General features: G+C 39.4%; 3 protein-coding genes across 6 annotated transcripts; all 3 read right to left on the bottom strand.

Annotated features, from left to right (window-relative positions):
• Nucleotides 1–24,328: 24,328 nt before the first annotated feature.
• Nucleotides 24,329–30,271, bottom strand: RPS15A (ribosomal protein S15a). Its single transcript, XM_007188329.2, has 5 exons — nt 30,165–30,271; nt 28,962–29,099; nt 28,408–28,487; nt 25,640–25,725; nt 24,329–24,463 (listed from the first exon to the last, which is right to left on the bottom strand). Exons 2-5 carry the CDS (start codon nt 29,092–29,094, stop codon nt 24,370–24,372), a joined length of 393 nt encoding a protein of 130 aa, XP_007188391.1. The 5' UTR covers nt 29,095–29,099; nt 30,165–30,271; the 3' UTR covers nt 24,329–24,369.
• A 3,226-nt stretch (nt 30,272–33,497) lies between these two features.
• Nucleotides 33,498–41,717, bottom strand: ARL6IP1 (ADP ribosylation factor like GTPase 6 interacting protein 1). Its single transcript, XM_007188328.3, has 6 exons — nt 41,560–41,717; nt 39,223–39,356; nt 38,668–38,787; nt 36,131–36,248; nt 35,458–35,542; nt 33,498–35,020 (listed from the first exon to the last, which is right to left on the bottom strand). The coding sequence occupies exons 1-6, from the start codon at nt 41,593–41,595 to the stop codon at nt 34,902–34,904; spliced, it is 612 nt and encodes a 203-aa protein (XP_007188390.1). The 5' UTR covers nt 41,596–41,717; the 3' UTR covers nt 33,498–34,901.
• Nucleotides 41,718–44,109: 2,392 nt separating this feature from the next.
• Nucleotides 44,110–141,581, bottom strand: SMG1 (SMG1 nonsense mediated mRNA decay associated PI3K related kinase). Of its 4 annotated transcripts, XM_057530204.1 has the most exons (64): nt 141,138–141,581; nt 120,477–120,535; nt 117,150–117,313; nt 116,473–116,628; nt 114,488–114,624; nt 112,934–112,992; nt 111,717–111,930; nt 109,034–109,159; nt 108,564–108,636; nt 107,383–107,480; nt 105,950–106,123; nt 103,920–104,144; nt 102,256–102,357; nt 100,522–100,791; nt 98,509–98,639; nt 97,839–98,000; nt 97,279–97,397; nt 96,723–96,810; nt 96,531–96,632; nt 95,994–96,134; nt 95,210–95,409; nt 94,620–94,816; nt 94,292–94,453; nt 92,986–93,140; nt 91,121–91,263; nt 90,769–90,970; nt 87,829–87,938; nt 86,999–87,146; nt 86,455–86,614; nt 85,605–85,725; nt 82,396–82,644; nt 81,791–82,075; nt 80,512–80,656; nt 79,910–80,048; nt 78,471–78,701; nt 78,189–78,366; nt 77,359–77,520; nt 76,581–76,798; nt 76,116–76,270; nt 74,192–74,414; nt 71,043–71,289; nt 70,365–70,594; nt 69,219–69,467; nt 68,588–68,726; nt 68,396–68,505; nt 68,049–68,267; nt 66,616–66,806; nt 65,711–65,883; nt 65,282–65,561; nt 64,569–64,841; nt 64,106–64,340; nt 63,718–63,944; nt 61,282–61,432; nt 60,997–61,186; nt 60,332–60,801; nt 58,545–58,682; nt 57,050–57,202; nt 55,432–55,611; nt 54,481–54,708; nt 53,138–53,349; nt 52,870–52,976; nt 51,234–51,413; nt 51,049–51,155; nt 44,110–48,744 (listed from the first exon to the last, which is right to left on the bottom strand). In XM_057530204.1, exons 2-64 carry the CDS (start codon nt 120,524–120,526, stop codon nt 48,667–48,669), a joined length of 10,941 nt encoding a protein of 3,646 aa, XP_057386187.1. In that variant the 5' UTR covers nt 120,527–120,535; nt 141,138–141,581; the 3' UTR covers nt 44,110–48,666. The 4 variants fall into 4 exon arrangements, with proteins under 4 accessions (XP_057386187.1, XP_057386183.1, XP_057386185.1 ...); XM_057530200.1 differs by lacking the exon at nt 120,477–120,535; XM_057530202.1 differs by lacking the exon at nt 120,477–120,535 and having other exon boundaries at nt 51,234–51,410.
• Between the last annotated feature and the right edge of the window lie 2,598 nt (nt 141,582–144,179).

The following is a 144,179-nucleotide window of genomic DNA, read 5'->3' as shown; positions in this document are numbered from 1 at the left end:
CACTTACATGGTGACTTCCAGCCCCACTCTGCAGATCGCTGCTTCCTTTGCAAATTCTGCATTTGTCTCTATTTTTACTTTATTTTTTTTTAAGTTGAAAGATTGTATCTTGTTGATGTTTTGATCTCCATGTTTTTATTTTATTTATTTTTTTAATAAATTTTATTTATTTATTTATTTATTTTCGGCTGCATTGGGTCTTCGTTGCTGCGCGCGGGCGTTCTCTAGTTGCAGCGAGCGGGGGCTGCTCTCCATTGCAGTGCGTGGGCTTCTCATTGCGGTGGCTTCTCTTGCTGCGGAGCATGGGTTCTAGGCACACAGGCTTCAGTAGTTGTGGCACGTGGGCTCAGTAATCATGGCTCACGGGCTCTAGAACACAGGCTCAGTAGTTGTGGCACATGGGCTTAGTTGCTCTGCGGCATGTGGGATCTTCCCGGACCAGGGATTGAACCCGTCCCCTGCATTGGCAGGCGGATTCTTAACCACTGCGCCTCCAGAGAAGTCCCTCATCTCTATTTTTAAAAGAAAAACCTTATCACCTTCTGGTTTCCCACGGAAATAGGAATTTGCTGGTACTTTCCAACTTCTAACCAAAATCTGGAACTTCCTGTGGTCCCAGCTGGGCGCCACTTCCCTTCTGCCACCTACCCCTTCGCCCCTTAGCCAGTGGATGCCCTGACCTGGGCCCTCTCGTTGTCAGCTCCTCCCTCCTCCAGTCTTAGGCTTGCATCCCAATTTAGGGGTGTCCCCTGCCACTTCCCAACCCTAAAGTCCAAGGCCTGCATCCTAAATTAGGGGTGTCCCCTGCCACTTCCCGACCCTAAAGTCCAAGGCCTGCATCCCAAATTAGGGGTGTCCCCTGCCACTTCCCGACCCCAAAACCCTATGGGATCCAGCACCACATGCAGCCCCACCGAACAAGCTCCTCTCCCTATGCCCGTCCCCCCCCCACACCTTCTTCTAGAATAGGTGTGTGGGCCTGGATGACTCACGTACTGAAAAGAACCCAGAACCAGGTGAGACACACGGAGGTTCAAATCTCAGCTCTGATCCAATTAGCTGTGTGGCCTCAGGCTAGTCGTCTCACCTCTCTGGCCCTGCCTTTTCAAACCACTACTCTGCATTCACAGCTGGGTCTCGTATTTGATATTCCATTAGGCCATGAAAGACCTCCTCAGTGCCCCAAGTCAGACCACAAAATTCCTGGATCTCCTAGATTTCAGGTAGGGAGAAACAGAAAGATACCTGTTTCACTCTGCCTTGTTGAAAGAGGGTTCCTATCAGGCTCCGGTGCCTACAGGCAGGGTCACTTAACACAAGATCTCGGTCAATTAACTGAGAAAGAGTGAAGAAAAGCGATATTGTCACTGGGATGCTTTGTCCACAAGCCAGCCTGCCTCAGAGGCCTCTGAAGAAGAAAGTACCTTTGCCTGAGGCCTTAGACCTCCACAAAGGCACCTAATCCAGTCCAGGTGGAGACAGGAGGCCATCCACAGGAGGCCAGGAGCTGGCCAAGCAGAGGGAGAAGGGGCACGCAGGCAAGCCAGTGCCAGGGCCTGGAGGTCAGAGGGCACTCGCCTCCTAAGAGACGGACCCATTCCCAAGGCTGCAGATAACTGCTAATCAGGATGACGGACTCCTGAATCTGTACCCCACCCTGGCCTCTCCCCTGGATGCCAGACCCCGGTCCGTGGATGTTTAACTTGGCATCACAAACTTAAGGCAGTAAAGCCAACTCTTGTTTTTCTCCCCCATGCTGTTCTTTCTCCCCCATTTTCCCACTTTCTCAGGCCAAACATCTGACCTTCAGAGCCCGTGCATTTAATCGCCCCATGTGCGTTCCCAGGGGGCTTGCTGCCAGCTGGCACCCAGCTTCAGAGAATCCCCAGTCCTCCAGGGATGAGGCTGGGATAGTGGATAGAGAAGGGTGTGGTACACCTGGGGCCAACCACCCAAGGGAGGAGGACAGAGGGGGTGGGCAAAGCATGAGCAAAAGGAGGACTGAGGGAGCCGGGCGTCTGAAATGTGATCCCTCCTAGGACGCCTCCCAGAAGCCTCCTTAGAGTCAGCTAAACTCACAGAGGCCTAGTGTGAATCGTGCCAATGAATTTTTGTGATTGTTAGTGTTGTTAAAAAAAATTATTTTTTTAAACAGAGGAGTGACGTGCTACAGGTCAGAGGCATCCCAGAAACAGAGCCTTCGAGGCAGGAAAGCCAGGGGTCAGCAGAAATCCTAGAGAGGCCTTGGGATCCCTCAGAAATGGGATAGAGGTGGAAGCAGAAGAAGAGACATTTGGGGAAATTTTATCACAATCACAAACAGATAACATCTCAGCTAACACCTAGTTTACATTAAGAAGTGAAGGGGCAGGACATTATAACAATAGAAACAGGGTAGTTAATATGAGAAATGCTAGTAATAGGGGTACTACAGACAGGCCCAAGTGCTTTTCAATCAACACAAAGATAAAAGCAACCTTGACACTAAATAAAAGGTAATACCAGTTATTCTCGTGTGTGTGTGTGTGTGTGTGTGTGTGTATGATATATATTAGTATGTATATACATGTAAATACATGTATATGTATATATGTATGTGAATATCAGCGTATTATGTACCTCTGCATGTATGATATGTATCAGTGTGTGTACATATATCGGCATATATACATATATATCAACATATGTGATATATATTACTAGAGAAACATCTCCAACTTTTTTCCTTAGAAACTTTTTTTTTTTTTTTTGGCTCCACCATGAGGCTTGCGGGATCTTAGCTCGCCAACCAGGGATCAAGCCGAGTCCTAACCATTGGACCACCAGGGAATTCCCAGAAACATTTTTTTTAAATTGAAATATAGTTGATTTACAATGTTGTGTTAACTTCTGCTGTACAGCAAAGTGATTCAGTTATACATATATATTCTTTTTTTATATTCTTTTCTATTATGGTTCCCTGTGCTGTACAGTAGGACCTTGCTGTTTATCCACTCTATATATAATAGTTTACATCTGCTAACCCCAAACTCCCACTCCATCCCTCCGCCACCTCCCCTCCCCCACCTCCCCTCCCCCTTGGCAACCACAAGGCTGTTCTCTATGTCTGTGAGTCTGTCCTTAGAAACGTTTTTTCACTGAAACCTGGAATAGATACAAATCATCAAATTCAAACTTCTGAGATTCATGAGGTTTCCTCACCAGTCTAGGGGATTCCTTCAAGTTCAAGGCTTTTTTTTTTTTTTTTTTTTACTTGCTTTATTGCAACATTTGCTTTATTCCTGTGGTCTGGAACAGAACCCACAATATCTCCAAGTATGCCCATACTTTTTCTTTTTTTAATATTTGAATTTTATTTATTTTTTTATACAGCAGGTTCTTATTAGTTATCTATTTTATACATATTAGTGTATATATGTCAATCCCTATCTTCCAGTTCATCACACCACCCAAGTTCAAGGCTTAACCAGACTTTGCAGAAGGGGTGGACTAGCCAGTGCTTCCCCCTGATACAGAGAGGACACTGAGTCCGCACTTGGATGACCACAGGGCTCAGCGATGTTTTCAGTTCCTGTGAAGGGGGGTGGAGCAGAGGGAAAGGGAAGAAGCACAGACTGGGTGCCAGCACTTAAACCTTACCAGTTTATTATCCCATTTTGCAGATGAGGAAACAAGCCCAGAAGGGTGTGCTACATAATGGCTGTTGAAAAAAAAAAAAAAAAAAAAGATGGCTCTAAGATAGGTGCAAGCTCAATGAGGACAGGGACTGCCCGTGTCTATCTTGTTCACTGCAGCATCTCCAGAGCCTAGCACAGGTGGTCAAAAACATTTGTTGGATGGATGGACGGATTGGGTGCACCTGTCTTCCAAACCTCAAACCAACTCTCTGTTGCCTCAAAGCCAGTGGGTGCCACTTTCCTTCCTCCCCTCTCCTGCAACCTCCTCTCCCCCATGGCTAGTACACTCTCTACCCCAGGCTCTCACTCACCCCCTCTCCAGGCTGGTCTTGGGCTGTTTCAGGACATTTGTGGTCATGTGCTGCCACCTACAGGGAGTCTTGTGGTACTGCAGAGAGGAGCCCTGTTTGACTCAGGTCTCACATTATGCAGAAAGAGAAACAAGCATGAAAACGCATTTGGCAAGGACTTGGTAAAGGCCACGGTAAACTGGGGGATGGTTTAGGTTTAGAATCTTCTTTCAAAAGAGGAAAGCACTGTGCTCATTCAGGTACACTAAGCCCAGGGATGTTAGGTCAGGTAGAGCAGGAGAGGGCAGGGGGAGGGAACAAGGAGGTGCAGGAAGGAGCTTCTGTCTAGAAGTTGCTTATTCCACTTCAAAACAGCCCTGTGACGTGTGTCCAGTTAGCGTTACTACTTTAAAAAAGAAAAGGGGATCTGTAAAGGCAATTTGGAAAGTCCCAGAACAAAAGAGCCCAATAAACAGGCCTTAGAAAACAGGAACCAGGACTGCTCAGAAGATCCCAGCCAGAGGGACCCAGGAGCTCTCTCAAGGGTTCCGACCCCTGACGCGGAGGTGTCTCTACATAAGAGGCAAATCCCTGCAATGGAGTCTGTCCAGGCAGCCTGATTATGTGGCCACCTCGGAGCTGGCGTCCAGGACTGGCAGGCCCAGAACTGCAAAGTGTCAGATAAAAGTCATCACCCCAAGGAAGGGATGCTGAACTTGAAAGCAACAGCTGTCCCCATTTCACAGGTGAGGAAACTGAGTCTCAGCTTTGATATCTGGTGTTGTTGGTTGGGTCTTTGTACGTGGCAAGGAAGAGCAACATTCTCAGGTTTCATTACAAGATTGAGAAAACCAAAGTCTTAGCCACCCAATAAGCCTCCCAGAGGCTGGAACAGCTTTGGGTTAGAGCAGTAGCTCTAGTCAGCTGTCAGCAGCTCTCTAACTCAGGGGCACCCCAGCTCGGCACTCTGCGCTCCACCGTCATGGTGACTCAGCACCTCTGGGTCTTGGCCTGTCCCTCTGCTGCCCCACTCTCCTCTCTTGTCTCATTTCTGCTGACTCACAGTTCCTGTTCATTCATGGCTCCTACTCACCCATCACTTAGGTTGACTCAAGGCCTTCTACTTAGAACTTTCCTTCTGCGTGTCTCTCTGCTTCTGCCCCTGATGCTGAAACTAATCCTTTCTCCATGTCTCACATTCAGATTCTGCAGAAGAAAGAATCTGAATTGTTCAGTTGGTCCCCATTATCCCTCTGAGTTGGATTTCTCACACTGGGCCACATCACAACCCTCTGACCAGCCTAGATGTTGCCTGTCCGTAGCGGGGTTCCACTCCTGTCCACACAGCTGTGTCCTGGGTCCTCAGGGCAAAGTGGGTAACTCAGAGCAAAGAACCGCTCTGAAGTGGCTGTGGATGTGGAGGGTACGCAGATGTAACATGCCCCTCTGCAAGTAGCTTGTGCATCACAGGACCAGGGTTTGAGCCCAGGTTTTCTGGTTCCACGTCCTTCCCAACTAAGTACACAGGCTGTCCTGCCCACTGGGATCAAGAAATAATAATAAGGGAATTCCCTGGTGGCCTAGTGGTTAGGACTCCGTGCTTTCACTGTCGTGGTCTGGGTTCGATCCTGCAAGCCATGAAGCATGGCCAAAAAAAAAAAAGAAATGATAATAACTAACACTGACTAAGCACCGTAGTCCAAGCACCATTCTAGCTTTCCACTGAATATCTCAATCCTGACTGCAATCCCTCTTTAATTGTGTCCATTTCACAGAAAGGAAAACTCATCTATAAAGACTAAATAACAGGCTCAAAGTTATACTCCCAGTAAGTGGCAAAAAGTGATCTGAACCCAGGCCTGTTTCCGTTTATAAAGGAGAAGGAAAAGGAATACAAAGAGAGACCTTTGCTGGTAGAAGCCTATGATTGCCGAGATTTGCCCCTTCTGATATGGAACCACTAACCAAATGTGCTGTTGAGCACTCGATACGTGCCTAATCCAAAGTGATGCGCTGTGACTGTAAAACAAACAGCAGATTTCAAGGATTTGTTAACAGAAAAAGAATTACAATATCTCATTAATAATGTCTTACATTGAATGAGAATAATGTTTACCTTTTGGGAGAGTTAATAACTGCTAGTGGACATCAACTCCATTAGCAATAATACCAGCTTCAGGGGTGGTAGTAATGTCTACATAATAACATTGTGTAATATATACTTATCAAGCTCTATACTTAATTCCTGTCTGTTTTATTTCAATAAATACTCTCATAAAAAAATAATAATGTTTTACATTGACTGCAGTTTAAATGATACTATTTTGGATATTTTGAGTTAAATAAAATACATTAGTAAAATTAACTTTACCTATTTCTTTTTACTTTTTAAAAGCAGCTTTGTTGACAAGTAATTCACTGCCACACAACTCATTTAAAGTCTGCAACTCACTGGTTTTTAGTATATTCACAAAGCTCTGCAACCATCACCACAATCAACTGTAGAACATTTTCACCACTCCAAAAAGAAACCTTGGACCCATCAGCAGTCACCCCCTCCACCCCATTTCCTTTTTCCCTCAGCCCTTGGCAACCACTAGTCTACTTTCTCTCTGTATGGATTTGCCTATTCTGGACATTTCAGAGAAGTGGAATCATACAGTGTAAGGTCTTTTGTGTCTGGCTCCCTTCACTCAGCATGTTTTCAAGGTTTATCCATTTTATAGCATGTGTCAGTACTTCATTTAATTTTATTGCCAAATAATATTCCATTGTATGGATATGCCACATTTTGTTTACCCATTCATCAGTTAGTGAACACCTGAACTGTTGCCACATTTTGGCAATTATGAGTAAAGCTGCTATGAACATTCATGTGCAAGATTTTATGGAGACAAATGTTTCCATTTCTCTTGATCCTTTTACTTTTCTAAATGGGTTTATCAGATAATTTTAAACTACACATGGCTGACATTGCATGTCTGTTGGAAAGCACAGGCCTAGATCTTTCACCCTGGTTCAGATAAATTGTTAAAATACACAGCCACCACAGGAGACCCTGTTGGCTAATTCTGACATCAGTCCCTTCTCCATCAAAGCTACGTGGTTCCCAGTTTGACAATGGGCCAGCAAACTGTGGAGGCAGTTTCCATCAGTCTGGAGCCTGCCACGCAATCCCAACAATTCCAGAGACCCAACAATAACTCGGTCAATTCTGCAAGCTCAACATGACCAACAAGGCACTTGAGGTGGCATATAATGGGCATCCTTCCATTACAGAATGCTGGTTGTCTAACAAATAGGATACATCCCGAGGGACTTCACCTATGAAAACTAATCAGGCTCTCTGTTTCATCTGCACCAATTTCCCCATGAAACACCAAGAGTGGCTTGCCTGAATTTCTGGGTGGCCTGGATTCCTTGGTGCCCAGTTAAAAATAACTACAGCTACAACAATTTGTTAATGGACACACAATACAAAAAGAGGTAAACTGTGACATCAAAAACATAAAAGGGAAAGAGTAAAAGGGTAGTTTTGTTTTCCATCAAAGTTATTATCAGCTTTAGGGACTTCCCTGGCAGTCCAGTGGTTAAGACTCCATGCCCCCACTGCAGCGGGCGCAGGTTCGATCCCTGTTCAGGAAACTAAAATCCCATACGCCTTGCAGCACGGCCAAAGAAAAAAGTTATTATCAGGTTTAAAAGTTATTATCAGGTTTAAATAGACAGCTGTAAGTATAAGGTGGTTATGCAAGCCTTATGGTTATCACAAAAAAAAAAAAACCTATAGTAGATACACAAAAGAAAAAGAGAAAGGAATCAAAGCATACCACTATGCTAAAATCATCAATTCACAAAGGAAGACAGCAGGAGAGGAAGAAAGAAACAACAGAACTACAAAACAACTAGAAAACAATTAACAAGATGGTAAAAGTAAGTCCTTACCTATCAATAATTACTTTAAATGTAAATGCATTAGGTTATCCAATCAAAAGGAAGAGAGTGGCTAAATGGATAATTTTTTTTTTTTTTTAAAACAAGATCCAATGTATGCGGCCTACAAGAGATCTACTTCAGCCTTAAGGACACACAAAGCTGAAAGTAAAGAGATGGAGAAAGATATTCTATATGAATAGAAACTAAAAGAGAGCAGGGGTAGCTATACTTACATCAGACAAAATAGATTTTAAGTAAAAACTGTAACAAGAGACAAAGAAGGTCACTGTATAATGATAAAGGGGTCAATTCATCAAGAGGATGTAACATTGTAAATATATATGCACCAACACTGAAGCACCTAAATATTTTTTTTTTCTTTTTTTTTTTCCTTTCTGGCTGTGTTGGGTCTTCGTTACTGCACGCAGGCTTCTCATTGCAGTGCCTTCTCTTGTTGTGGAGCACAGACTCTAGGCATGCAGGCTTCAGTAGTTGCAGCACACAGGCTCAACAGTTGTGGCACACGGGCCCTAGCGCACAGACTCAGTAGTCGTGGCATATAGGCTTAGTTGCTCCGCGGCATGTGGGATGTTCCTGGACCAGGGTCGAACCCATATCCCCCGCATTGGCAGGCAGATTCTTAACCACTGTGCCACCAGGGAAGTCCCAAAGCACCTAAATATATTAAGCAAATATTAACATATCTGAAGGTAGAAATAGACAGTAATGCAATAATAGTAGGGGACTTCAATACTCCACTTTCAACAATGGATAGATCATCCAGACAGAAAATGAAAAGGAAATATTGGACTTCAACTACACTTTACACACCAAATGGACCTAGCAGACATCTATAAAACATTCCATCCAACAGCAGCAGAATACACATTATTCTCTAGCGCACATAAAACATTCTCCAGGATAGATCAAATGTTAGGTCACAAAACAAGTCTTAACAAATTTAAGTTGCTGAAATCAAATCAAGTAACTTTTCCAACCACACATGGAATGAAACTGGAAATCAGTAAAGTGGGAAAGCTGGAAAATTCACAAATATTGGAATTGGAAATTGGAAATTAAACAATACTCCTAAACAATCAATGGGCCAAATAAACCAAAAGGAAAATGACAAAAACCTCGAAACAAATGAAAATGAAAACACAACATATCAAAATTTATGGGATGCAGCAAAAGCAATTCTAATTAAATGCCTACATTAAGAAAAAAGAATAACCTTAAATAAACAATCTAACTTTACACCTCAAGAAACTAGGAAAGGAAGAACAAACTAAGCCCACAGTTAGCAGAAAGAAGGAAATAAAAAGATCAGAGCAGAGGTAAATGATATAGAGATTATAAAAACAACAGAAAAGACCAATGAAACTAAGAGTTGGTTTTTTGAAAAGATAAACAAATTTAACAATCCTTTACCTAAAAGAGGAGTGGGGGAGAAAAGACTCAAATAATAAAATCAGGAATGAAAGAAAAGACATTACAACTGATACCACAGAAATATAAAGGATCAAAGTAGTCTTATGAACATTTATGTGCCAAAAAACTACATAACCTGGAAGAAATGGATAAATTCCAAAAAACATACAACCTACCAAGACTGAATCATGAAGAAATAGAAAATCTGATCATATCTGTAACTATTAAGGAGATTGATCAGTAATCAAAAATATCCCAAGAAAGAAAAGACCAGGAACTGGCCTCAATAGTGAATTCTTATCATATGATCCAACAGTCCCACTCCTGGGCACATATCCAGACAAAACTATAATTCAAAAAGATACATGCACCTCTATGTTCACAGCAGCACTATTCACAATAGGCAAGACATGGAAAAACCTAAATGTCCATCAACAGATGAATGGATAAAGAAGATGTGGTACATATATACAATGGCATACTACTCAGCCATAAAAAAGAATGAAATAATGCCATTTTCAGCAACATGGATGCAACTAGAGATTATCATAGTAAGTAACGTACTTAGTAAGAGAAAGACAAATACCATATGATATCATTTATATGTGTAATCTAAAATATTACACAAATGAACGTATCTATGAAAAAGAAACAGACTCATGAACATAGAGAACAGACTAGTGGTTGCCAAGGGGGAGGGAGTTGGGGGAGGGATGGAGTGGGAGGTTGGGGTTAGCAGATGTAAGCTTTTATATATAGAAAGGATAAACAGCACAGGGAACTATATTCAAAAATCCTATGATAAACCATAATAGAAAAGAATATTTTAAAAAAGGAATGTATGTGTGTGTGTGTGTGTGTGTGTGTGTGTGTGTGTGTGTGTGTATATATATATATATATATATATATAACTGAATCACTTGGCTGTACAGCAGTAATTAACACATTATAAATCAACTATACTTCAATTAAAAAAAAAAACAGTGAATTCTACCAAACATTTAAAGAATAATTAACACCAATCCTCCTCAAACTCTTCCAAAAAATTGAAGAGAAGAGAACACTTACAAACTCATTTCACAAGGCCAGCATTACCCTGATAAGAAAGCCAGACAAGGACACTACAAGAAAAGAAAATTACACAGCAATATCCCTGATGAGCATAGATTCAAAAATCCTCAGTAAAATACAAGCAAACCAAATTCAACAACACATTATAAGGATCACATGCCATGATCAAGTGGGATTTATCCCTGGCTTATGAGGATGGTTCAACATAAGCAAGCCAATCAATGAGACACACCACATTAACAGAATGAAGGATAAATATTATATGATCATCTCAATAGATGCAGAAAAAGCATCTGACAACATTCAACATCCTTTCATGATTAAAAACTCTCAGCAGATTGGGTTTAGAAGGAATATATGTCAACACAGTAAAGGCCATATATGCCAAGCCCACAGCTAACATTATACTCAATGGTGGAAACCTAACAGCTTTTCCTTTAAGATGAGGAACAAGACAAGGATGCCTATTCTCACCACTCCTATTCAACACAGTACTGGAAGTTGCAGTCAGAGCAATTAGACAAGAAAAAGAAATAGTCATCCAAATCAGAAGAAAGAAGTTAAATTGTCTCTGTTTGCAGATAACATAATATTATGTATAGAAAACCCTAAAGATGCCACAAAAAAATTGTTAGAACTAATAAACAAATGCAGTTAAGTTGCAGGATACAAAATCAACATACAAAAATTAGTTGCATTCTATACATTAACAACAGACTATCTGAAAGAGAAATTAAGAAAGTAATCCCATTGACAAGAACATCAAAAACAATAAAATGCTTAGGAATAAATTTAACCAAGGAGGTAAAAGACGGGTTTTCTGGTTTGTTTTTTTTGGGATGGGGGGTTGTTTTTTGTGTGTTTTGTTTGTTTGTTGTTTTTTTGGCCACACCGAGTAGCTTGTGGGATCTTAGTTCCCTGACCAGGGATTGAACCTGGGTGAAAAAACCAAGTGGTAACCACTGAATCACCAGGGAATTCTCGTGAAAGACTGGTTTGCCGAAAACTAGAAGACACTGATGAAAGAAACTGAAGAAGATACAAATAAATGAAAAGGTATTCCATGTTCATGGACTGGAAGAATTAACATTGTTAAAATGTCCAAACTACCCTAAGTAATCTACAGATTCAACATAATCTGTATCAAAATTCCAAAGACATTTTTCAGAGAAATAGTAAATAAGAATCATAAAATTTGTGTGGAAACACAAAAGATCCTGAATAGCCAAAGCAATCTTGAGACAGAAGATCAAAGCTGGAGGTATCACACTTCTTAATTTCAAACTCTATTACAATGCTATAGTAATCAAAACAGTATGGTACTGGCACAAAAACAAACATATAGACCAATGGAACAGAACAGAGAGTCCACATATATGGTCAACTAATCTTTGACAACAGCACCAAGAACACAAAATGGGAAAAAACAGTCTCCACAATAAATGGTTTTGGGAAAACTGGATAGCCACATGCAGAAGAATACAATTAAGTCCCTATTTTACACCACTCACAAAAATTAATTTGAAATGGATTAAAGACTTAAATGTATGACCTGAAATGGTAAAACTCCTAGAAGAAAACATACGTGAAAAACTCCTTGACATTGGTCTTGGCAATGATTTTTTTGGATATGACATCAAAGCTCAGGCAACAAAAGCAAAAAGAAACTAGTGGAACTACATCAAACTAAAATGCTTCTGCACAGCAAAAGAAACAATCAACAAAATGAAAAGGCAATCTACAGAATGGGAGAAAATCTTTGAAAACCACCTATATGATATATTCCTAAAATATATAAGGAATTCATACAACTCAAGAGCAATAAAAAAAAAAAAATCTGGTAAAAGAAGAACACTCCCTAACACCATACACAAAAATAAACTCAAAATGGATTAAAGACCTAAATGTAAGGTCAGACACTATAAAACTCTTAGAGGAAAACATAGGAAGAACACTCTTTGACATAAATCTCAGCAAGATCCTTTTTGACCCACCTCCTAGAGAAAGGGAAATAAAAACAAAAATAAACGAATGGGACCTAATGAAACTTAAAAGCTTTTTGCACAGCAAAGAAAACCATAAACAAGACCAAAAGACAACCCTCAGAATGGGAGAAAATATTTGCAAATGAAGCAACTGACAAAGGATTAATCTCCAAAATACACAAGCAGCTCATGCAGCTCAATATCAAAAAAACAAACAACCCAATCCAAAAATGAGCAGAAGACCTAAACAGACATTTCTCCAAAGAAGATATACAGATGGCCAACAAACACATGAAAGGATACTCAACATCACTGATCATTAGAGAAATGCAAATCAAAACTACCATGAGGTATCACCTCACACCAGTGAGAATGGCCATCATCAAAAAATCTACAAACAATAAATGCTGGAAAGGGTGTGGAGAAAAGGGAACCCTCTTGCACTGTTGGTGGGAATGTAAATTGATACAGCCACTATGGAGAATAGTATGGAGGTTCCTTAAAAAACTAAAAATAGAACTACCATACGACCCAGCAATCCCACTACTGGGCATATACCCTGAGAAAACCATAATTCAAAAAGAGTCATGTACCACAATGTTCACTGCAGCACTATTTACAACAGCCAGGACATGGAAGCAACCTAAGTGTCCATCGACAGATGAATGGATAAAGAAGATGTGGCACATATATACAACGGAATATTACTCAGCCATAAAAAGAAACGAAAATTGAGTTATTTGTAGTGAGGTGGATGGACCTAGAGTCTGTCATACAGAGTGAAGTAAGTCAGAAAGAGAAAAACAAATACCATATGCTAACACATATACATGGAATCTAAAAAAAAAAAAAATGGTTCTGAAGAACCTAGGGGCAGGACAGGAATAAAGACGCAGACGTAGAGAATGGACTTGAGGATGCAGGGAGGGAGAAGGGTAAGCTGGGACGAAGTGAGAGAATGGCATGGACATATATACACTACCTAATGTAAAACAGAAAGCTAGTGGGAAGCAGCTGCATCGCACAGGGAGGTCGGCTCGGTGCTCTGTGACCACCTAGAGGGGTGGGATAGGGAGGGTGGGAGGGAGACGCAAGAAGGAGGGGATATGGGGATATATGTATATGTATAGCTGATTCACTTTGTTACACAGCAGAAACTAACACACCATTGTAAAGCAATTATACTCCAATAAAGATGTTAAAAAAAAGTCTGATTAAAAAATGGGCAAAGGATCTAAACAGACATTTTTCCAAAGATATACAAATGGCCAACAGGTACATGAAAAAGTGCTCAACATTACCAATCATGAGGGAATTGAAATACATATATATATATATACACACATATACAATGGAATAGTACTCAGTCATTTAAAAAAATGAAATAATGCCATTTGCAGCAATATGGATGGACCTAGAGATTATCATACTAAGTAAGTCAGAAAGAGAAAGACAAATACCATATGATATCACTTATATGTGGAATCTAAAATACAACACAAATGAACTTATCTACGAAACAAAAACAGACTCACACATATAGAGAACAGACTGGTGGCTGCCAAGGGGAAGGGGGGGTGGGCGAGGGATGGATTGGGAGTTTGGGACTAGCAGATGCAAACTAGTATATACAGGATGGATAAATAACAAGGTCCCTACTGCACAGGGAACTGTATTCAATATCCTGTGATAAACCATAATAGAAAAGGATATGAAAAAGAATATATATATTATAACTGAGTCACTTTGCTGTACAGCAGAAATAAAACACAACACTGTAAATCAACTATACTTCAACAAATTTTTGTAAAAAATCATTGTGCTGTACACATGATGGCACAGGAGGAGAAAGGAAGGGAAAGAGGAATCGCGGCTGAGTTGCCCTCAAGAAGCCTACAGTCTGATGGGACAAATGGGACCAACTGGAAAGAAACTTAATTGAAACTAATCTGTGGGCTTCCCAGACATGGCCCAGCTACAAGCCTGGTTTAAGCTCCACCTCAAGGGCAGCAGAGTTTTTTGGTTTTTTCCCCAGATCAGCCGAGGGCAGAGCACACTGGACCCTACACACTGTTCTGTTCCCTTCATATTTTGTCTCCAATGACTCCAGCCCAAGGGATGTGGCCTGTGTGAGCATGTCCAAAGCTGATGGATTGAAGAACAAAGAGGAGACACAAACTCTTACCCCACAACTGGTGAATATTAAGAATTCACTCCCAGCTTCCAAGGTCAAAGTCTCCCAAACTGCCTCTTAGAACTTCTTGCACAGACGAGGACAGTGGAAATGGAGGACATGAGAGGGATCAACTACTCAGACACCCTCCACCAAGGAATATCCCACTTGTAAAAATAAGAGGATTATTTGGCTGTGAAACTTGCTTAATAATAGAATGGGAAACTTATTCTGGTTCCCCAGAAAAAAGTCAGACATTAAGTAATGCAAATTCCCATTCAGCCAGGAGCCAAATAAGCAGAAAATATGAATCACTAGATTCTTCCCCATACACCAGATCCACATTCTATTTCACGGGAAAGAAACAAAGAAAATCAAATTCTCTGACATCTGGATTTTGCTCTATCAAACAGACCACCAGAATGGACTGGGGATGGGGATGCCCACATTTTCTCAGGGCCTACACTGGGGCCCCTCAGAATCACCCAGAGGACCAGCCACATCCTGTGTGTTCTCCTGTGAACCTCTCAGATCCTTTGAGGTCTAACGGGAGAGATTGGCTCATGACCAGGAAGTTAGACAAATGCGAGGTCAGTGACTGGTAGGGAAGAAGCACAGGGGCTGAGGGACAGATGGTGGGGTCAGCTCACCCAGCCGAGTGGGCCCAAGCTGGGGTAAAACCAGGGAAGGCTTGAGCAAGTTTTACCTTCCAGGCAGCACAAAGGTGTTTGTAATTTGTTCTAAGTAAAGATCCACCAGTTTAATAGGTAGTTGCAAAACGATGTTCCCCACTCCCCTTTTAAACGTGGCTGTTTACACACATAAGCACATCTGACATGAGAGAGTTGGAGAAAGCCCCCACTTGTATGTTTGGATTCTGATACTGATAACAACAGCTGTTACGATTTTCTGAACACTTATCCTGTGCCAGGCACCAGACTAAGCTCTTAATGTGTTCACCCATTTAATCCTCATGATAAGCCCATGAAGCCAGGGCAGTGCTTAAGACAGAGGCCAGATCTGAATCTGCTTTCTCCAAATACTAGCTGTACGACCAAGTGACCTAACTTCCCTACACCTCAGCTTCCTCATCTGTAAAATGCACCACCTTGTAATATTAATATGAAAACTAAATGAGTTCTTATATGAAGTGTCTGGAACACAGAATGCACAGTCCAAGTATGGCCGTCATCATTATCATCATCATCATCATCTGTTTTCACAAATGAGATAAATGAAGCTCAAAGGTAAGAAGGCTAAGCTATATCCCCACAGTCCATTCTACCGTCAAGTTCATTGTCAAGGCCCCACCCTCCCCTACATTCCCATTCACACAGCATCTGGGTTACACTCTACAAAGCCCCTGTCCTTTGGACGCCTCAGGAAGCAGGGACTTTACATCTCCTCTCTGCTTTGGGAGCAATCACGCTGGAAACACAGCTGGGTGTGGACCGCCTCTCCCTGGGCACCTACGCACCCGCCCACACCACCACCTCCTTGGCTGGGACCACGTGCTCCTGGGAGCTCTCCCCCTTTCTCCCTTGGCACACTGTGCACTTTTCTAAGAGGATACAGACACGCAACCCCATCCAAACAGCAAGAGAACACATCACGCAGTGGTTCCTCAGTGTCACCACACATGTATACATTTATTCTAAACACATCCCATTCTCACGGCCCCAAAACAAGGCTTTATTTTTAGTGAGGAAATACGGCTGCCTCATGGACAGTTTCTATTAATTATTTTTTTCCTGTGAATGGCCATAATTTCTTGTTATTTGCATGGCTTGTGATTTTTGGTTGTTGAATACTGGATATTTTGAATATGTGGCAACTCCGGAAGTCAGATTTTCCTTCCTCTGCCTATTGTAGGTTGCTGTTGTTTGCTTACTTAGTGACTTCTGTATTTTTGTAAGGTCTGTAGTCTTTGCCACTGAATTCTGTGTTCCTTTAGCTTATCGGACAACTGCTATTTTGGCAGAGTTACCTTAAATGTCTGGAGCCAACAAAAGAAATAAAGAATTCTTCTTTTAGAGGAAAGAAAAAATACCCTCTTAGTTTTTGCCAACTGGATCTGTGTCAGGGCACGCCTTGAACACTTAGTAGAGGCTACTTGCAACTCTGCCTTAGCTTCACTTCCTGCTTGCACAGAGCCTGAAGGCCAGCAAGAGATGAAAGCCCAGAGTCTTCTCAGGCCTTCTCTGACTGTGTGTCTCACTCTAAGCCTGCACATGGCTTTCTCGAGTCCCAGGCACACATGGAAGCTTTGAAAATCCCTATTCCCACACACGTCTCTTTCCCAGCCTCTCCTTTCTCAGGCTTCTTGATCTATTACCTGTCCCAAGTATTGCTGCAGGGTGCTGAGGCCAGTACCTGTCTGTGCCTTTAAATGCTTTTAGCAAAAGCCACTTGTCACCCCAGCCCCAGGAATGCCCTGAGTGAGGAAACAGGAAGCCTTTCCACCTGTCCTGAGGGAGCCACCAGGCAGGCTGACCCCACCACCACAGTTGTTCGAGAATAGTTTCCCTTCTGGCACTCGCAACCAGCACGAGAAGTCTCGGTCACCATCCTCACGGCCGTGGAGCGTGGGGGATGGTGGGTGGGCAATCTGAAATGCCACTGCACCCTCTCACCATAAAGAAGCAGTTTCTCTCTTCACCAGGTTTTCCCTTGGTTGTTAGTTTTTGACTAGATTTCAGAGTTCTTCAAAAGCTGACTCTGACAGTCTTCACCAGCTCATTAGTTGTTTTGGGGAAAGAATGGAGCCCTGGACTTCCCTATTCCACCAATTTTGGTTGCCCAGCACCTTCTGAGCACTCTTTCTACGTTTGGGGAAATTCCTATATTGTGAGTCTAAAGATCCCCAAGGTGGAGGCTCAGGACTTGTTTTCCCTGTCTCCCTTGCAGCCAGTAGTGCACTTACATCCTAGCAAGACTGGCCCCGTATCTCAGAAATACATAAAAAAATAAATGTATTAAGGAACACAGGGTGCTTTTGTCATTCAGGATCATATGCTTAGCACTGGCTCAGCATGAACTGAAATCCTAAACATCCCATTTCATAACACCGTTCAGGCCCCGAAGAATGCTCTCCTCACCTCTTACCCTAAAATCTCTAAACAAAGGGCAACTGTATCTAAATATCAGAAAGGTTTGTGGGGAGTGGCCTCTGCCAGTGTTGCAGACAGGCACTATGTCAGAGTATGCGAAGAACTTTAGCATTGAAAATACTTAAGTGAAAGGACAAATTAATTAACTTCTTAATAACTTCTTCTCAAGCAGCATGTGTGCAATAGATTCTAGCGTAACAAGCATCACTTGCCATCAGTGCTAAGCGTCCTTTTTTCTGTTTCTCTTCATGTTCCTGCTTGTTGTTTCCAAAGAACATTTTGCAATTTAAGTAGTTAATATCACTCTAATTTGTGTATGTGAGATAGAGAATTTCTATTTGGATAGAAATTTCCATTCTTCTATCCAAAGACAGAAATATAAAGTAATACCAATTCTTTATATTAGCAACTAGATTGACACTGAATACTAGAACTGCAAAAAGTCATGTAAGAGAAATAGTACATAATAAATTAATAAAATTGTTTTCAAAATATTAAATTAAAATTTTCTAGCTTTAAACAACTTTGACTTAAACCTTTGATATTCAATACTTATATAATCTGTATTTCACCCTGTAATTTTAATACTTTTGAATACTTTAGAAGAGCAACTTCACTGAGGCTTTTGAGCTTTAAAATTTTTTAATTTTTACATTAACTTTCATTTATATCTTCTATGAAAACATATTCAAATTTTTATATTTTGAAACTAATTACACTTTGTCTTTTGGATCATTACTGCCTGTAGAACATAAGCTATGCAAAAACCTTTATTATAACAACATATTTAGTGATTTTATGAAAAATGAAGGCAAGAGAAATAAATTTTATGGAATATATAATAGTTTATAAATTATGAATGTCTTTCTCATCCAAATATTGCTGTCCCATCAACTTGCTCAGAATATATGCAGTAATTCAGTTTAGACATTCTGCCAACTTTATCACATAAAACCAAATTTGTTTGGGGTTTCATTGTTGTTATGAAGCTGTCAAGATAGGAGATGAGAACAAACATTTTACTAAACATCTTGTTAGCTTGATTTATTACTTTTAAATACACAGACATATGACACACAGGCCTCTTTTTGAACACTTGCCCTGGCACAGTCTGCTTGCAGTCGAGTGTGAAGCTTTGATCCAATAGAATGGTGTTTCTCAACCTGGGGTGATTTTGTCCTGCAGGGGAATTTAGCAGTGTCAAAAGACATTTTTGGTTGTCTCAACTGGCACGTAATGTGGGGAGGCCAACCATGCTGCTAACATCCTATAATGTACAGGACAGCCACCCCCCACCCCACCCCACCCCCCACACAGAATCATCCTGCCCAAAATGTCAATTGTGCCAAGGTTGAGAAACGCTGCACCAGAGGATAACATGAAGTCAGTGTGGAACTAATACTAGTAAGGGTGATAGAAACCTCAAGCTTCCAGAAACAGCAGGGGCAAAGAACTCAGGAGCTGAGTTTTTGAACGGAATGGGCCAAAGGTGTAACGGAGATACCAGCCTTGGCTGAAAGCCTCCAAACTAATTCTCTGGCCCTTCCAGAGATTGAGTTACCTTATATCCTGTAATAAACTAGCTAGAGTGGTTTCTGTTTTTTGCAATGAAAAATGATGACTAATAAAGCAGGTAGTACTGTATACCAGAAACTAACACAACATTGTAAATCAACTATACTTCAATTTTTTAAAAAAGCAGGTAGGACTAATATCCAAGCCCCCATTTGACAGATGGCAAGATTGATTCCCAAGAAGCTCCAGAGCAGATTGGCGAAAGAGCTGGAAGTAGGGCTGTGTTAGTTTGCAAGTAACTAGAATTTAGTTCAAATTAGTAAATTTAATTTTAGCTTTATTAATTTATTTTAAATACACTAAATTTAAATTTAGTTCAAACTAGTACTTTTGAAAAAAAATAGTGGAGAATGTTATTCCTTGCTCACAGAATACGAACACGGGAAGGGTAGGGTGCAGCTGCATCTCAGGAACAACCAGAAGCCAGCCAAACACCGTGAGGACCTGATGCATCTGTCTGCTCAGGGACATTCCTCTGTTGTTGCTCCAAGCGTCTTCTTCCACATGGCCGAAATCATGACAATCAGCAGCACTCGAGGTTTTTATCTTACCATTTCCACCATTCTAAAGACACAAACCTCATACCTCCCAGGTTCAAAAAATCCTCATGTATCTTCTACCTGGTTTGAGGCAGGTGCCCCACCTAAGGACGGACTGTCTATGTCAGAGGGCTGCCGGTTGGGGGTATGTAAGAGCTACGTGCACGCATGGAGGGGGTTGTGGTGGGTAACGGAAAAAGCCACATTGAGAACAGAGGGTCCTATAGTCTCCTGACATCCACTCAAAGAACGATAAACCCTATTATTCTATAGCCCACCCATTTCCTTTTTGTAACTTAATAAGCCCTTACTAAATTTCAGAGATTGCTCTAAGCACTTGTATCAGGAGGCTAGTAACAAAGCACAATCATCAATGGGTGATTTCTTGCTCTTCCTACACTGCCATTGCTGAATAGCTGGATCTCTGCACTGTCACCCACACACCCAGGCCTGGGCTAATGCAGCCCACTGCCCATCACCACGGCAGAACGAAACAGGGCGCACGGGAGTTCTCCCACCAGCCACTAGATGCTCCAGCCTGGAAGTAACACACATCACTTCTGCTCACAGCTCATTCATTGACCAGAATTAATCACATGGAAAGTACATGTGCCTGGCAGGTGGAGAACCTGAATATTTTGCCAACAGCTCTAATTACCATTCCAGCACTTTACAAGCATTACATTTAATCTTCATGACCACCACAGAGAGTAGTACCATTATCCCTACATTAAAGATGAAGAAACTGATGCACATAAAGGAGAGGCAACTGGCCCAAGATCACAAAGCATGTGATCCATTCTATTAACCGTATCTTTCTTTAATGCCTCCCTTACCTTATTTTCTGTGTGGTCTGCAGCACTTTCATTGCCCATTAGATTACTTAAAACATAAAACTGGGAACCTGGGTGCCAGGACAGTGACCTTGAACTGAATCCTGCCCATATCCCACTCTACTCCCATGCTTCCCTGAGACTGATTTTTGGGACCATGGAATTCTGTGGACTCAACACTATAACACGGGCACTGGATGGGATTACACTTTGAAAAACAATCCCATGGCCCAGAGGGTCAGAGATGACTTTTTTAAACATGCTGACATCTTTGATAGGCTAGATGCTGGGGACAGAGATAACAGGGTTCCTGCTGTGGAACATGGACTAGATGTTGGCACACCCTGGGTACCCCAAGTGCCTGGATATAGTAAACATATAATAAATATAGTTACACACTGAAGATAAGGAGAATGTATGACAGAACATAAGGGCCTGGAAAGTTAGACTGGTAAAGCATTGAAATCCTGACTTTGCTACTCCCTAGCATCTTCAATAAATGGTGTCACAGCTCTGTGCTTCATTTTTTTCACCTGAAAAACTGGAGCCAGCAACGGTAGCCATCATGCAGAATTAAGATGAAATGAGATGATACATGTAAATCTCTTAGTTCCATGCCTGGCATATAGTAGTAGACATTTAACAAACACTAAAAACTACTATTAGCCTTATTAAGGCACTTATATCTTTAGGAGAGAAAAGATAGAGTATAACAACACATGTTCCTTTTGGAGGAAGATTTACGATGGAAGTGACCTTTAAGCTGGATCTTGGGAACACCTCTGGGGAAGAGGAGAAGGCATTCCAGGTGGGGTGAGCCATAAGCCAGGGCTCAGAGGTGGGGCACATATGTGGGGGTGATTTCGAGTTTAGGATTAGATTATATCTGTATTAAAGATGAAACAACTGGTATTGTCAGCTGTTTTGGGAAGCGATGAATTAAGACTGGAAAGCCAAGTAAGAATCAGACTTCCGGTCTCCCAGAGCTTGCTTTCTTCGGGGTCAGTAGTGGAAAGTAAACTTCCTAGCCTGGGCAGAAGGAAAAAGTAATCTCAGATGCTGACCTGACCAAGGAAGACTGTAATAACTCTGGCTTGCCCAGAGAACTGAGTACTCAGAATTCTATCTACCCAAGTTACCCAGAGGCAAGGCACAACAGCTTCTAAATGAGGACACAGCATGCACTGGTGTGGACACAGACGAGCTGCTAAAACATGGAGGATGTTCCTGGCAGCGGTCTTGACTTCCAGGGTCTGGGTAGGTGCTGGGGCCCCCTTTAACACTGACTCAGTGCATCTGGTGGGCTGTCCCACTCCAAACCCCAGATCTCTGCCTGTTGGCAACAGTAGCACGTTAGGAGGAAAAGCTGAGTTCACACCACAGCAAAGTACAACTCTGAGCCAAGTCATTATGCCAGCAGGAACCTAAACTATCTCCAGAGCCTCAAACCCAGGGGTCTAGCCCCAGCCAACCAGCCCCCGGTCATGTTACAACTCCTACTGGGTCTCAGAAACAAGGACTAAGGCCACCTGCTTCCTCACTCATGTGCTGTTAAATTCATCAACAGGTCACCCAATTTTCCTTATCCAGATTTTTCCCACCCTTGTTCATTTTAAAGGACAAAGGATCCCTACTAATGGCAAATAGGGCCATTTTCTTGTCCTCACTTTAGCATTTGAAGTCAATGCCCAGTATGATATTCAATCAACGTGTACTTACTGAGGCATCCCCTATGTGCCAGGTATCAGGCTACAGACCAGACAACAGTAAACAAAACATGGCCTCCATCCGCCTAGAGCTTACAACCTTGGCATTAAGAGAACCAATCAACCATCAGCTCTTCGGTCTTCTAGACACACTTCACTTCAGTGTCTGACAAATACAGCTGTAAAATGACTGTCAAGTGCTATTTTATATAACCTCATCTTTCCCTCAACTGAGGTAGGTTTTTTCCATTATCCCCAATATACAGATGAGGGAATCAAGGTTATTAGGTGGAAAAGCAGACCTCAATCCTGGTGTACTGAGCCCCCCAAACCCATGTTACTTACTCATGGCCTTCCAAACATAAGAGGCCCCAAACCCAGACATGCCTCTCACCTTTTCCTCTCACATCTTAGCAAGTGAGGCCTACCACATGTGGTTACCAGCCACACCTCTAGGGCCTGTCTAGGTACTCCTGTTTCCCACGTCTTACAGTAGGCCCTCCTTTCAGGAAGTTACTAAGTTACTGAATACAAGCCATGCACCAGTCCCTGTTAGCAACCCCATGAGGTTAAGTTGTCCCTGTTTACCCAACAGGAAGCTCAAAGAAGTTGTCACTTGCCAGAATTCACCTTACGCCAGGTCAGCGAGGATTTTTACCGAGAACTGCTTGACCCACAAGAAAGTCAAATAACAGCCCTATAGGAAAGTTATCAAAACAATCCCAATGGAGAACTGTGAAACTTATCCTTTTCTGAAAAGAAAAGAAAAAAATCAAACCTATACATCAAACAGGTTTAGGCACCTAACATCCTATTAGGTCTATTGGACATCTTGTAATAAGGCCTACAACCTGACAGCCTTTTTAACTTTGGCCCACTTGACCAGCAGACAACTGAGGAAAAGTAGCTGCTGTCCTTTTTTGTAAGGCTGAGCTGCCCCATTCATCCTACTCCTATGCAGGAAAATACAGCTCGCTAGGTGCTCAATAACATAACATACCCAGGATCTCTTCCAAGCGTCCTTTCTCCTTGGCCAGACCCACCAAGAATCAGAAGTCTAGACTGTGCTGTCCAATACGGAACACCAGCCACATGTGGCTATTAAAAGAGGCTAGTCCCAGTTAAGATGTGCTTTAGATGTAAATAAATGTACAGTGTTCATCATTTCAAAGACATCATGAAGAGTAAAATCCCATTCATTTTTCACATCAATTACGTGCTGAAATTTTAACTTTAGAACACAAAATGTTATTAAAAAAATCAATCCCAGCTGTTTCTCTTACTTGTCTTAACATGGCTACTCTAAGGTTTAACTACACATGTGGCTCTTGTTACATCTGTACTGGACAGCACTACTCTTAGAAAGGGAGAATGGAGCCGTGGTCTGTTTCACAGAAGCCACCCCTGCCCTCTCTTTGGTGTCTGAGCTCTTTACAAGCATTTCCCAGGTCAAGTGGTCCAGTAAACTAATTCTCCCCAATTCCAGAATATACTTGGTGACAGGTTTACAGTAAAACTAGTTTCTAAAAGATGTTCCATTTTTTGGAAAAATGACATCTTATAACCACATATTGCTAAAATGTCCCTGAAATGCCATCCAAATTTCCTTTGAGATGAGTCTTAGTGAGCTGTGGGGCTCTAGTTATCAGCTTCCTTATGAGCACTTACATCATCAACTACAACCATACCATATTTTTAGGGCTTGAAATGTGTATTCTGCCAAGCTAAAAATAGGAAAGGCACCACTCCTTCCAGGTCTAATGTAAGACTCCAGAAAGGGACAGCTTCACCACCTGGACCCCAACCCACAGTCAACCATCCAGGGCCAGACACACCCTCCTCTGGTGAGCCACAAGGGTGATGGCGAAAGTTATCCCAAGTCAAAACTTTCTTCTACGTCAAGGAAACAGCATTCACCAATCAACACAAAGGCTGTACACTCCCGCAGACGCTCTTGCTACTCTGCTGTACAAAGTTCAAAACGACTGAGGGAAGCACCAGAGTCCTCTGAGGCATTTTATTTGCACGTTATGTATTACATCCCTAGAAAAAGAATCCAAGGATTTTCCCTCCTGTGTGTTTTCGTCTTGCTTCTTCATGGTCCATGATGCCAGCTGAGGTTGTCAGTACAATGAAACTATGGAAAGTTTAAAAAAAAAAAAAAAAAAAGCTGGTAAGTTTTTCCTAAGAATGTTCAACACAGAGCTACTTTCTGGTACAGAAAAACTCCAACATTTATCAATGCTTAAGATGCCTTCCCATAATGGACACACAGACTAATGCTGCCTCCACAGGCTGGCAGTACACAGGCACGGTTCCTAGAACCAAAGACCCAAACCCAGAGATGTCAGCTATACACATACAGCCCTGGCCTCAGCTAACAACGAGAAGCAATGTTACCTAAAAGCAAAGACTGGAACTCCTTTAACTTCAAAATGTCACTTTCTGCTCTCAAGGAGACATGCAGTCTAAAGCATTAAAGCACTGACTGAATTGTTTCTGCCACTTACTGTGTGTACGATCACAGGCAAGCTACTGTACACAGAGTTATTTGGACAAAGGGCGCCCCACCTGGCCTGGCTACCTCATGGGTTACTATGGGGATCAACGTAAGACACAGAAGGTATGCCAACTGGGAGGCATGAAAATTAGTATCATAACTACAATCAGAAATGACTCGCTCATAACACTATACCTGTTATACGGCAACCACAAAGTGGGAGTAAATTCAGCATCACCAAACATGACTGTGGGTTTAAGTTCTTAACCACAAACAGATAAGCACTTACTGTGTCAGATCTTAAAGTGCTTTACCAGAACTAAATCAGGTGATACTATAACTTGCAAGAGAACTACTACCATTTTTAAGATGAAGAAATCAAGGCTATGACTTGCCCAAGGCCTCACAGATTTAAAGCAGAAAAACCAGGATGTGAACTCAGTCTCTTACCGAGGAGGAAGATTTTCAAATCGAGTTTCCCCAGAGGCCAATGGTTGAGAAGTCATTCTGGCCATAGGAGGGGATTCACAGTGAACATATATGAACTATACGCACTGAGCCAAAAGAGCAGACATTACAGGGCACACAATTCTGCTGTCTCTCAGCCAGCCTCAGCTCTCCCACGCCTCTCAGAAACTAGAGCCTAACACATGACGTATGGCAACACAGGAGCTAATCCTTGAGTCAAGGATGGAAACAGAGACAACTGCTACTGCTATTAAGTTAAAAAAAAAAAAAAAAAAAAAAAGCTCAAGTCAAACTGCATCACAGGGATCCACAGCATTAACTTTTAAATACGGAAAATCGACTCACCCAAACTGACGGGACGGGAGCAGGTTATTCTGCCATTTTTCTAGATCTTTGAGTTGCACATCAAACCTGGGGCTGATCACTCCACACTGTAAAAACATAAGAGAAAACGCTGTTCACACTTCACCAATAACAGAAAAAGAGTAACACTAAAATGCATTTATAACTGAACAGTCATATAAACCAACCAACTCAACATTTAATGGGTAACTATTTTGTACAATCTTTGATATAAATGCCATTTGAAAAACACACTTAATTAAGACTATGCCTACTTAGGAAGAAAAAGCAAACTATTGAAAAAGTCAACAGAAGAGGCAGAACACAAGACAACACCAGTGTGCATTCCTATGGCCCGCAGAGCTGTCTCAGCACAAATGACCAGATTTTAAAGAACTCAAGTCTTAGACAAATAAATTATAGTCAAGCCCTACTAATCTAGCAAAATGTATAGAAGGCAGAAAGAGGTAAAGAGTTATCCCACCTGCATGCTACGACAGCGTTGGGTGGGGAGAGATGACACAGCAACAACTATCCGCCACAGTGAGAGCTAAGAGCCAAGGCACTACGATCAATCATACCTAAACCATAAAACACAATAAAATTTCAAATATCCACCAACAGGCTACATGAATCTATCCGTGGGTTCACACAAGGTCTATGACTAGATCCAACTGGGTGGAAAATGAGGGGACTAAAAGCCTCTTTAGTTAATTAGAGCTAAATGTGACCCCGCCCCCTGCTCATACCACCAACTCTACAAATCACTAGCGCACTATAAAAAAAAAAAAAATCAAAGCAGGAAGCCTCCTGCTGTTTACACACAAGAAATGATCATGTGAGAACACTCAGGATTAGTACCTTCAGAGGGCTAAGAGAGCAGACAGCAAGTTGTGTGTGCACATCCACGTAAGAATCATTCAAGATTCCAAGATGCCTAACTGTAAACTAAAAGAGGCTATGAGATTAGAACTTAGTGAAGTCTTTGGAGCTGGTACACTTCCCTAGACAGATCTGAACCCACAGAAACTGAAAATGGACCTGTCATGCCCAACTGCCCCACGGCAGGAAGCCCACTCAGGTTCTCCTTTTTATAACATCACCTTATCAGCTACAAATGTCACTTGACTGTCAAGGGCAATCCCACACTGGATGGAAGCAATACAGGGATAGGAATAGGGAAAACCCAAGCAAGCTACAGTGAAAGACCTTTCTGAGGCCTCTACACTACCACACCCAGGCTTGCTTTATTCCAGCAGCAAAAATCCCTTCCATTCAGCTAGCAGAACTCCAGCACATCCACTCCCAAAGCAGATGAATCTTAAGAGGATACAATGAAGGCAAGAATTTTCTTAATCTATAATCTTTAAACACTACCTTACTTCCCAGCTGCATTACATTTCCACAATAAGGTACATCTATCTCTTGCATGAAGGAAACTGAGACAAGAATGTCTTATAAAGTAAGAAAACTGCAACTGAGAGAAACCAAAAACTAATTCAAACAGTTAAGTGTGGCAGGGCCTAGATTTCAACTACCTGTTAGCCAGGATTTTCTAAACTAGTAAACCACAGAACAAGGATGCCACAAATGAGTTCCATTTGGGAAATACTCTGTTGAAACTTATTTCTCAAGCTACTATGTGTAGTTCCAGAGAAATGTGGTACAGGGCACTTCTCCAACTAAGTTTTTTTGGTTTTGCTTTTTTAACACCAACAAAAGCTGCTGCAGGACAGCTTTAAACTATACACTGGAACCAGCTCTTCCACAGTTTACTGAGACCTTGAGCAGGACTCAGCTCTCAGCTTCCTAACTCCTAAAAATAGGGGGAAAAAAGACACATCCTCTTCTACTTCAAGAACATTGTGAGGGTCAGAGTGAAAAAGAAGTGAATCCAAATCCTTCCGTGGGATTGGAGTCTAATGGCTACAATAGAACAAAACAAGACATAGGCCCAAAATTCCCTTCAAAAATTCTTCAAAGGCTTCAAATCCAGTAGTTTTCATCTGACACTAAGTATCCACACAAGAAGCAAATTCACTATATAAGGAACCACCTTTGTAAAATAGGAATTGTTGGTCCAGGAAATAACCTTATCAATAAATCTGGCCCCTGTCACTAACCACTCACTTTCTTGGCCCGTGTGCCCCACTCTGTTGGACCCCTTGCAAATATGAAAGCTACAAACCTGAACACAGAAAGCACGGTAGCAGCTTAGAGACCCCCAACTTGCTTATAGACAGATACCTGTCCCCAAAATACATGGAATCAGTTAAACCACAAAGTCAAAAGAATCAAATAGATTCAGTAGATTATGCCTACAGGGAGAAGAGACCTCAAAGACATACATTCAGCCTATGTCAGCAAAAACAGAAATATTAATAGTTAGAGAATCCCATACTCTCTGTTCAAAATACCCAACAATCACCAAGCGAGACGAAGGACCAAAAGTTATTTACACTGCCAGGACTAGTGGCCTTGAGCCACCCAAGATTCAAACACCAGTATCATCAGTTGTTCATTTTCACCCATCCCTCCAGCATCTCCCTTCAGATACCTTCTACTCCACAAACACTAGGTTAACTCACAATTCTACCCGGAGAACAAACGAAGTAAAAGGTCATATATAAAAATTAACGATTTTAATCAATCCCTAATCTTTTTAACCTAAAGCAAGCACATTATCTGATTCTACAAGAGCAATTATAACATGGACCACCTTATCAGACCATTCTGAAGGTTCTTAAACGTGGAAGATAATCAATTCTTACCTTATTCAGCCTGCCTGTGAGGTTCACAACAATTTTCCCAGCCCTGTGATCGTCGATGATTTCAAATTCGCCAATGTAACCTACAGAACACAAGTGACTGTATTAAAAATAATTTTTAAAATTTAGGGGGCAACACCCAAAACAATCCACCCTGAAATTTTAAAAAGGGGATTATTTCCTCCTTGCCTTTTCACGGCTTCCCACTCCCAAAGGCTACCTCGTGACCAAGACAAAACAATCCTTTCCATCCCAAGGAGCTCTTAGGTTCAGGGCCCTTTCAGTGACATGTTGCAGCTGCAATGTTACACAAAGAAAGGCCATTTTAGCTGCCAAACTTCCCCCTCCTTTCAACAGTTCTACCCTACTCAGTATTTCTTGAACAGCATCATTTGTCCAGAACTACCCTGTCCACAGCCCCAATCAATTGCATTAGTTCCCATGTATGACTGCCACCTTGTTCCCCCATCTTCCCACATCACTCCAACAGTTCACTTCTACAGGACCCATTCTGTAACATGTTTACTTCAAAACATAATAAACAGCAAGACACTTACCATGCTTCATCATCACAGTGAGAAACCTGACGATGACTTTGGAGCACGGCCTAATAAGAACCTGGCGTTTGCCTCTCTTTTCGGCATTGTTGATACTCTTGAGAGCATCAGCCAGGACATTCATGCGCACCATTATGGCTGTTCAGGGAAAACAAAACAGGGGTTTTATTGGCATTGTCATTAAAAGGCACCCAATCATTCCACTGCGAACACATCCTTTCCTTTCTGCCTCTATCATGAGGAAGTTTCCCCATTTCTAAGCAGGCTAGTTCCCCAGGATATCTAGAGGAATATGTCGACTACTAATCAAATGAAAATACCAGCCATGGTACGTCAGTTATTCAGAACGGGAGCTGATAATCACCAGCAATATTTTCCAAACTTCTGGAATCCAGCAGCATCTGTACTATTTATTAACATTGTCCTTTAAACCAACTGACTCAGTGTCAGCCTTGTCCTAACACCCAAAAGATACTACTCAACTCTCACCTAACACCCGTAACTATTAAAATGAAACGTCCGTCCTCATGCCATCTAAAATTATGCCCAACAGCAATCGTAGCACACCGGTAAGCAGAAACATTTTACATGCACCAGAATGGACTCTTATCACAATGGGCACGAACTTTAATCGTTTCGAAAGCTAACGATAGAGGCATGCCTCAAACGACAACAGCAGGGATCCAACCTGCTTCCGCAAGCTCAACAAAGTGTCTGAGGGGAAACCCTGGAGCCCAGACGACCCAAGTTCGTTCCCAGCAAACCGCCACCCCAGGCAGGATCCAGTTTTCCCTCCTGAGGGTCCTCTGTCTCCCAAGCTCCCGGCGCGGCCTAAGTAATGGGAAGCTACACGGCCAACCAAGGCTACGGCTCCCCGATGCTTCTCGGAGCCAAGGAGCTGCCTCGACCACTAATGGGAAGTCCTGGCGCCGCCGAAAGAGTCGGGACTGCCCCCTGACGGTCGAAAGCTCCGGGTCCCGCCAGGGCTGCGGCCTGCGCCCCAGAGGCCGGGCTCCCCAGACTGCAGAGCATGGGGCGGCCGGGCAGGACTCCGCCTCCGCCTGCCCAGACCACCGCAAGGATAGTATCCCCGGCCCAGGAGGTCTCCGGCAGCCTCGCAGGGCACCGAAGCCGAGACCTAGACCACCGGATGGCACCGATAGCCGACGGATGATACTAGATCGTTCAAAGAGAGATACTCACCGGCACGGAAAGATGGCGGAAAGAAGTTGGGAGGGGCGAGTGCACGGAATTATGGGAAGCGGTCCGGCTATCGCGAGACTTTCAAAGGCCCGCCAAAAACAAAAAAATTAAAAAATGGATTGCCTAGTGGAAGGAGGCGGGTGAGGGGCGGAGCCTCCTCAGGGGTGGGCAGTAGAGAGTCGATGGAGTCGAACACGCAGGCGAGGTCCTGGGGAGCTAGCTGGTGGAGGTGCGGTGTTAGCATAGGTTTGACTCCCTTCTAGCATCTAATCCGTAAAAGTCAAAAACTGACAAGGGCCTAGATATTTGCAAATTTTTATTGCAGTAACTGTTCACCATTTAGAATGAATTTTGATACTTGCGTATTTACAGTATCTCTAGAAGGACCCACAAGAAATCGGTAAATGCCTCTGCGAAGGGCGTTAGGAACTGGGATGGAAGACTTGCTTTTCTCCCAATACAATTTAGTTTTGTTTTTTGAAACATGTATAGATTACTTTTTCATACAGTCAAAAATATATTTTTTAATCGGTGCTTCCTTTTTGACTCTCCCTAAATATTAGAAATTATTTACTGGAGTTCCAGACTTTGCTTTCGAGTTCTGAGATACACAGTTTGGAAGAAAGCCACAAATGTTTCAAAATAAACGCTCAGCCTCTTAAAGGTTATTGCAAGGATCAGATGAGATAATGGTGACAAAGGGCTCGCAAAATGTCTGGCACGTAGTAAATAAATGCTCAGTAGGTACGGCTTGAAGCCCGGGATCTGGCGGCCTGGGAGAGGGTGAATTCTGGCTCCGCCCTCTCCAGAGCTGAGTAACCTCAGGCTAGATACCCAACATCTGCAACTTCCGCCATAGACTTCTTTCCTCGCTGCTGTCACCCTTACCCTCCCTTCTTACCCTTCCTTGTGTTTCCCACTTGGCCGCCAGAATGATCGTTTCAAAACTTAAGGCAGACCTTGCACTCTCCAAGGGTTCCTAGCACCCTCGGTAAAATCCAAATTCCTTACCAAAACTTACAAAGTCCTCCCTGACGTGCACACCTGCTTCCTTACCTAGGAACATCATCCCCCCAACTTCCGCCCCTGGCTTGCTTTTCTTCAGATACACCAAGCATACATACTCTGCCTCAAGGCCTTTGCATTTGCTTTTCCCTTTAACTTGAGTATTCCTCCCCCCAGTTTATCCGGAGACTTGCTCCCCCTCCCTTTCCTCAGGTCTCTATTCGATCACACACTCATACAACCTTCTCCCCATTCCCCCCAACCCCATTGCCCTGCTTAATTTTTCTCCATAGCACTTACCACCTGAAATATTGGAAGTGTATTTATCGTCTGTCTCCATTAAGTAAGCAGGGATTTGGTTGGTTTGTTCACCGCTGTACCCACAGCTTCTAGAAAAGTCAGCTGGTACATAGTGGGCAGTTGATACGTATTTGATGACTAAATGAATGGGCAAATCAGTTTCCCCATTTGCAAAATGGGGATGATACACCAATCAGTTGAAGTTGCTATGAGGGTAAATGAAATAATCCAGATAAAAGAGACACATAAAATCCGGCAGCGTGCGTGCTCAGTCAGCGTCTGTGATTAGCATCACAGCCCACCTCCGCCGCCCCCAATGCTTCTCAAATCCCAGGTGAACATTGAGGAGAGCCAAGCTCCCAGTTTGAACATCTCCGGGATATAGAAATCTCTGGTTGTAACTTACATTTACAAAAGGACATTTGCTTTTCTAATGAACATTTCCTTTAAGAACTGGTTCCCCGTACCCTTAACAACACATTCTGTTGACTAAAAATGTGGTGCTCACCTTAACTGAGGGCCTTAGCAACAGTGGGAAGTTAAGTGAATAAATCCACTTTCCTTCAAGAGCCTTACCATAAATAGAAAATTAGTACCAGCCACTATCTCTTTATACACTTCATTCATTCATTCATCCCTTCATATCTAATGAGTGCCTACCATGTGCCTGCCAGGTGTTGTACCAGCTGAGGGGACAAAAATATCAGTTCTTGCCCTTAAGAGGTACAGATCCTAGCAGAGACAGATCTCTAAATAACAGCACAATACTGGGCAGTGCGCCACATAGGACGCCAATATGAAGTGCTGTGAGAACGGCGAGGCGGCCTGGAAAGTTGCTAAAGCTTTCACAGAGGAAGTGCCATGTGACCTGTGTCGTGAAGGGTACCAACAACTACTAATTCCTAACTGCCACTAAGTGCCTCCTGTGGATTAACTGAATCCTCAAAACAACACATGCAATTACATAATGCCCCTGTGAGATCTGTACTATTATCTCCACTTCACAAATGAGGGAGCAAACTAAATTCAATCTTGACTCAGTCTTCAAATTTTGCTGTAGGTTAAAAAATCAAAACAAAAAAAGTGGTCACTGACAACTTGTCTAAGCTACTAAATTACTTATGGGGTTTTGGGATCCTGAAACGTTAGGAAGGGTGTGTGGCCTATAGATATTAAGAGCTAGGAGGGCACATAAAGATGGACAGAAATCTCAGAATGGTTGGGTTGGAACTGCGATAAGGGCAGAAGGGTGGAAATGGGCGGGAGGGCCATGTATAAATTGCCTCTTGTCATCCCGTGAATTCTGGAATGATAGGACCTCTGCCAGAGGTGGTGCAAAGGCAAGTTGAAAGGGGACCTGTGCTGTGGCCAGAGTTGGCACAGGAGTACCCAAGTTGGCCTGGGGAGTAATCATAGCTGCATGTGGAAGACCAGCATTTCAGAGCATCCAATGACCAGGAGACCTATGGTGACTGGGTTGAGACTTCCCTGTTCTGGACATCATCAAGCCCCCAGGAGGCTCCAAGGAAGGATCCATACATTTGGGGGAGAGGGGGAGCAAGAGATTTAATTTGACATTCAATCTGTTCCCAGGATCCACCACATATAGATAGTAAGGCCTAATGATAAAATGTCCAACTGGGGCTCTACTTTTTAAAAAATTCTAAGTGCAGACAAAAGTCACCCACCAATTATTTACTGAGCAGCTCAGGTACCGAATTCTGAGCTAGGCCCTAGGGTACAGAGGTGCCTTGGCAGGCACTCTCCTGCATTGCTCCCTGCCTATTCTTCCAACCAGGCCCCCTCACACATCACCTCTGGCCATCATTTATTCATCGTATCTCCTTTTCCATCTAGGGTGGTGCCTGGATGTTTACTGAATGAATAAATTTAAACCTTTTATTTTATTTTGTTCTTAAAGAGCACCTTATAGCTATGTAATGATCACACAGGGTAGTTCATTAATTGGGTACATAAATCGGATCATGTAAACATTGTACTGGCTAAGCTATAAAGAAAGGACACAAGGAGGGCTTCCAGCTTTTTTATTTTTCCCCTTTTACACAAAACACAGTAGGAGAAATAATACAGGATTAAAACCGCAAAAGTAGTTAATTGGTAGAACACACACACACACAAAAATCTAGGAAGACAAGCTTATTTACAATGAGGAAACACATGTAAATTATGGTAGTCTGTATATGAAACATTAAAAAAGAAAAGTCAAACATATGCTACATGGGTGCCACTGTTTACAGCAATATTGAAGGGGAGAAAACAACACTTATTTAGGAACAGATATACCACAAGGTCCAGGTTTTACAGCATCAGTGCAATAAATTCACAAAACTATATTACAGCTAGTTAATCAGTTTAAGAATTGTTCCCAAATATGTCACATTTCCAGCCCTCAGAGGTTCATTCCTACAGATTTCAACTACTCCATCTATGGGGACCAAAAGCAGCCAGCGTTACCATAAAATGAGAATCTTGAGGCTTATCTTTAAAGGCTTATTCTGGTCTTGAAAAACTAGTAGGATTTTCTACTGAAATGAATCTTGACTAAACACAGGATGAGTTTTGTTCTTTATTGGCTGGTCTTGGAGTGAAGGTCACAGACATGACTCTTAACCTATTATGTACTTTAGTTTCAGTTAGCTGAAAATCTTAAATTAAAAGTATGCTAAAAATCCTAAATACCATCTTGCGTAAGCCTGCTACTAAAAAGCCCTTAAGGATGTACTAACTTCACGTTTAAGTGCACGGGAACAAGAGTTCTAAGCCTGTCAGATTCCCCATCTGGGAGGAAGGATCAATGTTTCCAACAAATTGCTAAATTCTGCACTCGGGAGACGCCAACACATACTAGGCCATGGAATTACTTTCATTTTATTCCATGAGGATTCTTCTCCCACAGTATCGAAACAGAATGAGGAATGAATCTTAACTGGTCTCTTCATCAGAAGTGGTAACCTTGGTTTCTGTATTCACGAAGCCAGGCAGTTGTTTAAGCAGAGTGTGGAAGCAGACAGTGGAACCAGCTTCCTGTAGTCACAGACCACGATCTTGTATCCAGCTAAAGCGAAGATCAACTTGCACAGTTCTCCCAAGCCACTGTTAACTGTACTAAAGGATGAAGTTCACCACTATATTATTTTAAAAGTAAGAGTTCAATTAACCCTGGGTGAGAAAAACCAAGACAAATGGTAATGATGAATGAGTTGTCCATATAAGGCCAGCTGATGACAACATACCCTTGAAGACACTGGGCATAAAGCCTTACTTGGCAAGTCGGAATTTCTACTAACTAAGGGCATAATAAGGGACAGCAAAGAGCTACATCTGTAACATTTTAGTATCCAGACAGCATAACAGACACTGTCCCCAAGGACAATGTATACGCCATTAATCACACTGAGTAAAGCAGATGCATTATTCATGTTTCTTTTCTTTTTGTTTGAGAAGCTTGTTTATCTCTCTTTTGGCCATTCCAATGTACTTCGAAATGATTCCATGTTGGTTTAGTCCAGGAAGCAAGAGTAAGAAAGTCACTTAAAATTAAAAACAAAACAAAATAAAATTACAAAGGCAGCAATTAACTTCCCAAAGATTCTAACATTTACTATAGAAGGTAGTTCTTCAGACTACTACACACTCTAATGGGAGGAAGTAACATGAAATCCATTATTTCCATTGGTATTTATCCCCAGAAGCTTCTGCTTCATACCTCCCAACCTCAGATAAGACACACTGCTTATTTATACCTCTTGCACATTACTTTCTACCTTGGTTATTAGTTCTTTGTCTTAACTTCCGATAAGACCACAAACTCACTGAAAACAAGGACCTGGGATTTAGTCATCTTTCCATACTCACACAGGTCCTTAATCACTGCCTGGAACTCAGTGAGCAGGAACATACTGCTTACTAAATTCCAGTTAGACTTTACTGGCCAGGATGTGCCTGCAGTTTTTCCTCAAAGACTTACCTATCAGGTAGGTGAGAAGGAGGTTGTGGACTTGCTGTCCCACCCAAGCAACCGCGGCAAGAGAAATGATCATGGTCATGAAGTACTAATAATGAAAATAACAAGAATTTATCAACTCCTAGAAACAGACTAAGAAGAGAAACTTTAGGAGGTTGTTTCAAAGATTGGAAAATAACTTTTTATTCCCACTTTTCTCTAAAAATATTTAGTATCTATGTATTATATAAAACCCATAGAAAACTCCCTAGGTCGACTTTATACAATTTAGATACATTCTCTCCTAGAATAACTATAATTCTGTATGTAAATTAAGTAGTTTGTAAGTTAACTACTTTTGCAATTAATAACTTCACATAGTAACCTCAAGTGAAGCTAAAAGAGAACAAATGCTTCCTAAGTATACGTCTTTTACATTTATTTCAGTAAATAAAAGAGAAACAGAAAAAATTCACCTCTACAAGAATAAAAAATTCAATGCAAAATGTAATTTTAACTTTTAGTCTAATACAGATAAATATTTATGACTGTACTCAGAGGAGTTAAACCAACAGATAATGATAAACATCAAACTACAACTAAAGTAAAGCAAAAAGGCTTTACACTACAATGAAGCAAAAATTGACTCAATCTTAAAATGTTGCTTTTCTTAAAGAAGTCAAAACCAACAAAGTACCATTTTAGGCTTTTCTTCCTTTAGCGTAAAGAGGCGTTTCCACCAGCCCACAGCTCTGCGTCGAGTTTTTACTAGATTACTGCAAATTTCATGGAATCTCTGCTGTTGCTCAGTGGTCCTAGGAAAAGAATCTTCCCCTTTACTACAGGCAAATCTTAACAGTAAACAGAAATACACCGTCCTCTCAAATTTCAGAAACTATCTTCTAAAGAAAATCTAAATAAAAACAACAATGATTCACCATTATCTTATAGAAAAAGTTCTTAAACCATTAAGACTCCTTTTGGGAATTCCCTGGTGGTCCAGTGGTTAGGACTCTGTGCTCTCACTGCAGAGGGCCTGGGTTCAAAACCTGGTCGGAGAACTGTATCCCACACACAAGCTGCTCAGCATGGCAAGAAAGACTCCTTTCATAGCACAGGAATAAGTTTTAACATAAAGACACATGTGTGTGTACAAAGTAATGGCTATCTATGGTTCTAAGGCCAAATTTGGTCAATGATAGTAACAAAAGCCTCATGCCTACTATGAGCCATGCAGAAATCAGTATGAATTAATTTCTCTATTCCTATATTATTTTGCAGATCCCAATGAATCCTGGGTGGTGACCCATCAGAGTCCCACTATTTTGAGGAAGATGTGAAGTTTCAACCAAACAGTTATATTTAAGCACTTGTCAGTAAGATAGTAACTACTAGCATTCAAAGCACAATACCCTCCACTGGGCTTCATACATTTGATGCCTAGGCAGCCACAAAGAGCTCAAATCCAAATTCCTTATAAATTTAGTCCCATTGAGGGAAAATATAATCACGAACAAAACAGCAGAAAGAATACAAAAAGATCCACCAAAAAGCCCTTTGTAGTTTATAACGTATTTTGGGTTCTAATTTTTTAAAGAAATTTTGCCTTTGTACTGTCTTTGCTATACAGACATAATGGCTGCTATAAAAAGTAAGCCCTATGCTGGAGATGTGTTGCTTTCTCTCCTCTAGCCCTTGTCCCTATAAATCTGCAGTGACAGATACAGTAGAAGGGCTTCTACTGAGCCCTGGAACTTCTTATAAATTATCAGACCTCGTATGCTGCCCATAGTCAAGGCTGGACTGTGGCTAGGCAACAGTGTTCTTCCTTCCTCATAAAGGTCAAAAAACAAAATCGCTCTGTAGATAAGACTGAGCCACATACTGATTACCACGAAACTTCAAGAGCTTACTTCTGAAAATGTTTCTCCAGGAGTTATGAATTAGCAGATTAGAATGTTATCTGGCTAATAAAGTCAGGGTCTGAGGTTGATTCTGTTAAATTGTTACATTGCATAGTTACAAACTTGCCCCCCAAACTGCAGCACAATGAAAAACAATTCAAAACACATTTCCTAACACTAACCATTGTGCTATGCCAGAAACATCTTTATTTCAATACAAAAATGCTTAATTATCCCATAACTTAAGCAAACCCTACATTTAAAATTCTTATTTTTATAGAATTATAATTTGCTATTATCAGGAGAACGAAAAACTACAGGCACAAGTAGACTACCAATCAAATTAAAATAAACAACCAAGAGAGAATAGCAGCTAGGAGAAAAAAATCCATTCCTATATCTAGTTTTGCTCACTATTTGGATCAAAAGAGAAATGCAACATTCCAGAAGGAAGTTAAAAAAATACTTTAACAGGATCCACAGCCACTTATCTTGGGAACTCATAAGTAACCCATTCAAAGAGTGGTATAAATGCAATCAACAACCCACTTATATATACAGCTTGAATGTATTCTAAAGCACTTTTGCTAACCTCCACTGCACTACCTCAAGGTCTCAACGTGAAACACAAGATCAATCTTTTTCTTTTTTTTTTTAAAGTCTTTATTGAATTTGTCACAATATTGCTTCTGTTTTATGTTTTGGTTTTTTTGCCTGGGAGGCATTAGCTCCCGACCAGGGATCGATCCCGCACCCCCTGCATTGGAAGGCGAAGTCTTAACCACTAGACCACCAGGGAAGTCCCAAGATGAATCTTAAAAGTCAAAATATTTCACAGCACCCAGAAGAGTCTGCCTAATAGAAAAGTAGACATTCAATAAATAGTTGCTAAATGAACAGGCAAAGAAAATCTACGTTACTGTTTTCATATTCATTCAAAAGTAACTGGTGAAATTAATATTATTTATCTTAAATATCAATGGAAAAAATGTAAAAGTAGACGTACTACTTTTATGGAAAGCCCATTATGAGGTCTGCAATCCTTGATAAAACATTACCTTAAAAAGCCTCACTTCAATAAAAAGGTCTAGGAAGAAAAAAAAGTCAAAATAAATGCTAGAGTATAAAAGAACTATGGAGATATAAGTACTGGAAGTTTGTGATTTATATCTGAATCAGCTAAGAAATTCTTTACATCAAACGATAAATCTAACCCCTAGCTATCTGATGGTTAAGACAATTCTCTGTGCTTAATTACAACACACTAGTCACAGCTACCAGGTGCAGTAACTTCTCAGAAATTAGACTGCCACATCATTATGCCACCTACCATTTATTGGAGCCAAAAATTCTAGGCGCAAGAATGGGAACAAGGTAGTCAGCCAAGCACAAAAACATAACAAAACAGGAAACACCTGACAGAACGGATGGATCTAGATAGTAGATAGTCCTGTTTAAAAAAAAAAATTAATAAAGGTTAGAAAAACACAGTCCTCATTAGTCCTAGCTGAAGATGTTTATTCTCCTAGTCCTCTGGTTCTCAAAGATGTTATTCGCCTTTTTTATTCTAATTTTCTCACAAGTAGTTTTCCGGAAGCTTCATGACATCACAGCTGTAACGGTTCATGTAAACATGAGGAAGCAAAGGCTCTTTGGAGTCCTCAACATTTTTTAGGAGTGTAAAGGGTCCTAAGGCCAAAAAGTGTGAGCCACAGATTTATTCAACTGCCTTGGTTACTGAGTTTACAAAGTACTACAAATACTGAGAACTAGGCAAACGGCTCTAAGCAAAGGCATTCTTTACAGATTCAGGCACTTCCATAAATGGAACCTGAGCCCTTATGAGCAACAAGCACAATCTACAGAAATTTAATAGCTCACTTACAGAAACACCAAAGAAACCACACCCACGATGGCAGGTGGAAACCAGGCTCTTTCCCATCGGAGGACTTTATCTGCCATCAGCATCACTTCTCCCCATCCTTGCAGCTGCTCTTCCAGACTTGCAGTCTCTGCAGCCTACATATGAGTAACATTTAAAGCGATCATTCTACTAATCTCAACATTTCTGTGGCTCCTAGAGAGTTAAATTCTCCTAAGGCAACAGGTATGTAAAACAGCTGTTACAAATCACTATCTTAAACAAACTAGTTTCTTAGAAAAACGCAATTTTGAAACCAAAGACAGAAATCAATGGGGAAAAAAATTATCATTTAATGGTCACTTTCCAAGTCCAAGCACTGGGCTACTCTTTTACATGCATTATGTAACATAATCCTTATAGACCCCTTAAGATAGGGATAATCAGAGCCATTTTACAATTAAAGAAAGCGAGCTCAGAATGGACTTTCCCAAAACCATGCACTACTAAGTGGCAGCGCCCTGAGTATAAAATTGGATCACTTAAAGTTTCTCATTTCAGGTAGTTACAATTGGTCTGTTGTTTTGTCATTTCATTGATTTAACCCCCTACTTCTGAATCCATTAGGAAAGCCTCTTCCTGAACAGCATTCAATTTCCAAAATAGCTCTTTGTGCAATGGAATCATTTAGATGTTGGCATCATCTGCATGATTAAGGAAAACTACTGTGCTTTTAGAAAATTATAAAAGGCATATTAAGCCCAATATATCTCAATAAAATGCTTCTTACACTCATCAGGACATTTTGGTTAGACTTCAAATTTCTCTGCAAATTTGACCATCAGCTGCAAGTAGATTTCTCAGATGAGCTAATGTGGCAAAAAGCCCTTAAGCTGATTTTGGTAGAGAAAAAAAAACTTGGAACAGGAAACCCATGTGTCCTTACAACTGTTATCACAGGGAAATATGCAAATGACAGGAAACAGGGCAGCTTAATCTTGATAAAGATGTTACCTGTGCCACACTGACACTTAGGTGACCTCAATGTTTCTGACTTTATATACCATGCTTAATATAGTTAAATAATACCATGTGGCAGAAACTCTGCTAAATGTATTATATGCTTATACTTTAATTACTCCTCCCAACAAGCTGAAAGAAAGGTGTCATTACTATCCTCGTTTTACAAATGTGGAAACTGAGATACACAGAGGTTTACAGATCCGAATCCAGCAAATCCAAGGCCAAAGGCCTTGTTCTCCTTAAATTAAGTCACACGGCTCTGTGGAAAGAGCAGCCGAGCTCCAGGCCAGGATCTGTTGTTTCAATAGCTGTGTGAACTTGGGCAACGATCAACTCTTAAAAGGAACCTGGCTGGGGCTCACTAGGCTAACCATAGAAAAGGGGGGTGTGTGTGTGCATGTAAGGGGGCAGAGGTCATGCATATCTAAAAACCAATGCAAAATGAAAATCACGCACAATCAAAACTGCCCTGCAAAGTCACTTAATTCGTTAGCACCTGAGCTCTTGGAAAATCAAAAGTCAAAATTAAATTATTTGGTTTCTCTATTCACTGTTGTTCTGGTGGTGAGTAGCATGCCTTTTCCTGGGGAAAGGCAACTGAGAAGATGGATGGATTTCTCTCGTTCTTACCTAGATTCTGAGGGGGGTTTTCGTGCTGAGGTTAAAACTGTCTGCCTGTGATACAACCTTACTGCAGTTCCCTCCGACCCCTGCTTACTCTAAAATCGTCCTGGGACACCCCCCACCCCCGCCCAGACTTACACGTTCCAAACGCCAGAACCTCCCACTGTCCCTCCAGCTGGATCCTACTTCCAGTTCCCAGCTGCGAGCTCGTAGCCTCCCTGCCGTTTTAAAGCTGTGCCAGCTCTAAAAGAAATTCTCGGCAGCAGCCTTTTGACCCTCCACCCCTGCCCAAGTACTAAGGGAAAAGGGCGAACGGACATCCTGGTTAAGATCAAAGACGGGGAAACCCAGATACGGCTGGGGTCTGGGCCGCAAAAGCGCTCGACGAGCCCCTCGCGGCCCTCTGCCAAGGACTGCACCCCAGGCTGGTCACAGCCCCCCTTCTCCCGCTTCCTCCTCAACCCCTATTCGCGGTGAATGATCACGCGCCCTCCTCGCCCCGTCGTGCACCTTCCCCAGGGGATGGTAGGAGTCGACACGACTAGTGACCGCCAAGCAGAGGTTACCCAAGAAGCCCAAAGGGCAGGCGTCGTCGCCTGCACCTGGGAACGGAGAGGAGGGCCGGGCCCGCGACGGGTGATAGGAACGAGGCCGCAGCGCACCGAAGTCCGGAGGCCCCACTCGGTTCCCTCGCGACGAGGAGCTGGGACTCACCAGCAGGTTGGTGCTGCGATTATCTCCTTCCGCCATTGTTCCCGAGGTGCCCCCTCAGCGAGCGCAAGACGCCCCCAATACCCTACCTTCCTCAGAGGCACTCACAACAACCCCAACGCAGGGCACGCCCAGCAGGCCGCTTATATAGGCCAGCTGCCTTTCCCGACAGACCCCGCGAAGTTCGCTCCTCATTGGGCAAATCGAGATCACGCTTAAGCGGGCCGGACCAACCGCTGCTCAGCGCTTGTCTTGAAACCCAGATCAAAGGAGAGTGAGACCACGCCGGGGCCGAGGGGGCGGGGACACAGAATGGCCAATCAGCACCCAGGAGATGTGCTACGCCCCGCCCAGGCCTTTCGGAATCGGTTCAACCGCCCCTGGCCGGGGCCTGGTATGGCCTCAGTATCCCCAGGGCGGGCCGCTATGGTGGCTCTCGGACTCTTCCGGGGGACCTCAAAGCAGCTAAGGAGCCTCTCTGGAATTTAGTCCTCAAGGAAATATGCCACCCAATATCAGGCGGAGGGCAGAGATGGGCATGTGACGCTAACCGCATTGTGATTAAGGAGGCTGGCTGGCTGGGATCTTCTTCCCGATCCAGACGGTGGCCCTGACCCTGGCTGTGCCCCTAGTCAGCCCGCCTTTCTTCTAATACCTGCTCTGGCAGCACTAGCCAGGCCGCTGAGCAGCTTAGACCCAGATATGTGACTCGCGGACTCGTGCCCATCTCAGGAGGTTTTGAGTACAAGTGAAAGGGGCCATTTATGTAGCTTTTCTGCAATTTTTCCTTCCCTACCCATTAGGAGTAAGGCCTTAGTTTGATGGAGGGGCGGGGGCGGCGGAGAGGGTGTGGAAATCTGGGCATAGTTTAAGAACTTGTGAAAAATGCACCGACTTATAAAATTGGCTTATTTTCATGGGTTTTTTGGAGAAATTCTTTGTGGGGCACTTCACTTAAACTACGAGCTCCCCCTCCAAAAAGGGACTGGTTTTGACAGATCCTTTCTTACTAAGGTCATGCCAAGGAAAGATGTAAACCCTCTCATACGAGTGGAATTTATTGCAATTTAAGAATTAGATGAACTATGTGAGACAATCCCACATATTTCTCTCCAGGATTTCAAAATGCGTTAACATTTTCATTACTCAATACAAACAAAATAATGCCAAATGTTAACCTGGTTAGATGTCTCTTTCAGGAAACTTACCGTAGCTTTTAACTTCCAGCCTTTTACCCTTTTATAGTCATCTATATTATGCCATCGAGTTTATTTTAAAAGCATTCCTTAAATTACTACCAGGTTCATAAGATTTCAGGGAAGACAAAGAAATGTGAGCCAACACAGCTACAGACCACATGCTGCCCCTAAGAAAACCAGGGGGACCGGAGCACTGTGAAGTTCATAAAAAGGTGTGAAATTTGCCATGGAACTTTGAAAAGAAATAAAGCATCTGATCAGGTATAAACAATTCAGGGGGGTAAAAAAAAAAAGCCTTTGCAAGGAAAGGGGACTCTTCAATAAACTGCCACTTCTGGGAATGTTGGGGAAAAACAGGTTATGTAGGTAAAATGCAGCCAGTTGGACAGCCCATTTTGGGAGATTTGAAAGTTATGAACTCTGAGGAGCAGGCCCTCTGCTACCTGTTCCAAAGGAAATCAAAAGGTCCCAGTCGGCAGCCACAGTGAGTGAATGTACGGAGAGCGCTGAGCGCGAGATCTCGACACAGGCTCAGCAACGCCCTCTTCCAAAGGACAGGGTGTGGGGTTATTAGACTTTAAAAACCTCCACGTGTACTTTGGGAAATCAGTTTTTGCTACAGAATGTGCCTGGTTTTCGCCCAAGTTCCCTATGTACAACTTCAGAAGAAAGACTTTTCAACACCAGCTTGTGAAATTGAGGTAGGTGAAAAAAACCTGAAGAAACGGCTTCCAAGTAGCATGGGTTCTCCATAGAGTACTTGTTACTCAAGGAACATTTGCCCAGAATGATTTGCAACTTAACAGCCTAGGAGCGCTTCTATAAGTTCCTTAACTAAGCTTCCAATTGCCCTAATTATTTAAAACAAAACAAAACACCCACGCTTAGTGTAGCTTCCTTTGGAGCTTTTTTTTTTTTTTTTTTGGTATTACAAAGGCAGGATGTGAACTTTTGAAATATATCAGGTGACTGAACAGTTAACATAAATCCTAACATAATCTAGCAGCAACAAATGCAGTCTGATTTCCAGATATTAAAACACGCTGGACATTGTTTTCCTTCAGAGCTTTCATACACCAGGGAATATACATGTCAATAATATTCTACAGGAGTTTTTAAAGAAATACAAAATTAAGCTTAATAAATTGTGCCTTAATACTAAGAACTTTCCCATTGAAGTAAAATTTCTACTGCTATTCAAAAATACTATTAGAACACTGAGTGTAAAATACATTTTTTAGAATCAAGTTTTTAAACTTTTGTAGGTATTAGTAATTAGCTTAAAAAAAAAGCTCCCCATATTCCAAAATTAAGTTTTCTGGAACCTACTTCAACAAATTCAGAGCTTAAATGCTACGTCTTTTAAGACTTTATTTTTTGAAAAACAGGTATTTCATACAATCTTTGCCACGTTAATGCAAATATGCACAAAGTAGGCCATGTATTTTTGTTTTCCAAAAGTTGCATTATGAACACTTTCAGGAAGCTGGTGTGATTTATTCAACTTTTAATCTTAAATACAATCACAAAATTATAACCATCAGGAGGCATTACAACCTTTTGTACAGAGAAGCCACTCTATTTATACAATGTTACTAGAACAAGGAAGATTCAGTTCAACTCAATTTACTCTACATAATAAGGGTAAAGTAAATTAACAAGTGAAGTGTGATGTTGCCATTGACATCACAGGTGGAAATATAAGGAAAATTTAAACCAAAAAGAAATTGACACAGGAACTTCAAACAGGAGCTGAAACTTGGTCAAAAAAAAAAAAAAAGCCTGCTTCGAAAGACATAAAAACATTCTGCAAGTCTGCATTTCAGAACAACATTCAATTCCTTAAGTTTATCATCTTGAAAAGTCGAGCTAATTGTATGACACTTTTGCATTAGCGCAACAAACAGCTTGCCTAGTAAGCCCAAATTCCCATGGAAAGCAAGAGACTGAATGGTTCATGTTGTACAACTAACTCTTGAACCTATAAAGCTTCTCTCAGTTGGAGTCCATTTGCCCTTTTGTAAATAAGAGATGGTGATACTCTTACCCAGGCATAAAAAAAAAGCAGGAAAAGTGCAATAAACCCTTCTGGGTTCATAATACAGTGAATTTCCTTCCCCAGTGTTTGGAAAATTTATAATGCTAGCTCTTCCCCATAGGAGGAATATTTCTAATACAACCCAAATAATGAAAAAATCTGTCACTTCTTTAAATGACCCTTACATTAACATAGTCTACCTCCTAGATTTAAGGGGAGGGGGAAAGTCCTAGCTCTAAATTACTGGCATTTTACAATCTCAAGATACAGAATGGAAGGTCATTGGTTTTCATATTTATCTGGTTTTATGTAAAACAAAGGTACTTAAATGTGCTAACAGAAAAGCGTTCGCTGATTTTTGATGTATACGAACAGAAGCTAACAAGGCTAAATGTAGATGCTTTCTTTAATATGAAAAGAATTGGGAGAAAAGAAGAACCAGCTTCTTTGATTTTAGTACTGCCAAAACAAATAAGCCCCCAGAGTAATCACAAATATGTGGAGGAAAATAGGCCAGGAAGACTTTTCAATTCAAAGTACTGCCTATATCACCCCAAATTTAAAAGGACCTAAGATTGCACATCAACTCTAATATTTGGCTGCACTTGCATTGCCCTGCTTGGAATTTTTTAATGGCTCTTTCCTTAAATTTCACACATCAGAACCACCACAGTTAAAAACAAAAACAATGCAGATAACATCAAACACTGGACAATATAAAGAACACTACATACTTAGTTTAGGTAATAGAGGCAAGTGTTAAGGGCAGAAGTGATGGAAGTTTTTCTTTGTATTATAAAACCCTCACCCTGAACCTGGGGTTTGGGCTCTAAGAAAGCAATTTAGGGAAGCAGATCAAGAGCTTGATTCTCAGTTCTCACACAGAAACCTCACATATCTCAAACAACTCACAAGTGTCAGACACAAAAGAATCTTAATAATCATCTAGCAAACTATGTGAAGAATTCATGACCAGAAATAATGAAATACTGCAAGACACATCAAAGAAACGAAGTAAAAGAGAAATACAGACAGCACCATAAACTACTAAGCCTCCACAGCTTTACAGATAAATCAACTAAAACTCAGGCAATTCTAGAAAATTAAAGACAGCAAAACACTTAAGATAAACTTCAATTTCCAAGGGTCATAAGTTATTGTGTACCCCCTGAATCTTAGAGAGGGAAAAAGAGAGAGCACAAGAGAGACAGGGGAAGGGCGTGGGGCGGGAGGGAGAGAGAGCAAGAGGAAGGGGAAGGGGAGGGAGAGGGTGAGAGGGAGGGAGGGAGAGAAAGAGAGGAGCAGACCCCTGGTTTTCCACAGGTGTTTTTGTATAATCAAAAATGCATGACTTCATAACCACAGCACTCTGAACTTTACATTATTTTACAAGATAATCACCAAAATATAGCCTTGTTTTCTCAATCTGCTATATATCACCAAGGCCTTTTACCTCTGATTAAATCTGACTGTTGAGTTCTCTTACAACAGGTCAAAATGATAAGGCTACTTGCCAAATGACTGCCCAGAAGAAGCCAAACTGTACAGACTGGGGGTCTTGCTGTCCAGAGTGCAGTGAAGAGCAAGCTTTGAAGTCACCAGTTATTCCTATCTGCCCTACAACCAAACATGTATATGCCACACTATTCTCTGAGGGACCATTTTAAAGTAAAAGTGATGGATAATTTAGCAGAGACACATGTTTTTTATGTAAAGCTGTTTTATTTTCGCTAGGATAAGGTGCCAGGTACCTCTGAAGCCTGAAATTCACAGGCAATAAAATTAACCTATTTCATTTCTCTTCTTTACCAAAGAAGAAGCAATTTCTGAATACTACCTATAGGGACAAACTAGTGTGAACTGGTTTTATCACTGTGATAAAAGTTTTTCCTTGTGACAAAGAATGTTGTTGAAAGACTGTTTAATCTTGAGAGAGAGTAGAGGTAATCAAGTGATGAGTGCAATAGCCTCTAGGAAATAAAGCAGTGTGCAAAACACAATATGGCATTATTATTCCAGATAGGTTGTTTTGATTGTGAAAATAAGGTTCAAGATGAATGAAGAAAATAAAATTTGATGCACTAGTTTCCTTAACTTGCTATTAGACACATGGGGGTATTCAAAGATACCACCTTTCTTGTAATACCTGTCAAAGTATTAAAAGAGCACTGATAATGAAATGCATTCTCCCATGAGTATTTAAAGATTATATATTAACGTGGCAATGAGAATACAGGAAAGGCCAGAGCTATGTGGAATTTTTCCTTAATACCTTTCAAGTTTGTCTGTGAAGACTGGCAACTAGAAAGTGATCACAGTGCTAATCTCTAAAATGCAGGAAAAATGTACTCAAGATTTTAATCATGTTCTACTTTGTGTTGATATGTGATTTTAGGAATCCTATTCTAGTCTGTATTTTGGATCAACTATTGAGCTTACACAGTCAGTCAGTACTGAAATGCAATGCTAAATTTAAGGAAACCCTGATCATGAATTCACTACTGAACAGGAAACTTAAAATTGTGGAAAAAGTAAAGTACTTCACACATTAATAACTGAACTTAATAAAAGATGTTGGTGGTTCTCACTTTTGCTGATGTTTCATGTATATGTCCTAAAATGCCAGGTAAACTAAAGCACTTTTAATTTACATCTTGTAAATTGTAAATTAAAAGTATCAAATGAGAAAACTGAATTAAAAAAACATTTCACTCTACCTCCACCAGAACATCACTTTATTGTTAATCTGTCATCAACAATGTAAAACTCTAATAGGTACTCTATCCTGGTTTTTAAAAAGGTAAAAGATTACATTGGATTAGCTACTTTCTATGAAAGAAACTACAGCAATCACAGAAGAGGGAAAATTTGAATGACCTCCCAAAAATGTACACTATAAGCGAAGGGGAGTGTACATTAAATCAAATGTCTGTTAGATTCATTACTTTTGAATGCACAGTGACAATTCTAGAAACTGTACATGATAGAATCACAGAAATGACTTAAATAATCAGAATTACATTTTGTATGTGATCACCAGACCTTTAAACAATCCTTGCATTTTCCATGTTATTGGTGGTTTTGGAAAAATTTGTTTATCACTCCAAATATTAAGTTGTTAACAGCATTGAGATGGAAGAATATGAAATATAAGGATTGAAATAAAAGTGAATGTGAAAGATGGCTGGCTAATCTACTGGATCAAGTAAAGGGGGATGGGCAGATGGTGAGGGTTGGGGAGGAGGAGGATGGGGTGGGTTTTTTTCCCTTCATTTCAGAAGTTCTTCCAATGTAGTGTTATCTGTTACATAGCTCTCCTTCTTCAGTCCATTTCTGAAATTCATATCGCATAGCCTTTTTGTACTTACTGGTCAACCCAACCAGTACTGTTGCCAAGCAACAAGTGTTATGCAAGAATCTGAACGCATCAAATCTTCCTTGGCTGTGTCGCGGCCCCAGTTTTCTCGGTTTCTGAGCGGGGTTTGATTTTTCCTGGATTGTGCACACAGGGTCAGGTGGAATGGAGTTCCAAATCACTCTGTGCTCCGCGGCATCCCGATTTCTTTCTGCAGCTAACCTCCTGACACGTTTGCAGCTGTTCTGTGGCAGAAAGACAATCTCCGTGTTCAGGCGGTGAGCTTTCTTTCTTTCACCCTTGACCCTGGGGTTGCAGGCCATGGTGTTGGGCGTATCCCTGAGTGCAGCTGTCCTGCAGGATTCACTTCCTAGCGCACCGAGATTTCCTAGGTTTCCTCAGAATAAGCCCCCAGTTGCATCACCACCGACTGTGGTGTGGCTTTGGATGCCTGAGGCTGAGTTGATTCTGGTGGATGTCTGACCTCGCTTAACCAGACTCATCTACTGTCTTGCCATTCATACCCAGGCTGTCCAACCTTCATACAGCTGAGCCAAGTTATCTAGATTAGTTGCTTCCTTAATGACATAGTCAACCTGTAAAAATAGGCAGGATAGAATTAAAGCCATTTAAAACTTGAAAGAACATGGCTCATATATGAGTTATATGAACCGTTTAGGAGTAAGTTCCCAAATTAATTACCCAAAGATGTGTAGTTGTCATGGTGGGAAGAGAAGTTAAGTAATCTGAGCTTCCTTCATAATTCCATAACTTACAAATGTGTGTCTTGGGAAAGTCACAATCCCCTTTGAGCCTTATGAATCCTTAGATGAAGAGAGAGCGCCACTGACCCCACAGGTGCCCTTGGGATTAAACATGTGAATTCACTGGGCAAATGCTTAGGTGTATTAAAAAGTGCCCAGCAGATTCTGAAACAGTTTGGTACTCAGCAAATATCTATTGATTCTTCTTTTTTTTTTTTTTTTGGTGGGGCCGCACTGTGCGGCACGTGGGATCTTAGTTCCCCAACCAGGGATCAAACCCACAGCCCCTGCAGTGGAAGCACAGAGCCTTAACCACTGGACTGCCAGGGAAGTCCCCATATCTGTTGATTCTGACTCAGCTAAATTTTCTTTTATAGTAAGAGATACAATCGTTATCTCTATCCAGAGCACCCATCAGGGTCCAATTATATCGTAAATGCGCAATATAAGGCTGCTGAATTGTAACCTACACCAAAAGTTGTATGCAAAGAACTCTATACTTACCCCACTCCTGTGAGCCCCTTAACTTTTTCATATAAAATTTAATAACTATCAGAATAAAAAGCACAATAGCCAAGCATTCTTTAAAAAGATGGACAGAGACCTAAGATGCACAGTCATGAAAGCACACAACCCATTAACCTACCAAAAAGTTTCTGAAGTAAGGATACCCATGGATCCAGAACACCGTCCATGGTTTTTGACAAACTTGACAAACTCTCTCTAAAGAATGAGTCTTAACCAAGAAGAGCTTAAGCTTAGATCCTATACAGAGATGTAAGTGTTTAAAAAAAAAAAAAAACAACTTTCCTTGCTGATATTAAATTTGAATTGTGGATGCCAAACCATTAAAAAATAGGACACTCACAAGTCTCAAATTTTTACCCCACAGAAAAAAAGGCATATGTGTAATGGAGAATTCAGGAGAACACTACCCTTGACCAAGTGATCTAACTTAACAACAAAGATAACACAGACAGACACATGCCCCTTGATGTAAGATTCTAAGAACACATCATTGGCAAAGTATTCTTGCGAAAAGTGTTGATTCTGAATTTAATTATGAAGAAAATATCAGACAAATGCAAACTGAGACACATTCTGCAAACCAAGTAGTCTGGACACATCAAAAATATAAGTGTCATAAAAGAAAAGAAAGAAAAAGCTCAGGGAACTGTTCTAGACATTAAAGGAGACTAAAAGTAGAACAAGTATATGAAATTCAAGATAAGCCTTGACTAAATCTTGTATGAGTTGGCTGGGGGAGTTGGGTTGGTGGTTAAGGAGAGGCGGGCTAAGTAATAAAGGACATTTGAAGATAACTGGAGAAATCTGAATATGGACTCAATGTTGGATAGAAGTCAATGTTAACATCAATGTTAAGTTTCCTGAGTTGATAATTACATAATTATATCATAGCTATATATTATTAAAATGTTTTGGTTAGGAGACAAAGTATTTAGGCATGAAGTGTTACAATGTCTGCAACTAACTCTCAAATGTGGTTCTGAATATCTGTGTGTATGAACACACATACACAGAAAGATAAGGCAAACGTTAAGAAAGCATCAACAATTGGTCTACCAATTCTAGGTAAAGAGTATATGAGCATTCCTATATTTCTATATGTTTGAAACTTTTCAAAATAAACAGCTATAGGGAAAAGAATTCATTCTTGAATTTATATATACAATTTTAGAAAGACTAATGATAAAATTTCAGAGTAATAACTTCAGACAAACTGACACCCAAGAATACTTTATAGATACTACTTATTTATACATACTATGACACCCAAAATGTCATCCTCATTTCATTCAAAACCTTCACACAGCCCTCTCTAAAATGCAAATTAACTGTCTTCTGTTGGAGGAGAGAGGGTCAAGCCACACCCCAAATTTTTGTTAAAAGAGAACTGGGAAGAAAGGAAAGTGCTAATAGGGTAGAGTCAGAGTCAAATGCTGAATATTTGACAATCCTAGAACTGTGTCACTCAAAATCTTCTGAAGCCTATAAAATCGATTTAAGTTCCTTATTTCTTGATATATCACCAAAGGATAGGGGTGAGAGGATCTTTAAACCTATACTGTTTCAGCAGCATTAAAATGTGTAGCTCAAGTTTAAAAAAATGGTCACCTGTTCAGCAACTGACATCCTCCTATTCGGATCAACATCTCGGCCCTCTAACTTGGCTTTCACTCTCTTCCACACGCTCACTGCATATGAGTTTCTCTCCTGCACAGCTATGAAGCAATGGAAACGTGTAAGTCAAACCACCACTTGGTATTAAGATTTAAGGTATCCTTATTCTGACTAATTACCTTTTCCAGTTTTAGGGTCTCTGACAGCCTTTTTAGGACTACAAGCAACACTCTTGCCAGTTCCTGGAACAGTGCTTGGTGGAGTATCTGCTGATGTAGCTAGATTTTTCTGAACCAGCTTTCTAGCATTCTGTGACATGACATCAGGCTGAGTCTTCTGGCCAGTGTTGCTCCGGACTGCTACAGAGAGAGAGTTGGTAGCTCAATTTACATGTACACAGAAAATGAAGGAGCAGGGCAGTGCTCTCTCAATCATCACCTACAAATGGACAGCCCTGATACCGGATGTGATTTTACAACCTTAAAGTCCTTATCCCTTAAAATAAAAACTCTCCTCCTAAAAATACAGCCTAAACAGCTAGATATTCAGATATAAATTTGTACAATGATGCTCACGAGTTTCTTGTGGCATTAAAAAACTACAAATATCTTAACTGTCCAACAATTAATACGGTAAAGTCATAGAATGGCACATTAAATCTTGCCATTAAGTCATTTTTTAAAAGATTACTTAATGATAGGGAAATTATCAATTTAGTATTTTTTTTAAAGGATTTTATTTTATTTTATTTATTTATTTATTTATTTATTTATTTTTGGCTGTGTTGGGTCTTCGGTTCGTGCGAGGGCTTTCTCCAGTTGCGGCAAGCGGGGGCCACTCTTCATCGCAGTGCGGGGACCGCTCTTCATCGCGGTGCGTGGGCCTTTCTCTATTGCGGCCCCTCCCGTCGCGGGGCACAGGCTCCAGACGCGCAGGCTCAGCAATTGTGGCTCATGGGCCCAGCTGCTCCATGGCATGTGGGATCTTCCCAGACCAGGGCTCGAACCCGTGTCCCCTGCATTAGCAGGCAGATTCTCAACCACTGCGCCACCAGGGAAGCCCCTCAATTTAATATTAAGTGGGAAAAGGCAACAAAAGTTGCATTCACAGAATGATCCAACTTGTATATGTGTGTGCGTGCATATAGAGAATTCAACAAATACATAGTGGTTTTACCTCTAATTGTAATGGAACTATAGATTTTCCTATTAATTATTTTTCTATATTTTCCTAACAGAATATATTTTATAATCATAAAATAAATTATTTAGAGAGTATCTGAACACATGGTATTTTTACTCTCTAACAATAAGTACTTTTAAAATTAAGCCAGAATTTGTTCAGTTTGAGATATGGCAAGAGTTTAGGGAAACTATTTATTTATTTATTTTAAATAATTAATTTTTTTAAATTGGAGTATAGTTATTTATAATGTTGTGTTAGTTTCTGTTGTACAGCAAAGTGAATCAGTTACACATGTACATATATCCACTCTTTTTTAGATTCTATTCCCATATAGGTCATTACGGAGTACTGAGTAGTGTTCCCTGTGCTATACAGTAGGTCCCCATTAGTTATCTATTTTGTATACAGTATTATGTATATGTCTATCCCAGTCTCCCAATTTACCCTTCCTCCCGCTCTCCCCCTTTCTACATCTGTGACTCAATTTGTTTTGTAAATAGGTTCATTAGGGAAACCCTTTAAAAAGGTGATGACTAGAAACATATTAGACACTCATTAAACATCTTAGCATCTATGTGTAGATTATTAACAGGTCAAGATTCAGGTTCTTCTGAAGTAGGGGAGTCTTACCTGCAGCAAAGGATGGCTGATAAGTAGCAGATGACGTTGGACTCGAACATTCATTTGTTGCATCGGTGACTAAGGGTGATGCAAAACTCACTAAATTATTATAGACACTGAAATATAAAATAAAATGGCTCATTTATGAAATGCTTTAGCAAATAGCTACTTATAAATATGAACAAAACTGAAAAAAATTAAATGAATTAAATAAACAAAACTTACTCTACCAGATGTTTTGCTTATATTTTAAATTCAGGCCAGAAGGCATTCTTACCTCTGACTTTGTGTTTTCAGCTCTTTCAAGGTGGGAGTTATTTCCTGGAGCATTTCAACATGTTCTTGACTTCGAACCTGACCCATAGCTTGGACTAATGTAAACAGCACTGTCTGAATGTTGTCTTGCCATGATTTATATTCACCCAAGAACTGCCTAACACTGTTCTCATAGGGAACATCTTCACCATCTGCCAGAGCAGCTTCTTCATCCTAGAATCAGTATGTTAATGATCAAGAAAAACGGTATTTGCTTCAGTAATTACTCTTAAGACCATCACCTTTTGGATAACAGGTAATAAGTGTTTTTCAAATACCAATGTGTTTATAATATGCTTATTACAATTTAACTCCTTTTCTACAGGAATCTTGTTTCCAGCACAAATAAAAACTCCAATTAAAAACAAATCCAGGGGGCTTCCCTGGTGGCGCAGTGGTTGAGAATCTGCCTGCTAATGCAGGAGACACGGGTTCGAGCCCTGGTCTGGGAAGATCCCACATGCCACGGAGCAGCTGGGCCCGTGAGCCACAGCTGCTGAGCCTGCGCGTCTGGAGCCTGTGCCCCGCAACGGGAGGGGCCGCGATAGTGAAAGGCCCGCGCACCGCGATGAAGAGCGGTCCCCGCACCGCGATGAAGAGTGGCCCCCACTTGCCGCAACTAGAGAAAGCCCTCGCACGAACCGAAGACCCAGCACAGCCAAAAATAAAAATAAATAAATAAATAATAAATAAAATTAAAAAAAACAAAACAAAAAAAAAACAAATCCAGGGAATGCCTTGGCGGTCCAGTGGTTAGGACTACACACTTCCACTGCAGGGGGCACGGGTTCAATCCCTGGTGGAGATCCCGCAAACCACGTGATGTGGGCAAAAAAAAAAAAAAAAATTCAAAAAGTAAATGATTTACTGTTTTGTGATGATGAAGTAATGCAGCCTTTTCTGGGGATTCAGTTTCCTTACTGTCTAGATTCTGTACGATACTGGAGGGAAGATATTTCATTTATTTTGGAAGCAAGCTATACAAGTTTGGGCAGGGAGGCGGAAGAGAGGTCGGAAATCTAAATACCCTGTGAGACTAGGCTCAAGTTTCAGCTCTACTATAAATTATATGACTTTGGATAAATCAATTTCTCTAAGCCCCGGTTTCTCTGTGAACAAAATCAGAATACTATTTATACTTACTACCTGCTTAAAAAAAAATAGTTGATGAAAATACAAATTAACTCAGTGACAAACAAACTGGAAATATGACCTGAGAGAAATTAGGGTTTTTTCTCATAAATAAAACTGTTTGTAATTTTATAAAAGGGGGGAGTAATTATGTGTCAACGGTATTAGTCTTACCTTGGCCATTGCTTTCAGGAGATGTTTGACGTCTCCAAGCTGCCGGTTATGACCAGTGAGCACAGTCTTTATATTATCAACCAAATTCTGAATTGTTTCACAGACCGTTTCTATCTGTTGCTCTTTCTCTGTCTGAATTGCTCTCTGAGTAGACATATCCTGGGTCAGTTGTTTGTGTGCTGACAAAAGCCATTCAGAGCTGCCAATAGGATGTTCAAGACTCGTGTCCTAAATAGAATAAGCATTTGTTTGATTTTAAGTATCAGCCAGAATAATATAAGGTTCTTTTCTTCATCATCATCTCAAAAGACATTCGCAACTCAAGCCTCGACACAAAGAACCTCAGTTGCTGAGTCATGAATTAATTATCTACAAAACAGTACTTGACGATAATTTAAACAATCTATAAAATACAGACTAAGATTTTTACCTTTTCTGCATAATCATACAGGGCATAAATGTTTAAAGTTTAAAACCTAAGAAAATGTATCTGGAATAACAAAGATGATCCATATCCAGGAACCTAAACCCACTGTAAATCACTCTTTAAAATGAAACCAGAGTCTCCTAATACATAGCCTAAAGCCTTCCCACAAAGTAGAAATGCCGAATTTATCAACTTGATAATCCAGCATTCATCTTCCACTAGCCCTCTGTCTGCTACCCTACTTTCAGTGCATCTGAGTCATTTGCTACACACTGTCTTTCTCCTCCCCTCCGAACCTCCACAGTACTTCCAGTTGTAACTGAGAGTTCTTTTCACTTCTTCATTCAGTGTATTATTTGTGTAAATCAGTTCCTTGGGGGCTAAAAGCAAGATTTAATCATCACGGTATCCCTCATAACATCTCATATACAGTACATGCTCAATAAATGTAAACTAGTGAGTGAATGTATTAAATTGATTTTAATCACCCAATCTCTTCAGTCCCACCAAGATTCAAGACTTACCACTCTCTGTAATAAACGAAGCTCTAACTCAGAGACCGAACTGTTAAACTGTGATGCAAATGAACACATTTGCTGACACCGTTTGATTAGTTCAAATAATGAGGCATCCAGGTTTAAGGCTTCTGCAGTTCTAGTTCGTAAACTTTCAAAATGAATGATATTGCTGCAGAGGAAAGTGACCTGTGAAGGTGAAAAAGAAGAGTGGAACCATCACACTGAGGAAAAAATTTGCAATTAATGAAACAAAAAAATACGACCTATTGATTTCCAGAATTCAGGACCAGGTCCTGAAAATGTATGAATGTATGACTCTTGTGGGAAACAGACCTACTCCTTATAAAAGCTAAATAAATGAACATTTTTTGGTTGATGCTGTTAAGACTGAGATGGCCAAAAGCACCTAAGTACAATTAGGTAAATATTATCTTCTGCACGATGGTTTTTTAACAGAAATTTTACTCCATAATAAAACTGTTATCATATTCAGCTGCAATTTGTTCGTGCTGTGTCTGAATTCCAATCTGAAATGTTCGCCTTCTGTTTCTACTCCTGCCTAACTTTACCATAAAGATCAGAAAACACTAACTGGATATTTGACAATATTAAGCACATCTTTAAAGGTACAATAATAGTATTGTGACTGTGTTCCTAAATAGTTCTCATTTAAAAAAAAAAAAATTATTTATTTTTGGCTGCATTGGGTCTTCGTTGCTGACTATGGGCTTTCTCTAGCTGCGGTGAGCGGGAGCTACTCTTCGTTGCGGTGCACGGGCTTCTCATTGCAGTGGCTTCTCTTGTTGTGGAGCACGGGCTGGTTCTAGGCGTGCAGGCTTCAGTAGTTGTGGCTCACGGGCTCTAGAGCATAGGCTCAGTAGTTGTGGCGCATGGACTTAGTTGCTCCGCAGCATGTGGGATCTTCCCGGACCAGGGCTCAAACCCATGTCCCCTGCACTGGCAGGCAGATTCTTAACCACTGCGCCACCAGGGAAGTCCCAATAGTTCTCATTTTTATAGATACCTATTGAAATACTTACAGATAAAATGATATAATATTTGGGATTTCCTTAAATATGGGATGTGAAGGAGGAGTAGGAAGTATAGAGAAAATAAAGTAGGACTTAAGTTGATAATTATTAAATTTTGGTAATGGGTATATGGGAATCATATTAGTCCAATTTTGCACCTGATTAAAAAGTACATAGTAGTTTCTGTTTGTTTGTTTTTTGCTCCCAATCACAACAAAGTTAATCCACAACCTCTTGGCAGTACCCAAGGTCCTAAGACATTTTATTGCCATGTGGAAAAAATAACATTCAAATCTTTATAGTTGCATATAAAGAAAATCTTAGATAAATATGGAATTAAACTCTTTATTTTCCAAGAGGCTGGATCCACCTTATATTTAACTGGGAGGTAATAAGGGTCTAGGGAAATAACTGGCTGTGAGCTCAGCCTAAGGACGCCCCCTCTTTCTCCCTCAAGGCCTACCAGTCCTTCTTCCCAGTGCTGTGAACTAGACGGTGGCTCTCAAGCTACTCCTAATTATCCCACATGTAACTTCCAATCAGTTATATAACCCTGTAACAGAAAACAAAATGGCGCACATGAGTGCCTATACCTGACTTGCTCTTTGGCTCTCTTTAAGGACAAGATTTCTTCTTTCAGCTATTGTTGCTTCAAAATCTTGTAGTACAGGTGTCAGTGCAGGGTTGGCACCACCTGCCCACTTGAGTCGCTGTTCAATACTTGCTTCAAGTGCTGCCAGTTTCTCCTATAAAAGCCAGCAGAATCTCAGTGAAAACGACACTCTTCACTTCCTGTCTGTTGAGCATTTTATATAAATACAAGAGATTCAAAAGAAGTAGGATGAGGCATAAGTAAATTAGAAAACATCTTTAACAAACTGTCACCTTTTGGAATTAATCTTGATTTCACGCTGAATATTTAAGGCTAACATGTTTCGGGTAGGTAAGGATTGGCTTTCAGTTTATTGTCTTAAAATTTGCAGAAAGAAGTTTCATTTTCATTTTTAAATAAAATAGTCCTTAAGACAAAACACCTGCTACACCACTGCACTATATGTGCTATCTACAAGAAAATCCATTTATACTTTTGATTGTGAAAGATGAAAATCAGATTCCCACAAATGCAAAAATTTATGAATAATGGTAAAAATACAGCCAGGTTATCATGACTAGGAAGATTTTATATAACAAAGTTGTTTCATTATTTATTCAACGTTTTGAGCGGAGGAATTCACATTCATAGGCTCGCTCTCGCTCTCGCTCTCCCCTCCCTCCCCTATTTCTTTCTCTCACACATATACACTCTAAAATCAGAAAGGGCATGAGTTCATTCTCCTAAATTGAAAACTAGGACTAACATGCTGTAGAGAAAAGGTATTTCAATCCTCAAAGAAGTGAGCTCCAGAAAAGTTTTATAAAAAAATTTAAAAATATTATAAAAGTGATTATACTTGATTTTATACTAATATTAATCTATAAAAAGAACAGAAATATGTCAGTTACTACTGAGTGTATGAGATATCGGAATACTCACTATAGAGAGATACATAAAGCCATCATCAAACCAGTTTCTCTTATTTAAAAAAGGAAAGCGAGATTAAATATTTTGCTGAAATGACCAAAAAATAGTCAATAAAAATGGTTTGGAAAAATGTTCTGCTGCCTTTGACATCACAAAATTCCATGAACTAACTGCACAATAGAAGTAAGAAATGCCTAAGCTTCTTGGATATTAATAATAAGCCAAATATAACTGCTTTATATACATTTCAGAAAACAAATTTGGTATTCAAATTTTTCCCATTACCAAGGTCCCCTTAATGTGTAAAAGCATGGTAATATCAAATTCATTAAAAACTTGAAATATTTAGTATGTCTCTATTCTTGGTTCAAAATATACTGCTAAGATTCAGTTACTTTGGAGGGTAAGAAAAAAAGATATAAATTAAAAATAAAAGTGAAAAGGTATTACGTTCCTGTGGCTTAGAAGCCAAGGACAGACTGAACAAGAGAGCACTAACACTTCACCACAGTGGAGGTCATTTCTAAAAGTAAGATGTGCCAGAAGGAGGATCGGACAAAACACACCTGAACTGTTGCAATTGAAGTTTCGATCTGGCTCAGAGTATGGAGTTTCTTTTTCATGCTGGTTAAGATGGCAGAACGAGGGGGAGGAGTGACCGACATGGCTTGTGGTCTGTTGATAAGGAGATCTTCATGCTGCCACTGTTCAAAGGAAAAGAAATGTAATAAAATAAGCAGGAAAAAGGCCTTTAGATAAACAAGGGAGGGGAGGTGTGATTTAGGACTGGGGGAAGAGGGAAAAAACCCAGCTGCAGCAAGGTGGGGTGAGCAGGGAAGAATAACAGAAACACAATAAAAGAATCAACCAGGTGGAAAATTTCCTGAGGTAGAGAATGGCTGATAAATTTCTTGGATCACTGATATGCAAGATTTAAATAGTAATTCTGAAGATGTTTCCTAGTCTAAGTAAAAATCTGCTACACAATCCCCCTAAAATATAATCTCCAGTTAAGAGGTTGGAACAGGCATGGTAGGGGAAGAGTTCCCCAGCACGGAATTAAGCAAGTAACTGAAAGAAGCAATGGCAGCAGTCACAGAAGAAAGAATTCTCCAGAGAACCTACAAGCGACAGAAAGGCATAGGTAACTACTGACAGAGGATCAAGTCACCCTGTATGCTGTAAGGTGGCCCCAGAAGGCCCAAGGGACATTTGGGTTAAAATTTAAAAGTTACATTGTGCTTACAGTTTAAAATGTGTTCAGATGAACAAAACTGGAAGGATTTTGATAATGTTTTCCATATAGTTGTCAATTTTTTAAGGGAATAAACTCTAAAATGTATTAAATAATAAAACTTTTCAACATTGTATTTTTTAGAAGTAAAATAAATACCAAAAAATCCCAATGTGCTAGAAGGACTGTTACTATATAATAAATGCAACTTCAGAATTTGAATAAATTACTTTTCTTATGAGGTAAGAAAACAGCTAATGATAAAACTGCAAAGAGAAGGAAATACACTGGTTCCATGCCCCACCAATTCCACTCTTGGGAAGTAGCTTCAATATAAATGATACAAAGTAACCAGTGTTTGTGCCAAAACAGATCCCAGGATGATGTAGTCCCCCAATATTACTCCACGAGTTACAACTTGTCTGAAGCTACTGACAATATTGAAGCCTATATTTGAAATAAAGAAGAAAAATAGCTATAATTTATACTGTGTTTAGTGTCTTACACAAATCATCATTTTTAACCCGCATAGTCATCAACATTTTAGAGAGATACTGTCCCCATTCTACAAGTAAGGAAATCAGACCTTAAGGGAAGTTAAACTTAAGTTCATATACCTGAATCCAAATCCATCTCACTCCCCCAAAGCCTGTCATACAGCCTCTAAACAAACAAGGACAAAAACAGGCTTCTAAAAAACAGTTCCCAAGTGATGACCAATGTATGCACAGAGCTTAGAGAATCAGGGAAACAGAAGTCACTTTAGAAATAATTATGTTAGACAGTACAGAAGGCATATCCACCTAACGAATAAATTCAACTGTTAGAAATTACATTTACAAGTAATACTTAATGATAACACTAACCATACAACTCTGATGGAAACTAATTCAAAGGACACAAACCATGAACACAAAATGATCTCAACTACGTAAAAGAGAAACAAGGAATAATTGGAAAGACAGCACCGAAATGCTAAAGCATTTCAGTGTTTGATCTGGGCTGGCACAATTCAGGAAGTTTAAAATTTTCTCTTCTTTATACTGTTCTGTATTAATTCCCCCAGTTTTTCAAATTCCTACATTGAGGAAAAACCCCTTTATAAAGAGAAATACTAACTTGAAACATGGCGATATGCAGCTGAACGCGCTGCAGGCTTGTCTTACAGGAGGAGATGCTGGTCTCCAGCCTGCGCACCAAGTCGTGCTTCTTCCAGGCAGTGTCGTAGGAGCTCGCCAGCACGGTCGCCCTGTTCATGACCAGCTGAGAGAACTTCCCGATCTGGATGTTGTGCTCCACTGCTTTTTTACACAGATCATCAACTGAAACTTTGCTTTCAGCACCAAAATCCTTTGCCTCCACTTGAGCAATAATGTCTACCCCTAGAGCACTGATGAAGCTGCACAGCGTGAGGCCCAAGGCTTGGTTTGGGAGTCCAATCAGGAGCTGCCGCACAAAGTCAGCTGTGAATGCTTTTATCGGTTTGGCCATCTGGTCTTCACTGAAACAAGAGTTTCTAAAAAGGGTTTTCACATTGACAATCTGTACAGGCCCATTTACAGTACTCGGATCTTCAAGTGAACTTGATCCTAAAAAAGGAAATTTTTCTTTCAGTATTTCATGCAACACTAAAATAAGGTAATAATGCTGCTTATTTAAAAACTTGAAGATTGCGTGAACTTAGTATTTTAATTTAATTTACAATTAAATTAAGCCTACTCTATCCTGTCCCCCTCCAAAGTACTACACAACTAAACCCAGCTTGTTTAAGAGTGAAATATTACCTGACAAAGTTTTAGAAAAGGTACCACAGAGCCTGAAGAACTCCTTAATTGTCTGTAGTCGTTTTAGAAAGAAAATCTCTTCTAGCACCTGTCGGTGATTATCATCATCAAAAAAATTGACTTGGGTGCTCCTGGCTTCCCTTATAATGTCAATCTTTCGCCAAGCTATAGGAATTTCCATCTTATTTAGCTATGTAAATGAAAGAAAAGCAAGTTCACTTCTCCACACACTGAACAACTACTTTCCTACACTTGCATTATTCATAAAACCAGGTCAATATTTACCTTTTCAACTAATAAGCCAAAAGCAGTCTCAACTTGGGCAAACATGCCATCAAATGCTACCAAAAGCATCTGGCCAGCTGACATTTTTGGTGTTTCATCAACTGAACCATTTCTTGGTTGGATTAATTCACCATATTGAGCGTGAAGTATTCTAGAGGAAAAGAAAAGGGAGTTAAAACCCTTGCTGAAGCGTATTAAATTTTGGGGAAAACGTAGGATCAACAAGTCTTACAGCTAGCGTGTGGAGTCTAGGGAAAAAGTCTCTGTATGAAGGAAGGAGTGTTATTAGCCATCATTAATGTGAGTAAATTTTATGCAAATTTGAACTATCACATTTTAAAAAGAACTATATAAAATATTACAGTCTCACTTTATACACAGAATGTAAAATAATATAAAATGCCAATATTTTTTTAAAAACGTCGAGAATCACACAATTCTAAAGCTGGTGGACCTAGCAAAAGTTGTCAAGTATGTTCACACTACTGTCACATGGCAGAGCCAGCTACAGACAGTAAATGGAAATACCTATCAGTTTTGGCATGCTGAGTTTCGAATAATGCACAGTTTGAAGGTAGGTCTTCAGAAATTTGCCTTTCACATTATCATTAAACTAAGAACTTGTGTAGTGTTTACGTATCAAAGCACTATTCTAAACATTTTATATAAAAAAGCAAAAATACAATTCCCAGTACCTATGACTACTATCAGTAAAACTAATGTTAACTAGATTTTCAACTTTATCACACACACATAAATAGCTATAAAACTATTAGGAATTATTAAGAGAATTTAAAATTTAGGCTACCCGAGAAATTTCCAATGGAAAAAGAGTTGCAAGATGGTGTAAAGTTTTCCTTGAGATTACCAAAAAGTTTCTCTAACACAAGATACACACAGGCGGTAACAGAATCAAACATGAAGTCTGTAACCCAATGCATACATGGAAGTAAACATTCCTCCATTTGACAGTAAAGGGAATCTAGATTAGATATTAAGGGAAAATAAGGGCTAAAATTTTGTGAGGAAGAAAAGTGTATAGATTTAGCATCTAAGTTTTAAAATAATGTTAGAAATTTTATGATAAAGCTCTTGTGCAAACAATCTAAATCACTATTTAGCTGACATTTATGTTTATGCTATACTGATTACAGTTATTTTTTAAATTTTATGGTAAAACAACTACAAAGACACAAGAAAATAGGAAAATTTTGAATGCAACATAAAAGAAAACATTAAGGAGTTGTTACCTTTTTTGGTGAAATAAGGGCACCATAAATTAAGAAAAATAAGTTTACATTTTAGATATATACTTCCTGCAGTTTAAGAATGAAAAGGTATTTGCTTCAAAATAACTGGAGCAGTACAATTTAAACAAGATTAAACAGGTGCAAAAAAAAAGAGAGAGAGATTAACCAGGTACAGATAATTACTGAAGTTGGTAAAATGGAGGTTCATTATATACTATTCTCTCTACTTTCTTGTATCTTGGAATTTTCCCATGGGAGGAAGTATGGTGGGTCAATTCATTTCTACTCTCTCAATTATACCTTCTGAAGGGAACTGGACATCAGAATGCCAAAGAAAGAGGTCTTGAGTCATGAAGCACAAAGGGTAGGGCTTAGCTTTGGGTACAGTGCATGGCTGGAGAAACTGCCCAACCTCTACAGGTTCCAAAGTCAAATTGTTACCCTCGATTTTAAGAGTCGAGAAATACAATGTTCAATACCTAAAACAAACTTATAAAACTTAAGCTAACTTAAAAGTGTTCATCTGAAATTAGGTGTATACTCCAGATGTTTCCATGGAGTTCCAAGGGCTGGCTTAAAAAATACCACACTCTACTTTGTGTGTGTGCACATGTATGGTGAAACTACAGCCCTAAAATAATACATATATGTATGTGATAAAACTACACACACAGACACACAAACAAGTGCATGTGTAACTGGTGAAATGTGAGTAAGCTCTGTGGGCTGTACCGATGCCAATTTCACGGTGTTGCTACTGTGCCACAGGTATGCAAGATGCTACACTGAAGGAGGAATGAAGGGTACACAAGACCTCCCTGCACACTTTTTTTTTTAACACAACTTCCTATGAGTCTGTAATTATTTCCAAATAAAAGGGTTTTTTGTTTTTTGTTTGTTTGTTTTGGCCATGCCTCAAGGCTCGCAGGGTCTTAGCTCCCAACCAGGGATTGAACCCGTGCCCTCAGCACTGAAAGCGCAGAGTCCTAACCACTGGATCACCAGGGAATTCCCCCAAATAAAAGGTTTTTTTTAAAAAGACATTACTTATAAATGCTTATATATATATATATATCTGCTCTGAAAATTAAAAGTAAGCTTACAGTAAAATAAGAACTCAGAAAACTTTTATCTGGCTACCCATCTCTTTCACAAGAAAAGAGAACACAGCTTAGCATTCACTTGCCTGGCAACATCGATGTAATGAGCATGTGTTTCTTCCTCAAGTCCCATAGCTGCATTTCTTAAATAGGCTTGAAGAGATTCAACTAGAGTCTGCAGAGGAACACCATCAGTTGTCTGCTCAATAAGACTGTCCAGTTCATGAAGCATACTTTCTAAGGTGTATTCTCCTTTCATTAAACATCTCAGTGCTTCTGGAAATATGATTTGCCGGAAATTTGAATTTAATTCCTATAAATATGTGAGAAACATATTTTAATGCTTTCTGAGTTTAGAGAAAGCAGCATTAAAAGGGAGGAAGTCAAATCACTTTTTGGACCCAGAGATGAGAAATAAAACGTTCAATACCTAAAACAAACTTCTAAAATTTAAGCTAATTTAGAAGTACTCACCTGAAGTGAGGTGTATACACCATTAGCTAAGTGAACTGCCTCAGATGCTTCCATGGGGTTAGGAATGTCTAAGTCTTGTGGCACTAGGTGACACTGCTTCAGTAACTGAACAAGGCATGTGACATTTCCACTCATACTGCAGAGCTCCTCCAAGAACCAGGCTCCATCCCGAGAAGTCAGATCAACCAGCTGCTCTCCAGCACTCGAAGCTGCACCTTCCATCATTAGGTTACGCCTAAAAAATGAGATAAATATTTGTACAGTGAAACTGACTTAGCTAAACACACATAAATGGGATACCTCAAAATCTGAAAGGAAATAAAGCAGTCTTACACCGAGCAAGACTAATGAAAGAAAAAGGATATCTTAAGTTTGGGATCAAACAAAAGACACATGAACTCTCCATAAGCATCAATGTTCGCAAGACAATGAAATGGTCTCACTATGTGGTCAGCTAACTCACCTTGTGAGGGTACAAAGGGCAGAAATAATAACACTTGCTAGACTCAAAGATCCTTCCTCTCCATTCTCGTGAAGGAAAACTTTGATACAACGTTCAATTTCTTTCAACTGATCTTCACAAACAGGTACGGTGACAGCTTCCTGTTTCAAGCGTTCCACCTGTCTAATTAGACGGCTGTTTATGTCTGTTGCGTACCGCTGCAGGGTCATCTCAGTGGCAGTGATGAACTGACACACTGTTGGGGGTGGCTGGGGCGCATACTGCACTTCGTATCTGTAAACAGAGAAAGAGGTGCTTGTAAAGAAAGTTCACGCCTTACAAAATACGAGAAAAGACAATATGGAATACTGCATTTGATCTTCAAACCTTGAAGAGTAGAAATCATTATTTCCATTTTACAGAAAAGGTCTCGAAAGCGAAAGTAACTTCCTAAGGTAACTTGTTAGTGAGCGATAGAATCAGTATTTGAATTCAGCTCTCTTTACCCTGATCCGACCATGCTTACACTGGGATACATTTTAATCAATTAGGAAAAATACTGTCTTTTAAAGGAAAACATGAGCTCAAACCCTCTTAAAACCAAGAGAAAAGTGACTCCATTCAAATTCCATCCACCATTTCTTTCAGAAAAATAAAATACTATGCAATTAAAAACACAACTTTGCTTCTAGTCCCAATGAGAAGTAAAGAAAATTGAGAGTGATCAAACTTACTTCCTGTAGAGTTCCTGACAGCGCTCTACTGTAGTGTTACAGATGAGCTCTTCCATCCAGGTTTTCCATTGCTCAATTCGATGTTTCTGAAATATAGCCTTTGGATACTGCAGAGCTACGGTTGCGTAGTGATGCAGCTGCTCCAGACAGCCTCGCAGCACCGAGCGCCTCTGCTGCAGGAGGGTACCGACTTCCCCCTCCAGCTGCTCACACTGGCTAATCAAGTGGGCCTGGCCAGCATTCTGCAGAAAGGCTGTTGCTGGCACATAGCTTGGAGGACCTTTGGGTAAAAGATAATTATTGATCACAATGAAACCATTTCAAATCAGCAGTCACTGAAAGGGAGTACAAACCAGAACTCCACACATGAACACAACAACAACAAAACCCACATGCTCACATGTATATCTAAAATAAGTCAACCCATACCAAGGTCCATTTGTGTGCTTATCTCCTGAAGCAAACTTGCCAGCTGTGTTGCTTCTAAATTACTGAATGCAGCCTGATAATGTGTTATCCACTGTTCAAATTCATTCAGCTTCACCTGGATTGCTTCCTGAACAGCTCTTTGCTGAGTCTGTAGTTGAGTGTGTTCAGAATACCTAATGGAAGGAAAAATTTTTGATTGCTCTTCTTTCTTCTGTGTACTTTTCATCACCCTGAAAGTACATTTTGCTTATACTTGGACTGGCTGGTAAGCTCCTTTTCAATCTTGAGGGCACTGCTCAAATGTCCTTTCCTTCTCTGGTTTTTCCTGACCCTACAGAGTTCCCTAACTACACTCACAACATTTTAAATAAAATTCTACCACATTTGCCAGGGTTACGAGTTATTTGAAGTATGGAAGACTGAGACTTGATAGGTCTTCGTTATCTCAGCGTCTCCGGCAGTGTTTGGCACTTGTACATTTAACCACCCTTCACTGAGCTGGGCAGCCGCTCTGTGCAAGGTTCATTCACTTAGATCACTTTTAGTTTAAGCTCAAAAAAACTCAGCCAAGTAGACAAGATCCACTGTACAAATGAATAAGGATTCAGATACAAACTATAGAGAGAAAACCAAACCCCAGGTTTTCTGAATCCAAGTTCAGTGTTCTAACCCCCATGTCCACCATCTCCCATAGTTACTCAAACATTTAAATTAAATATAATAAAGCAGAAAATTTAACTGAATTCTGCTTTATTAACACTTTGAAACTGCAGTTCTTGGGAGAGCTTTATTTATCTAAGTTGCTGCAATAATTCTAATTCAAGTTGACAATGTTTACACAAAAATACGAAAATTATCCTTAATGGCAAGTCTTTAGAAATAAGAGTTCAACATTTGTTTTAAACCTGTGTTGCAGAGTATGAGAAGGATGATCCACTCCTTCAGCTCCTTCTAGAAACTCTATTTCTTCCAACAGTTTGCCCTGCAGTTTTTCCACATCTGTTAGTTGCTCTTGCAAGCTCAGGTATTCATCTAAACTGCTGTCCAGCTTGGGAAGTACAACCAGCATCTCGTCCCTATTCTTAAACCAGTTCACCTGTAAAAAAACATTATTAGGAAGATTCTTATATAGGGCCGACTGTGAGATATGATGATGTCTGTCAGAAGGATCATGTTAGAAGGACATTCTGAACATGTTACTCTACTTAAATCTCAACAAAGCCGGGGTGTGTGTGTGTGATGGCATCAGCCATATTTTTACAAAGATAACTAATGTGGTCAATTCAAACAGCCATAAATGAAGACTCAATTCCACAATAACATGCAGTTACCACCACGCCACACAAAACAAGATGAGCATCACTGGCTACCACGATATTAAAATCAAGAAGGAGGGAGGCTATCCAAGTAAAGAACACTTAAAATCGTCATTGGTAAACACTTTTCAGTCTATTAAAAAAGGTATAATTTTTTCAAATCATTAACCCACCTCCCATGTATGAGAGTGACTGTGTGTCTTTGCATGGGAGCATTTCTTAGTGAAAGATCACAGCAAACTGCGCCTTACTTTGCTGCCATTTCAGTATTCATACACTACAGTCGTATAAAACCAATTTTTAGAAAAAGTTTCACTCTTGGACTTCCCTGGGGGCACAGTGGTTAAGAATCCGCCTGCCAATGCAGGGGACACAGGTTTGAGCCCTGGTCTGGGAAGATCCCACATGCCACGGAGCAACTAAGCCCGTGCGCCACAACTACTGAGTCCATGTGCCACAACTACTGAAGCCCATGTGCCTAGAGCCCGTGCTCTGCAACGAGAAGCCACCATAATGAGAAGCCCACGCACCGCAACGAAGAGTAGCCCTGTTCGCCGCAACTAGAGAAAGCCCATGCACAGCAACGAAGACCCAATGCAGCCAAAAATAAATTAATTAATTAATTAAAAAAAAAAAAAGTTTCACTCAACTTTTTTATGGACATGTTAACTTTTTTTTTTTTTTGGCTGTGCCACACAACTTGAAGGATCTTAGTTCCCCGACCAGGGCTGGAACCTAGGCCCCGGCAGTGAAAGCGCCGAGTCCTAACCACTGCACTGCCAGGGAATTCCCTGGACATGTTAACTACTTTTTTTTTTTTTTTAATTTGGTTGCATCAGGTCTTAGTTGTGGCAGGCGGGCTCCTTAGTTGCGGCATGTGGGATCTAGTTCCCGGACCAGGGGTCGAACCTGGGCCCCCTGCATTGGGAGGGCAGAGCCTTAACCACTGTGCCACCAGGGAAGTCCTGGACACGTTAACTATTAACCAAAAGATGATGATGAATTATTATCATTGGCCTCACCTTAATTTCAGCTACCCTCGAAGAAAAAAGGCTGCGAGTGATCTCTCGTTCCATCTCTCTCTTGCTCTGCTTGCTCTCGGCCTGCTGGCCCCCTCCACCATAGACGGCACCAGCAAACCCGGCCTCACCCCCAGCTGTCCAGTCCACCAGGGGGTCATACACAAAGGCCTCTAGCAGCGTCAGCAGAGTCTCTCTGCCACGCCGCATAATGTGTAGAACCTGTTTTCAGAAGACTTTTAATTTAGTTTTGCCGCAGGTTTCCTCATTAAAATGTAGTTTTTCATTCCAAAGGATTTGTTGATTTAAACAAGTACACTAAGACGTGTAAGAGAAAAAAAACCACATACCTGCTCACATGAAAGCCTAAAAACACCTTCTACTCCAGTTACACCCAGTGCTGTTTCAATGTTCTGTGTCATTCGAAAAGGTACTTTCTCAGGAACTCTAAGGCTTTTTCCTTGAAAAGATAAATCATTATATTTTTGTCCTTTCACCAAAATAAATTCGACCCTCATATAAAAAGTCCACTTTAATTTTACCTTTTTCAAAGCAAACATTGTAATCTATGTGAACAACCTCTCCAGTCGTCATATCTATGAGAACATTATCCAGATGTCTATCTCCAAGGCCAATTATGTATCCGACCATAGACATGACTGCAGTAGATCTGGCATAAGACTGAAGAAGAGGGGATGGGGGAGCAAGTTAAGCATCATTAGCAAATTTCCTTCCAACATGGACTTGATTCTCTAAAATTTACAAACCTCCATAATCCTACTCCCTTATTTCTAAATAAATAGCTAGCACTCTTCAGGGATGCTGCATGTGGTCACAGAAACTCTGCACTGAGCAGCAGCATACGACACTGGTCGGTCCTACTTAATCATTATCAGAATGCAGGATTTAAAAAAACAAAACAACTATTCTTCAGCCTCTCTAGTTTTTCCCTTTCTAAAGTTTTTATTCTGCTTTTCATTTCATCCATAATCCCCTCCATTCTGCCTTCATACAGTCATGGCTATGCCTCATAAAAATAAATGTAATATAAGATTCAAATGCAGGTCTCAAACTACCAAGTCTGGAGGGAGGCAGGAGGAGGGTGAACAAGACAAGACAGGAAGCAGGCAAAGAAACAATAATACTGATGACAGTCTAAAACAAAACACATACCTGTGTGACTCTCCACCATTCATCAGGGGTGGTGCAAGATGACCAAAGCTCTTTAGCAAGGAGATTTGGGGGCGTAGCCTCCATTAACTCTTCTAATACTGCCTTCATCACATGAAGAGGCCAATCCCGTCGGGACACATCCAGACTAAGTCCAACTGCTTTCAAAGCAGGACTAATTTTACTATAATAAAGTTCACTAGGACGGGGTACAATTCCAGGATTCTGAGGAGTTTGGTAGGAATCTTGGGCCTTTAAAAAATTTTTTTTAAAGAAAAGATCAACTTTGTTTAAATAAGGATAAAGATTACCTTGAATATAAAGCAGTATTTTAAAAACTGGTTTTTCAGCGGAACTCTCTACTTAGCTAGCTAAATCTCATCCATCAAATAGCCAAGTTGTCTGAACTAGGCATCTTTCTTACAATCTACATATCATTTTCTTAATTCGGTATTACTACTTTATTGAAAACTCTGTCTACTGTTATATTTTCTTGAGGTTCAATTCAAGCTCAACATCCAAGTTACATTCTTCTTTGTAACATATAATTCTGTTTAAAATTTATCACTCATTTATTGCACGTATTTCATTCTTCACCAATATGACTTAATCAATGTAAAATTAACAACAGATATTCAGAAACACCTTAGACAAAAATTTAAATAGCCCTTCTCTAATTCCATCTCCAATTTACCCCCTCAGTAATTGTTCTGTAGTCTCCTATGCCTACCTAAAAAAATTTGAAGCCTTTCAAACTCTTGCTCCTTCCCATACCTACCCTACTTAGATTCATTTTATTTGTCTAGATGTTGGAACCTGAAGTTGTGACTGTTTAAAAATTTATCTTCTTATCTGTAGTACTTAGTACTACTACTGTCATATACACTAAGCACTCAGATACTTAGCTAAAATGAATTCTAAAAAACTGTTCTAAATCATAATAAATTTCACGGGTACAAAATAGGATGCCACAGTGATTAACTCCAAATTTAAAGTTGTGTCTACTCCTTCTTTAACTCTTATAAACTTGGAAAAAATCCTCAAGGGCAGTAAGACTAGAAATATGTCACATATATCAGAGAACAGACTAATACATATTACCTGTTTATTAACATTCAAATAAAAGCACATATTTTAATTTTAATCAACCTTTTGTGCTTGTAGGGCAGCTTCCCGTTGTTGCCATCGTTTGTAAAGACCAAATAAGGGCGTGGCTCCATCCACCCACTGGATCAGGCCCGACCGAGTTCCTAGTGGTGTTACGGAATAGTGTCGGGCGTGGAAACGGGGTGATTCCTGGCGATTGATTGTAGCAAACATAGTATTTACAATTGACAGAAATTGCATTATTCTCTCATCCAGATGTAAATCCTCCAATCCTATGGAAACAAAATTAAAGTAGCTAGAGTAGGTGACCAGATGGGGTGAAGTGCAATGGGATAGGACCGGAAACATACCACTTTTTTGTGTCCCTCTCAATTAGCAACAGCAGTCAAGAACTGACAGCCAAAGAAGCACAATGAGAGCATTAGAGAACATTCTATTCAGTCACAAGGTATTAGATACCAGCATTATTAGCTGTACCTCAGTTGCCCTGCTTGTATAAGTTTATAAGCAAGAAGAGAGGAAGCAATGGAAAATCACACTACACAGCCTCCAACCACTTCTATCAAAATACAGGATACTCCAGGCTATTCACGACATACAGATATTCACCTAAAACAATCCTAACACACACACACACACACACACACACACACACACACACACACACACACACACACACAGTGTTAATAATCAGACTAATGTTCTTCTTTTAAATCCCACCTTTAAAAAGATAAGGATAGCTCTTCCCATCTGACCCGAGAAAGAGAAGTTTCTTTGGCTTCGTTTTGGTAGGTAAGATTGTGATGGTTCCACCCACACTGTGGATTGTGACAGTGTCTCTGGCTGAGACTTCTCCAGGAAGAGCAATTTCAGTGTTAGTCATGGCAGCCAGCCACGGGCTGATTTCTTCAAGACGCAAGATGTAACTTGCACGTTTCTGTGCTCTCTGTTGCAAACTCAGCATTATCTATATTTAAGATAGGAAAAGTTTACAGTACCATTACAACACTTATTTTCTTCTACATTCAATCTGGCTTAAAGATAAATTTAAAATACAAACACCTCTAGTCTAGTTCTTACATTTAATTTGATGTTACATATTTGGGCCATCCTGGGAGGGGAAACACTGGTGTGCTGATATGCTCTAGGTGATTTCTACTTTGTTCAGACCTCTCCCACCTCCTCTGTACAAATATGCAATGAAATCATAGCAGATGGAAAGAAATCACTACTGTGATCACAAAATTCAAGGCTTGTAGCATATTCCCCACTGTTAAGTTATGTCCAATCAATGCCCTTGTACAAGTCACTTCAGTCCTTGCAATAGAGCAAAAGATATAGCCAGCTATTGGCTGTCAGGTAGACACACCCTTAAGGAAGCCATCTGAAAATGTGGTAACAATTTAGAGCTCTGACTACTTTAAGTATGCAGAAAAACACACAATCTCTTCTAATAACTCACAGGAGTGGATCATGTATAGCTGTATCTCTACTTGTAGCTAACTCAATAATCTATACCTGATTTAATGAACTCTGGGCTCTGCTTTCATGTGAAAATTTTTAAATCAATCTTTAGCAACATTTGTTCATAAAAGGAAAAAGACAACTGGAAACACCTCAAGTATCCACTGACAGGACAAAGGATAAACTGTGGTATTGTCCCATAATCTATCAATGTTCAGCTGTATACAAAATATGGATGACATTAAAAAAAAACAAAAACAAAAACCTAATGCTGATCCATCAATTATGGAAGTGGTAAACACATGCATGTACATACAATATAATCTCATTTATATGAAGCTCAAAAACAGGAGAAGCTAAACAATATACCATTTAGAAATGTATCAATAAAAACTGTTTTTTTAAAGTAAGTAATGATTAATTCAAAATTCAGAGCAGTGGTTGTGGAAAGGGAGATATAATTATGGAGGGACATAGGACTTCTAAAATTTTTCTCTATGACTTATTTCACACACACACACACACACACACACACACACACACACACACGGGGTTTTTAAAAAGTATTCCCGGGCTTCCCTGGTGGCGCAGTGGTTGGGAGTCCGCCTGCCAATGCAGAGGACGCGGGTTCGAGCCCTGGTCTGGGAGGATCCCACATGCCGCGGAGCGGCTGGGCCCGTGGGCCACAATTGCTGAGCCTGCGCATCTGGAGCCTGTGCTCCGCAGCGGGAGGGGCCGCAATAGTGGGAGGCCTGCGCACCGCGATGAAGAGTGGCCCCCGCTTGCCGCAGCTGGAGAAGGCCCTCGCACAGAAACGAAGACCCGGCACAGCCATAAATAAATAAAAAAAATTAAAAAAAAAAAAAAGTATTCCCCCTGGGAAGGGGGTGGGGGTGGGGGAAAGACTGGGATCAGCAGATACAAACTAGTATACATAGGATGGATGAACAAGGCCCTACTGTAGAGCACCGGGAACTGTATTCAGTATCCTGGGATAAACCATAATGGAAAAGAATATGAAAAAGAATGTAAATCTATATATATAAAAGAGTCACTTTGCTGTACAGCAGAAAGTAACGCCACATTATAAATCAACTATACTTCAATTAAAAAAAAAAAAGTATTCTCCCTGTCTCCTCCTCTGGATTTCTTGGTTGATTTACTGAGAAGAACACAAAGAAGCAAGAAACTACTGCTGGAACACGAGGAAACAAGTTTTGGCTAGGCCACACATAATAAACTTCATCCTTCATGTTAGTGCTCTTAGCTTGTGCTTCTAAGGCATTTCCCCTGAATTTAGCATTTCCTCTAGTTTCCTCTACTTTGCATTTACTAGTTAAAGTCAGGTGTACTTTTTGTCTCTACACTGTATCTTTTAATAGTTTTTTCATTACTAAAGCTAAGGAAATCAGTTAAGACCAATATAGGAAAGGGATAGGGAAAGAAGGGATAAGAAAAAAAGCTACAAGGTAGCTTAAATAGGCTCCCCCGGGGCTTCCCTGGTGGCACAGTGGTTAAGAATCCTCCTGCCAATGCAGGGGACACGGGTTCGAGCCCTGGTCCGGGGAGATCCCACGTGCCGCAGATCAACTAAGCCCGTGTGCCACAACTACTGAGCCTGCGCTCTAAAGCCCGCGAGCCACAACTACTGAGCCCACGTGCCACAGCTACTGAGCCCACGTGCCACAACTACTGAAGCCCACGTGCCTAGAGCCCGTGCTCTGCAACAAGAGAAGCCACTGCAATGAGTAGCCCGCGCACCGCAACAAAGACCCAACACAGTCAAAAATAAAATAAATAAATTTAAAATAAATAAATAAACAGGCTCCCCCAACTAGTGGTGCTATTGCTGAAACAGATGAAAACCAAAGAACATACAGAATTAAGGGGACCAAAACATAAAAGATAAGGATTCCCAAGTATTTAAATACACTAATCATCTCTCAAACAGGCTATGCAGAACTGCTGTCAAAGAATTCCTTATAAAAAATGATGTTGTTACATGTGAATATTTTGTCTGTTAGAAATACTGAATACCACTCCACCAAGAAAAACTACATAGGTCCAAGATTAAATTTCTTAATCTTTTATGAGAAGAATATAGCAGGCAGTCAATATTTAGCTCAAGGCCACAGCTCCTTCCTTGCCTAATTTCTTACAGTATATTCTTCCCTGGAGTGAACCCTCAGTAGATTTAAGTTTGCCACCCTAGGCCCACTCACCCTCAAATTCTCAAAAATGAAGAAAACACCTTTCTCTATATTCTTTACAAGCAACTGACCACTGACTGCCTTCCATGGGCTTAGAAAGTTCTCTTGTGTTCTAAGTAAAAAGAGTCCCCTTACTTAAATTTTTTATCTCAGGGAATTTCCTATTTCAGTAGCATTCTTGAGATTTTTCTGTACCTCTTTAAATGGAATCCAGCTGCTTCCAGGCTTTGCAGGGTTTGATGGTGTCTTCAGTTTTTCTAGGGCATTTTCTATCGCATCACCGTAGTTATCCTGAAACCACTTTTCATGAGGCGTTTCTGCAGGGGCCGCCGTGATGCTCCTCACATGCTCCAAAGCAAACACAATGGGCTTCATCAAAGCCGTGTGCTTCTCCCGCATGATTGCAATTTTCTCTTCTCTGACCAGAAAGATGTAAAGAGTTCAATACAAACAAGGAACAATTTAATTGTCAAGTGTAAGTAAACAGTATCAAAGAATAGTCAAAATAAAGTAATGAAATATTAGCAAAGTAACTGACTAAAAACAGCATTGCAAAAAATCCAGCATATAAAAGGGGCGCCTTCTCTTTTCAACAAGTGGTGCCGGGAAAGCTGGATATCTGCTTACAAAAGAATGAAGCTGAACTCTTACCTTTTACTATGTGTCAAAAAATAAGTCAAAATGGATCAAAGACCTTAACATAAAAGCTAAGGCTTTATTTAAAACTCTTAGAAGAAAACAAAAGAAAAAATTGATAAACTGGGCTACATCAATACTAAAAAATCATGTGCATCAAAAGACATTTTTTTGGACTTCCCTGGTGGCGCAGTGGTTAAGAATCCGCCTGCCAATGCAGGGCACACGGGTTCGATCCCTGGTCCAGGAAGATCCCACATGCCACAGAGCAACTAACCCCGTGTGCCACAACTACTGAGCCCACGTGCCACAACTACTGAAGCCCACGCTCCGCAACAAGACAAGCCACCGTAATGAGAAGCCCGCGCACCACAATGAAGAGTAGCCCCTGCTCTCTGCAACTAGAGAAAGCCCGCGTGCAGCAAAGACCCAACACAGCCAGAAATAAATTTTAAAAAAAAAAAGACATTTTTTTTCACTCAAGAGAGTGAAAAAGACAATGCATAAAACAGGGGTAAAATATTTGCAAATCATGTGTATGATAAGGGATTAATATCCAGAATATTTAGAGAGCCCCTAAAACTCAACAACAATAAAACAACCCAGTTCAAAAATGGGCAAAGGCTTCAAACAGACACTTCTCCAAAGGAGGTATACAAATGCTCAATAAGCACATGAAAATACGCTCAACATTATTAGTCATTAGAGAAATGCAAATCAAAGCCTCAAGATACCATTTCACACACATTAGGATGTTACTATCAAAAAGACAGAAAATAACAAATGTTGGCAAGGATATGGAGAAATTGGAACCCAGTTTACCAGTTCATCTACAAGTTAAACATAGAATTACTATCTGACCCAGCAAATCCATTGGCTCACACACAATTAAAAGCAGGGACTCAAACAGATATTTGTAAAGCAATGCTGACAGAAGCATTGTTTACAACAGCCAAAAGACAAGAGCAACTCAAGTGTCCATTGACAGATGAGTGCATCTCATGCACTCATGAGTGAGCAACTCAAGTGTCCATTGACAGATGAGTGCATAAATAAAACGTGGTATATCCATACGATGGAATGTTATTCAGCAATAAAAAGGAAGCCAATTCTGATACATGCTACAACATGGAATGAACCTTCAAAACATTATGATAAGTGAAATAAACCAGACACAAAAGGACAAATACTGTATGATACCAGTCACACGAGGTACTTAGAATAGTCAAATTCATAAAGACAGAAAGCAAAATAGTGGTAACCAGGGGCTGGGGATAGGGGAGAAGGGAAGTACTATTAAATGGGTACGGAGCTGTTTGGGATGATGGATAAGTTCCGGAATTTGACATAACACTGTGAATGTACTTACTGCAACTGAATTGTACACTTAAAATTAGTTGAAACAGCAAACTTTATATGTATTTTACATTAAAAAAAAAAAGAGGCAGCTATGTTTTTGGAGTGTAAGTATATGAAAACATACTTGCGTAAGGTATTGTTGTTCTGGACTCTCTTCACCTCATCTTCCAGCTGCTGAATTCGTCTCAGGACATACATGTGTTGCTGTAACAGAACTCCCAACCAGAGCTCATCCCAGAGAACAGTGACCCTGCGCAGCTCAGCCACGAGCATCTGAACCTGCACACACGGCACATCCAAATATGCTCATCTACAAATCTACACACAGCACAGTTCTGCAAACACTGGACATTGCAAGTGAAATGTGTGCATCTTGTTCATTATCCAATTAGAGAACCTTGATCAGTGATTCTATCAGTAAAGATTTATAAAACCAATTTTGGTTATTTAAAAGCTTTACTCCTTGAATAATATTTCCGTAACAGTTTTATGGGTTTAGTTTTTAGGTGAGTTTTTTTGGGTTTTTTTGGGTGGGGGGGTGGTTCCAATAAAAATTTATTTTAAAACATATGAGTTGGTTTTTTTGTACCTGTAACACCATAGTTGGGTTTGCAGAGGACAGTTTATCTACAATTTTGCTGTAGCAATCCTGCATCATGGCTTGGTCTTCATTCAATCCACTTTTAGGCTCATCCTTATTGCTATCTTGAGAAGCAGGAGGACTTCCTCCCTCACATTCAGAAACCAGCAATTCTTCTCCTTGAATATTGCCAAGTAAAGTTGGAATTGCAGAGGAAAATTTATTTCCTAAAGTGAAATAGGAGAATAAGGTATAATTTGGATACTTCTCCCATGTGCATATGTTGAGTTAGGGAAAACATCAATAATGTATTTGATCCCAGAGCACTCATTTAACTAATTTTGCCTTCTGTGCACTAAGTTGACCAAAGATCATGGATATTCTGCCTTTTTACAAGTTCAGCTTCTATATTTATTAATATTATAAGCTAATAAAAGATAAATGGGGGAAAATATAATAAATGAGTCTCAACAAATAAAGTGTTCCCCCAGCCAGAGTCCAGAACTTATTTTCAATCCTTGTCTGCCAGTTAATTCAGCTCGGTGAACCTGAGATTTCTCCAAGCCTTGGTGGGTTACTGTGAGACTGAAGATATCGTGTAAAGCACACATCCTACTGCCAGACACGGTAGTTACTCAATAAATGGTGTTATTATTTTTACTATTATTATTATGGAAAAATTACAAACTCTATCAACTCTGGAACATAAAGCTTAAAAAATTTTACCTAACAAACGTTGTTTGCAAACTCATTTATACTTAAAGTAGCAGTATTTAAAATTCCTTACCTGAAGCCTGTGATTCACTACTAAGCGATATGGTGCCCACTATTGCAGGATACAATATGAGATGTGGGGAATCTTGAGCCACACGGCAGAGAAGGTTACAAATACTTTGGCGCACATACACTTCAGGGTGGTTTAAGCGTGAGAAAAGTTGTGGAATAATTCCTTCAGGATAAGAAAGAAAAATACTTTAAAGTTATTAAAAACAGTCAACATGGTGGAGGCAAAAGGATAAAACTTGATATATGTCAGCATTAGTTCTAAGAACCTCAAATTTCTCCCTGTGATAGCAAAGAACCATACACAATAGTTCTTGATTTGCAAGTTTAGTTGGGGTACAGAGCTATAATCAAAATCCTAAGCAATTCAAAAATGTTATAGAGAAATATATTTTCGTGAGTGCCTGTAAAAGAAGGCAGAAACAGACAATTTTTTCAAAGGGTATATGAAAGTTTTTGAAACTTATTCTTACCACTCTCTCCAAAATTCCTTTTGTATATAAAAAGCTTCCGCCTCTCAGCCTTCCATTTCTCTGAAAGGTGGGAGGGAAGTGGTATAACAAGCAGTCCAGAGTGTCCTATGAACTAATATAGCTATTTCATAACACATTCAAATAGTAAACATAGAGGAACTTTTTTTTTTTGGCCACACCACTCGGCATGTGTGATCTTAGTTCCCTGACCAGCGATTGAACCCGTGCCCCTCTGCAGTGGAAGCACAGAGTCTTAACCACTGGACCTCCAGGGAAGTCCAAGGAACTATTATTTTTCAACAGTCTTATTATATTCTACCCAGAAATAATTTTTCCTGAAACATTTTATTTAGACTATCACCTCTCCATGGCGCAGTCGGTGTTGTTTCCAAGCCATGTTCCAGATACTGCCTAAGCTCTCCAGCATGCTTCACAAGCAATCTGAGCAATCGCAACGTGGCCATCACAATCACGTCGTCCGTGCTCTGCTCTGCTCTGTGACTTAAATGTAGCCGAGGGTCATCTTCATCTAAAGGAATCTAAGGATGAAAAACAAAAGGGAAAAATAAGACAATTCAGAATACTGTTTTCATCTACTAGAAATTTCAAATAAACTTTCCTAACAGAACACTGTGCTACCTACCTGACCAGCATTGAGTTTAAGGAAAGTAAAATATGCACTGCAAGATAGTTTGTACAGGCTGAAGATTCTATCTACAACTTTCCTCCACACTTTAATAACTCCTTCTGTTGCACTTTCATCGAGTTCTGAAAGCCATGGGCAGCTTGATATTAACTGACGCCAGATAACATCAACCATGTCATCTTCCTCATTATCTTCACTTTCTGTTATCTGAAGTGTTATATCTTCATCCTGAAGAGAAATAGGGCAAAAAAATTTGCTATTTCTGGGCACAAATTAAAAAAGGGAAAAAGGTACGTGATTTTCCTAATATATGCAAGCATTTTCTCATTTATGACCAAAATACTCCACATTTAGTGTTATACATATTAAATCAATGTTACTATGCTTCTCTTTATGATATATTCACTAATGTAGCTAATGATGAAGGATATAAGCATTTAGCAAAGATCAAAGATTTTGATTTGGGGAATTTAAATGCTTCAGAGTTACAACATAATACTCTGCCTGCAGAGAATTACCTTACTCTCTCTACAGTACTGCACATGTACTTAACACCAGCTTTGACAGACACTAAGAACTAAGTCAACACAGTTTTATCTCAGCAAATAAAATGCAAACTTCTAAAGTCTACAACTAAATACTTAATAGTTATAACATTCTAGAATTCATAGAACTTTGAGAGGGGAGGGAGTAAATCCTACAGACCATCTAGTCTGCTGGTTTTCAGCTATGGCTGTATAATTTAGAATCACCTAGTAAAACTTCAATAAACCCTCCCATCCCCAACACATACACAAACGTTCCATCCAGAATATGTGCAAAAGGGCTTAGACACTGGCATATTTTAAAAGCTTCCAAGCCAGTATTAAGAATTTCTGGGGCTTCCCTGGTGGCACAGTGGTTGAGAATCTGCCTGCCAATGCAGGGGACACGGGTTCGAGCCCTGGTCTGGGAAGATCCCACATGCCGTGGAGCAACTGGGCCCGTAAGCCACAACTACTGAGCCTGAGCGTCTGGAGCCTCTGCTCCGCAACAAGAGAGGCCGCGATAGTGAGAGGCCCGCGAACCACGATGAAGAGTGGCCCCCACTCACCGCAACTGGAGAAAGCCCTCACACAGAAACGAAGACCCAACACAGCCAAAAATAAACATAATAAATAAATAATAAATAAAAATTAAAAAAAAAAAAGAATTTCTGATCAGAAGAGCAATTAAAAGAGAAATCTACATAAAACAAACTTCACCTTTTTTAACAGGACCCTAAGGAAATGACTTGATTTCTCAAGAAATCACATTCTTCTTATTAGAAAAATACTTTAACTCACCTTCATCTTATCAAAGTTTCATTTAAAACAAAACATTTAATCAAGTATATGTGATTTAGAACAGTGAACTTGACACTATTTCCCCCAAACACTGTATCATGTTTTCCTTGCCTGAATCCCCGCTGGCCGACAAACAGCTTGACCAAGAATACCATATATTCTCTCTTTTTCTTCTTCGGTTATAGTGTCTGGGAGCAGATTCTGAACTTCAGATTTTTCTCTAGGCAGCAGACGAACACCTTCTCCCTGACTATAAAAATAAAACAAATCATCAGTATTTCAGCTACCGAAACTTCGCCATGTCAGCAGAGATTTTAAATCTCTGGTTTGTGGGCTTCCCTGGTGGCACAGTGGTTAAGAATCCGCCTGCCAATGCAGCGGACATGGGTTCGATCCCTGGTCCAGGAAGATCCCACATGCCGCGGAGCAACTAAGCCCGTGTGCCACAACTACTGAGCCTGCACTCTAGAGCCCACGAGCCTCAACTACTAAGCCCATGTGCCACAATTACTGAAGCCCACGCCTAGAGCCCGTGCTCCGCAACAAGAGAAGCCACTGCAATGAGAAGCCCGCTCACCGCAACTAGAGAAAGCCCACGCGCAGCAACGAAGACCCAATGCAGCCAAAAATAAATAAATAAAATAAATAAATTTATAAAAAAAAAACTCTATTTTGCAATGCATTAAATAAATTACACATTTCAACGTACATACCTAGCATTGTCAACCACCTTTCTGCCCCACCTGTAAGCCCAACTAGCCAACGCTGCCCAAGATTTGGCTACTTCAGGCGCCTGTACTGAAGATAGGTGATACAACTGTCCCAAAATGAAGTCAGGTTCTCCAACTCCAATATGTACTGCCATAGCGGAGAAAAAAATAACAATGTCACATTCATAAGTTTCTAATGGCATTCCCATTAACATTTTAGGATTTTACTATCTGCAAATAATAAGTTCTGTAACGTTATATAAGCACACATTTGTATTATGCTTTTCTAAAAGGCTAATATGTTTAAATGAATCAACTCAGCTTCCCAAGTAAGCTTAAATTATCACCCTGTAAAACACATCAATGTCTTTCATGATACTGAACTTTACGAACAGTTCAGGTGTCAGATGTGTTCTAGAATGTCTTGCATTTTGGATTTGACTGGCCATTTCCTCACAATTAGATTCAGCTTAAACATTCTGGCAAAAATAATAGATAGGTGATGAGTATACAATTTCATTCAATCAAAGATTCATGACGTAAATATCTTTATTTCCAGTTTAGAAGTGAAGAAATCTCCTGCTATAGTGCCACTTGCCAATATGAAGATTTATAATGATCACAAGACATATCCCTTGTGAATAAAGACCCCTATAGTACACAGATTAGAATTACTTAGTAAGACCAATGTAAGTAACTACAATTCTAGGCTTCACAACAACAAAATGAACGACATGCACAAAATTCTCATGTTTCAGCAAAAAGGTTAGTTATCTCCCAATCTGTAAAACCTGGACAATGGTGCCTACCATAACAGGCACTCAAACACTGCATGAATTAACCACCCTATTTGTCGAGTACCCTTCTGTTACTAGCACTAGTGTCAGGATGTGAAACGTGAACCTTTCTGTAGTTTCTGTGCCCCACCAGTCAACGGGACCAGAGGCCACTATTCTGTATCTTTGTTGTTCCTCCTAGCATGAGGTAGAATTTTAGATATCATGGGCAGGACCTTACTGCCAGGAAAAACATCAAGGTCCATAAAAGCACCATGAACTGGGGAGGTGGGAAGTAAGGCCTGGGAGGCGGAGTTCAGTGACTTCCACAGTGGCATCAGATGCTAAAGAAATGTGCTTTAGTCACTTCTGGGCAATATAATATACTAAATTTCCACAGAGACAGTTTTTGTGGCCAATTATAGCCAGCCTAACACTGTACACTTTAAAATAGGGGGAAATAACTTCTAAAATTAGTATTTTAAAGCTAACCAAACAAATCCTACCTGTAGATTCGCTCTCGATCCGAGGATACTCTTCTTCCATTGTATTAACAGACGGTAGTTCAATTAGAGTGAGTATGTTTTTAGATAAAGTAGAAAGACCTGTCAAGTTCTGCTGCTGCTGAGCTCTGTAAACCTGTTTCAGCTGCCCTGAAATTTCCTTCCATTCTGCCTGGATCCATTTAGCCAATGTCAGAATTGACTTGGCAACAGCATGTTCAGCCTTGGCAGACTTGCAGAAAGATATGGCGCAGGAACTCAACATCTCCATTGCGTGTGTTGACTGGCCTATAAAAAATCAAAACACCAGCCCTTAGAAGCAAACAAATGACATTCTTTCAGGATAAAGTAATATTGTAAATTCAGTGATAATCAATGATCTCTGCAAACATTTCCTACTTTAATAAACAATAACAAAATTACCTCTTTTAAAAGCACCAAATTACAGAGGTAAGTCAATTACACAAAACTTACTCTTCAGGACCCAAATTTTCTGCAACAGTTGAAAAAAATCAACTTTTCTATTATTGCCTTACACCATACACAGTAACATTCACACACATGATTTTTATTATAGTCGTGTATTAATCATAATTCATTTTACTAACCTGCTGTATACAGCAATTTGGTTTTTTCAATGTCCAGTTCAGGCCCCCATTTTTCATCCATTTGACCTTGAGTTGATAGTTTTTTAAAATGCTGGACCAAATCCTGGGCAGTGGTGGTCTTTCCCAGCTGAACCTCACTACACTGTGCCAGCAGTCTTGTTGCAAGTGACACATTCCCCCGTTTTCTAGCAAATTTTGCTGCTGTTAGACCTAATTCCATAAGATGGCTTCTAATTGGAATTGTTTGTTCTGGAGAGAAGAAAATGTTTTATTAGTCCTTGCCTGGTCTAATCCCAGATTGCACAGAAACATGGCCAAAAAATTTCTTCCCCAACTATTCCCTTCCCCACTACCTCCCTAAATAAAGATAATTCGTTTTTCATCATCTTTTAATCCCTAACAGCTAGCATAGTGCTTGGCATACAATAAACAATAAATGTTTGTTAAAATAAATGTATACAATGGAGTAGACAAAAGTAAAAATCGTTCAGTATAAGAAATTTAACTTTTTAGCTTCTGAATTGTTTTAGTAAAGAGCCTAAGCCAAAGGGTGGGGAATGAGGGTAAGGCCAGACCATCCCCCCTTCTTGAGTAAGTACCCTCTGCCCTTCTACCATGCCATTCTCTCCTGGTTTACTCCTACCTTTCTGAAGAACCTTTCTCATTCTCCTTCTCATCCACTACCCATCCATTATAATTGGTGTTCCTTGGGGTCAGTCCTAGGCTCTCTACTCTTCTCACTCTGCATACTCTCCCTGGACAATATCATCTGCTCCTGTGGCTTCCATTACCATACAAATGCTGATGACTCTTGAATCTTTATCTCTAGCCCAGACCTGACATCTGAGTCCCACCTGCCTACCAGTCACCTATACTCAGGTATTTCAAAGGCACTTTAACCTGTGTTACATGGAATCAGTTTTCCACCACCCTCCAAACCTACTTTCGTCTCTGTTTTCTCTTTCTCAGGTAAAGGCACACGATCAACTTGGCTACCTGAGCAGGTGCCTGGCAGTCATCTTAGCCTTTACTTTCAATCCTCATATCACATCTGCTTTTTTCTGTCCCTACTGCTACTACCTTGGTTATCTTTAGCAGGGACTTCAGCCTAACTGGTCCCTCTGCCCCCAGCCTTAGCCTCTTCTAATTCATTCTCCCATCTGCAACTGAACTGATCTTACACAAAGGTAAATCTGAACACTTAACTTCCCTTTCATGCCTTCCACTGTCCTTCCGATAAAGCCCCAACTCCGAAATTTGGCTTACGAGGCACTGATGCTTACACTGCATTCTAATCTCAATCTCATCCAGCTTCATCTCTTCCCATTCTCCCTTAGGCGAGAATTGAGAATTGAGTCATCTAAGAATCTTTTACTACTGTTGCTGGACTTCGCACATGATATTTTCTCTAACTAAATTAGTCTGCCTTCTTTCTCATCTCTACCCACCCTTGGTCTCAGCTTAAATGTTACTTCCTCCCCAAGTCCTTTTCTGATTCCTAGGATTAAATCGGTGCCCTTGTGCTATTTTAAGCACCATGCATGTGCACTTCCATTTAGCACACCATATTGCTGCTCCTTGCTTGATGACAATTTTCCCTGCTAGACTCCAGAATCCCTCTGGTCCTAGGAATGCAGAAAAAAGGCTTGTCTTGTTCACCATTACATCCCAACTTGTAGCACAGTACCTGGCACAAAACACATATTTTGATAAACACTTGCTGAATAAAGAAAGAAAAGTAAGGAGGAGTGAAGTTCTGTCTCCAAATGTAACTACTGGGTTACTGACTTTTTCTTCTCAGTTTTAAAACTTATTCAATATGGGAAGGATGGGAAAGGAGATGATATTTGTATTCCTATTATATGCCATGCTCTGTGCTAGGGCTTTTATATACCTTGTCTCATTTCCTATAATCCTTACAAGAATCCCATGAGTGGGGCAACCCCCATAACTGAAAAGCAAAGCGACTCAGGAGTTTAATGATTTGCCCTAAGGTCCCTCAGTTTCCAAGTGTTGGGCTAAGGATCCAAACCCAGGTCTATCTGGCACTGAGGGTCCAAGTGAGTCACAGTTGCCAGTAATCACCCTGCACTACAAGTCCATATCCCAGCATTGGCTTACTTAAAATTTAATACTCAAATTTACTCGGTAACCCTAGCGACCACATTATTGACTAATTCTACAGAATTCTGGCAACTTTTCTGTATTAGAGCGAAAAGGAAATTGCTAACATCCGTTTAACATGACATTTCTTTCTTAAAAATGAGACCTATGAATATTGATACAAATACTAATTCTCTAACTATTCAATTGAAGCATTTAAAACATTCACGGTACATTGTATCTGACAAAGAATTTGAATCCAGAATATTTAAGTCTTATGACTTCATTAAAAATGGGTAAGAGTTGAACACTTATAAAATAAGATATACAATGGCCACTATTCAAATGAAAAGATGCTCAATATCATTAATCATCAGGAAAATACAAATAAAACCACAATGAGATACTATTATACATTCACTCCAGTAACTAAAATTAAAGACCCACTATAGCAAGTATGTAGATGTCAGAAGGAGTGTAAAATGTACAATCACTTCATAAGAAACTGTCGAACTATTTCAAAAGTTAAACCATATGACCCAACAATTCCAATCCTAGGCATTTACTTAAGAGAAAGGCAAATATATATCCACCCAAAGACCTGTACATGAATTTCACAGCAGCTTTAGACATAACAGCCCAAATTTGAAAACAACTCAAATATCCATCAAAGGATCAACAGATAAACAAACTGTGGTATAGTCATACAATGTACATTCATACGATGTATACTCATACAATGGATGCTACTCAGCTATAGGAAGGATGGCACTACTGACACATGGAACACAGGGAACCTTAAAAAATAAAATGCTGAGCAAGAGAAGCCAGACACAGAGCATACTGTACCATTTATTAAAAAAACTTCAGTAAAGACGAGTCTAATCTATAGTGATTGGAAGCAAATCAGCAGCTGCCCAAGACAGGACAGATGGGAGAAATGACTGGCAAAAAGCATAAGGAAACCTTTGGGGGTGAGATAAGTATGCTACATCTTGACTGTATTGGTGGCTACACAGGTGAAGAAATGTCAAAAATCATGAACTATACACTCAAAATGCGTAATTATATCTCAACAAAGCCATTTTTTAAAAAAAGCTAATTACCTTTTATTTTCTCCAACAAATGACTCTGATACATGGTATATCTTAATGCCTGCATCCACGGCCTGACATCATGCTGTTTACATGAACGCAAAGCTTCACTGAAGAGTGGGATAAGACAGTCCTGCCAGAGAAAAACCAAAACTACTTAATGTAAACAGGCTCCTTATATGACCCCACAGGTCAGCTACTTCAGATCTACTACAGATTTATCTATTAAACGCTCCCCTTTCTTCACTGTATCTTCTAATCACAAGAGAAAACAACACGCTAAAGAGAAAAACCTTTGTTTTGCCAAAAGAAAAACTTTTTTCAGAATATTAAGTCCAATTTATCATTGTACTTACCAATAAAGCAGCCACATTTTTATAAAAAAATTAACAGCTCATTTACTATAAAGCAGAAGCTAAGTTACAGAAAAACATAAAACTACTGCTTCATAAACAGATTCTCAAAGATTATTTCCCTTGGGAAGGGCCCATCTTTGGTTAAACTTTACCCTATTTGGAAGGAGGAGGCACAGTCGCTTCTTTTCAGTCAAATCTGAAATTTATATAATCTGGTATACATTTACGTAACCAACTCCTCTTCCAAAAATAAGGGAGGGAGGGAGAAAAAAACCTAAGCAACCAGCCATCCTTGAGATTATACGTCTTAGGCTCCATCTTCCTCACATACTTCTCCAATAAAAATTTGCCTGAAAATGGAATTTTAGATTTCTGGATTTACTTACTAGCTTGTCCAAAAAATGCTACAAATGCTATTTTTAAAATGTGAAAAACAGCCTTTGTTCCACACTAATGCCTATTCATGTTCAGAAGGATATCCTGGTTAAAAATACACATATACACACCTCTGTTGAAAGTCTGCTAGAAACTGTGTTCTCCAAAGCAGATGAGCAATACAGCTGTAAGGTACTTAGAACTGGCAGAGACTGTGAAACCGTTAAAGTAGAAAGTCTCAGTGGCGCAATCGCTATGCGGCAGGTTTGCTTCAAATACTTCACCATGTTTCTGAAAGAAAATATTTACTGCTAATTAATAAATAAGATTTTCCAACTTATAACCACTAAAGGGATAAGCAGTGTGATAAGATGCTACTATACTGGCATCCAAAGTGGGGGAAGAAAAAGGAACTGCCTGCTCTTAAGTAAAATGACACAAGCAAGTCAAGGTATCAATATTAGCTTTTGGGGATATAAAACTTTTAATTTTACTTAGTTTCAACCTCTGTATATTAGCAAGCGACATTCACATATCATACGACTTCTACAACTAAAATGAAGCTATCATGACTAGCGATGCAGTGATCTGGTAACTGTCTCACTCCCACCAATTTACACACATTTACCATATGGTACACATAATGCATATTTACCTTCTTAGGATTACACTTACTCAGTTATAGACTGCCACTTCTGATCTTGTTCTATGTGGTTTAAAGCAGTTGCCAAACAAACAGAACTTCTCAACAACTGAACTTCAATGGACTTCTGAAGTTCCCTTGGATCTGGACTTAACATGTTAGGAAGCAGTTTTTTCATATCTACAGAAATTGAATAAGTTCCACTAAGTTAATTCGCTTTTAATGTACAAGAGTAACAAGATACCTTGACAGTATTAAAAAACAATCACCAATGAATACCTCCTTTCATGTTTAAGTTCATATTTAAGTTCAGGCAGTTTCATATTAAGTTCAGACGCTATGATTAAGCATTTCTGATAGCTATATAAAAATACTTCACATAAAATAATACCTCAGACCTCTCAAAATGAGTTCAAAGACTCAAAAATCAGTAAGTCAACCTACTACTTAAAGGGGCAAACACTGAATTTAGCAAGTCAATGTTAACACACAAAATATTCATAATATTAACTTCAGTATTACATTTTACAAAATGCTCCAGTGTGACATAGAACTTAATTAATGAACCACATCAAGATGTCAAGCAAGAAAAATATTTAAACACGACTTGCACTTTTTCAAAGAAAATGGCTAGATAAATCTCTAAGTGTTACAGTAGCCTTTCTTAGTTTGCTTAATTTGAATTAAACTATTTTTCATTTGCTAAATCAAAGGTAAAGGGAACAGCCCTAATTTTTTGCTTCACACTCTGCCCCCAAAAATGTACAGAAAAACTTCCAGATTTTCCACTAAAATATACTAAGCCAAACATTTTAAACAAATTGTTCATTAAAATACTTAATTTTAAAATTATCTCAAATACCTATTTTTTCTTTTGATCCTCCAGCAACTAGATTGATATTTTCTCCTGGTAACAATTCTAATTGCTCAGTACATTCAACAAACTCTCCAGATTCAAAACTGCTTAGTGATCTGTAATTAAAACATTGGTTAGCTTGTTTTACATTCTATCCAGCCTGTGGAGCCATTCAAAAATACAGAACAAATTCTAGAAAAAGAAAGCAGTTATACAGAATTCCTTTGATGAAAGTTCCTTCCACGTAGGCCACCATTTTATTTTTACTTTGAAGATGTGACTACCATCTTAATTAGAGTGGCAAACTGGAAAGTCATAGCTACAGACATTCAGTTTAGCATACTCAACCCTCCATGTTTCCTTCCTCTTTTTGCAGTCTGTTATCCTTGGGGGCCTGACCAAAACACTAACAGTAGAGCTCTGCAGGGCAACTTCAACACCTAGTTCTCCCCAAGCTATCACTAAATTCCCTGCATGGCCTCATTGCTCACCTGAAGCGTAAGCCCCGGTAGGTCTCCTATTATCTCAATCTGATATCCTACTCCTGCCTTCTTTCATTGCTGGCCTCCCTCCTTCTCTCCCTTTTCCACTGTTTCCTGGAACCCGTTTCTCTTCTTTCAAAGGATTTTTCCTTCCCTTCTCCTCACCTCACCTGAAAATGGTACACCTCTGGAACTCCTTCCGATAGTCTGTAGCTTCAACGCCAGGATGAGGGCCTTACCCTCCTAGCAACCCACTGCTACTTCCAGATCTTTCACTCTGTTCCCATTCCTATTACAGCTGTTCTCTGACCAACAAGATGACTTACAGTTTCTCAATTTCCCTCTTTTCCATTAATCTCTCATCTTTTCCTGTCCCTCTCACTATGTCACCTCCCTTACATTTCCAGCACTGAATACAGCACTGGAAATGTACATCACTTGACTGTACCTGCTTCTACCTTAATAAACCCCAAGCTGGGATCAACGCAACCACCAGCTTCTCAGGTGAGCCATAATCACTTGGCACTAATGAACTGTCTTGGTGTGGTGACCAACACACTTATCATTCCTGCCACCACAGAAACGGCAGGTCTGCTGTGTCCCCACTATGCTCTACAGTGCCCTTGCACTTTCAGCTAATGACTGACACCTCAGAAAAGAAACAAACACAGACTTTCATTTTCTCTACCTTTACCCCCCAATCCACATGCACTCCCCAAACTGTATGTATCCAACTTTAACTGCTTTCCTTGAGGTACAGGAAAGGTGGAGTCCAGTTAATCCTTCAATCACCGTTCTTTACCCTGCTTCTTCAACCTGTCTTCTTATGGCTCCTTCCCCTAGGCTTAAAAGAACATTTAATCTCTCCAATATTTACAATAAACACACAGTACTCTGTTCCAGCCACAGCGTTCTTTCCTTGACCTCATTACCCAATTAACCTAACTAAAACTTTTCATTTTCAAGCTTCTCCACCACTCCACAGTATTCAACCTGGCTGCTTCTCCTTCTCTCTCTACAAAGCTCTTCTTGCTCAAAGTCTATGAAGTTCCCGACAAGGATGACTATTCCTGTCTGGTTCTTCTGCATCTCCAGCATTGCCTTCCTCAGTGTCCTTGTGTTTTCTTCAGCGGCTTCTTCTCCCATCCCTTAACAAAGATGCTCAAAAGGACTCTGACCATGGCCCTCTTTCTTTTTCACTCACTCTTCTCCAGAGCATTATCTGTGGTTTGGTGGTTTATGAAGGCTCTGGAGTATAAAGAGTGAAAAAGAAAGAGGGCCTGTAATTATCACCTATATACTAATGATTCCCCAAATCTCTCTCAAGCTTAGGGTTTCCACCTTAGTTCCAAATCCAACTCTTAACTGCTTACTGAAACAATCTTGTCTGCATGTTTCACGTACCTTAAACACACTTCATTGTTCTCTGTGTTCCTACTTCAATTAATAGCATCTGTTTTCCTCCCTCTACCTTTGCCCCACAGATAGATGGTCTACATGCGTCCACCCTGGCCCTTTACCTCCAGTCTCCTGACAACCCAGCAAAGTGAGCCAGTAAGTCCAATCATGATATGCCTCTCTTACTCAAATCCCACCTAAGATTTTCCACCTTATTGGGAGTCAAAGTCTTTTTCAGAGTTCCCACCTACTTCTCTACCCTTATCTCCTATTATTCACTCTGCTCCAACCACAGTGGCTTCCCAGGCATTTCCAGAACACTCCAAGCCTATCATCCTTGCATCAGGTCTGTTTCAAGTCTGTGCTCAAATGACATCCTGATGGCATTCCCCTAGTCTGTGTGTCTCCTCCTCACTAGAAAGTCAGCTCCTCAAGGGTTAGAATTTGTGTCTGTCGTACACAGTGCTACACCCCAGTGGCTGGCACTCAGTACGTGCTCAGTGCAGAAACTACCCACTAATTCATTTACTCACTACAAGCTGAGCTCCTTGATGGTGAGGACAGCTAATGACCCTTATCATCCCAGCCAAGTGTCTGGGACACAGCCTGTACTCAAATTTCGAATTAAGAGATTAATAAATGCACAGAGGAATAAGGGAAAAACAAAAAACAAAAAATGGAGTTTAATTTACAAATGTCAAAAACTCTGGCCTCTTTATAATAAATGTTTTTGATATATTCACACCTAATTTAGAAACAAAGCCATCAAACATTATCCTTTCTAAAGCAGTGACAAATTTCTCTTTATCTTCATTATGATTTTAAAACAGGCTCTGAGAATCAATACCAAATGACTGTTTCAACATAGAAATCTGTCTTCCCATTGCATGAATACCCTCCTCACCTCTAATGTTGGTTTTTCATTGTAGTCATTTTTAGAATGGCAGTATTATTAGAACTATAACCATCTTGCCATAGTAAATATGGACAATTTTAATATTTTTCTGCCATAAAAGAAGACTTTAAAGTTACTGAAAATTTGTTTAATGGGGTAAGAAATCCTTACTTTATGTAGTTGAAATCAGCTTTTAGGTTGAGAGAAGTACTGCTGGTACTCTTTTTCAAGTCATGGATAGCATTCTGCCATTCCTGTACAGCAGCCCAATCAGCAATTGAAATGTAGCACTCACACGCTTTATTTCCCAAATAATTTATAACCTCAGGAGAAGAGTCAGTTGGTTTGGACAGCACAGTTTTTCTGGATTCACCTGAGTGAAAGTATTTCATAAAATAGAGAGAGAGAGAGACCCAAAGCGGTTATAAATATTTCAAAGAGCAGAGAAATCTAAAAATATACAGTAAGATCATGAGCACAAACTATTTGACTACAACTTTTTATTTAAACCCTGAATGCTCACCATTCAAAGAATGTTTGGGGCTGGCACTGTTACGCCCAGCATTAGCCAACGTGAGAACAGATTTGTCGAAGCTGGAGATGCAGCAATCAACACCTGTCATGGCACACAGGTGCTCCTGGTACTCCACAGAGGCCTTTTCAAACCTTCAACACAAGTTCAAACAGTCTTATTTTTTAATTATCCACATATTTCATTTCTAAAAAAACTGGAAAGAATGAGTTAATCAATTGAGCTGAGACAATGAGTTGATTATTCTGTGTGGGGCTGAGCAGGCACAAAATTAGATCTCTTCCTCACAAAAAATGAAAATAAGTTCAAAAATCGTTAAATGTTTAAGAGACAGTATAAAATAACTAACAGAATATATCAGTATTTAATCTCAATGTGTGCAAAGACTAAATAGAAAAATAAACACAAGAAAAAAAATAAAGTTAACAGATCTAATGACATCATAATTTGAAACTTCTGGGCATCCAAAAAAAAAAAGGGACTTCCCTGGTGGCACAGTGGTTAAGAATCTGCCTGCCAATGCAAGGGACACAGGTTGGAGCCCTGGTCGGGGAAGATCCCACATGCCGCGGAGCAACTAAGCCCGTGCTCTAGAGCCTGTGAGCCACAACTACTGAGCCTGCGTGCCACAACTACTGAAGCCCGCACACCTAGAGCCTGTGCCCCGCAACAAGAGAAGCCACTGCAATGAGAAGCCCGCGCACTGCAGCGAAGAGTAACCCCCGCTCACCGCAACTAGAAAAAGCCCCCACACAGCAACGAAGACCCAACACAGCCAAAAATAAAAATAAATAAATAAATAAATTTATTTTTTTAAAAACATGAACATTAAAAACAAATTACCAATCAAGAAGTTAGATAGCATCAATAACCTTGGTGTATGATAAAATCTCACAGATCAATAACGAAAAAACCGAGCGGCCACAAAGACATAATCTATGTTTTTAAAAATCACAAATGGTCAATAACATATGGGGAAAGTTCTATTATTAATAAAGAAATGTAAATTAAACATTTTCACTAATATGGTGGCAGGGTTCTTGTTTCTCAGCAGCCCTCTGTATTCACAAACGTGCAGGGAAGAGGTGTTACTCTATTGTTAGAGATACAAATTGGAACCATCTTTTATGTAGGGTAAATTAGCAATAGTCTGTATCATAAGCCTTATGGTCTATAGCCTTTCTTCTAGTAAATCAACTTGTAGGAATGCATTCAAAGAAAACAATCACAAACATGAGCAAAGAATTAAGTGCCATGGTGCATTAAGATTAGTAAAAACATCATAAATAACCTTGCTGTCCAACAATAAGGAACGTTAAATTATGGTGCATTCCCAAAAAAAAGAAGAAAAAAATGTGTTGTTAAAAATCACATCGTAGAATATTTAACACGGCAAAATATTTTTTTAAATATTGCTGAGTAGGAAAAGCAAAATCATGAGACCAGCAGAAATACTGCTATTTCTGTGAAGAGGATAAAAAACTACATACAAGAGAAAAAAGAACTAGAAAGAAGGCATATATGTACACCAAAACTAACAGTTACCACTAAGGGATGGAATTATGAGCCATTCTTTTATTTTCCCTACATTTTCCAGATTTGGTCAAACTTACATAAGCATACACAGAGGCACTGAATGAGTTTACCTACAGCAATGAGTTTGAACATTTAGTGCACAGAGCTAATGAGCAAGAACTCTGGCCATAAAGGGCAATTTGTATCAGACTCTGACATGAAAGGTTATCAATTAAGAATCAACATTAAGTGTAATCAACATTTAATTACAATGTTAGTCAGTAATACAAAAAAATTTAAATAGAGAAACCCTATCACCCATTTCCTTCCTTCCAACTTACCTCCCTTCAGCCTGTTGGGCCACTGAATTAATCCAGAGAAGATTTTTTCCAACGACTGAAGATGACCAGGCAGCAATTCCCTGTATAGCTTCAGGGCAATGAAGTTCACAGAGTGCTTCTACCACCATCATGATAGTTACTTCCAATTCATTCCCCTGAGAGTGGCATTCAGAAAAATCAATCACAGACCTCAATACCTTCAAAATTCAAATCTCTACTAAATTTACAACTACCGATCACATTCTAAAGCCTGAAGTCAAATTTATTTAACAATTATTTTTACAACAATGAAACTGCATTATTGGAATTACCTAAAATGTTACACATAATGTAGATACAAAGGAGGGTGGTGGTGATGGACCTTAATAGCACATGCGTGTTAGTCTTTACAAAACAAACTTACTTAAACATTTAAACTGTGGCGTCTTTGGGAGTAACACGTGAAGTAAATATAAAACAAAAATTAAATAACCATGAATTAAAGAATGCTTAATTTTGTCTTTGAATATTGATTGCCTACTGACATTACCTTAACTAGTAAACATGTGCAATTTTTGGATTCCACTTATTTAGTGACCCTACTTGAAAGCCAGCACATTTCCCTACATTATAACATTATTAGTATTATACTTTTACATCTATTATAAAATTATTACACTTTCCTATACATTATATAATCATTATAAATTATTATAAAAATTCTTTCTTCTATACACAAATTTCTTAGAATTACCTTTAAAGTTCTAACCCGTAAGCATAAGTAATGAATATTTTCATTCTAAGTAAAAAATATGAATAGGTGACCCTGGAAGTTACTGCTTGTATAAAAATACTGGATCAAAAGCTTTAAAAATGAATAGAATCGGGCTTCCCTGGTGGTGCAGTGGTTGGGAATCCGCCTGCCAATGCAGGGGACACAGGTTCGAGCCCTGGTCCGGGAGGATCCCCCATGCTGCAGAGCAGCTAAGCCCATGTGCCACAGCTGCTGAGCCTGTGCTCTGGAGCCCACGAGCCACAACTACTGAAGCCCACGTGCCTAGAGCCCATGCTCCGCAACAGGAGAGGCCACCACAGCGAAGAGTGGTCCCAGCTCTCAGCAACTAGAGAGGACCTGCACGCAGCAGCGAAGACCCAATGCAGCCAAAAATTAAATAAATGAATAAATTTATTTTTTTTAAAGTTCATTAAAAAAAAATGAATAGAACCTTTAACTTCTTTTATCCATAGATTAGATCATAGCAAAGGAATTAAGCCCAAATTTTTCTAATTAACAGATTTAATTAACTCCACACACACACCACTTTACCTGAGATGAATTTGTCTTCATTTCTGTAAGCAAGTCGAAGCCATGTCTCACTGTCACAGCAGGCTGTCCTGCCAACAATCCAACCCTCATGATGGAGAGTCGGATCCGAGTCAGCCAGTCTTGACAAGTTTGGCGATTGGTATAGAAAAAAGTCCTAATGACCTTTAGATGAGAAAGAAGAGCTCAGGACTGGTTCAAATTACAGGCAGAGATGTCTCAAATACACATAAAGCATATACACAAGTCTACTGATTTCAGCTCTGCACGCACACACTGCCAGGTTTGACCACGAAACTGACCAAGCAACATCCAGCCCACTGAAACCAACCTTGGGAGGTGATGTTAATGCATTGGCGCATCCCTCATATGCATTATACATTAACTTCTCCAGGTTTTCCAGATACTGCAGAAGAAGCACAAGTCTAAGCTGGTTGCTACTGTGGCCTTCATCATTGTCTGCAGTTGTCCACTGACTAACATCTTGATCGGGGTTTAATGTGTGAGCTGCAAGACTTCTAATGATACCTGAAACCAAAAACAGCATTCCAAATTTAAAAGGAATCTTCAGAGATTCTAGAAGTTCTTAGAGATAATTTCACAAATACACATTTATCAACTATCCTCTGTATATCCATCATTTAAAAACAAAAGTCCCAACAAGATCTTTTCATTTTTAGAGGAAAAAAACATCTTCTCCACACAAATCCCCTAAATTTGTGAACAAAAACACATACAACATGATTATTTAGTAAAAGCTTATTCTAACAAACATATCTAAAAGATTAACTGATAAAAGTACTAAAGAAAAAAATCGTATACTCTCAAATTTTTGCTTTAACAAGATAAGAAATCCATTATTTCTTAATGTAAGCTTGAAAGTATTTACATCACAAAGTTTGAAACAATGCAGTCAATTACCTTCAATTGTCTGGAAGGTATCCTGAGCTCTGCCCAGTGGGGTTCTCAACTTAGACAGGACAGTGAACTGTGCTGCTTCCCAAATAGCCCACTGCCAGAGGACAGCATCTGTCTTTAGGAGATTGCGGGGAATTGTTGATTGGTCACGTTTATCCAGTCTCTGGCAGCTATAGAACAATCTTTCTAACCAATTGTCCTTCCTGGGAAAAGTAGTTTCATATTTAACAGACAATGACAACTTCATTTAAAAAAAAGACAAAAACAAAAAACAAACTGCAAGGGAAATGGGAGTAGGGGACTACAATCTTCCCTACTTGAAAAAGGCAAACGTAAAATTGGGAAGCATTATGTCCCCACCTCTCATTTTAAAGAGGTCTTTTACAGTTGAAATAGGATGGGGTATGGTATGGACAGATTATTAGGGTCAAAGGCTCATGACAATTTGGCTATCAGGATAAAACATTAATTGCAACTAAAAATCTCCAGAATGCCTACGCCCCCAGGCCCCTCCCCAAAGCACTGATGACTAGGTCAGATCAGTTAATTGTCAACTACATTTCACCATCACTGCCAGTTGCAAAGCCCATTTTTATTTCTTCAGATGCCATCTTCAAAGCAATTCCTCCTACTACTGAAAACTTAAGACAACCCATTTGAGAAGAATATTACTTTCTACTCTGCCACCCCTGACATATTTTCTCCTCAAAACTGGGCACAGGGTTAAGATATTCATGTATATTTAAATTACTTTTCCCAGATGAAAGAGTCAAAGAAATAATCTTACCCTGTTCTATGACAGTTCCCATACAAAATAAAACTAATAACATCGGAGAAATCTTGTGGGTGGAATGTGTTACTTGGCGCCTTACTCATGTGACTTCTTAATGCTAAAGAAATTTCTTGAATTTCTGTGTGGTTGTTATTGCTGTAGACAGAAAATAAAGTCATTGTTACGCAAAATGTTTTAGTTAAAAAGTTAGTTCATACTGTAAATGAATCATTTCCCTGCTAACTAAATTTGAAAGTAAAAACTGATAAAATTAAGACTCAAAAAAAATACATACAGAAATGTTACAACTTTGAAATTTAAGGTTCTTAAAGCACCAAAATTGACCTAATTTAAAACTATAAAAGAATACAATTTAGTTTTATGAATAATAACTACTGAGAAACATATTTTGGCATTATAAGTATTATTCTGTAGCAATTATCATCTCTTCAGTCACTGAGAAGGGCCATACAAGATGTGATATTAATTCACTAATAGGCAATTTGTCTTTTCCTGAACTAAACATTGTGGGATGTCTTTGCACCAACATACCTCAAGACAACATCTAAAGGAATTGACTTCAAGAGCTTTCCAAATGCTTGTCGAATACGAGTTCCACTATGGACTAGCTGAACACGGCAAACATCAACACACCTACAAAAAAATGAAATAGATAATACAAGTGTGGAATATTTCCAAGGATCAAAAGGGCCAGGGTCAAAATAATGGATCTTTAATCCATACCTCTGTAAAAGATCGTCTGGTAAGGAAGAGGACAAAGCATGTAGACTGCTGCATGCTTGTAGACAGATATTCACATCTTCGACAAGAGCTATTAAAAATTTAAAGACACTTTCAGCTTGCCAGAAGAAATTATATGCCACTATGTCATAATTTTCTGAACCCATTCATTTCAATAAACAATGAGTGCCTACTATGGATGAGGGGCTGCTCCTGCCTGGAACCATCACTGGCAGTAACATTTGGGAAAATGATACTCTCAACAAAACCCACTCAGGGTGACTAGTCTTCACCCCAATCTTTCTCTGAAGGAAACTTTAAAAGTACATGGAATGTATAAACAATTACATAAGCTTAAAAATGTGACAATCACTTAAAAACAACTTGTTTTTCACATATTAAGAATGGCAAAAAAATTAATACAGATTATGCATTTGTCATTAAAATGGGGATGATACATTTCCAGTCATGAAAAGCACTCAAGTGACTATCTTTCTGCCATTAACAAAGATCTCTTTTAAGCACTGATTAACAAAATTAAATAATGTCAGATTCTTACTGTTGGCTAAAAGGCCTTTGCAAAATTTATGGAAAGATGGAAGAGAGAATAAAGGTGTGTATGTTTCAGACTTCCTCATTAAAACAGCCACTTCCAAAGCCCAGGTCATTAATAGTTTCCTGAAACACAAAATATACAGTTTATTTCACATTTAAAAAAAATAGAAAAACAACTTGAAAAACCTATTCTTTTTACATTAGTTTTCTTTTGGTCTTTTAAATACCTCAAGCGATAAGAAACAAATATTAAAACTATAGAAATTCCTTTGGCAAAACTGTCTTTTAAGAAAATCTCCCCAAACTAGCATAAATTGTAGCAAAAAATATTTTAAAATCTCTATAAATACATTCATCTATAAAATATTGCAGGAGGGGGAGGTTTCATGTAATTCTTTCAGGAAAGAACAAGAAATTCTAGATTAAATAATAAAACAAAAATTTAAAGTGTTTCAATAATGAAGAAGTTGCTCTACCCATTCAAATGACAGTCTTCATTTCTTTTTCTCAATTTAGGAAGCCAAATTAACAGAAGTTAGAAACAATATTATAAGTATTAGTTACCTTGTGTCCTGGTTAAGATTATCTTTCTTAAGCAATATTCCCAGGAGATTTAATATAATTGAGAAATGTTTTTTTGTAGCTGTAGTTACAGTACTAATCACTGCTCCATCAAACAAGGATGGGGACGAGGAACTAAGACTACTAGATATAAAGTGGTCATGCCTGGAAGACAAAATTTGGATCATCTTTTCATCTCTCATTTAAAAAAAAAAAAAGGCAATTCCAAAGTTAAGTCAATACATATTTTTAAAAATGTACTCTAGGGACTTCCTTGGTGGCGCAGTGGTTCAGAATCCGCCTGCCAATGCAGGGGACACGGGTTCTATCCCTGGTTGGGGAAGATCCCACATGCCAAAGAGCAACTAAGCCCTTGCGCCACAACTACTGAGCCTGCACTCTAGAGCCCGCGAGCCACAACTACTGAGCCCGAGTGCCACAACTTCTGAAGCCCGTGCTCCGCAACAAGAGAAGCCACCGCAATGAGAAGCCCACTCACAACAAAGAGTAGCCCCCGCTCGCCACTAGAGAAAGCCCGCACACAGCAACGAAGACACAACACAGCTGAAAATAAATAAATAAATTTATAAAATAAATGTATACTCTAAAGGGCCCATCTTCCCTTTTTAAAAAAAAATTTTGTTTTCTTAAGAAGTATATGTAAATACATTACCTGGTACAATGAGAATACAATGTGTAGAGCACTGTGTACTGAATGGCAGGGAAGTGAACAGCCAGGTCGCCATGCACAATCATCAGATTCTTACTAAGGAGTGCAAAGACAGTTGGAGACAGCGCCCACATCTGATGACGTACAAAAGAAAGTGAATGTATGGCTCCTCCAAGACATACATGAGCATACAAAAAGTTTATCCTTCAAAATATGTCTACACATTTTTAAAAATTAAAATTGACAGATTTAAATTTGGAAACAAGCTAGTACACTAAACCTGGGATCAGCAAATATTTCTTGTGAAGATGAGAGTTAAATATCTCAGCCTTTGCAGGCCACATGACACCTCTGGTACAACGTCCAACCCCTCAACTCTGCCACTGCAGAGAGAAAAGTTACAGACAAAAAAACAGGAATGAAAGTGGCTATGTTCCAATAAAAATTCTTTACAAAAAGAGGTGATGTTTGGTGATGGTTGCACAATTCTGTGAGTATACTAAAAATCATTGAATTGCATACTTTAAATGAGTATAATGTACGTGAATTATATCTCAATATTTTTTTTAAAAAAGAAAGAAAAAAAAAAAAAACACGTAGTAGGCTAGATTTGGTCCATGGACTGTAATTTGCTGATCCTTGGTCTAAACAAAGCCCTTGCACCCTTCAGTGTAGTAGATCATATTTCCTCAGTTTTCCATGTACTTCAAATGGCAAGTTGCCCTGTCCAGTGAGAAAAAAGGCACACCCTGCCACTCTAAGCCTTTTCCATCCTTCCCTTTCTTTCCATTGCTAAGATACTCCTTTCCACCTGACTGCCCTGTCCCCACTCCCTCTCGTTTCCAGAGTGCAGGATGTAAACCTCAAATCTGAGCACAATGCGAATTTCTCAACAACCAAATTTTAGAATGCAAAGAAAGGAAGAATCTACCGTAGCCTAGCAGTGAGGGAAAGAACAGCTATGGAGGGACACAGGGCAATCTGATCTAACAATATGGAAAGCATGCAAATATAAACATCAAATCTTGACTCTTCCCTCCCTTCTCTCTTAGACTACATTATCCCCTTAATTATATCCCATTACTTTTCATTATAAATAATGTTTTTCAATCCTGCAAGGTCCAATAGGAGGGAGAAATATACTAACCACAGCAATAATTATAAATGAAAAGCATGGTCACTTCAAATTTCTTACAGGAATAAAATCTTTATTCTTTTTCCAAAAGAATATATGAATGTTCCTAGACAAAAGTAGGTAGTCAAAAAATAAGGACCATATGGAAGCACTAACTCTAGTGGGAAGAAGGAAAAGAGTACCAGGGGAAGAAGGGGTTGCATATTAAAAGAACTATACAAACTTGCCCTGTGGAAAATGTTGACAAATTTTTTCTAAAAGCATGCTAGAGTAAATAGGAGAAAGCATTAAAATACATTTTGTAAAAAATAAAACAAATATAAAAAACTTATCAAGGCAAGCAAGAGCTAAACATAATGGCAAGAAAATATTCCTGTCAATTTTAATTATCCAGGCATGTCCAAAATATGGCCGTTTGGGCTTCCCAGGTGGCGCAGTGGTTGAGAATCTGCCTGCTAATGCAGGGGACACGGGTTCGAGCCCTGGCCTGGGAAGATCCCACATGCCGCAGAGCGGCTGGGCCCGTGAGCCACAACTGCTGAGCCTGCGCGTCTGGAGCCTGTGCTCCGCAACGAGAGAGGCCGCGACGGTGAGAGGCCCGCGCATCGCGATGAAGAGTGGCCCCCGCTTGCCACAACTGGAGAAAGCCCTCGCACAGAAACGAAGACCTAACACAGCCAAAATCAATCAATCAATCAAACATACGCATCTGATTCAAGATCCTCATTAAAAAAAAAAAAAAAAAAAAAAAAAAAAATATGGCCGTTTGATCTATGTGATTCTGTAGACACACTGCCTTGATAAGTAAATGAAATATGTAAACATGCAATAAGAAGAGGCTGAAATGGGATAAAACAAAGTCATTACAAGTAAATACTCACCCCAATCAGTGAGTTTTTAGCATTTCCAATTGTAGTCAGAGCACTGAGGTCAAATATAACTACAAATTTTGCATTGTCTACATTGAATACATGATTCTTAAAAGCCTCATGTTTTATTTCGGAACAGGCATCAGGAAGTTGTAGACTACGTAACAGGTTGTTTAGGGCACAAGTCATTTCTCCCAAAATTAATTTATAGGCAGTCTCCAGAACAGGAATATTCTTCAGGCCAAGCACTGCTTGATAAACAGCATGGGCTACAGCAACAACCTTAAAAAAAGAATTCAGGAAAGTGATAATTAAATGGAAAGTATATTACTATCTGCATAATGGTGATGATGCAAATCAGTTTAAGACTGATAAATTCACTGTCCAAAACATCAAAGACCTTAATTTTTAAAAAAGCAATTTAGAAAACCTACATAGTATCAGTAAGCATTTTAAAATCTATATAGCTTTATTAAAAAAAAGGGTCCTCTAAATTAAAAATGACAATGTGAAATTTCTTAAAAGTCCTTTTTTTAAAATCTAGGAACAATAAATGCTGGAGAGGGTGTGGAGGAAAGGGAACACTCTTGCACTGTTGGTGGGAATGTAAATTGATACAGCCACTATGGAGAACAGTATGGAGGTTCCTTAAAAAACTACAAATAGAACTACCATACGACCCAGCAATCCCACTACTGGGCATATACCCTGAGAAAACCATAATTCAAAAAGAGTCATGTACCAAAATGTTCATTGCAGCTCTATTTACAATAGCCAGGACATGGAAGCAACCAACCTAAGTGTCCATCATCGGATGAATGGATAAAGAAGATGTGGCACATATATACAATGGAATATTACTCAGCCATAAAAAGAAATGAAATGGAGGTATTTGTAATGAGGTGGATGGAGTTAGAGTCTGTCATACAGAGTGAAGTAAGTCAGAAAGAGAAAAACAAATACAGTATGCTAACACATATATATGGAATCTAAGGGAAAAAAAAGGCCATGAAGAACCTAGTGGCAAGACGGGAATAAAGACACAGACCTACTAGAGAATGGACTTGAGGATATGGGGAGGGGGAGGAGTGAGATGTGACAGGGTGAGAGAGTGTCATGGACTTATATACACTACCAAATGTAAAATAGATAGCTAGTGGGAAGCAGCCGCATAGCACAGGGAGATCAGCTCGGTGCTTTGTGACCACCTAGAGGGGTGGGATGCGGAGGGTGGGAGGGAGGGAGATGCAAGAGGGAAGAGATATGGGAACATATGTATATGTATAACTGATTCACTTTGTTATGAAGCAGAAACTAACACACCATTGTAAAGCAATTATACTTCAATAAAGATGTATAAAAAAAAAAGTCCTTTTTTTTATTCAAGCCAGTATCAAAACACATACAAACAGCATTTTATTAAGATAGGTTTTCCTACATCTACTTAGAAAGTCTGTAGTGGCTTTGACTGGGAATCGGTTAAGAAGCTAACGAAGTTTTATTTACAACATATACACGACATTTTGATAAAACAAATTTAATAAAATCTGAAAAAACTATCTGCATATCACTCATCAAGGTATACAGTATGAAAATCAAATATTAAGTTAAGTGAATCATTATAATTTCTATATTCTAAATCAAATATTTATCATTCTGATTTCATTTATGTAGCTTACTAAGGAACATGAGTCAAACTCTTCAATCATCTAAGTTTATCAAAAGTCTGATCAATTAATCACTTACCTCTTTTTCTTTATGGTAACGCAAAAATAGTAGTTTAGATGATGGTATAAATAGTTTTTCTACAAATGATGATGGCAGTTTTGTATTTATCTGTTCAACAATCTAAAAGAATAAAATAAGAAATGAGCTATCAGTTCACAAAAGAACATGGAGGAATCTTAAATGCATATTTCTAAGGGGAAAAAAAAAACAACATGAAAAGGCTGCGTACTGTATGATTCTAACTATATGACACTCTGGAAAAGGCAAAACTATAGGGGCTTCCCTGGTGGCGCAGTGGTTAAGAATCCACCTACCAATGCAGGGGACATGGGTTCGAGCCCTGGTCCGGGAAGATCCCACATGCCGCAGAGCAACTAAGCCCGTGCATCACAACTACTGAGCCTGCACTCTAGAGCCCGCGAGTCACAACTATTGAGCCCACGTGCCACAACTACTGAAGCCCGCGTGCCTAGAGCCCATGCTCCACAACAGGACAAGCCACCACAATGAGAAGCCCGCGCACAACAACGAAGACCCAGTGCAGCCAAAAATAAATAAAACTAAATTTAAAAAAAAAAAAAAAAAAAACTATAGAGACAGTAAAAAGATCAGTGGTTGCCAGCCAGAAGAGGGGAGAGAATAGATGGAATACAAGGGATTTTTAGGGCACTGAAACCCTTCTGCATGATACTGTAATGGTGAATACATGGCATTATACATTTGTCAAAACCCATAGAATGTACAATACGGAGAGTGAACCCTAAAGTAAGCTATGGACTTTAATTAATAATGATGTGTCAATTTGGCTCATCAGTCGTAATAAAAGTACCACACTAAAACAAGATATTAATAATAGTAATAGAGGAAACTATTGGGGGAAGAGGTTATATGGGAACTCTGTACATTCTGCTTAATTTTTCTGTAAACCTAAAAACTGCTCTGAAAATAATCTATTAAAGAAAAAAGTAATATATCTAAGCTATATGTTTAGGCCTTAACATTGACATTAAAATGTTTAGATACCGAAATAGGATACATGTATTTACACTTAAACATGGGGTTTTTTTCACATTGGCAAAGGGAAGTGTAACTATGGCAGAAATGTTTAGCAGAATGTCATCTAGAATTTGCTTTGAAATAATCCAGTTGCGGATGCAGGGATGGCAAGGAGGAGGCAGAGAGTAGGAGGCTTAGGTGAAACCAGATGGGCCATGTGCTTCTAATTATAGAAACTGAGTATTAAGTATGCAGAGATTCATTATACTACTTTACTTTTTTTTAATATACTTCAAAAGGTCCATAATAAAAGGTGGAGAGAGGGGGGATATTTATGATTAAGAGAAGAATAAAAACTATCAAAGAAGTTTTCATGTTTCAGAAACAAAACATAACAGGGTCTTTCAAAATAGCTATCAAGTACCTTCTCTACATAGTATTTATCAGGAGTGCTAGATAGTCTCGTGTGAAGGATGGTATTTCATCCAAAAAAAAAAAGTAAAACTACACTGAGATGAGCTCTCAAATACTAAAAGTACACAGATACTAGAGCAAAAACAAACTAGATTATATAGATAAGACTAATTAATGCAAAAAACCACAAACAAACAAGGGCTTCATTTCTTCCCCATCAATTTAAATTTAAGGGCCTGAATAAACATATTAAAAAAAAAGAATTCACATACCAATGTGAGTAAATTCAAGACTGAGATGATATAATCTGTACCACAAGTCTGGCAATTCTCCAGTTGATCTAGTCCATATGCAATAACCATGTCACAATGTACAGTCATGCTAGGGTCCAAGCTGCCGAGCAAAACACCAACACACTCATTAGCAGCTGTCAACACAGCCTCAGAAAAAAACACTTGGTTTGCAGCCGTCACACATCTCATTACTCTGTACAGAACCTGCAATGGGGAAAACAAGCAGCTTTAAAAAAAACTCATATTCTTCCACAGAACAAGAAATATTTTCTATTTAATGCAGTTTCAATTGAAAATTAACTGCCTGCCTTATCAGTAGTCTCTTAATATTCTAGTTCTCAGTGGCTGAAAAATAAGGGTATCTCTGGTACAATACACAAAAAGGATATTGCCTAAGTATTCTAAAGTACTATTGTGACAGGAATGGAATTTGACATACTCTGTTTCCCTTATACCCAATTCCTATCTCCCCACCGAAGTCACTAAATGGTTGAAGTTCAGAATCTTCATAATAATCATGAAATACACCAGAACTTAGAACAGTAACAGTATTAACAACATGGGAATAACCTGCCGTGAGAATAACTTTCCATAATCTAGCACTTGGACTTTTAATCAATCTTTTAAAACTAAATATCCAAGATAGCTTTAGCTTATGAAAGTTCATGTACTGATGGTCTCTATGTAAAGATAAATATAAATATTCTCATTCATAACATATAATACCTATTTGAGGATTATGAAAATCTTATCATTTCCAGCCCCAAAAAACCCCAGTAAACTATAGTAGTCAATGTACTACATTTCTAATAAAAATAACTTAGGAAAAAACAAGTACAGAAAAACAGATACAGAAAAGATTGATACAGAAAAATATTTCTCAAATTTTTCTGTAATATTCAACAACCACTACGTATAGGGTTTTTTTGTAAGCCTGCATATAGATTTAAAAGGCCTAAAAGACCATTTTTGGCAAAGACCTAAAAGACCTTCATAAAAGAGTACATTTAATATAGAACTGTCCTGGAAAATGATACATTCCTGTCCTTTTGTTTTATATCTGAGTTAACTGCTTTTATTTCAACACTGACAAAGTCATCAACCACCCATCTTTTAGACAGTAAAAATAAAGATATTAAACCACTTGGATCAGTTTTAAAATATTAACATGCTGGTTTTAATTATCTTCAGGACATTTCTGCTCAAATACACAATTAACTTACCAAGAATTACATATATAATTAATGTCCTATTTTATCTAGCAAAGTGTTCAACAAAAGTAAATGCTCATAAAAGCTAGAATTTTATACTAGCAGTAAAATTTTAATCATTTAGGTTAAATCTTTTATGACTTTATCACACATGTTTCTTCTCCCTTCTTATTCAAGCAGAATATAATGATGGGGGTTCATTTCTCACATCCATTACACTGAACCACTCACTGGACTGTAATACAGTGCAGCTGATGTCTGGGGCTGCTGAAATGTGGTAATCTAGCTACCTCTTGCAATTGGTCTCAGGCTATTACATAGTTTAAGTTCTTATATCTTTATATCCTTTGATGTCAGGCTATCAAGTTGTTTCATCCTGTCACGCTTAGAGAAAATTACTTTTCGAGGCCTTCTCTGTTAAGAGTTACTCTTAGTATGTTGAAAAACTAAAAGGAGACACAATAATTTTAAAGCAAAACTCAGTATTATTAAAAAACTAAAGAATAAGATTTTAAAATTCATATTAAAAACAAGAATAAATGAACCTACAGAGAATTTCCTAAAAGAAAAGTTCATAGGCATTTAAAAATTCAGAGTGGACTTTTTTTCATCAGGTTGGGGGGTGAGGCGAGTGCAATATAGAATTCCCTACTTTTCTGGCTATTTAAGAAAGTGGCCAGACATCTACACACATGCTAAACAAATGAGGGATTAATAACATAGCTCACTAGGTAAACAGAAGCATTTAAAAGAAAAGGCAATTTCTGTTGAATGATACTAAAGACTACTAAAACTTACATCTGTTACATATGCCTCAGTAATTGGAGGACCCCGAATTGGGCTGAAACGTTCCCCAATGCTCCTCACCACAGTACTGAATACCCGGAGAAGCGCTGCCAACTTTGGTAAGGACACGGATGGAGGTGGAACATCGTCATCCACTGACTCCCCAGAGGCCACATGGCTGAGGTCCTAGATGTGAATTCAACAGCATTCTTATTTAAGTAAGACATTGTTTAAAAAACAAAAAACAACTCCCAATTTTTAAATCAATTAACTTTATAATACATTTTTACAAATAAAGAGGAATTTTGGCTTATGAGAAAAGGAAACATGAATCTAAATATAAAAGTAGATTTTGCTTCTCTAATTATTTAAATAAGCAAATATTAACCTCAATAGATTCTTTGAGCCACTCAAGTCAACAGTATACTAAGCCAATATTATTCACATGAAGAACAAGGGGGGTTGGGGGAGTTTAGAGGAGGTTGGTTTAAAAAATTATAAGACCTTAGAAGACCTAGCCTACAGATTCATAAGCTAGCTGAGGAAATTAGACATACTCAAAGGAAAAGATTAGCAAAAAATGGGGTACTAGAACCAACATATACCTACACATAATTAAGCACCAAAATAATCAAAGAGAATTAAATCTTAGGGATAGCAAAGGGAAGTCTCTACAAACTAGAATGGGTGGCTTATCAGAAGCAGATCAGCTTTAAAGGTGTGCTAGGAACCAAGACATCCTAGGCGTAGGGGTAAAGAAACACGTGGAAGCAAAATATTCCCTCACTTTTCTCTGAAAGGGAGCAGATAGATTGGTACAGTTAAAAGTAGTGAAGTAACTGTTTGCTTGAAGTAGAAAAAGTATAAAGAAAAGATGAAGCTAAATCTTTATGGAAGCCTTGACCACCAAACAAGAATCTTGGTAATTACCAACTGAGTAGGGAAGAAACACTAAGACGGCAGGTTTAAGTCAGGACAGTGGCCAGGAAATCCAAGAACCAGTAATAGACACTTCAACAGCAGTATTAAAGGTACCATACTCAAAGGTGGCTGAAGCCAAGCCTTGTCTTCCAAAGCATGATCCAAGATTGCCAATACAAGTAAGAGAAAAGCCTTTAGGGGCTTTTATACATTATCAATTCACCTTTTTCTTAACAAAAAATAAGAAACAACTGAAGAAAATGTCTTCAGGAAACTACCAGCCACCAAGATTATTTCAAGCTTTGGGAAATTAGGCCTGCAATTTTTCTATCTTTCTGGTAATTCTGCTGGCAACTTAAAAACATCTAAAAATAATTAAAATATTGCAATGGTCTCATAATTTTTGCTTAAATGTCAGGTGATCTGAATTGTTTTCAAATAAATCTAGCACTGCTTTAGATTTCTGTTTTTGCTTTTTTCTTACCTGAAATTTTAGGAAATAACTTCATTTTTTATATACTCACCTCAGCATATGCCTCCATGTCCTCTAGAAACTGACCAAGAAGAGTGGTAGAAAATGCAAGATCAGCTACCCAGAATGGCTCCAAACTCTGCAACCACCCTAGGAATCATACAAGAAATTTTGGAAGAGTAGAAAAAAATTTTAAGTCCAAGTTAAAAAAATATTTAAGAGAATTCTTTTAAAAGGTATCTGGTTTTCAAGTTGGCCACTCTTGAAACATGCCCTATATCATAAAATTAGGACTGTAAACTGTTTTTTGTTTGTTTTTGGCCGTGCTGCGTGCTGCGCGGCTTGCGGGATATTATTTCCCCGACCAGGAACTGAACCCGGGCCCCTGCAGTGGAAGCGCAGAGTCCTACGCACTGGACCACCAGGGAATTCCCTGTAAACTGTTTTAACCACTACCTCTTTTAATGCTACAGGAATGAAAATTCTCCAGAAATTAAAATATAATCTCATGTCTTTTTTTTTTTTAGTAAGTAGATTCAGCAGTATCCATACTGTCACTACACACAGGACTTAGACTAAAATGTGCCAATCTACGGCCACCTTGGCTTTCTTCTCCAGGGCCACACCTGGCCACCAGAAGTGTACACTCATCTCCCCAGGGGAAATGGGACCACTTGCCAGTGGAACTGAGAGAACTACTCTCACCTGTATATCTTAATTTCAGAAGTTTATTTCACCAAATAAGCTATGAGAAACTACAGCACCTGGAACAAGCTGAAATGTCCAAGTGAGTCATATTAGTCATTCATTTAACTCAGAAAAAAAATATTTTTTCTTTATCATTTATGACAATCCTCCAAATTAATCCATTTGTTTATTTGTTTAATCACTAGAAAAACAATAAATCATGAATATCCAGGATCTTCCTTTCTACCCTTCAGGGTACTGCCACTGTGGTATCTCCTACCAGCACACGCAGCAAATGACTTGAGATAAAGCCCTTACTCACAGATGCAACACTACAATCTGTATTTACTCTCCCTACCTACTACGAAAGTACACATTTTTCCTTTTAAAAGATAAATTTAGCTAACAAGTACTCTTCACCAAAATATCCTCTAAAGCAATTATTTTTCTTGCATTATCAAAAAAGTAGTGTTAACAGCTGGTCTTTGAGAAACGAACACTCCTTCCCACAATATTTAAATGACTGGTATATGCTGAGCGACTCACCAGACACCTGCTGTGTAAGCGAAGGTTTCTGAGTATGATCTATATGCCATCCGACTAATATGTCAACTGTATCCTGGATGGAGACAGAGAGAAGGGGACTAATCATTTTAAGGTCTTATTGCTATTCCAACCTGCGGACCATTTCAGAGTAAGAGAACCTAGAACATCTTACGTCCTACCTTCTTGACATTATACATTAAATGGGGGTTGGGAGGGGCAGGGCAGGAGAATAATGGAACTTTCTTTATGACACTGATGAAATATTTCTTTCTTTAAGTATCTTAAGGTATTAGTGTTAGCAAGTACAGATGGTATTTTTTATAAAACTACATTTTTGTATCATTCAATCCTGGACCTTAAAACCAATTATACTCGAAGGAGCAGAAACTTTGTTTTCTAATTCCCCAGGTCCTCATACATGCAGCCAATCCCTTACCCCATCATCTGAAAAGAGGGGGCGGGGAACTCACCCTAAAATTAGTGCTGAAAATATGAGGGTAACATCGAGCTACCAAAAGAATGCACTTAACACATTTGCAAAGTAATTCTGGTGTATCCACATTTTCAAGAATGGACTGCAGGCTGGTCATTACAAGCTAAAAAATAAAAGTTACAAACCGTGAACATTTAATAAAACAGGGAGAAAACAAACAAATTAGTGACTATAGCCAAAACTGACTATATCAAAGAAAATAAATTCTATAGTTTTAGTTCCCAAAAAAGTTGAAAACATTTCAATCCACTGTTCTCCCCTCATTAACGTCTGTTAACATTATTCCTAAGTAACATGTTTACATTGTTCCTAAGTGCTCTCTTCAAAACCATGGGTATGATTAAAATTTCAAGTACAAAAACTAAGATGTGCTTGGGAAACTTGTCTTTAAAGTACCAGAATTATTTTCCAATTCAAAACATAGAGCAGATGTTGTACAATTTATACTTTAAGATATCAGTACTTGCTTCAAATAGGAATGATTTAAACAAGGTTAGCATGGCCCCAACACAAGACTGACACACAGGCTCATGTTATCACTATATATATTTTTAAAATAAATATATGGCATACTACCTATAGAATATTTTGCAGCTAAAATTTTTTTTTTGTTAAAACCAATTTTTTCCCCAAAAGGAAAGCTCTTCTCTACAAAAGAATGATGTTATAAGTATAGAAGAAATGCTAGCATTAGAAAACCACTATTTTGCAACAGCCAATGCTATAATCTATACAATGCACAGAATATGAATGAATGCTAAAATCAAGTGAAATACTATGAAAAAAACAGGATATTCAGGAGGTCTCACAGTATCATGCCCACATTACTCACTAATTACAAAGGGAGAAAAATAAGCCTTCACAATGGAAAGATCTGGTTGGTCATCACCTTAACCAAGTGATGAAACTCTTCATCTAAGAGTTATGTGAACCTGAAGCTTTATGCCTGCTAGTGTGATACAACACTAAGTATGAACCCATGAAGTATTCGTGACCAAAATATTTGAACTGACTCTAAGCAGGAAAGAATAATCAGACAAGCCCAAAACGGAGAACATTCTACAAAATAAGGGGGACAAAAAAGGGTGCAGAGAATTGTTCTATTTAAGAGGTTAAAAAGGCACACCACCATCTTCAAGAGATTAAAGATTCATCAATATATGAACCTTGATGGGATCCTGGGTAAGACAAAAGTTATAGACATCTTAGTGGCAGCTGGAAAATTTGAACATGGATTGTCTTATGTGACAAAATTAATTTTCTTAGGTATGATTATAATGTTGTTATATATGAGATTAGCCTTAATCTTAGGAGAGGCATGCTGAAGTATCACAGGATAAACCATCATTATGTGTGGAATTTATTTTCAAAGAGTTCAACAAAAAATCGTGTCTCTGTGTGTGTCTGTGTCCGTGTCTGTGTGTGTGTAGAAACAAAACAACTGCAGCAAAATGTTAATAAGTGACAGATCTAGGTAAAAGATATATGGGTGTTTAATATACCAGTCCATCTGTTTTCCTGTGGATTTAAAATTTTTCAAAATAAATACTTGGGGAAATGTTCATAATATGAAAACTGTATGCAGAATAAGCCAAATTTGGTGTTATGCTGGGTAGTTACAAATTATTTTCTGAATCTTTTCCAAAATTTTTTCACAACCTCTATAATCAAATAAAAATAAAAATTTTAAAGACAGAATAGATTTCTCATGTTTTTTAAAAATTATTAACCAAAATAAAACATATCATGAATTGTTTAATAAAAAAAGCAAAATAAATAAAGATATCAAATATTCTAAAGACACCACATCCTAAATTTTTAAAAACATTAGCTCAACAAAAATTGAATTACTTATAACTTTGCTCAAAATTAAATTGGGAATGATCTTTTAATAATTCAGATACAGGGACTTCCCTAGTGGTGCAGTGGTTAAGAATCTGCCTGCCAATGCAGGGAACACAGGTTCGATCCCTGATCCGGGAAGATCCCACGTGCCGCAGAACAACTAAGCCCACGCGCCACAACTACTGAGCTTGCGCTCTAGAGCCCGCGCACCACAACTACTGAAGCCCGTGCACCTAGAGCTGGTGCTCCGCAACAAGAGAAGCCACCTCAATGAGAAGCCCGCGCACAGTAACGAAGAGTAGCCCCCACTCGCCGCAGCTAGAGAAAGCCCGCGTGCAGCAACGAAGACCCAACGCAGCCAAAAAAATAATAATAATAGTAATTCAGACACACAATTATTTATTTTATATCACTAGGAGTAAGAATTTTTGACATATTATCAAAACTTCAGGCCCAAAATAAGTTGTGGGGTTTAGTTTTTATCTCCCTCAAAAAATGTGAAGCCCCCTTCTACGTGGCTTTCCTCATGGAGCTCCTATTTTCAAATCTGTAAATGATTCTAGTACTACACAAATTCAAAAGAAAGCTTCTAAAAAGCAAAAAGACAAAATTTTTAAAATAACTTATTTTAAATCTACCTTTAATGTGTATCATTTACTCAAATTCAGAAAGAGGAGTTTTATTTACATCATATATCAATCAGTAGATAACTCCTATTCTAAGTTTCCTTTCTTCAAGCTCCCCTTCAAGGATGTGTGTTAAGGACAACTTTCTTCCCAAGCACATCATCATTCCCCCCAACCCTCCATTCTTACCTGCATTACGGATGAAAAGGCTTTCTTTTCTCCTACAGTCTCTAGTGCTTTGTAGGTGGCACATAAGTAGAGGAGTTTAACTTCATCTTTTGCAGATGAGCTAAATTTGCTAAAAATCCATTTGAAGATCTTCTCAGCCTCATAGCTCAGAGAAGCGCAAAGAAGGCCAAGACAGCAAGCTCCCTCCTGTCTCAACTCCTGAAGCAATTTGCTACTGTGTTTATTTTAATGCAAACAAAACAAAATACACAAAAAGCTTAAGCTTTCAAAGATGACAAGAATGACACATCTTACAATAGAATGCCTTAAATGATTTTATAATTTTTATTCAAACTACACAAAAGGTTGAAATTTTATCCACTTTAAATATTCTCTCTATTCTGTCTCCTGCAATGCCAAAAGTATCTTTGTTAAGACTTTAGATTTTCTTTTATAGAATCAATTATTTACAAACAGTAAGGAAAGGCTTAGAAATACTAAAATTCAGACTTCAAATTCCATCTCATACTACATTAATTGATTCGCAGAAAAGGGCAGCAACAAGTGATCAGATAAAACACACTATATAATTATATACTTGGTAATATTCAATATGTAAGGACTATAAAATAGGAAATGGTAATAGTTAAATACAGTAAACTTGAAGGACAACACTGATTTAAGTATTATATTAATGAGAAACTATATAAAATAAAACAATCAAAAAGCAGTAAGGTTTGTGACCTGCTGAGATGAGTTTTGGATGCTTTCCAACACTGCAATTCTTTGGGAATCACCATATGAAGAGATGACTGCACACCTTTGGAGAACCCCAGTAGCCTCAGAGAATAGATGGCCTGAATCCACTGTTGCCCAAAGAAGGAAGTTCCCTTTCACATCTACTCTCTAAGCAGTTTCCAAATGCTCTAGTTTACAAAAGTTAATCGCATTCATTCACACTTGCATTAAGAGTTTGTCATTCTACAAGTCAATGCTCAATTATTCAGTCATGTTGACAAATTAAAAAAAAAGAAAAAAAAAGAATGGCTCTCCCTTTCAAGTGGATTCCAATTGTATTCAGTGGTAATTAATGTTTAAATACTTTTACACAAATAAAGATAACAAGAGAACCCACTGAAACATTAAGTAGATGTTCATAAATGAAGCCAATGAGGTTTATCTTCTTGTACACTTTTTAATAGTTTCTAAAAATATATTTTAGTCTTTTAGTTACTTACCTTTCATTAAGCACATCATGTACAGCAACCAAGATATTATCCAATTGTTTAACTAGTACCTTAAAAAAAAAATTAATAAAAACTTCAGATTCCTATACTTTTAAGAATAACACTGTGTACTTTTTTTTTTTTTTAAACTTGTGTTTCCCTCCAAATTATAACTGGACCACACCTTACTTTTCTTATTATTCCCAGGTCCCAATTATATCATAAGTTAAGAGTGTCATAAGTTTCCTTTCAGACTCTGAAAGAAATATACCCATAGGAAATATATACAGCCATGATCATCAATGGGGGAAAAAAAAAACTCGAAAAGCTTGTTTTATTTACTCTGAAATGCATTTTTAAAACAAAAGATGGACTGATGGATAGAGGAAGAGGTAGAGAGATATGTGATAAAGTCATACGATAAAGTGTTAATGACAGAACTTAGACACTATGATATTCACTGTAAAATTCTCTCAATTTGCTGTGTATTTGAAATTTTTCATAATAAAATGGGGAGGGGGGTTGGAGGAAGCTTGCTTTGAACCAAATGTTATTTGACTCACTATACCATTTTATTAATTTTCTCCTGTTCTATATCAAGTTCTTTTTTTAACTATGTATTTATTTATGGCTGTGTTGGGGCTTTGTTGCTGCGTGCGGGCTTTCTCTAGTTGCGGCAAGCGGGGGCTACTTGTCTTTGCTGTGCGCGGGCTTCTCATTGTGGTGGCTTCTCTTGTTGCAAAGCACGGGCTCTAGGCACTCGGGCTTCAGTAGTTGTGGCACACAGGCTCAGTAGTTGTGGCTCGGAGGCTCTAGAGCGCAGGTTCAGTAAATGTGGCGCATGGGCTTAGTTGCTCCACGGCATGTGGGATGTTCCCGGACCAGGGCTCGAACCCGTGTCCCCTGCATTGGCAGGCAGATTCTTAACCACTGCGCCACCAGGGAAGCCCTATAGCAAGTTCTTAATTTAACATTAGGAGACTTACCTGGAGGGTAAAGAAATTTGTAACTGCTCCTGTACTTTATTATTTTTGTTGGCCGGGCCACACGGCTTGCAGAATCTCAGCTCCATGATCAGGGATTGAACCCAGGCCATGGCAGTGAAAGCCTGGAATCCTAACCACTAGGCAACCAGCGAACTCCCTCTTGTACTTTACTCTTTAAAGCGTTTTTCCATTTATTTAGCCCTGGCCACCAGACCAAACTTACCCATAAACAGAATATGTACCTCCTACCCCAATTTCACATATGAAAAACAAAGAGATATTCTGTCCTGGAACACAGAAAAAAAATTCCAAGGACAACAGAATAAATGTGTAAAAGGTCAAAAGCACTTTATTGCAGAAGGAACCAATGTGGATCTAACATTTGTATAGATAAATTACAGATTAAGGGCATTAAGTTCTAGACCATCATAATATAGGCCAAATCAATCTGGAATAAGGAATCCCTATTATTTTTCCTTGGAAGCAAAACTTTTCCCTTCTTAAACCACTCTAGGTAACATTATCTACTGAACTATGGAAAAATGAAACTTATCAACATTTCCAAACATACTATACTGACCAGCTTATTTTCTGGTTGCTGAATAAATTCTTTCAACTGCTTTACAGTAGCCAGTCTTCGGTCTCTGTCATCTTCCCGGGTGATCCTCCGAAGAAGATTCGACAGTCGAGACTCATCAGAATAAGACATCGATCGCTCTGTGAATATAAACATTGAGTATGAATCAGCACAGAAACTTTACAGCCCAAATATTTTAAAGTATACTAAAAATCACAGTCCACCAGACAATAAAAGCTCAATGAATGTAGGTCCTGTAACACTTCTGTTCATCACTATAAACCCAGCCCCAGCAGACTGCGGGCACACAGCAGACCCTCAAAAAAGATACGCAAACACCTCATTCCAGAGGACCAACTGACAGAGAAAAAAGAAAGGCTTAGAAATTATTCTCTTCGAAACTGTTCCAAACTGTTTTCAACATCTAGGTAAAGAGCATAGGTAAGAAACTTCAACAGGTTAGGGATAAAGTCTCTATCAGGCAGAAACAGGTTACATGCTTCTATTTCTCACCTAGGTCTCCCACTGGAGGGGAGCCTCTTGTTCACATCATCATCATTTTCCTAGGACAAAGTTTTGGTGAATTGCAATCACATATTCAGTTCAACAAATGTCTAATTACCACCTACCATGTGCAAGCATGCTGCCACAAGTGGCAAATCAAAACTCTTCTTCCCTTTTTTAATGACAAGAACAAGCAGGAATGCTCAAAATGCTGAACACTACTAATAAAGATGGCTTTAAGTACTAAATTTTTCTTTTTAAGTTTTCAGCTGTGCAATTCATCATAATTAACCCATGTACATTAACACAAACCACATTAAAGGGTCTGACAGTTTCATTTCTAATGAATGAAAGGAAAATTGATCATAAAAGAAATTACAACATCTGAGAGAAGGAATAAGATTTTTAAAAATCCCTAGCCTGTAGAGTATTTTCAGTAAGGATGACTGCTAAAAATGTATTTAGGTTACTAGTCAGGAAATCTAGGTTCTATTTACAATTATGCCCCTAGCAAGCTGCATAACTCTGAGCTTGCAAGGGGGATCTAGACTAAATTAGCTTTAGAGTCACTTTCTAACTCTATCATACCTAAATCTAAGACTTCAAACACTGGTGTTTTTTGTTTTTTTGGCCACACCACTCGGCATGCAGGATCTTAGTTCCCTGGCCAGGGATTGAACCCGTGCCCCCTGCAATGAAAGTGCAGAGTCCCAACCACTTGACCACGAAGGAAGTCCCTTCAAACACTTTTATGAGACAGTATAGCCTTTGACTAGTCATTTCACTTTAGAAAATTTATCGAAATCATTTTTTTAAAACTGCATGCAAAAAAAAGCTATATACACAAAGATGTTCACCAAGATACACACAACACACACACAAAGCCCTCACTGGGAAAAAATGGTCATAAACTAAATGTCCAAAGAGTAATTATATCCAACAAAGTGTATAAATCAGAAATCTTGATTTCTTAAGCAGCTTTACCAATACAATAAATTTCTCTTTTAGAAAAAAAAAATGATTATTACCTCTAATCCTATGAATTTTTGAGACACTTTACCTATAGAGTGAGGCTTGTGTTATAAAGCAAGAAGCAGTAACTGTGTATTTAACTTTAGAAAAGGGCCCAGTCCATGTACACCCCTACCCTCACCCTAGAGTTCAAGGACTCGCTGCAGTAAGAGCCCACTATACATTCAGTATCCACTATAATCAGGACAATCCTTTCTTTAAAATCTTACCCAGTCTTCTAATCTTATTTTAAGAGAATTCTCCTTTAAAAAGTGTTAAAAACCTTCTTGTGGGAATTCATGGTAGGGAACAGTTCACAGGAAAAGGAATGCAAACAATTATCACCTGCACATGTTTCTCAACTCAGTAAGCTAACCAACTCACACAGGTGCAAGGCACTGGTACAGAAAGAGGCATTTAGGAGATGTCTCAGCGGAGGCTTGTGTGATTGTCCCCAGTTTACCCAGCCTTACCCTGTGATTTCCTCATGTCTTTGATGGCTAACGCACGACTGCCATGCTGAATACTGGTGAACTCAGGGCTGGTCACATTGTTAACCCTCAGCTCTTGCCCCAACGACTTCCGACCATAAGTATTTTCCCCAGATCCTCCATTGACACTGTAGCCACCTAAAAACAGCAACATTTACATTATTTCAATAGGGCTCTTTGTTTCACTCAATCAATTCCTGATAGTTCAGGTTCTTCTGACCCAATCTGCAGTTCAACCAGCCTTGGCTTCTACTCTTTCCCTGTGATGCATGCATTGATTTCATTTTGTTATCTTCAGTGGAAGATAAGAGAAATGGAAACTAAATTAACTCAGATTTTGCACTTGAAAACTTTTTAGAAGTCTAGAGGAGAGACAGTAGTCAGGAAAGCCTTAGTGATTATATTGTATTTTGGGGGCAAGGAAACTGCATTTATGTATTGTGTGTGTGAAAAGTACATTTAAATTTTTTTTTAATTAAGGGGGTAAACTTAAGAAGTTTCAAGAACAGCACTGTGTGTAACATTTATATTTTAAACATATTAGAAGAGAGAAGTGAGGGAGCGAGAGAGAGGGAAGGAGGAAGAAAGGGAGAGGCAGCTAGGTTAAAAAAAACAAACGCACAAAAAACATGCCTCTAGCAGCAAGGAAATATATATACCCTTTTCGTCATTGTGTATGTCAGCGTGGATTCTGGTATCATCGTGCCTTTGCCGAGACACCACAGCTGCATTTGAAGGCTGCAGTCCATAAGAGGAAGACCCACCCCTATCTCTGGATGAAGAATATTTTAAATTATCTGGGTCGGCTGATGCACTATCAGTTCTGCAAAGAGAGAAGAGTATAAGGTTACAACTTTAAACAAACATTTTGATAACCCAAATCATAAATCTTTCTTTCATACATGCCTCTCTCTTCTCATTACTATTATACATAAGCACTCCAATGTGTAATAAGAAGTCTTTCAACTGGGAAGGGATTGTCAATGGATGAAATACCAGCTTTTCAGCCCCTTCTGCTATCTAAAGACCCATACAGAAATATGAATAACTACCAGGACTAGGTGCTCAACGCAAAACTTAACAGGTTTTAGCACTGAAAGTTCCACGTCCTAAGAACTCCCTCAGTCCCAGGCAAACTGAGATAGTTGGTCACCCTGGTCCCAGGATTCTTTTCACATGACTTAATAAAAGGAATAGTTCTTCCTAAATCTCCTCCTCCCAGAAGAGGGTTTTAACCAGTGGAAAAATTACAATCTTCCCAGTCATAAAAATAAAAAACACTGGCAACATATCAGGCAGGGGCAATGTGTTACCAAATTATTTTTAAAGTACTGCCTCATGGCAATGTGGCTCTCTCTCTCTCTCACCTAAATTTGTAACTTGACTATTTGGTGGGAAAATAAATTATAGAATGAAATTTGAAAGCAAGCTCAATAGGATATTAGGAAAGAACACATTAGCTGCAAAGATTATTTTAATGTATGGCAACACTGAGGACTTCACTGAAGATTCCTCATATAAAGGATATCTATTAAAATTATAAAAAGTGAGGAAAATAAAAGCAAGGTATCAGGAATCCAATAAAGCTGAAGGTTGCAGTCCATAATCTATTTAAAATTCAAGTACCGCCTAGAATAATCCAAGATACCTGGATATTAACAAGTTGCTCAGCCCCAGGATAAAATTAGTACCCTTATCTAAGGATCATCTCTATGCCTCAATGTCCCCATCAGTAAAATAGGGAGCTAAACTTTATAATTTCTCATGAGCCTTATTCTTCCATCAACCATATGGTATCAAGAAATAAGAAAACACTAACTACCCTATGGCAGCATATGAAAAATACCAAGAAAAAGGTTCCTCTGCTATTGATATTTCTTCTGAGAGGAACAACCTTCTGGAAAAAAATCACTTTTATGATACTTACTAAAACACCTTCTGCACCCATAATTATTTGGAAAACTTAAGGACGCTGGCAAGAGCAGAAACTAAGGTATTCCTCAACCCCCATGGCCCTCCCCTATGTGTAAAAAAAAGCGTCTGTGTATTTCATTTCGAGTTTATCATCCTTTCGTTGCCCCCCCCAAGAACACTAAATATGAAAAGGTGCATAGGCTCAGACACCCTGATCTGTACCTACTGCAACCACTGTTAATATAGAATGTAGACAAATAGGTTCAATTAAACTTGGATACCTACGTGGCACCAATCTAAATTATTCCTAAAGGCTCTCAATCTGAAACTTGATAAAAATCCATAACCCTAGCATACTATGCATATAACTAAGGCTCCATAGTGAAGTATCTTCTTCAAACATTCAGAGTTCACTTGTTGACAAAGCTCAGAACTTCCAACATATGAAAAATAAAATCTATGGAATTTCAAAAAAAAATGTATTAGGATATTTTCTAAGTATACTAAGTATAAGCATTTAAATACCTCTACCACTAAATGGAGCGTGACAACTTTTTAAAACTAACATAATGATCTACCCCCATGTATCTAAAATAGCACACTAAATGAGCACCTATAATAAACCATAACATACCATTAATTTCTAAAAGGGAACTGAAAAATAAAAGAGAACTGATGAGCTTTTCTGGCAGATTTTGAACCTGTCTATATGTATAGCACCTAACACAACCTAGAAAAGGAAGTTGTTAGTAAATGAATGAATAAAATAATTCTAAAACATCAAGATAACTGAAGTCTACCAATATTTAAATGAATATTTAAATAATCTGAATTTCTAATTTTCATTATGCTATGTATCACATATACTACTCTTACCATTGAGAGTTAAATGTTTGTATCTTTTTCTGGTGACATACCAGTAAACACAAGGCAATAGAGAATATGGGTTAAAAAAAGATCTGGGCTCAAATCCCAGCTCTAGCACTGAAAAGGTATGTGTGACTTTGCACAAGGAACTTAATTTCCAAGCCTCAGTTGTCTTTTGCATAAAATGGGGATAATACCTATCTATTATGTAATGTTATTGTGAGGCTTAAGAAAGATAAGTTCTTAAGAAATACTTAGCTTACAAGGTACACTTGAAGTTATTATGACCATAATAGTAAATATACTCAAGGTTTTCAGTCTAAACAAATAAATATAAATAGTTCATAAACATATGAATATGATCAAAACAAGTTTTTATACTCAATATACAATAGCTGATTTTAACTTCTTCACTGAAGAAATTAAGCAATCTACTGCTACCAACAAATCCATTTCTAACTAGGAAGCACTGATTTCAAACTAAACTGAAAAAAAAACAGGAACAACCTCCCAATTTGTTAGAAATACACGTTTTTAAATCTCATTAGTTATAAATACCAAGTTTTTTTTCAGAATTTGAGTTTTCAGAAATATAGCAAAAAATTCACTAGGGTAGAACTACTGTCTCAGAACTGTCTAAAAACTCCCTGGTTGCTAAGTTCTTCTAATACAAACTGATCAGAATATTTCTAACCAGAATTCAAGTTACAGGTATTCTGAACCCAAAAGCACAAAACAGTTCAGCATTTATTTGAAATCTCTATTTTTATAATATCTAGACAGCTTAGTTCTCAAAAAGTCAATATCAGGCAGTTAGCACCAACAAGATCATCCCAGTCCAATAAACAGAAAACTGTTAAGAACGGAAATGAGCACTTAAAATGAGGCAATCAAAGGCACAAAATAGAAAATGCAGATTTGAACTCAAAGAGGCAGGCATAAATGTTAAGCTAGTTATAAGGGCTGAAAAAGCTATCATCTGCCAGAATTAGTGTCTCAATTTAGTGATAAAAAGAAAATGTATCTGTTAAGACTAAGTATCCTAGCAAGAATCCAAAAATACCTCCACAGCCCCTTTAATACTCTAAAAATATTATGGAGAGAGACCGGAAAAAAAAGAAATGCATAAATTCCCCAAAATGATTAAACTGAAGTTAAAGCCTGATGTACATGCCACATGAGAGGTAAGTTTCTAAAGCTCATACCTCAAAAATCGCATACTGTATAATATGGAGCCTTTGTGATGTTTTTGCATCAAGTCAATCTGTAAGACAGTAGTTACAATATTAGTGAAGACAGTGGATTAAAACATTTGTTGTTCAAACATGAAGCAAATATCATTTATGGGTTAGGTGCTTTTAATTGCACGATGGCCCTCTAGGGTTCATATGTCGAAGCAAAAACTGAGATGGCATGCCACTCTGTGCCTTAGAGAATAGAGGCTTAAGGTGGCAACAAAAAAATTTTTAGTACAAAAGAATTTAAATGTTAACTATAACATACAAATCACATGCAAATATAGTTACCGCTCATTTTAGTCACCTATTCTCAATATACAGAAAATGTAATAAATCTGAGAGGTTATTCATTTTCAATGACCCAAGCCCTCAGACCTCACATCAACAATCTACCACGTGTTAGGGGATAGTTAAGTATCTCCTGGCTAAATGTGGTCTTGTGGTCCAGTTCTTGAGGGGGAAAAGTCAGCCTGGAAATGTGAAGTCAGGGAATTCCCTATCAGAAAACATTTCCATAAAGCACCCCAAAATGACTTGATGCAAACACCACACCTAGTGGTGCCACTGGAATAAGCATCATATTGCTTCAAGTTGTTTTTAACTAGGCTTATTAAAGGATTTCGTTCTCATGGTGAGATCTAATTTGTAATGGATATCAACTAGGAAATGATATTTGCACTAAAGCCAATGAGGTGGGAAAGCATTTATTCTCTAAAGCAATGGTACTCAAAGATGGACAGCATCACTGTCACAAAGCAGTTGTAGGATATGCTGTGAGTTTTTCATACTAACAGTTAATACCACTAAAACTGATTTACTTTTTAAAAATAAATTCAAGGTTATCTCTGTGATATCTCTTACCTGGATTCAGACATACTTTCAAAAAAGTATAAGAGAAAAGGTGAAACTATGCATAACTCTGAGGCTCGTGTACATCACACTTTCACATTAGAGACATTGCTCTAAAGTATGAGTCTATGGCTAAAAAATTCACTTGGGAGGCTCAGGGACTTCATTATATGAAACTGTTTCCACAGGAGAAAACAGTAAGTTCAAATTTAATATAACAGAATTGAACCATCATGCCAAAATTATAAGCTTACCTCAATTTTACTATAAATATTAATGGTTAATATTTCTTAATGAAACTTCCTTAGCTACTTAAGTATTAAGTGTCTACAATACCAAACCCATACAATTTATGGGTTCTTTATTACCAACTTTTAATCATCAATCAAACATCAACTAATTAGTTTCTGCAGCCTCAAAATATAAAAATATATTTAACTATTGTTGTAAAACTGTAAAGAATTTTACCTTGCCCAAAGAGAGATCTGGCCTTAACCCTTGGCTTCTGGAAGGTAATCTCTAAACTCTTGTAATATAATGCCTAATAAGAGTGTCCTTGGGCTTCCCTGGTGGCACAGTGGTTAAGAATCTGCCTGCCAATGCAGGGAACATGGGTTCGAGCCCTGGTCCGGGAAGATCCCACATGCCATGGAGCAACTAAGCCCGTGCGCCACAACTACTGAGCCTGCGCTCCAGAGCCCGCGAGCCACAACTACTGAAGTCCGTGCACCTAGAGCCCGTGCTCCGCAGCTAGAGAAACCACTGCAAAGAGAAGCCCGCACACCCCAACAAAGAGTAGCCCCCATTCACTGCAACTAGAGAAAGCCCGCGGGCAGCAATGAAGACCCAAAAGAGCCAAAAATAAATAAATAATTTTTTAAAAAAAAGAAAAAAAGAGTGCCCTTGTCCACCTGGGAACTTTGGGTCACACTAGAAAGTATAACAATGTGATCTATGTATGGTGGGGCCTTTGAGTCACATGGATCAACTCAACCTCTAGTAGGGCTGGAAACTAAGTTCATGCATGTGGGCAGTCAATCATGGAGCCCAAATAAGAACTCTGGACACCAAGGCTGGGCTGGGCTTCCATGGCTGGTAATACTCCATATGTATTATCACACATCAATACCAGGAAAGTAACACTGCTCACTACTCCACGGGGAGAAGCTCCACATTTGGAACTGTTGTAGACTCTGCCCTATGCACCTTTACCCTTGGTTGATTTTAATCTGTATCCTATAGCTGTAATAAACTGTAACCATGAGTATAACAGCTTTCAATGAGTCCTATAAGTCCTTCCAGTGAATTATCCAACCCAGGAATGGTCTTGGGGACCCCCAAACTTGCAACTGCTATCAGTAGTAAGGGTGGTCTTAACAGACATGCTCCCTCTAACTCTGCACCTATATGACTGAATATACTCTAACCCAAAATTTAAAGGGTTGTAAATTTTGTTTTTATGTAATATCTTTAAGCAAAACATAGAAAAGATTCAACTTCAGTATAGTTTATATCCCTCCCAAGGAATCTCAAACAGCCTCTATTGACAGACCTCTAATCATATTAACCACAAAGGACAAACAAAGTAACTAGGAGGGTACTACATTAGATTTTAACCTTTGCTTCATGTGCACAAGTGTATTCAGTGTAAAGGCTGGTGAATACACCACTCCCGTGTAGTTCCCTATCACTGAGTCTTCAATGCTGCCCGTGACTCCCTAGCCAGGGTTTTCTGCTTTCCAAAACAGCTTTCAAACTTTCTGCACTTTTCTCCTTTCCCCAGCACTCCACTGATAACCTTACAGATTCTTGCTATATAAGAAATACAAGTTTTTCTACAGCACTCTGAATAGTAAGAGCTAAATTTTGAGCTCATAATAAAGTCTGGTAGGCAACCTCCCCAAGCAGTTTACATACATTTATCACCTCATTTAATCTTCAACATAATCCTATTGTGATTATTGAAGATGGTAAGTTACCTTCTTACAGATGAGGTAACAAAGATTCCATAACTTACCTAAAGCAGCACAGCTAATTAAAGGCAGAGCAAGAACTCAAACTCAGTTCTAACTTTCAAGTTCTTCAACACTCCACCACTGCCTGTCAACCTCCTTCCAGCAATCTACAAATTTACCTATGTCTGCACACAGAACATTTCTTCCCATCACACTCACATAATGGAACAAGTAAACCTCCTATCTGCAGTAACCCTTTGGATTCATACATGCCCCTACCTTCTGAGGTAAGCCTTGCATCTCTGACTTTCCCACTGCTCATCACAACATCAACATATGAACACATTCAGGTCTTTCCTTTAAGAAAACAAAAACAAAAACCTTAATTCTCTTTCTCCTTCTAAAGTTAATTGTCTAGATAGATTCTTCACAGCCAAACCTCTTGAAAATTTATTTTCCTTGCCTTCACTCACTTTCCAACTCACTGTAACCAGGGTCCCACCCTCAGCACTCCACAGAAACTGCTCCTGCCCAAGTAGCAACTGCCACTGGTGGCCTACTTGTCTCTAAAATCCCACAAGCCCTTTCAGTTCTTCTTGCTCAATGCCCCCAATGACTTGCTTTGCTTTTGACAACTCTCTACTACTCACACTTTCTCAATACCAATCTAAAGGGTTTTTTTAGTAATTTTAATTCCAGTGATTCTCTCTACTTTTTTCCAATCCAAGCACTTTCTTTCTTCTTAACTTCCTTCTTTAACCAGTTTAGATTTCATGGTTTATCATTTCAATAACTCTTGCCAATTCCCTTAACCTGCCTTAACATTTCCCTCACACCAATCTGGCAAAATCCCAACCCTGCATAAACCCAATTATCAATTCCATCATCCATCAGTAAGCACCACATTCCCAGGTCCTCCAATGTTCATCTCCCACATGCACTATCCACATTCCCCGTTCTCTTCAGATTCCAAAATATTCTCCTAAATCCCTGACAAATTATCTCTCTTTCTACTTAACCAAGAGGAAAAAAAAAAAAAAAAAAAAAAGATACCATAACACACCTGCACCCAACTCTAGGCCTTGATTAGGATTCTATGTATGTCTACCCTCTCGTAACTTTTCACAAACAGTCTTTCTCCTAGGGAGTCTACCTTTCCCACCAAACTGAATGCTCTCCTTAAACATGTAAAATTTTCTAATATCTCCAATGTAAAAATACAAAAACATATTTTAAAAAAACACACAAAAAACAGAAAAACTCCACCAATTCCACGTCCCTCCAACCAACCAATCTGCCTTTGCTCTTTGCAGTCAAACTAAGAATTGTCTCTACTCGCCGTATCATTTCTTTACCTCCACTAGCTCCTCCAGCTACACCAATCCAACTTCTGCCCTATCACTTTTGGCAAAACCAACTAAGACCTCCAGGTTGATAAAAGCAAGATATATTCCAGGCTGCTTGTTACTCATTCTCTCATAGCAGGTTTTCACAGGGCTGCTGAGCAGGGTTGAGCAGGCTGTGGCCTACACAAAGGTGCCTTACAGAGGAATGAGGTGGGCTGAATGAAAACTTCTTTTTAAAATCCTTATAATAACTTGGGCTCAGATCCTGAGAATTCAAAGTAACCAGATTCTTCCCTTCCTTTGGCTTATAGTATGTTATAGTCTGTATTTCTTGCTGCCTCTCCGGTTCTGCTTTTTCAGGAACCTTTGAAGGCTTGCTCAGCCTCCTCTACCAAATCACTAAATCTTGGAGTTTCTCAAAGCGTGACCACAGGCCCTCTATGCATCTCACTTTGTACTCTCTCCCGCAATCCATGCCGATGGCAGTACTTACCACCTATATGACATCGACTCCCAAATCCAGGCCTCCATCATAGATGTCCACTCTGAGGTCCAGACCTATATACCCAACTGTTTAAAAAAACAATCTTAATGTTCTAATGCCTCAAACACAACTGGCTCCTTTCTTCCTGGAACCCCCATTTTAATAAATGGTACCATCATCAGGTATTTTCCAATAAATGGCACTATTTGGCCAGTCAGACACAGTATGTTTCCCACCTCCAATTCTCACCTCTCTTCCACTTCTCCTCCACAGTGCAACAAAAATAAGTCTTATAAAACACAAATCTGATGTCCTCCCACTGCCCTTTATCATCTTATGTACCTTACTTCCCTTTTCAGCTAACTCTCCACACTCCTGTAATCCTTTTACATTCTATGCCCCATCCATCCCAATCTTTCAGTAACCTTGCTCAGCTCGTCTGCCTGGAACAGCCTTGTCCTCAGCACTCGCCGACCCTAGCTAATTTTTCAATGTCCTTCAAGCTTCAGCTTTCCTTCGCAAAGTTTCTGATTCCCCAGAGGGTGACTAGGAGTCCCTGCTATATAAGTGCTTCCAGAGAACCTAATAGTTCCCTTAGCTCTTACACCATTTGGGAAGCTTACTTAACTGTGTTCTGCCAGGAGACTGTAAATTCCAAAAGGGCAAGAGCCTGTCAGTGTTGCTTATCATTGTACCCTCATTGCCTTGATGGCACACAAATTACTTGTTGACTAAATGATTGCCTATTCTCACAATTGAGGCCTTTCTCTTGACACTGGAATGCAGTCTCCTAACCTAACCCAACACTAATTTTTCTTCAACATTCAACCTAGAACCCATACTCCCTAATCAACAATATTTTCTTGGTTATCTTCTACAACAAGAGCACTAATTAGGAGTAATGACTCCAAAAGGCGAACTAAGTAAAATAGTTCCAACCCTCTAAGAATTTACAATCTAGAAAAAAAAGAACTGTTAGTATAAGTTCCAATTAGGAGTATAAAATGCTCTGTGCTTTCAGAAAAAAAATAAAATAAAAATCCCATCATTCAGCCCCTTCTTCAAACTCTTACAGCACTCAAAGAGAGAACCACACTAGCTTGCACTTTAGTAGTTATATACTAGCTTCAATTTGCCCACTAATTTGAAAAGATGATAGTATTGAAGGCAGAGGTACTGTATTATCTAATACCACACACCTTTCAAAGGGAAAGGAAAACAGTATAGTGGTTGCTGCATGGAGAGGGGTGGGGAACTGACTAGAAGATGACCTTGGATCAAAATCCATTGTGATTATTTAAGTAAAAATTTTGTCTTCTAAGGTAAAACTTTATATAACTAAAATATGGTCTATGCATATGATCTTAAGAATAACTTTTCTGAACACAAAAAAGAAGCCAGTAATAGAAAGGGATGGCTTCAGTAATATATTTAAATGATTCTGAATTTTTAAATTCTACTTAATATGCATTTTAAAAGTCTTATTTATTTTTGTGCAAAGGACACTATCAAGTGAAAAGACCACTCATAAAACCAGAGAAAATACTTGCGAATCATATATCTCATAAGAGAAGAGTCTAGTATCCAAAATATACAAAGAACTCCTATAACTCAACAAAAAGACAAACAATCCAATTTAAAAATGGGCAAAAGACCTGAATTGATACATCTCTCCGAAGACATACAAATGGCCAATTAACACATGAAAAGTTGCTCCACTTCATTAGTGAATAGGAAATTGCAAATCAAAACCACAAACAGAAACCACACCCACTAGAAAGCCAAAAAAAAATTTTTTAATGGAAACTGTTGTGAGAGGTGGAGAAATTGGAACCCTTGTACATCACTGATAAGAATGTAAAATGGTACAAAGGACTTCAGAAAACAGTTTGGCAGTTCCTCAAAAAGTTAAACATAGAATTACCACATGATCCTGCAAATCCACTCCCAGGTATATGCCCAAAAGAACTGAAAACAAATGTTCAAACAAAAACTTATAGGTGAATGTTCACCACAATACTATTCACAATAGCCAAAAGATAGAAACTCAAATGCCCATCAAAGGATGAATGGATAAACAAAATGTGGCACACAACGGATGATTATTCAGCCATACCTACTATAACATGGATGACCCTTGAAAAATGTTATACTAAGTCAAAGAGGTCTGACACAAAAGGCTACATATTACATGATTCCATTTATATGAAATATCCAGAATAGGCAAATCCAGAGAAAATAGATTTGTGGTTGCCAGGTGCTGGGAAGAGGGGGAAATGGGGAGTGACTGCTTAATTGATACTGGGTTTCCACTTGGGGTGATAAAAAGTTCTGGAACTAGATTGTGGTCACCGTTGCACACGTTGTGAATGTATGTAATACCACTGAATTGTAAAATGGTAAATTTTATGTGTATTTTACAACAATTTTTTAAAACCTTATTTATGACATTCTTGAAAAGACAAAATTATAGGGGAAAAAAGACCAGTGGTTACCAAGGGCTGGGAGAAGTTGACTACAAAAGGGAGCAAGGAAACTTGGGGTGCGGGGAGGGAAGATATGATGGAACTATTTACAGCTTGATTGTGGTGCTCATAGTTACAATACTATCTGCATTCCTCAAAACTCAAAGAACTCTACAGCATATAAACTAAACCTCAATAAATCTGACATAAAGAGTATACTTCTTTACAGTAAAGGTATAAAAGTAAGTAAAAGACCATTGATTTATTTTTAATAATTCGATATTTCATGTCTTATACTGCCTGCCATATTTTGTAGCCATCCTCAATGGAAAAGCAAAAATGTAGCACTGGATGCTCTCCAATGAAACCAAAGACTGTCAGTGTCTGAATTAATCAGGCATGAGAGCTGGAACTTTAAGCTAGGGAAGGATTAACCTAGCCAAGGTACAGAAAGAAACAAAACAGTGCCCTCATACCAGTAAAAGACAACTGTTACCTAGACTAACAGTAAAAAAGTTCCAAATTTCTAGCAAGATAGTAATTTTACTCTTTAGCAATGCTTGAGAAATGCCTGAGGTAAGTCCTTATAGCACTTTATTTTTTAAAAAAAGAAACACCCTGTAAATTTCTAATATTTTATTGCCTACCCATTTTGATAGCTTTCAAAAAAAATTTAAAGAGTCAAAGCACTGTGGCTGGCAAAATCAGAAAAATCATTGCCTGAGAGAGAGACAGGCAGTCCACTTCTAATTTATTTCACGTATTTAAGTATTATGAGGTTCTGTACCTCATCTGCCATAAATTCATTTCTTACTAGGCATTAAGAATATTGATAGTTATAAAAGGTGGTATGCTTTTAATCTCCAATACAGACGTGAATTCAATTTTCAGCAGTTAACAAAAAAACCAATTTTGTTAATGCTAAATAATCGTTCACCTGAAGGCTTCCGAATCTAAGGCACCACGTTAACTGGACTCACTTTCTTCTGACCTTTATTTTTAACCCAAGCTAGTTTACAGCCTTAAATAAAACCCTGCTTCAGCTACCGTTTGCATCGCTTATCTTCCTCTTTTGTCAGCAAGTCCTGGAAGTACTTTAGAAACATCCCATTCAGCCTGGGAAATTGCCAAGATTGAAAGGAAATCTCTTACTGCATGACCTCCCTAGCAGAGGAAGGACAAAAAGACTGAAAGTCTACCAAGAAACATGTCCCACCCCCTCCCCTCCACCCAGACTCTCCAGTTATATGCCAAACATAGCCCCTTAGGACAGAGAAGATTAAGAATCACTAAGAGTTAAACACTAAAGAAATCCTAAAACGAAGTCTTCAGACCAGAGGGGGACTCTAATCAAGGATAGGGCAGAGTGTTTTATAATATAAGAAATGTGTGCGACCATCTTTTAAAAAGTCCTGGGGACTTCCCTGATGGTCCAGTGACTAAAGCTCTGCACTCCCAATGCAGGGGGCCAGGGTTCGATCCCTGGTCAGGGAACTAGATTCCACATTCCGCAACTAAGAGTTTGCATGCCGCAACTGAAGATCCTGCATGCCGCAACTAAAAGATTCTGCATGCCGCATCTAAAAGATCCCACACGCTGCAACAAAGATCCCGCCACAACCAAATAAATAAATAAATAAATAATTTTAAAAATAAAAAGTCCTGAAAACTGGGGTGGGGGGGCCAAAACAAACAAATAAGTAAATAAAAATCAAAAGTCCTGAAAACAGGCAAATAACGACTGTAGAGTTATTCTGATAAAGTTCCTCTAATAGACTCAAGCATATACCCAAGGGACTAACATGCTTGTGAGATTCTCTAACAATTACATATTTTAAATTTTCCCTTTAAAAATAATGCAAAAAAGCACTGTGGTACAAAAATGTACTGTGTAACAGATAACATCATTAACACTTTTTTTTTTTACAGGTCAAGAAAAATGATGTGGTTGCCAAAAATCACTTGTAACACATCAAGAAAAAGTAAGTACTAGGCAATTTAGACACAGGTATTTTTAAAGAAAACTATTACCAAGTTAGGCTCTACTGCCACAATGGTATGGTATACCCTACAAATCCTGGGCAGAGTCAAGGATGTGGGCATCGAAAGAGCAATATTCTAACATACACCCCTTAACATGTAACACATCTTAAATATAATGGCAAGTATGGAAAAGACACTGAATTTCATATTCCACATGATTCTCAACAGAGGAAGACATTACCAGAAATATCTTTAGGTCATTCTCAAATCAGACACATGACCCCCAACCCCAACCCTCTTAAAAAAATAAATACACCTTAGAGAGAAATCTAAAACACCTTGGTTCTATCTAACTTTACCAACATAATTATACGAAGACAGCAAGTGGATTTTTAAATGGACTCTGACTCCTTTCAACATGCCCAGTAACTCCTTTAGGACCTATCTCCTTAGGTATCCTGGGGTAGGAAACACACTATTAAACACCAAACTGGTAAAGAAACATACTACCTGTAATCAGTGGTAGCATGGTAAAGTATGTATGGTAAACCCTCCTACTTAAGCATTGGAACCTCTTTTTCAGAGGTGATCTTGAACAGCCATATCCTCCCCTACTTAAACATAAACAAATAAAAATGTCTCATAGATAAATCTCAAAAGACATGGGCTCCTAAATCAAATAGCTGGGAAAGGAAGATACTTTTCACAAAAACCAGATTACTCTTCTAACTGAAGAAATATTTATTAAATGAAGACAGTCTGGGGTAGTTATTGAAACATACTAGTAAGCAGCAATCCAGAGCCAAGAAACAGTGCTCTCACTGTGCTCAGCAGTGGCCAGAAATACACTGAGGTATTTAAAGTATTTAGCCATAAGTTTGAGAAAGCTATGAAACAGTTCAAAATCATCACTTAAGCCACTTTAAACTCAAAAGGCCTATACAAACTCAAAAGGCCTATACAAACCCTATCTCTTTCTTTTGTTACATTTTACACTAAACACACTTGTATCAGATTGATTTAAGTGGTATAAAATAAGAACTTTACAACGAAAGACAAAAATCAATGTTTCTAGATATGAAGTTCCTTAGGAGACAGCAGTTACCCATTCTGAGTAAATTTATACTGCTACAATTTAAAATAGTACCAAAATCTCATGAAAGCTTAATACTGTATATACACTACATAATGATACAAAATTTCATTAATTCTATCTGTTTAGAAGATACATGTGGTTCTTCTTTTTTTTATGTATTTCAAACTATTACATTGCCAGAGTCTATCCTTTCCATGATTCCATGATTTCCCTACTCCCTTTAAAACAAACATACATACGTACTACAGTAGGGGAGAAAACGCAATGCAGCATTCAACTGATGTTCTTATAAGAATCAGTTCTTAAATTCCAACTGTATAATGAAAGTTAAGCAAGGTACAAGCTACCTTTTAACCTACCCTGTCTCTATTTAATTCCGTTTGCACCTGCCCTACAATAAGTTCAGTCAGAAAGATTAGATTATTTTTGCTGTCTCACAATTTCAACTGGTATCAAGTTCTTAAAGTGTGAATTATAAGATATACCGAAAAAATAATAAAGAATGATGCAGACCTACAGTCAAATTCCTCTTTGGCCAACTTGAAACAGGATGATAGCCTAATGGAAATTTTCATTCTAGAAGCCTGTAAGTAGAAAATGTAAAAAGAAAAGCCACTACTATACTAAGTATGGCAAATGTCATACCTAATAGAAATTTAACAATTATATGAGCTTCCAGTCATATATCCTCTAAGACACTTGACATAAATGCCCTTCATGAAACTTTTAGAAGTTACCACACACACATACACACACTCTAGTACTTAGAGCACTAGAAGAGAAAAATGAAATTTGAACTAGAGTGTGGGTGCATGTGTGTAGTAAATTCTAACTTTTTGAGGAAGAGATAAAAGAGGGAGGTTCTTTAAAATTCCAAATTTGATTCAGATGTGGCAACATAAATATCATTTGTATAGCATTTTACAGTTTTGAAAGTAATCTCCCAAACTTTACCTTTAACCCTCACAATGCTGCATCTTAGGGAAAGCAAGAATTACCTCCTCAGAGGGACAGCTGGTAACCGTCAGTACAAAAGACCTTTGTCTTCCCATTCTTAGTCCATTGCTATTTTCATGACACCAGCCTCTCCTAAGACAAATATTTGTAAAGTATCAAAACTAAAAATGCACACATTCTTAAAAATAAATATACCTTAGAGAAGAATCTAAAACACTCTGGTTCTACTTGTAACTTCTCCAATGTAATTATACTAAGACAACAAGTGGATTTTTAAATGGACTACAAGAGCGGGGAGAAGAGCACTGCGGTGTAATTTTCACATCTTCAATAAGATTACAATAAAAACACAGGGAATACTAGCATTATAGTAACTATACAAGATAGGCCACTTTAATTAAATAAAAGGCTGCTTTTACAAAACTTTGTCTTATAGTCAGTCAATTGATTACCACCCCCCAACACACTTTTATTAAGCATAAGTTCATCTTTAGTTTCAGTATTTTCAAAAAAGGAACAAGATACCACACATGAAAATTACATCAATATTTCAAATAATGACAATTAATCATTTATAACAGTCAGAATTCTAACTCAAGTCCTTCAAAAACAATACAAACTGTATCTCAAGGTAGATTCCTCTAAACCAGACTAATGAATAGACACTAAATCTCAAGTTTCATTGTCTTACTTCTGGAAAACCATTTTCATTTTTCTTCACATTTATCAAAAGAATATAAGGACAGGAAGAAAAACAATCAATCTTTTTAGGAAAGAAAATCCAGGATGTGTTTTCTTTCCAATTAAATATGCATTAATTCATCTGTACAATACTATGTGATACTGGTGATCATCTTTGGATCTTTTTAATCATCAAATCAGAAGAGAGTCCCATTCTATAGAGGACAAAAAGTCCGACATTTTTCCTCAAATTAATAGATTTTTCTGCCTAATTTCTGGCAAACTGCAGGAAGTCAACATACACTCTGTCATTAGGGCAATGAGTCTGAATTTCCAGTGTCAGAATCAAAGCAAAGAGACTGGAAATAAAGTGATATATTTCAGACAAGGATTCCAGGGTTCATATTACTAGGAATATAAACTAGGGAGACCCTTAAGAGGCAGGATAGCAAGAGTCATGGGGTTGCTTCAAAGAACTAAATATTCCAAGATGAAAGTTAAAATTTCAAACACACACACTGACACACACACACCATATACACACATCTTTTTAAATCATAAGATTAAAATGCTAAAGAGGAGACAGTAAAGATAATTTTTCAATTAAATTTAAATAAGAGGGAAAATTTTAATTCAAAGAACTTCAGTAAAAAACAAGATTGTTGCCAATGCTGTCATACACAGAGGAAAAACTAATACATGTCACTATATAGTCCAAGACATGCTTATTAGTGAAGTCTTTTGCCTAATCAGCAGAAAAGGTATTAATATATTAGATGCCACCCAAAAATAAAAATCTAGTAAATACTAAGTTCAACAATTTTTTAAAAAAATCTGCAGACATATACATATAATTACCTTAGGCTACTGCAGAGCCTGTAATAATTTTCTTGTGGACCTATAAGAGCACTGCTGAGGTGCTTTATTGATGATAAAAAGGGTAAAGGAAAAAAGTAGTGCCTTTCCTTATAAACAAAGAAATAGCATAATTTAGTAAGTTCCATACCAAAAAGCAATCTACAATTCTGATACCAGAAACTCCTCTTTTTTTTTAAATTAATTTATTTTATTTTATTTATTTTTGGCTGCATTGGGGTTTCGTTGCTGTGCGCGGGTTTTTGTCTAGTTGCAGCACGCGGGACTCTCATTGCGGTGGTTTCTCTTGTTGCGGAGCACCGGCTCTAGGCACCACGGCTTCAGTAGTTGTGGCTCATGACCTCTAGAGCGCAGGCTCAGTAGTTGCGGCACATGGGCTCAGTTGCTCCGCGGCATGTGGGATCTTCCGGGACTGGGCTCGAATCCGTATCCCCTGCACTGGCAGGCGGATTCTTAACCCACTGTGCCACCAGGGAAGCCCGAAACTCCTCTTTTTTATTGGAGGGGGAGGCAGGGGGGCTGTGTGGTTTGTAGGATCTTAGTTCCCCCACCAGGGATCGAACCAGGGCCCTGGCAGTGAAAGCGCCAAGCCCTAACCACTGGCCTGCCAGGGAATTCCCCAGAAACTCCTCTTTTGAAAAAGATTTTAAAGTAATAAACACAAAAAGTCTGTAACAGGTTTTTAAATAATAAACATGAGATCCTAGACATACTATGAATAGCAACATTAACTTCCAAAGGAATGATTTCTAACAGGAATACAATCTCCTTTTTTCAAAGGGTATGAAGATTAATATGAAAGAAGTAATTCACTATGAAAGAAACCTGTTGATTCTGAAAAGTTTGGATTTCAGTCATTCCCCAATCAGCGGGCATACAACTGGCAAGAGGTTTGTTTCCTCAGGCATTCTAATGGAATGTCAAAAGAGGCTCAACCCACCCAGTGCTTAACTTTTTGGTGATTAGACTGTTTAAATAACGTACAAATAGATATAACAGATATGGGATAAACTGTCAATGTGTAAATTAACTTTATGTGAGCAAAGTATTTCTTCAAGATGGATAAAACCTATGAATCTTAAATGGCCATAGTCTGATCTGGCCACCTCAGTCCACTAGAACATTGTCCCTTTGAACGTGTACAATCACCTTACTTAAGTTGCTGCCTCCGGCTAACCGAGCTGCTGTACAAGGAACAGTTCCTCTCAAAATGCCTCCTACAGTAACAGTGTTCTAAGCCCTGTAGTTAACTCTAAACACAAAAACAAACTTGCAGAATTCCATTTTCATGTATTTACTTGAGAAAGGACACTCAAATTTAGAGTGTTTACTATTTATTGATGCACTGGTAGGGAAGAAGGGATACAGAAGTAAAACCATTATACAAGATGCATGCACACATAAAGGTTATGTCTTACTGGGGAAGACACACACAAAAAAACTCAGATAGTGAGTGTTATTAGAGAAGGCTGGTGCTTCTCACTGAGGGGGTGCACTTAGGCTGAGACAGCATGAAAACACCCAGGTCAAGCACTCTGACAAGAACAATCTATGCAGTAGCTACACAGCAAGAACAGGACTTGCAAAGGCCCTAAGACAGAAATGAGTTTGGGGAGTGCTTTAGGGCAAGTACACAGAACAGCGGAGAAAATGACTCAGGCTCAGCCTTCAGGGACAAACTAGTTGGGAGAACAAAAAAAGGTTGAAGTGATAAGCACAGTTAGCTTTCACTGTAGACCTGTACCAAGATTTGGAAAGGATCACAGAGGGCAGAGGTAGGGTAAAGATCTTAAGGGAAGCGCAATGTTTAGGTTGGGGAGAGGATGAAAAACAGAGCTACCAACAGTAGGTTCAAGAGGGAAGAGAAAAGTCCATGAACCTGTAGCTCACAGGAATAAATTTAGCCAACAAACTTAGAAGAGCTCCTCTGTGTTCCAGGACTCAAATGCCTGAAAAGGTTAACAGTGGATCCACCATCTGAAACTGTTTTCACAAGGATCTTCAGATATCCCAAGTCTGTTTATAGCAAAAGAGGAATAACAGAACTATGTTGAAGATGACGAGGTTATCAATCTTCAGAAACCGTAAGTTGGTAATAAATCATAAGATAATATTCAAAAATTTCCTGTCTATAATAACTTTTAAGGTAAGATCCACATGTACACTCTGCCAGGGTTTTTGTGTTTTTGGGGGGGAGGTGCAGTGGGAAGGGAAGTTATCCAACTGCAAAGTCATTGTGTATCTGTATCTTGATCAGGGTCATGGTTACACAGGTGTATACATTTGTCAAAAATCACTCAACTTAAGACCTATACATGGATAAATTTTATCTCAAAAGAGTAACAAGTTCAAAAAAGAATTCAACTAAGAGAGAAAAAGTACAGTCAACTAATACAAGATGGAGGAGAACATAATAAAAACATATACATACACCTGAAACTAATATGTTGTATGTCAATTATACCTCAATTTAAAAAAAAGAAAAAGAACACAAATGTCTCCATAAAAATTTAATAGGTTACATTCTACATGAAAAAAAAGTAATAAGCTGGAGTATTTCATACAGGAATTAAACCACAAAATATCTGCAACCTTCACTGTTAGACCTCTAAACAAGAGGGGATGTGTTTTATTTTCTAGTCCCCAAAATAAAATGGATTCTGAGAAAACTTTAAGATAGCTAAAGACAGGTAACCAAAAAACAATATGAAGAGACACCAAACAAATGACAGCTTGTGTGAATCTATAAAGGGAGGTCCACTGAAAGCCGCCTCAGGGATTTATTTTAGGTGATTAGGATTGGGAAAGAAAAGCAAGTAAGCAAGTGCCAAGCAGTGAAAGCAGGAAAGCCTAAATTTAAAAGTTGTGAGAACTCAGTGTTCACACACACACAAAAAAACCATCAACCACACTCCATTTTGTGTATATGATCATCCTATATAATGTTAGTGTCCTAACCTGAATTGAAGTGTGAGCAGATAAAAAGTATCACTTTAGTGATCACCATCAATCAACACCAGATAACAAATAAGGGGCTCTGGCTTATGGAAATTCCATATATTGAGCTGAATACTTTTGTCTGAATTTAAACCATGAATTATAAACAGAATATTCAGGTCCTCAACAGTCTCTTGTCTAGACTGTTCCAACTGCCTCCTACTGTGGTTACACACACACACACACACACACACACACACACACACACACACACACACACACACACACACCCAACTAATTTTAATCTTCCTGAATTATGCCACTTCCATGCTGGTAAAACTTCAGTAGCTCCCTAAAGTCATTCCAAACACACGTCCAATATGATTCAAGACCTACAATACAGCCCCACTCCAGCTCTTAAGCTTCATCTCTTATTTGTATCACACCTCACAAATACCCCATCCTTCTAACCAAACTGGTAACATTTTACCAAGGACAACTTGCATTTTGCCATTTCCCAGCTTTCTTCTATTTTTTGAGAGATTTCCCCCCCCCAAATTTACTGTCAAAATAGAACAGATCAATTTCATGGTCCCACTGGCCCCTACTCAACTGTACAGCTTTCCCTCCTCTGACTCTCCAAGTTTTAAACTGTAAATCACATATAAAAATAATTTTACCAAGAATTATATCACAATTAATATCCATATACTGCTTTACCTTTTACAAAGCCCTTTCTTATCCCCCATACTAACCGATAATCTCCTTAAAGACAGTAGCTCTATTAGTCATAAAAATCCCTACAGCATCACTATTTCCTGAATTAGAATATTTTCATTGAATTAGAATATTTCACAATCTCCTATTATTTAAAAAACCCTTCAGTTATACTCCCAACTTAAAAAGGAACCACAACAGAAGGGGAAAAAGGGTTCAATTTAAAGATAAAATTGCCAAATGTTTCATAAGGAATATATTTTATTCTATAATGGAAAAAATAAACTTTCCCCCCAAATTAAACACCCATACACAATTATCTGAAACTCCTTAATGTACATGAAAATCTGTGGTACAGAATTGGCAACCACTAAATTGTTTAACTAAAGCTCTATTTATAGTTATAAAATATGTAACTCCACTTAATTTCACCCTTTATGTATTTCACTATATTATGCACCTCTGGACATCAGACAGTACAGACTCATAAAAGGCTGAATAGACAACTCTAGTTTCAAAAATCCAGCTTCTCACAATGTCAGACATACTAGTTTTTGGCTTTTCTATCTTCACGGCCCTCTTCCCCATCTTTTGGTCTGTGACAATGGAGAATGAAGGTATTTGTACTTGTGAGAACTTCAATCTGTCTACATTTTACCAAAAATAGAAGCTGTCTTTAATATACAGTTTCATCCTTTTAGAACTGTAAGAAGATCTTAACATTGGGCACAGTAAGATCCCGAAGATATATCTGTTAAACGAATAAAGTCTTAAGATGCCCAAGTGTGGAAGTAAAATTATGTGTTTTCATTTGACAACGCTCCCTCTTGCTTGTTGAACTAATCTATATTTGACTCCAATGTCAAATCAGTCTTGTCAGTTTGGAGAATTAAAATGAACAATATAACAAATTACACACTTTTTTTTTTTTTTTCTTCACTGCCTGGCATGCAGGGTCTTAGTTCGCCAAACAGGGATCAAACCCACGCTCCCTGCAGTGGAAGCCCAGGAGTCTTAACCACTAGACCACCAGGGAAGTCCCATATACACTTAATTTTAAAACAAATCATTCTGATCTCTATCTTGATTGGTGCACCCAGAAGATTACTCCCCAAAATAAAGTCAAGAAAAGGAGAGACTGGTTAGTGCCAATAATAAAACCACTCATTTGCCTAATCATTCTTAAATGTTAATGGAGGGGCTGTGCTGGCGGTGCAGCAGTTAAGAATCCCCCTGCCAATGCAGGGGACACGGGTTCGAGCCCTGGTCCGGGAAGATCCCACATACCGCAGAGCAACTAAGCCCGTGCGCCACAACTACTGAGCCTGCACTCTGGAGCCTGCGAGCCACAACTACTGAGCCCACGTGCCACAACTACTTAAGCCCGCGCGCCTAGAGCCTGTGCTGTGCAACAAGAGAAGCCACTGCAATGAGAAGCCCACGCACCGCAACGAAGGGTAGCCCCCGCTCGCCGCAACTAGAGAAAGCCCGCGCATAGCAATGAAGACCCAACGCAGCCAAAAATACATAAATAAAATAAAATTATTTAAAAAAAAGTTAATGGAGAGTACAATGAATGAAAACGAAGACTATAAGCCAGTGCTATAAAAATGCTTTCTGCTAGAGGTATGCTTTTAGCAAAGGTGGGCTTGCTCTGTTGCCACATGACACTAGTCTATTCAGCCACCTGGAACACTTCCTGTCAATATGTGTGAAGTATCAGGTGTGGCCATCATTGACTCAACAGTCGGTTTCCAGACTAACTGACAAACTAACACTAAAAGAAACCAACCAAAAATTGCTTTTTTAAATCCTACTTTTCAAAAAGCCTAAATCTAGTAAAATAGAACCAAAAAAATCAGACAAGGACTGGTACAGAAAGGCAAATAATTTTTTTTTAAACCAAAATGACTCTGATGAACCATAAGCAATCTGCCTGCATTTGAAGATGTTTAGAAAAATAAACCCCCATTTAAGCAAGGGGAAAAATCGAGCTCCATTCTGTCAGTTAACTGGAGTCTGTCACCTTTCTAAAGTGAAGAGGGTACAGAATAACAACCTCAAATTTAACTCATGAAAATTTATGACTTGGCAAACACCTGAAGTTTTTTATTGGCTATTTAACAAAACAACTAGGTAACCGTGCAAAGAAATCAAGTTTTGCTATGGTGTATTGTCCATACTTTTCTATTCCCTCCTCTACAAAAAAGTCAAGTATTTCCAACATTCTAATCAACTGTTACTCCATGTAACCAAGCGCATCTCACAGTATCTGTCTACCTAGGCAATAAGTTCTGAGACTTTGTTAAACAGCTTCCAAGAATGCATACATCCTCCCCGCCACACAGCCAAGAAATAAAGTACTTGAAGAAAAACAGACAATACTAATAACCCATGTACATATTCCACAACTATATAAGCCATTCTGCTTCATACCTGTCAAATTAAACCAGGTGATCTCAACCCAGAGCTGCAACTGTGCTACTCCATTTATTTAGAAACACAAGCTACAACTTATTCTTTTCCAGAAGCTCCAGGACTATTTGTGAAGGGCACTTTATTCAGCCCTCTAAAGGGATACTGTGTACATTATTTTACATATGCTGACCACAGTACTGAAAAATAATGGAAAATCTACTGTCAAAGAGCTCTCAAATGTCAAATTCAAGCTTATTTATCATCTAATTCATTAGATGCAAAAAAAACAATCAAATTCCACACATTTCAATGAACATACAAAAGAATATCAATTACAGATAAAAATACCAAAACTAGTTAACTGATTTTATGTAAAGCAGGCATAAACCCTAAGTGGTAAAGGACAAGTAAAACTATGCTTTCAAAACATTTTTTTTTAACTACTTATCTCAATTCTAGGCTCAGGCATTAACTTTTAAAGTCACCTAGTTATATACACCCGATCTCAACAGACACAGGATTTGGGAAGGCATATTAAACAGAATGAGATGTGTACCACTCATTAGCCAAAAGAGTATTTTGATTTTTCTATCAAGTATTAAAGTGTTACCTTTGAACATCTTACCAAATTATTTCCAAACACTGCTGGTATTACATGAAACCATCAAGAAGCAAAAGCCATCCCAACAACGTGTGTTTGTCTAACATTTATTTGGCCAGTTCCTGGACAATCATAAGGCAAGTGTGTTTCAAAGTATGAGAGCTCCATGAATCAACTAACCCTAAAATATTATATACGTTTAGGAAGTTCTTCTAGGCACTGGGCTAAATTCCAAGATAGTCTGAGTATTACAAGCACTTACTCAGTAAGAGATAAGAATAAATTAGTCCTAAATTAGATACAACTGCCCCATGATTAATCAGAAAGACACGAAAATTAATTTTTTTTAAGAAGTCGATGCTCCGCAGGGAGTTTCCTGGTGGCCTAGTGGTTAGGATTCCGTGCTTCCACTACCCAGGCCCAGGTTCCATCCCTGGATGGGCAACTGAGATCCTGCAATCGGCCCGGGGTGGCCAAAAAGAGGTGGGGGGGGGGGGGGAACTCGATCCTCCTCATATACTCATTTCCAACTAGGCCCCAAACCTGTCTGAAATCAAATCAAATTCTCTACTCCTCTAAGCAACTGTCCGCACAAGTGTCCAGGTATGAATTGCTCTCCGCCACAGCAACTGCCCCTGCACTTGGGGAAAACTTCATTTCCTAGTACCAGGGTCGGTCGGCCCCATTAACACAGTCACAATCTAGTCTTATGCTCCACAACTACGCTGTTGTCAGAGTAAGGCCTTGGAGTGCTGGGTTTTGTTTTGTTTTTTTAATATTAACACGTGGGGGTCACAGAAGGGATCCCAGTTAAGGAAATCTTTCACGTGGGGACTCAAAGGGTTAAAGATCAGGGAAGTTAATGGGTAACAGAGAGGGTCCCGTACTCTCAGGACCCCCAACTCATATCCCAACTTGAGGGCAAGGTAGCAAGTAAAAAGTGCCCCCACCGCCAGGTCCCCTTCCTTCACCCAACTCCTAGGCCAGTGCCTTCTCCCGGCGCCCTGGCTCTCGGCTCCAGCCCCCGAGCTGAAATGCAGGGAGAGGGGAGGCATTTAGGCCTCGCCTCCCAGCGGCCTTCCTCCCCCGGCCGGGGCGGGAGGGGACCCAGGAAGCCGCGCCTGGTTCCCCGGGGCGGGGGGTGGGGGGGGGGAGGAGGGTGGAGAGCCTAGGCCGCGCCTCCCACCCCGGCGGTCCTAGGCCTCGGCCCGCCCGAGGCGGGGCCCGGGGTCGGATCGGCGGGCTGGGCGCCGGCTCACCCACCTGGGTTGCCAGTCATTCCAGCTCCGCGGGTACTTGGTGCCGCCGCCGCCGCTGTTCAGCCGAGACCCCGGGGCTCTGCGGCTCATTACCTTCCCCGACACGACATGGCCAAGCGCCGCCGCCCGAAGAAGCGCGAGTCGCCGCCCGAACCGGCCGCCGCCGACACTCCGCTCCGGCCCGGGGCTGAGGAGGAAGCCGAGCAGGAGGAGGAGGCGGCGGAGGGCGGGGGAGGCGGACGGCCGTTCCGGGTTCCGCCTGAGCCCGCAGCGCAGGACTGGGAGGCGGGAGCGGCGCGGTGAGAGGGAGGCGGAGGAAGGGGAGGCGACGTCTCTTACAGGGCCGTACGCGGCCCGCGACGCCGGGGCGCAGGAGGAGGAGAACAGCTAGGAGGCGGTGGCGGCGGCTCCTCAAGCTCACACAGCCACGGCTACCCCACCTCCCGGCTCCGCCCGCCGCACCGCCGCTGCCGCACGGCATGCTGGGAGCGAGGGGCGGGGCCGGCGCCTGCCGGGCCAGGGGGAGAGGGGCGGGACCGAATCAGAAGGGCGGGGCCTGGGCCGGGGCTGGGGGCGGGGCCGGGCTCAGCGAGCGGACGATCCTCCCGCGCCCTGAGGTAGTCTCCACTCTCCGCGGACCACGCCGAGGTCCGGCCCCGCCGCAGGGGATCACGGGAGAGGGGAATCTCCGCCAGCACTCCCACACGCACACCCTCGCATATAAGCCCGGGAAAACACCTGACACCCTGAGGGCCGGGCAGTAAGGTGTAAACAAGCATCCAATTAAGAACCCGGGGTGCCCTTGCGGGGGGAGGGGGGAGGGGGGGAGAGGGGGTGTGCGCGCGCGCGCGCGCGCGCACACACACACACGGAGGCGTGCCTTTAGGGTTCACGTGCCTCCACGTTCCTCACCTTCTACGGTAAAAAGTGGAAATTAAAAAAAAAAAGAGAGAGGGTGGATATCTATTTACCCAGCCTCCACCTGAAATGCCCATGGAGTCCTGATACCTTGACCATTTCTTCACATTGCAAAAAACTAAATTAAATAGAGAAAGCGGAGTACTCTCGAGCACCAGACCCGATTCCCTGCAATGTGAAATATGCTCTGAAGTCCTCTCACCGTTACACTTGCCCACCTTCCCCTCCAAAAAGAGTCGGGAGGCTGGGGGGCAAACCTGAGCACTCTCTCCCCCACAGCGACAGTCCCCCAGAAAGACTTCACTAAAGCATCTGATACATGATGTGAATGCCATCCATATACATTGAGAAAAGGTCAGCAAGATGCACATGGAACAGGTAACAGGAGTTACCTTTGGGGAGGATAGTCAAAAGGATCTTACCCTTGTCTGCACAGAGGGTCTTAACCTATTTTATGTTGCAAGAAGAAGGTCTTTATATGTTGCTTGTATGATTAAAAATGGTTACCAAAAGTACTTGAGATTATGAGGTGTTACACACTCATCCGCTTCAACCCTGGGCTTTCTTGTGCCCACCAACCCCTCATAAAGGTATGATCCTGCCAGTTCCAAAGGATGGAAAGTTAGATTTTCAAAAGCACTTTTCTCCCCTCTCCCCTCCACCTATTCAGGAAAAAGAAACTCCTCTGAATTGGGGCTATTTGACTCAACATAGAAATTCCCACTAGGTCAGACCCAAGCATGGTCACCCACATGTGTAAAAAAAAATTTTTTTTAATAAAATACCTGAGTGAAGAGAGATACATCTGGAAGGTACACACTCTACCCTGAAATTTGCCCTGGGTTCCCCTGCACTTGCTGTGAGGAAGGATCCCACCAGTTGTAAACGGGGCCCTACAAGAGGTATCCTTTCTTCCCTACTCTCTGATGAAGAGAAAAAGTCCCTCTTGAATCGAGTCCCAAGATTAGGGTCCCCTCACTCAGTATCGTTCTCTCTGGAGAATTGTTAATCCTGCCCAAGGTATTTTGGTTTGTTTGTAGTTAATGTCTACTTACATAAGCAACAGTGAACATATTGTCCTCACGTATGTTTTTAATGTGCAGCCTAATCATGATTTATTCTTTCATTCAACATTCAGCAAAATTTATTGAGCATCTACTAACCAAGCAGTTGGGGACAGGGACAGAGATCCAGACTCCATCCCTGTCCTCAAGCAACTCTGGGAGTAGGGGTCAGAGAGATAGATCTATAATTAGAAATGTCTGGAATTGTTACGTTTGCTCAATCTCCCCTCTCTCCACCATCCTGCAAGCCTGTCTTGCAATCTGACTAAAAAGGCCCCTTCCCCCAAAGCCTTTTCTTAATTCTAACTTTTGACGATTCCTGGACCTGTCTTCCTCAGATCCTTTTCTTTTTGTGCTCCGGGTAAGTTGATGCTCTCTTCCTCTTTGGGACCCTCAGACCCATGAGCAAATGGCTGATGTAGCCAATTAATCATTTTGACTTGCTTCAACAGTTGATGGCAACAAAGGTGCAGTGACCAAATTATGTCAGTTGTTCAGATTCCAAAAGGATTCCCAACAGAATAATCAGAACCTTAGACCCCTGAGAAAAATGTCAGGAGTCCTTTAACCTTTTCAAATTACAGAACAACAGCAGAGTACTTCAAGGAAGGGCTCTGGGTTCAAATTCCAACTCCACCTAAGAGCTGAGGGAGCATCAGCAAAGCTCCTGACTCTCACAGTGCCCCAGGTTCTCATCTGTAAAATGAAGATGATGATATTAGCACTGACCTCTTGAGGATGTTGAGAGGATTAACAGCGATCTTGCATGTAAAGTGTTTTTCACAGTGCCTTCCACATGGTAAGCAATCAAAAAAAAATTACCTAAAGATCAGATTCACCACTTCTCTGAAGCACGTGGCTATCTGGATAATATTTGACCAATGAAGAACAAGAAAGAAAAAAAAAAAGTAGCTGGCAGGGGTTGTGCCCAGTTGCTCAAACAATTCCTTCTTATTTATCATTGTTTTTTTCTACTTCTTTCATGGAAATGATTAACCCTCAAAAACAGTGTTGGCACAAGGGAGGTGTGAGGACATAGGATGGGGTGAGTGTCATTTGGCAGC

The sequence above is a fragment of the Balaenoptera acutorostrata genome, chromosome 15, assembly GCF_949987535.1.
Source record: "Balaenoptera acutorostrata chromosome 15, mBalAcu1.1, whole genome shotgun sequence".
Taxonomy (NCBI): domain Eukaryota; kingdom Metazoa; phylum Chordata; class Mammalia; order Artiodactyla; family Balaenopteridae; genus Balaenoptera; species Balaenoptera acutorostrata.
Note: the sequence above shows the minus strand (reverse complement) of the source record. Positions and strands in the feature narration are given on the sequence as shown.

Bases quoted from the DNA above. Each gene is read 5' to 3' on its own strand.
- RPS15A (XM_007188329.2), bottom strand. From the start codon at position 29,094: ATGGTGCGCATGAATGTCCTGGCTGATGCTCTCAAGAGTATCAACAAT. The intron at 28,488-28,961 runs GTAAGTGTCTTG...TGTGTTCTGTAG, and splicing joins CACTGTGATGATGAAGCATG to GTTACATTGGCGAATTTGAA. The intron at 25,726-28,407 runs GTAAGAATTGAT...ATGTTTTTACAG, and splicing joins TCACAGGCAGGCTGAATAAG to TGTGGAGTGATCAGCCCCAG.
- ARL6IP1 (XM_007188328.3), bottom strand. From the start codon at position 41,595: ATGGCGGAAGGAGATAATCGCAGCACCAACCTGCTG. The intron at 38,788-39,222 runs GTAAGTGAGCTA...TTTTTTAAACAG, and splicing joins GTGGTTTCTTTGGTGTTTCT to GACTATCTACTATCTAGATC. The intron at 35,543-36,130 runs GTACTTTGTTGG...TTTCATTATTAG, and splicing joins AGGAAGAAAAGCCTAAAATG to TACTTCATGACCATGATCAT.
- SMG1 (XM_057530200.1), bottom strand. From the start codon at position 141,223: ATGAGCCGCAGAGCCCCGGGGTCTCGGCTGAACAGCGGCGGCGGCGGC. The intron at 94,817-95,209 runs GTAATTGACTGC...TTTTGGTTTCAG, and splicing joins TACCTTCCAGACAATTGAAG to GTATCATTAGAAGTCTTGCA. The intron at 76,799-77,358 runs GTAAGGAATTTT...ATTTCACTTTAG, and splicing joins TAGTGAATCACAGGCTTCAG to GAAATAAATTTTCCTCTGCA.